This window comes from Podarcis bocagei, assembly GCF_964188305.1.
Source record: "Podarcis bocagei genome assembly, chromosome: W".
Taxonomy (NCBI): domain Eukaryota; kingdom Metazoa; phylum Chordata; class Lepidosauria; order Squamata; family Lacertidae; genus Podarcis; species Podarcis bocagei.
The window spans coordinates 7,714,334-7,858,512 of NC_138131.1; positions in this window are offsets into that span (position 1 = coordinate 7,714,334).

Consider the following 144,179-nt stretch of genomic DNA (forward strand, 5'->3'; position numbering starts at 1 on the left):
CCTGGATCAAGCCTACCATCCCCTGTGTCAGAAACCTCCCCCTCTGACCTGCTGCGCCGTTTCGGGCGTACAGCTGGTTCTGCTGGCGAGGATGGTTCACTCCTCGGCTCAGACTTGACAGAGACCTGTGGAGGGGTCTTGGGACTCCCTTTTGGAGAGGTTTGGAGCCTCTGTCTTGGAGATCCCTGCTCTGGACTCTGTGGCTGTGGACCGTGCACCTCAGTAACAGGTTCAGCCTCGTCCTCCTCCTCCTCATCACCTGAGTCTAACAGAACATCCGGGTTCCCGTGTAGACGTTTCCACCCACTCTGCTCGCAAAACTCAGCACTGCCGCTAATAAGCAGCTTTGACTGGTTGCCAGTAGGGTATGCGAAACGCCACGCCTTTGAACTCGGCTCATAGCCTACAAAGATCATCTTCCTAGACCTTGGCTCACCCTTTCTGCGCATGGCCTTCGGAATGAGAACCCAAGCCTCAGAACCAAAAACGTGCAGAAAGTCCACTTTCGGTTTCTTCCCATGAAGCAGAAAATATGGAGTGTCTCCCACACTTGAATTGAACACCCTGTTTTGCACAAAGCATGCTGTCATAACTTTCAGCCCAAAAGCGCTGTGGCAAACCCGAGTCTGCCAACATAGCATTCGCTGATTCCTGTAGGGTCCGAAACTTTCTCTCTGCCACCCCGTTCTGTTGCGGAGAATAGGGGGCAGTCAAACGATGACTGATACCTTTCTGCCTGAAAAACGATTGCAACGCAGAACCTGTGAACTCCCCCCCCCCCGCGATCAGATTGAAAGGAAACCACCCTGGTAGAGAAACACAGCTCTACCGCTGTGATCCAATCCCTGATCAGTGCAGCTGCCTCTGACTTGCATTTAAGCGTAAACAGCCAGGTGTGTTTCGAAAAATCATCAATCAGAATCAGAATCCATTTAGACCCAGCTAAAGAAGGTGTTGGCATGGGTCCTGACAAATCTGCATGCACAAGTTCAAAGGGTTTACTGGTCCTCCTCTCTGACCTGGGGTATGTGCATGTTGTGACCTTTGATTGCTTACATGCTTGACAATCTAGGTATTTGTCACATGCCTTGAACCTACACCCAATTGTGTTCTCTGCTGCTTTTCGCACAAGTGACCACCCAGCGTGTCCAAATTTCCTGTGCCATAAGTGTATACAATCATGGTGTGGTGGGGCATTTGCACACTGCCCTTGGGCATCTTCAATGGACTCTCCACTAGCCCCATTTTCCACCAGCCCCATTTTCCCACCAGTCCCATTTTCAATGGGCATCTCCACCAGAAAGAGCCTGTCTTTCCTCTCAACACTGTAAATCTTCTTCCCATCCCTGTAGAAGGAACACAAATTGTTAGAAAACAAAATATTGAACCCAGCAGCCATAAGAACTGACACACTTAAAAGAGAATGGGCAAGTTCTGGGACCACAAAAGCTTGCACTTCACAATCTAGGAAAGAGCAAAACAAAGACCCAGATTCAGTCAGAGGTCTTTGAGACCCATCAGCTAACGTAACATAGCGTCCAGTTTTAACAGTCTTGCGGTTCCTCAGAAGATTTCTGGAGTTTACGAGGCAATGAGAAGCTCCAGAATCAATTATCAGAGATAAAATGTCTCTCTGGCTGTTTTCCAAAGATGCCATGGCGTTGCTCGCACCCCCACTGGGGTCTCTGCTAGTGTCCTTCCTGGTTGCCATGGCCACAGCCTCCCCCCGACTAGGGCTTTCGCCTTTTCCCAGAGACACCATGGCAGCTGTGAGATGATAAGACGCCTTGTCTTCCTCCTGGCCTGCTGCTTTCCCACGCCTCTGCTGAGAACTGGCTCTGGGAACCTGCTTTGTTGACATTCCACGCTGGCCAGTGTCCTTGGCAGCCTGGGCTTCTAGCGGATGCTTCCCAGCGCTGTTGGACGACGCCACAGAGCATAAACAACTCTTGGAGACTTTGGCTTTCGCAGAGCTCTTGGATCGGCTTGCACCCCCACTGATGGGTGCACAACTGCCTGAGGAACGGTCTGCTACTGCCTTCCTCTTCCCAGCTCTCAGCCTCTCTCCAGCACCATCACACAGACGTGTCGAAGCATGGAAACAGCTCCCCAAAACAGCTCCAGCCCCCTCTGGGCTTGATGCTCTCTCTGGGCAACTCTCAGCCCCCCTGGCCTGGCTCCCACTGTGGCTTGACAAGCCATCTTCAGTGCCTGCCACGCGACCCAGGGCTTTTTCACTTGCAGCCTTGGCAACAGCCAAGCATCAACGCTGGCCCTTAAAATGGCTAGCACCCTTTGCTCTCTCTCCAGAGCAGCCACGTCTGCTTCTGCTCCTGCAGACCTCTCACTGGGCTGGGCAAAGACTGGATCGGCCTGGGTGCAGTCCCAAAGCTTCCTTTCCTCCAGCCAGTAGTACATGCGTGTACTCCAGGCTTCCCAATTGGCCCCATGCAGCCTTTCACTGGGGTAGCTCTCATGGCCTTGCTGTGCCTGAGCAGCCATCTTCCTCCCCCCGGGGCTTCAACGTACTCACACGTTGCCAGCTAGCTGGACCTCCGAAGCAGCAGCCGTTTCTCTTGGCTCTCAGCTCCAATCTCCAGCATTCCACCAGCGTCTCCCACTGCCCTTCCTGGCAGGAGCTCAAAGCAGCTCAAAGCTGGCAGCCTTCTCCCTTCTCACACGTGTCAGGAAACACGGAACTTCCATAACCTCTTGGGAAATTAATCCTGCCGTCCAGTCAGCGCTTCCCCTGTGCAGCTCCGTTCGGAAGCTTGAAGCTGACCCGGGCAGGGAGCAGAGTCGCAGCGGTCCTGCTTCCGTGTGAGATGAGGGATAAATCAAGTCCAAAGGCAGTTCGGTTCTTATCTCTAGAAGTTTATTTACACAGCAATAACTCCATCAGAACATTCCGGCATTTTTCTCCCCGTGCTTTCCAAAAGCACACTCGCAGCTTCTGCTGCCTTAGCTGTGTGTGCAGTCAGCAGAGAAAGCGAGACTGAAAGCAGACACACACTGTGACACACTTCTCTGTGTCAGGCTCCTCCCAGATACAGGACACCACGGAGTTTTAACCCTGTCAGTTCCAAACTCCACATTGAGTGCCCCTTACAAGTAACGACCATTGATGGCAGGGAACTCCTGGGAGGGGAAGTGACGCACCAGACTCCCCCCATGAGAATGAGGGTCTCCAGACACACAGAAACCCTTGCCTTTCATGTAGCCAGACTGGCAGGACCACCAGTCATCCTGGGAATGAGCTGGTTGGCGCTACATGATCCAGTGGTGGCATGGCACCAGCAGACAGTGACCTTTGGGTCAGCTCACTGTTTGGAACACTGTCACGGTGGGGAAGTCCCGAGGGTAGCCGTGGCCCAGGTAGCAGGAATGGCAGTGGGAGAAAAGGGGAAGGTACCACCACAATACGCTGACCTGCAGGATGTTTTCAGCGAGAAGGAAGCGGATAAACTACCCCCCCATAGGCCCTTCGACTGTCAAATCAACCTACTACCAGGAGCTCAGCTCCCAGTGGGTAAATTGTACGCCATGTCAGACAAGGAGATGCAGGAGTTGTGGGAGTTTATTGACAAGAACCTGAAAAGAGGCTTCATAAGGGAATCAAGGGCGGTGGGAGGCAGTCCGGTGTTCTTTGTGGACAAAAAGGACACTAAACAGCCCAGATTGGTCGTAGATTTCAGGTCCTTGAACCTTGTATCGGAACCCATGACCTTCCCAATGCTCAGGATTGACGATATTTTAACCCGGGTGAGGAAGGGAAAGATCTTTACCAAGCTGGACCTTCAGGGGCGTACAATTTGATTAGGATGAGGGAAGGGGCTGAATGGAAAACCACCATGTTCACCCCTCTGGGAGCCTTTGAGTACCTCGTTATGCCCTTCGGATTACAATCAGGCTCTGCCTGTTTTCAATCTTTCATGCACCATGTGTTGGGATCCTTGCTATACAAGAATTGCGTGGCCTTTCTAGATGACGTGTTAATCTATTCGGACAACGTGGAGCAACACGTTCGGGATGTTCGGGAAGTGCTAAAGAGGCTACAGGAACACCAGTTGTGGGTCAAATTGGAGAAGTGCCAATTCCACGCACGAGAGGTCGAGTTCCTGGGATACAGGTTGTCGGACAAGGGCCTAGCTATGGAGCCAAGCAAGGTGCAGGCGGTGCTGGAATGGAAGGCCCCCAAGACCCGGAAGGACGTGCAGAGGTTCCTGGGGTTTGCGAACTTCTATCGGAAGTTCATCAAGAACTTCGCCCACTTAACTGCACCCATCACTGATTGTCTCAGTAGCAAAAGGAAGTTCGTCTGGACAGAAGAGGCACAGCAATCTTTCAAAAGGCTAAAAAAGGCGTTTGCTTCGGAAGAGCAGCTCTTGCACGTGGATCTGCAAAAGCCAATGAGGTTGGAGACAGACACGTCAGACAGAGCGGTAGGGGCGGTGCTTCTCCAGCCGGGAGACAAGTCCAGCTGGAGGCCGTGCGCATTCTTCTCGAGGAAGCTGAGCAAGTCTGAGCAAAACTACACGGTGTATGATCGAGAACTGCTGGCTATTTATGAAGCCTTTAGGCGCTGGAGACATTTGTTAATAGGGGCGCAGCACAATATCCAGGTGTGCACGGACCATAAGAACCTAGAGTACTGGAGGACTGCACGAGTACTCAACCAACGACAGGTGCGGTGGGCTCAAGAATTCTCCGCGTTTTTCTTCGAGATTCGATGCGTGCCGGGAGAGGAAAACGTCAGAGCAGACGCCCTCTCCCGGAAGCCGGAGTATCTGGAAGGAGAAGGACCACCAGAAGCACGACATGTGATTCCCAAGAACCGATGGGTGTGTGGGGGAGTGTTCGTTGAGACACGAGAACTAGTAGGACTGACGAGGGACGACGAGTTTGCCCAAACGAAAATCTGGGAACTCAGAGGCACGGGGGGAAACCATGGGGGGTGTGAGGAGAAAGATGGGGTACTATATTACAGGGGAGCACTATATGTACCAGGGGATGACTTGAGGAAAAGGGTACTCAAACAACTCCATGATAACCCGACGGCGGGGCATTTCGGTCAACACAAGACCATGTTGCTGGTCACCAGGCAGTTCTGGTGGCCAAGGGTGAGGGAAGATGTACGGGAGTACGTATGAGGGTGTGACTGCTGCCAGCGAGCAAAGGGGGAGAGGGCGGCGCCCGCGGGACTACTGGAACCTTTACCCACACCGGGAAAACCATGGGAGGTGGTGTCCATAGATTTTATGACAGATTTGCCCAAATCGAGAGGGAAAACAGCTGTCATGGTGGTTGTTGACCTGTTAACAAAAATGTGCCATTTTATCGCTTGCTCGCATGCGGTGACAGCAGAGGAAACTGCCAGGCTGTTTGTTGATCACATCTTCAGACTGCATGGCGCCCCCTTGAGGGTTTTGTCCGACCAAGGGAAGCAATTTACTTCCCGGTTCTGGAGGAACCTCATGAGCTTGCTGGAAGTCGAGGTGAGCTTCTCGACGGCCAGACACCCAGAGACCAACGGACAAGCGGAAAGAGCGAACAGTATACTCCAACAATATCTACGCTGCTATGTCAGCGAGAGGCAGAACGACTGGGTGGATAAACTGGGGCTGGCAGAATTTGCGTACAATAACGCGGAACACGTGTCCACGGGGATGAGCCCGTTCATGGCCAATTACGGGTGTCATCCCAGGGCTTTCCCAGGGGGTGGGGAGGAGAAGTGGAGTGTGCCAGCAGCGGAGCAGTTTGTGGAAGAAATGGAAGCCTTACACCAACAACTTAAAATGAACTTGGAAAGGGCCAAGGAAGTGTATAAGAGGCATGCAGACAAGCACCGCAGGGAAGGAGAAACCATACGGGTGGGGGACCGGGTGTGGTTGTCAACCCAGGGGTTACCTTTCAAGGGAGGGTGCAAGAAATTGCTGCCCAGGCGGCTGGGACCTTTCGAGGTAACCCAGCAGGTCAGTCCAGTGGCCTTTCGGCTCAAGTTGCCGACCAGTATGAAACTACACCCGGTGTTCCATAGGTCCCTACTCTCTCTGTACAGGGAGGGGCTGGAATTTCCGGGGCGAGAGAGAGAGGTCCCCACTCACCCACGCATAGAGGAGACGGAACTCAGCAGTCAAGCCACGGAAATACTTGATTCAAGATTGAGAGGAGGGGAAGTGGAGAATTTGGTGGCTTGGGAGGGGGAACCTGAGTCGGAAAACACGTGGGTTCCAGCGGAGACCATCAGGGATGAGGATCTCAGGGGGGAGGCCAGACACTAGTACGAAAAGGGTTTTAGAACTAATTCAAGAATTTGGTCAAGTTGCAGGATTCAAGTTGAATAAACAAAAAAATAAAGTTTTGGAGAAAAATTTAACAGCTATGGAAAGGGAGAGGTTCCAGAATGAAACAGGGTTGACAGTGGTCAAGAAGGTGAAATACTTTAGATTGAAGTCTAAAGTACGAGACTGGCTCCATTACTATCAAATAATGGAGGTGTATAAACAGGACAGGAAAATTGGCTTCCAGGTGGAGAAATCAAAACTAGAAACAGAACTGTTAGAACCCAATGCTAAGAATCTGTCAAGAATGTATAATTTGTTGCTGAAATGGAATACACAAGATGAAACAGTTAAATCAGCTATGATTAAGTGGGCACAGGACATTGGTCATAACATTATGTTTGCTGACTGGGAACAGTTGTGGACCACCAGTATTAAATTCACGGCATGTAATGCCTTAAAGGAAAATATTATGAAAATGATCTATAGGTGGTACATGACCCCAGTCAAGCTAGCAAAAATTTACCATTTGCCTGATAATAAGTGTTGGAAATGTAAAGAAACTGAAGGTACTTTTTATCACCTTTGGTGGACGTGCCCGAAGATTAAGGCTTTCTGGGAAATGTTATATAATGAAATGAAAAAGGTACTTAAATGTACTTTCCCTAAGAAACCAGAGGCCTTTCTCTTGGGCATTGTCGGCCACTTGGTGCCAAAGAAAGACAGAACTTTTTTTATGTATGCTACAACAGCAGCAAGAATACTCATCGCAAAGTATTGGAAGACACAAGATTTACCCACTCTGGAAGAATGGCAGATGAAGGTGATAGACTACATGGGACTGGCTGAAATGACCGGCAGAATCCGTGACCAGGGGAAAGAGACGGCGGATGAAGACTGGAAGAAATTTAAAATTTATCTTAAGAAACATTGCAAAATTAATGAATGCTAAAATGTTGAGGTTTTAGAAAAAAGGGGATTACAGCTGTAAAAGATTAAGTATAAGAAAAGAATAAGGGAAAATTCGATAAAACCAAGGGGCAGGATTTGCTGACACAAATTTGGAAATTGGGATGCAGAAAGGGGAGGTATGGGGAAGTCGGTGAAGTAAGGTTTAAGAAAAAAGGACTCGAAATTATACATGTTTGTTTATGTGTTTGTTTGTTTGTATTGTGTAATGTTTGTGTTTATAAAAATTGTGAAAAACCAATAAAAATTTTATATATAAAAAAAGAGGATCTGAGGGGGGAGTTTCACAGCAGGTTCCCAAGGAAGCCCAAACCGGTAGCGAGGTTCTGGGAGGAGCAATTTGGCACTACAGATGAGGAAGAAGAGTTTGTGGGGTTTCCGGCCTCCGACAAGGAGGAAAGAGAGGAATCTGAGGGTGAGGAATCGGACTGGGAGGGTGATCCGGTACGAAGAGATAGCAGCAGGTGGACAGCTATGTTTGAATCTTGAGAGGATGGGGGTAGCTCCTTCAGGGGATTTCCCGCATCGCCGTCAGACGGAAGGGAGGAATTTAGGCCAAAGGAACGGGACGGAGGTGAGGGGGGTTCTGGGGGGAGGTGGATGTAAGGGAACTGCCATCGGAGCCAAGAGTGGAGGTAAGGCTCCCCGACCATGCAGGAGAAGGGACCAGCAGAGGGAGAGAGAACACTCCCTTTGGGGAAGGTTATCAGCGTGACACCGGGGAGGAAGGGGACCAGGGAAGGACTTCGGAGAGAGGGCTCCAAGACTCTTCCACAGAGACCAGCGGGGAGAGTCCAGGACCTCAGCTGGCTAGGCCTACTCTGCGCAGAAAGCTTCCGCGCAGGGAGGCTAGGCGGAGACTGGGCGTCAAGGAATTTTTATGTTTGAAGAAATTCAGGAAACGCCCACTGACGGATTCTGCCAGCGATTGACACAGCCACGGAGGAAGGGCTGTCCAGCCAGGGAAAGGTTTAGCCAGGCAACTTTGCCTAGAACTTCAGCATCCTTTACGCACAAGCAACCCCAATTCCCATTACAATATCAATCTGTACTTACCCCTCCTTGTACATTCCTTTTCGTACCACTCTGGTACGGGCAGTCCGAAACCATGCCTGTGTAAACTCTGCGTTCCTTTTCCCAACCTTTAACCTGTCTATGATTAATGTCTTATATGCAATAATTAATGTCTTATATGGAACCCTTGCTTTGCACTTATGTTAAACAATCAGCAACAAGCACACACGTGGCAAACGCTGTATAATATCCAATAAAAGGGAGTCTCCGAGGCTTGCTCAAGAGACGCCTCCCGTATGACACCTACCTACTCGTCTGTCGTTCATTTCAACCCAACAGGGTGTCATGACCTTGTAGATCTAAAATATCCCAATTTTTTAATAAATACCAATCTTTCAACCAGAGAAGACACGAGGCTTCGTAATATAGCTTCAAATCCGGTAACCCGTAGCCACCTCTTTCTACAGTATCTATTAATATCTTGTGCTTTACTCTTGGTCTTTTACCCTTCCACAAAAATTTAGAAATTTCTTTTTGCCACTTGTTGATACTGCTGGTCTTTCCTGTAATTGGAATCGTTTGGAATAGAAAGAGTAGCTTCGGTAAAACTATCATTTTAATTACCGAAATGCGGCCCAGGAATGATAAATTTAACCTTGTCCATGTCTCCAACTGTCTTTTGATATCTTTCCAACAATGGGTATAATTATCTTCATATAAGTTAATATTCTTTGGTGTTATCCATAATCCTAAATACTTGATTTTGGAGTAGATTTTAATGTGTATTATTTGTTCTAATTCTGCTTTTTCATCTGGCGACATATTTTTAACTAATAGTTTTGTCTTGTTTAAATTCATTTTGAACCCCGCAACTTTACCGTAGCCATATATTATTTCCAACGCCTTTCTTAAACTCTGTTTTGGTTGCTCCGTAGTTATAATTAAATCGTCAGCAAATGCCCTCATTTTGTAACTTCTATTTCCCAGCATAATCCCTTTTATTTCTATTTTTCCCCTAATTTGTTTACATAAAACTTCCAATGTTAATATGAAAATTAAGGGGGATAGTGGGCGACCTTGTCTGACCCCTTTACTGATTTCACACTCCTGTGATAAATTTCCATTGATTATGATTTTAGCTTTTTGTTTTGATTATATTGCTTCAATCCCTTCTGTATAGTGTATACCAAAATCCATATGGTGTAATAGAAATTTCATAAATTTCCAGGATACCCTGTCGAAAGCTTTTTCTGCATCTATAGCCATTAAGACTGCCTTCTTTTCTATTCTTAAGTCTAAATACGCTAATAAGTTTATAATGTTTCTAGTGTTGCTATAAATGTGACTCCCGGGCAAAAAGCCAGCTTGGTCATTGTGTATCATCATCATCTGGAAGCCTTTTTTTGATCTTTCGGCTAAAATATTTGCATATAATTTATAATCGTTCTTTAGAAGTGCGATAGGCCTATAGTTGTTAATAAGTAGATTGTCCGTTCCCTGTTTTGGAATTAATGCAATAAGGCTGTCTTTCCAAGAATCCGGCATGGTTCCGTCTTTTAAGATGTTGTTCATGATACTTCTTAATGGGTTCTGAATTAGGGTTTTGTTCTGGCTCTGGCTGTGTCTCTGGCTCTGGCTCCGGCTCCAGCTCCAGCTCCAGCACTGTATCAAGTACTGTTGCAGACTCAGGCTGTGGCTCTAGGTTGTGGCTGCAGCTATGTTTTGCGCTCCGGCCCTGTATCAAGCCCTATTTCTGGCTCTCGCTCTGGCTCTGGCTCTGGCTCTGGCTCTGGCTCTGGCTCTGGCTCTCGCTCTGGCTCTGGCTCTGGCTTTCTTTCAGCTCTGGCTCTGGCTCTGGCTCTGATTCATAGTCTCACTCTGACTCTGATTCAGGGTCTCGCTCTGGCTCTGGTTCTAGCATCTATCAAGGACTGTTTCAGACTCAGGCTGTGGCTGTGGCTCTGCCTCTGTTTCAGGCTCAGGCTCTGTTTGAGGCTGTGTCTCTGTTTCAGGCTCCGGCACTGTATCAAGTACTTTTTTTAAAAAACATTTTTTTTTTATTTTTTTATCATTAATACACATATACAAGCATACAAACATACATTTCATACAATCTTTAAAAATATTCAAACATACTTACACTCAATCCCACAAATAGTTCCTTTCCCCATCACCATCCACCGACCCTTCACCCCACCTTTGTGTTGACTTCCAATCTACTCAATTACAATATCTTTCCACTTCTATTACTTTCTTTCACACACCTTTACCCTAATGTCATACTTCTTTTTCTATTACACGTTGTTTTCCATCTTATTTGATATTTCAGTATTTGAAACGGAACTTGTTTATTCTAATAGGAGTTCTGATTTTTCGATATGATTTTGCAAGTATCTTTTAAATACCTTCCAGTCCCTATCTATCTTTTCTTTTGAAATCCTTCCAATTTCTTCCATTGTTTTGGATATATTGTAATACTCCAATAATTTGGCAAGCCACTCTGTTTTTGTCGGTATTATACCACTTTTCCAGTTTTTCGCAATCAATAGCCTTGCTGCTACTGTTGCGTATAAATATAAGTTCTTATCTTCTTCCTTTAGGCTTCCTGGTACTATTCCCAATAGAAAACCTTCTGGTGTTGTCCTAAATGAGTATCTAAACATTTTTTTCATTTCATTATATATTATTTCCCAAAATTGTTTGATGTTTAAACAATTCCACCATATATGTATCATAGTACCTTTTCCCGTGTTGCATCGCCAGCAGATATCGCTACAGTTTTTATTCATTTTTGCTATTCTTTCAGGTGTTAAATACCATCTATGTTGCATTTTAAGGTAATTTTCTTTCAGTATATAACACATGGTGAATTTCATATCTTCTTTCCACAATTTTTCCCATTGTTCAAACATAATATTTTTCCCAATGTCTTGCGCCCATTTAATCATTGATGCTTTAACCAGTTCATCCTTTGTTTCCCACTCTAAAATCAGATTATACAATTTAGATATATTTTTTGATTTTGTAGCCTTATTGGAGTTCACCGATTGGGTCTGCGTTGCTCCGTGACAGGAGGAAGGAAGTCAAAATGACACCGAGTTGGTTCAAAGAAAGAGTTTATTCTGCTCTCCGGATAGCAGAAGGCACTTGCGTGGTGAGTCCACAGCAAGTCCAAAGAAATGACAGGTTTCATGCAGTTTATATATCCTCCAGGCACCCTATCACTCCTCCCCTAGGAGCCCAACCACGTTGGCGTACGTACACATATGTTCCTGCTCTGGTACTCTCAACCATAAAAGGATCTTCCTTCCTGTACTTCTGACCATAAAAGGATATTCCTGTTCCTACTCCTATCTTGGAGCAAGAGGTCACTACTTCCAAGAACATGCTCTGGCATTAGTCCCAGACTTGGGTCTCTGCGTCATTTGTGGTCAGGACATAAGATATGTCTGTGTCTGTTCTACTGGTAAAGTCAAGGCCAGTCTTGACGTCAAACTGATAAGGGAGAGAGCTGTGTTCTTGTTTTGCATTTGTTCAACGGCTAAAGTTTATGCATTTTAGCTGAGGAGAAATGGGGATTTTGGTGCAGTTTAGAAACTGCCTGCACAGTCAGTTTTGGGGTTTGGGAAACCCATTCCTTCAATTTTTCTTGTATTAAATATTTATCGAATTTTGATATTTCTTTTTCAAATCCTAACTTTTTGTCTTTTGCTAATCTATACTTAATTTGAATATATTGAAACCAATCACTAATATGAGCTTTAATTTCTGTGTAGTCCTTTAGTTCCAATTCTCCGTTTTCTTCCTTTAATACAGTTTTACAGGTAGCCCAATTTTCTTTCATATTTAATTTTTTCACTGCGACAATTTCTGCTGGCGATGCCCACCAGGGAGTTTTTGGTTCTAAAAGTCTTTTATATTTCTCCCATATTTTATATATAGATTTTCTGATTATATGCCCTAGGAAGCCTTTATGTACTCTCACTTTTTCATCTATTAAATAGGCATGCCATCCAAATCTCGTCTCTACTCCCTCTAAATCCAATACATCCGAGTCATCTAATTTGATCCATTCCTTTAGCCAGGTCAGACCCACCGCCTCATGATATAACTCCATATCTGGGAGACCAAATCCTCCTCTCTCCTTCTTATCTATCATTATTTTGTGTTTTATTCTTGGCTTTTTCCCTGACCATATGAATTTAGCCAAATCTCCTTTCCAGTTATTAAAACATTTATCTCCTCCTAGTATTGGGATACTTTGAAATTAAAACATCATCCTTGGTAATATGTTCATCTTTATTACCGATATTTTCCCTAGTAAAGAAAGATTTAATTTTCCCCATACTTGCAAGTCATTTTTTATTTCATTCCATGTTTTCCCATAGTTCTCATTACTTAAGTCTATAGTATTTGTTGTTAAATTTATTCCAAGATACCTTATTTTCTTTTTAATTTCCAATCCTGTAATTTCTTGTAATTTCACTTTATCTTTTTCTTCCATATTTTTCACTAGTATTTTGGTTTTCCCATAGTTTAATTTGAATCCTGCTAATCTGCCATATTCGTTTATGCATTCCAATATTCTAGGTGTACATTGTAGGGGATTTTCTGTTGTGATCATAACATCGTCTGCAAACGCTCTTAACTTATATCTTTTTTCACCAACTGCTATTCCTCTTATTTGGTTGTCCTGCCTTATTTTCTTTAATAGAACCTCTAATACTATTATAAATAACATTGGGGATAGGGGGCATCCTTGTCTTGTACCTTTAAAGATGTTGATTTCTTCTCCAAACTCTCCATTAATAATAATTTTTGCTTTCTGTTGGTTATATATTGCATTTATACCTTTTTGGAATTTTTCACCTAGACACAATTCTTTTAATAGTTTTTTCATAAATTCCCATGAGATTTTGTCGAAAGCCTTCTCCGCATCGATTGAAATCAGGGCTGCTTGTTTGTCTCTTCTTACTTGTAGATATTCCATTATGTCTATTATATTTCTGATATTATCCTTTATTTGTCTACCTTCCACAAATCCAGCCTGATTTTTATGTACTATTTTTCCTATAATTTTTTTCAACCTATTAGCCAGTAATCCTGCGTAAATTTTATAATCGGAATTTAACAATGAAATGGGTCTATAATTTGAGACCAATTCCAAATCCGTACCTTGTTTTGGCAGGAGCGTTATATACCCTTGAGTCCAAGAGTCTGGAACATTCCCCTTCTCTACTGCTTCCTCTATTACTTCTTTTAGTGGGTCAATTAATTCATTTAACATTTCTTTGTAGTATTCTGCTGGTATGCCATCTGGACCTGGGGATTTCCCTATTTTTAATTTTTGAATTGATTCCTTAATTTCTATGGTTGATATTGGTTCATTTAATAATTTATGGTCTTCTTCTGCTATCTCTATTAATTTATTTTTCTTTATATATTCCTCTATTTCTTCTATTGACACTTCATCTTTTTGATATAATTTTTTGTAATATTTTTCAAATTCTTTTTTGATTTCTGTCATATCACTTATTGTCCTCTCTTCTACTTTTATTTTATTTATTAATTTTTCATTTCTTTGTTTCTTTAGTTGCCAGGCAAGGATCTTGCCTGGCTTGTTTGCCCATTCAAAATTTTTATATTTCCAAAATTTGATTTGTTGTTCTACCTCCTGTTCTATAATTTTATTATATTCTACTCTCAGTAATTTAATTTCTTGATTTAATCTCTCTTTATTTTTGCTTGCATAGGCCAATTTTTCCTTCCTTTTAATTTCTTCTAAAAGCCCCCTTTTCTTTTTTTCTTTATTCTTATATGCTATTGAGTTTTGTTGTATGAAATATCCCCTAACTGTTGGGAAACTGCCAGGGAGATATAGTCCATCATGGCCCAAGCCGGCTGTCGGATGTCCATCGATCTCCCGTAGACAGGCAGATCCAGCAGTTAGCGGCACGAAGCCTTAGAAATAGATTCCCACATTCCAGGCTTGTGCACAATGTTTATCAGCAGAAACACAGCAGAAAGCTTGCACCGCAGAAGAGCATATTTTACAGACTTTATTTAGCGTAGAACAGAACAAAGAAGAACATGACCGTTCTTTGTCAGTGTCTCTGACCAACTGGCATCGAAAGGAAGGAACAGCAAGCATAAACATCCTGTGAATAGAACATGCGCAGACTCTGTGACTCACAAAGCTTGCTCCCTTTTAAGGTGTAATAGACCTTTCATAAATTTCCAGGATACCCTGTCGAAAGCTTTTTCTGCATCTATAGCCATTAAGACTGCCTTCTTTTCTATTCTTAAGTCTAAATACGCTAATAAGTTTATAATGTTTCTAGTGTTGCTATAAATGTGCCTCCTGGGCAAAAAGCCAGCTTGGTCATTGTGTATCATAATCTGGAAGCCTTTTTTTGATCTTTCGGCTAAAATATTTGCATATAATTTATAATCGTTCTTTAGAAGTGCGATAGGCCTATCGTTGTTAATAAGTAGATTGTCCGTATCCTGTTTTGGAATTAATGCAATAAGGCTGTCTTTCCAAGAATCCGGCATGGTTCCATCTTTTAAGATGTTGTTCATCATACTTCTTAATGGGTCAGACAGCAAGTCCTCCATTTTTTTATAATATATTGCCGGTAGGCAGTCTGGCCCTGGTGGCTTTCCTATCTTTGCTTCCTTAATTGCTCTTTGAATTTCGTACGATGTAATAGGGGCATTCAACAGTTCTTTTTGTTCTTTAGTAAGTTTCGGAAGACAGTTCTGTTCTAAATGTTCTTTAACTTCTTCTGTTGTTTCATTTCCTTCCTTATAGATTTCTCTAAAGAATTCGAGAAATCGTTTCTCTATTTCTTTAGGGTTGTTTATTATTTTGCCTTTGCACTTAACTCTATTTATATATATATTTTTTAAAAAATTTTTTATTGGTTTTTCAAATTTTTATAACAACACAACACACACATAAAAGACAAAGACAAGAACACGTACAATTTCAGAGATCTTACTTTCTTAACCTTGGTCGTTGACTTCCCCCCACCCCACTTCCTGCATCCCACTTCCCATAGTTATATCAGCAAATTATTATTTTGTCTTCTTACCATTTTAATATTACGTCTTTTGTAAAAAATTAAGTTCTTTCCTAAGTTGGACTCGAAAGTCTCTTCCATCGATTTCCCATTTTTTATAAAACATAAAACATATTAACTAAACCCAAAATCATAAGTGTTTTTGAAATTCTGTTTTCCCCTCCTCCCATCCCCGGTTTCCGTCCCTTCCCAAGTACAAGTCCAAAATAGCAGTTCTTAGCCTGGGTTCCTCACGTCCGAGGCCTTCAAATCTCTTTCAGTTCCTCTCCGCCGGTTTTGTTGGTAATCCTTCATGTTGGTCTTCGGATCTCGAAGGAGTTGTATCCCAGTCAGGCCAGATTTTCTTCCCACAAAAGCACTTGAAACCAACTGCTGCAAAATTTCCACCAATCCTTCATATTCCAAATCAGAATAGAAATAAAGATAAGAGTCAGAATGAAAATAAAGATGAAGGCCCCAATCATATTTCTTCTTTCTTTTAAATTCTTGGATTCCCAGTATTCCAGGGGCCTTTTCCTTCATCTTGCGGATCTTTTGCAGATTTATACTCCACATAATCCAAGGGTCTTCTTGTTTATAATCCATTTGTATGGGCTTCTGATTTGTACCTTCCATCTGTACTTTCTCCTGTACTTGTTTAGTCTCATTTTCTTCTTGCGTTATCTCTTTCCGCTCGGCTGCAGATTTTTTCTCACTCAAGTCCTCCATACTTTCAGCAGAGCTGCTTATTCCAGCAGTCAAGGTCATAAGTTGTTTATTCATGGCAAGACTCTGCTCTTGTAGAATTCCCACAAGATAGAATGTTTTTTCTAGCTCAGCTAGTAAGTTTCCATCCACAGCCATTGTAATGTCTCAGACTTCCCCCTAGGGGGAATCTAGTTACAGTAATCTTTTCCCAACAATCCTTTTCCTCTTGATTTATTTCTTTGTATCCAAACACTTTAGTTAATTTATATCAATTTTAGTCCAGAGAGATCTTGGGTAGCAAACTCTTTCACTTTAAGTCACCCGTTTGACAGCTTTTGACAGCTGTCAAACTCCTTTCCTCTTCAACAGGCTCAGAAACAGGACTCTCCCGGGCCCGGGAGGGGGGATTACAAACGGCAAAAGAAAAAGTTCTAAAACACCACTCTTGCACTCCAGCTCCACACTTCTTTCATCCAATCGTGAAAGTTACTGTCTTTTTAAACTCACCCCAAAAGGGTAGGCTCTCCAACTTAGTTTTCCTGCTATTGCTTTAAATCGTCTGCAGGAGGGGGGGTGCGGACTTCCCTTTAACACATCCCCCGGTCGTACCAAATTTACGGATCAATATTTTAAAGTCCAGGTTCCAATCTACTCACGGGTTGCTTCTTTTTTGGGTTCAAATTTGAGGAAGAAAGTCAGCGCTCTTCAGCCATGGCACACGGCTCCGCTCCGCTGGGGTAGCGGTCTACTCTCAGCTCCACGCCACTCTCCGTACCCTCTCCGCAGCCTTTAAAAAGGCTCTTCATGGGTCGGGGAGGGCGCTTAAGGTGCCCACCGAGTCACCAGGTCCTCAGGCATCCGCGCCTGAGGTTTTTGAGGGTCCCCGCGTCGCCGTCGCGGCAAGACCTGTCCTCAGCAGAGCCGATTCCCTCCGGAGTTCGGAGGGAATCCGCCATTAGCTGTTCGCGCCAACCCGGAAGTCCCACTTAACTCTATTTATAAGCCTTTCTGCCTCTCTCTTCTTTAATTGCCATGCTAAAAACCAGGCTCAGGTTCTGTTTCAGGCTGTGTCTATGTTTCAGGGTCCGGCGCTGTATCAAACACCGTTTCAGGCTCAGGCTCAGGCTTCTGCTCTTTATTAGGCTTTGTCTCAGTCTTTGGCTCTAGCACTTATTCTAGCTCTATTTCAGGCTCGGCCTGTGTCTCAGCCTTTGTCTCTGTTTCACGCTGTTTCTCTGTTTCAGGCTCTGGCGCTGTTTCAAGCCCTGTATCTGCCTCTGCCTCTGTTTCAGGCTCTGGCACTCTATCAAGCACTGTTTCTGGCTCTGGCTCTCTTTCAGGCTCTGGTTCTGAATTTGGGTTTTGTTCTGGCTCTGGCTGTGTCTCTGGATCTGGCTGTGTCTCTGCTTCAGGCTCCTATGCTGTCCTATAGTGCACTCTATCAAGCACTATTTCAGACTCAGGCTGTGGATCTCGGCTGTGGCTCTAGGCTCCGTCTGTGGCTCTGTCTGTGGCTCTGGCTCTCTTTCAGGGTCTGGTTCTGAATGAAGATCTAGTTCTGACTCTGATTCAGGGTCTCATGATGGCTCTTCCTCTGCCTCTGACCCAGCTATGTTTCAGGGTCTGGCTCTCTTTCAGGCTCTGGTTCTGAATTAGGGTTTTGTTCTGGCTCTGGCTGTGCCTCTGCCTCTGGCTCTGACTCCAGCTCCAGCTCCGGCACTGTATCACGTACTGTTGGAGACTCAGGCTGTGGCTCTAGGCTGTGGCTGCAGCTATGTTTTGTGCTCCGGCCCTGTATCAAGCCCTATTTCTGGCTCTGGCTCTGGCTTTCTTTCACATCTGGCTCTGAATGAGGCTCTGGCTCTGGCTCTGATTCATGTTCTCCCTCTGACTCTGATTCAGGGTTTCGCTCTGGCTCTGGCTCTGGCACTCTATCAAGGACTGTTTCAGACTCAGGCTGTGGCTCTGCCTCTGTTTCAGGCCCAGGCTCTGTTTGAGGCTGTGTCTCTGTTTCAGGCTCCGGCACTGTATCAAGTACTGTTGCAGACTCAGGCTGTGGTTCTAGGCTGTGGCTGTGGCTGTTGCTCTGGTTTGGGCTGTGGCTCTTTTTCAGGCTCTGGTTCTGAATGAGGGCTTGGTTACGGCACTGATTCAGGGTCTCGCTCTGTCTCTGGCTGTGTCTCTGTTGCACCTCAAACGGTGGTTTCTTGTTGTTGTTGTTGTTGTTGTTGTTGTTATTTTCTTTCTGGGGTGGGACGAATGTTTAGTTGGGGCGGGGATTATTTTAAGTTTACTATAATTGTTTCTTGCTTTGTTTTTCTTTTACTATTTTTTTACGTTATTGTATAGGGTCAGGGCTGCCTGGGAGGGGGCCTGAGCCAACAGAATGGCTGGGGCAAGTTCCCTACGGGGGGGTGTGTATTGGAACGCCCAATCTCTCTTATCGCGGGTGGGAGGAACAGTTGCGCTAAGACCAGACCACGTCTTTACCGAAGATCTGGTTCTGACTCTGATTCTGATTCTCTGATTCTGCCTCTCTATCAAGTGCTGTTTCAGACTTAGGCTGTGGCTGTGGCTCTGGCTCTGTTTCCATTCTTACAATGGAATGTACATAAAACAATAATCCTTTCTATATAAATTTTCCAATACATTTTGAAAACATAATAAATCCTTAATTGTTGTCCACCTCCTTTCAGTTCCTTTAACACTCGAATGCTAGCACGGAGTCAAAACTATTATTGTATTTTTGAGCATATCTTATATAACCATCCCATTTTCCTGCAAATTTTTGCTTTGAGATTCCACTGAGTTTGCTAGTCAATTGAGCTGTCTCCACCAATTCCTGTCATTTGATTTGCCAATCTGTATATTCTCCCCCCCCAAAAAAATATTAATCTTTTCACACGTCCACCAGCGGAGGTCCTGGACTCTCCCCGCTGGTCTCTGTTGAAGAGTCTTGGAGCCCTCTCTCCGAAGTCCTTCCCTGGTCCCCTTCCTCCCCGGTGTCACGCTGATAACCTTCCCCAAAGGGAGTGTTCTCTCTCCCTCTGCTGGTCCCTTCTCCTGCATGGCCGGGGAGCCTTACCTCCACTCTTGGCTCCGATGGCAGTTCCCTGACAGATATGGTGTGAACTCAAGGTGAACAGAACGTACCAGGGTGATGAGGGAATGTCTTAGCATCAGCGCGGTTTGAGCAGCATGAGCAGAACAAAGCTTAGAAGCAAGACTTCCCATCATGCCACAGTTATGTGCAGAAGCAATGCTTCCCATCATGCCATGGTCATGTGCAAAAGCAATGCTTTCCTTCATCTCCCCCTTTCTTTTCTTATTTGCGAGGTGTTCTGGGTGAATAAGACAAAAATACTTCGGGATACATGGTATGCCAGCGCATGCCCGAAATAAGTTCGCCACATCTCCCCTAATGTTTACTGCTGGTGCTGCACTTTCGCGAAGTAGGCAGCAATGTTTTTATTGGGTGGCTGAGGGGGAGAGAGAAACCGAGACAAAAGACTTATGAGTCCAGGAATGCATTGGAGGAAGCAACATAGCAAAATCAATATACATATTATAATAATGGCATATTGAAAGAGATTACGAAGCCAATTCAGGTTTGGCAACCAGCCAGTGAGCCACTGGGTGAATGAGTCCCACAGACCAGAAAGTCCAACGTCCTGTTTAATGTGGTGTGTAAGATTTTGCAAATGAGAGATTTGCTTTTGGGTGGCTTTGGAATTATCAGTAATATTGAAACAACACATGTCGTCCACTTGTTCACAGCCGTAATGATGAAGCATCAATAGATAATCGATAGCAGCGCGGCTCTGCAGAAGACCATGCTGGAGTTCACTCTGCTCTTTATTTAGAAGATGAAGCGCTTGAGAAGTAAAATTCAGGGCTTTTGCTGCAGAACAAGCTAAAGAGTTAATGTTCCTACTATTGCGTACAGCCAATCCAGGGACTCCTAGGAGAGAAACAGCTAAAGAGATATATTCAGACCTACTGGGAAGAGAAATTGAATCGTCACAATCGTTAGTCAATGCAATAGAGCGGCAATATCGAGAGCGGGTCAAATGATGCTTTTTGGGTAATACGATGGACAAACGGCTTAAGCAGCAGGGTGTGCCATGGCTGATGTTTGCTGGAATGTAATTAAATGTATAGCCAGGACACGTCCAGAACCAGCCAGCAGGTAGTTCTTTGTATTTATATACATAAGAAATATTGACATAATTAGAACAGTGGAAATTATCCTTGCCCATTTCCACACAGTTGGATTTTGTGCAATTGACCATATGGGCACAGGTGACATTAAAAGAAGCCACGTATGGGGTCAACAAATCAATGGCCAAAGGTGGGCATCGGTGCACTTGGTTACCCCAGTTGTGGTAACCGGAACAACCAAGGGTGCGGAGAGAATCGTTTTGGGGTAGGGATGGGAAAAACCAGGTATCATTTTGTATGTCAAAAGGGTCATGGCAAACAGGGATAAGGCAGGAGCCAAGGATTTCACCTATTGATACCTGTTGGGTTAGGCAAAAGGAAGAAATATTGAGGGTCTTTGCAAAAGATTCCCACACATTTGTTGGTGTGGAGTTACCGCTATTAAGAGCAGAAGCAGAAAGAGGCAAAAACAAAACGCTAAAGAGCCAGAGCCAGAGCACTAAAGCAAGTAGCTTTCCCCCCGTTATGGGCCATTGTTATACCCATACCGGGGTGGTTGATTTCCAGTGGAGGGGGAGTGCAAGCTTACTCATTTAATTGAATGGTAGCTTGTAATTGTTGTAGCAAGTCTCTGCCCCACAGATTGAGATGGATTTTTAACACACAGGGCTGGATATATGCAATGGTTTCAGAGCTATCAGGCAGAGAAACAGGCAGCCACTGTACGCTTTGGGAAGAGGTTTGAGGTCCACCTACACCCCAAACTGCAGAGGCAGACTCAAGGGGCCACGTGGGGTCCCAGCAACTACTGGAAATTACAGAAATGTCCGTGCCTGTGTCAATCAAGCCTTCCAGAACCTTGCCATTTATCTTGTACTTACGAAGAAGTTTCTGATGACCAATCCGCTGGATTACAGCTAACAGCTGTGGAGAAAAAGGAGAGAGCTCGTGCAAATTACTATCAATAATAGAAACAGTAGGGTGAGAAGGGAGCACCACCAAATGCGCCCAGGACTCACCCTTCTTTAACTGCATGGGCATGTGGCTCCAAAGTTGAACCATTATTGTGCCCACATAGTCAGGATCCAGAACTCCTGGAATAACCTGGATTCCTTCTTTTGCCGCAGAAAATTTGGGTAAAATTAAACCTGCGACTTTAGGAGGTAGTGGGCCCGCCAATTGGGTGGGCATAAGCACAATTTCACCAGGTAAAACAGTGTCTTTGGTTTCTTGATTAATTAAGTCGATGGTAAAATCAGAGCGTGTATCCTTTGAGATGGTTTTAATAGTGGAGACTAACGGCGGAGGGCTCCCTATTTGTCCGGGAGTGGGGCCCCTAAGGAGTTTCCCAAACTCCTGCACTGATTTGCCCAATGATAGCCTTTACCGCACTTCGGGCATTTCTTGGAAGGCTGAGCCTTATTGGCATCACCATTCCTGTTTGCACCCCCGCCAGGGGCTCTGCATTGTTTAGCAAAATGACCTGGGCGCTTGCAGTTGAAGCAGTTCCCAGTGGGCTTGTTGCCAGCCTGGATGGCACCGGCAAGCAAGGACATCGCATGACTCTGGCTTCCAACATCTGCACGGGCTTGAATCATATGGGCCAGGTCATATTTAGGGCGATGTATGATCGACTGCAAAGCCTTTTTGCAGTCAGTACTTGCATTTTCGAAAGCGGATTTTTTCATCAATTCATTTTGAGCTGTAGCGTCATCAATCTGCCTAGTGACTGATTCTTTCAATCTATCTATAAATTGATGGTAGGGCTCCGAATGTTGTTGCTTAATATTAACAAAGGAGCTAAGTGGTTGTCCTGAGACAGGGACTTTGCGAAAGGCGCGTTGCACACAGGTCGCGGTGCGACTAAAATGTAAAGGTGTTAATTGCGCTTGGGCTGGTATATTATCATACGGACCAGCACCAAAGAGTTGGTTGGCTGAATGCTGTGGATCAGCCAGGGCTACTGCGCAATGCTTAAATTCACTTTCAAAAACTACATACCGAGCCGGGGATAACAGCATGCGCATCAGATCTTTCCAATCTTGAGGTAGCATTGTATAACCAGTTGCTATTCCCTCCAGCATTCCTGTCACATAAGTGGATTTTAGGCCGGAATCAGTAATGGCTTTCCTTAATTCTCTCAGAATAGAATAAGGAAGCGTCTCATACATAATTTGTTGTTGCGCAGTGCCAAGGTTAGTATAAGAAATAGGGAAAGCAGACGGCAGTTCCCCGGCCCACCCCGTCTCCTCCTCCAAGGAAAGAATTCCTTCCTGTCTAGCTTGAAAAAGTGCAGCACGCACAGCTCCTGTAGGAGCAGGCGGAGGAGGGAGGGTAGGGGGGATGTGGGGGATGTGGGCTGAGGCGAAGGGGGGTTTAGAGAAAGTTGCGATGGAGGCAAAAGCTTTGGGTAAGGAGGTAGACTGTCTGTTGCGGCTAAAAGGGCAGGTGGCAGGGCAATTGGTGGGTAATTGTCTGGTGCGGATGCCGACGGAGATGCCTGGGGACCTAATCTAGCGACGGCATCCGCACACTTTTCCAGTCGAGTGAAGTATGAGGCTGCGTAAAGGGATCTGGCACGTCGAGGGTCACCAGATGTTGGGTTGAAATGAACGACAGACGAGTAGGTAGGTGTCATACGGGAGGCGTCTATCGAGCAAGCCTCGGAGACTCCCTTTTATTGGATATTATACAGCGTTTGCCATGTGTGTGCTTATTGCTGATTGGTTAACATAAGTACAAAGCAAGGGTTCCATATAAGACATTAATGATTGCATATAAGACATTAATCATAGACAGGTTAAAGGTTGGGAAAAGGAACGCGGAGTTTACACAGGCATGGTTTCAGACTGCCCGTACCAGAGTGGTACGAAAAGGAATGTACAAGGAGGGGTAAGTACAGATTGATATGGTGTGAACTCAAGGTGAACAGAACGTACCAGGGTGATGAGGGAATGTCTTAGCATCAGCACGGTTTGTGCAGCATGAGCAGAACAAAGCTTAGAAACAAGACTTCCCATCATGCCACAGTTATGTGCAGAAGCAATGCTTCCCATCATGCCATGGTCATGTGCAAAAGCAATGCTTTCCTTCAACACCCGTTTTGGGTGGCATGGCTATCTTAATTATGGGAAAATAAAGACGCATAGGAGTTTTTCAAATACAAAAGATATTTGGAACAGAAAACCCCAAGATGGAACTCTCCACTAGAAGCAATCGCTGTTAAAAAAAACAACAACTATTTCTTGATAGAGTGCCAGAGCCAGAGCGAGACCCTGAATCAGTGCCAGAGCCAAGCCCTCATTCAGAACCAGAGCCTGAGAAAGAGCCAGAACCAGAACCAGAGCAACAGCCACAGCCACAGCCTGAGTCTGAAACAGCCCTTGATAGAGAGCCAGAACCAGAGAATCAGAATCAGAGTCAGAACCAGAACCAGATCTTCAGTAAAGACGTGGTCTGGTCTTAGCGCAACTGCTCCTCCCACCCGCGATAACAGAGACTGTGTGTTCCAATACATCCCCCCGTAGGGAACCTGCCCCAGCCATTCTGTTGGCTGAGGCCCCCTCCCAGGCAGCCCTGACCCTTTCCCCTTAAAAAGCAAAATACAAACTATACAATAACCTAAGAAAATAGTAAAAGAAAAACAAAGCAAGAAACAATTATGCTAAACTTAAAATAATCCCCGCCCCAACTAAACATTTGTCCCACCCCAGAAAGAAAACAACAACAACAACAACAACAACAACAACAACAACAACAACAAACCACCGTTTGAAGTGCAACAGAGACACGGCCAGAGACAGAACGAGACCCTGAAGCAGTGCCATAACCAAGCCCTCATTCAGGACCAGAGCCTGAAAAAGAGCCACAGCCCAAACCAGAGCAACAGCCACAGCCACAGCCACAGCCTAGAGCCACAGCCTGAGTCTGCAACAGTACTTGATACAGTGCCGGAGTCTGAAAGAGAGACACAGCCTCAAACAGAGCCTGAGTCTGAAACAGAGGCAGAGCCACAGCCACAGCCTGAGTCTGAAACAGTCCTTGATAGAGTGCCAGAGCCAGAGCCAGAGCAAAAACCTGAATCAGAGTCAGAGGGAGAACATGAATCAGAGCCAGAGCCAGAGCCAGAGCTCAATGAAAGCCAGAGCCTGAGCCAGAGCCAGAAATAGGGCTTGATACAGGGCCGGAGCGCAAAACATAGCTGCAGCCACAGCCTAGAGCCACAGCCTGAGTCTGCAACAGTACTTGATACAGTGCCGGAGCTGGAGCCAGAGCCAGAGACACAGCCAGAGCCAGAACAAAACCCTAATTCAGAACCAGAGCCTGAAAGGGAGCCAGAGCCAGAAACAGTGCTTGATAGAGTGCCAGAGCCTGAAACAGAAGCAGAGGCAGATACAAGGCTTGAAACAGCGCCGGAGCCTGAAACAGAGAAACAGTGTGAAACAGAGACAAAGGCTGAGAGACAGGCCGAGCCTGAAATAGAGCTAGAATAAGTGCTAGAGCCAAAGACTGAGACAAAGCCTAATAAAGAGCAGAAGCCTGAGCCTGAGCCTGAAACAGTGCTTGATACAGTGCCAGAGCCTGAAACAGAACCAGAGCCACAGCTACAGCCATAGTGCCACAGCCTGAGTCTGCAACAGTGTTTGATACAGCGCAGGAGCCTGAAACAGAGACACAGCCTGAAACAGAACCTGAGCCTGGTTATTAGCATGGCAATTAAAGAAGAGAGAGGCAGAAAGGCTTATAAATAGAGTTAAGTGCAAAGGCAAAATAATAAACAACCCTACAGAAATAGAGAAACGATTTCTCGAATTCTTTAGAGAAATCTATAAGGAAGGAAATGAAACAACAGAAGAAGTTAAAGAACATTTAGAACAGAATTGTCTTCCGAAACTTACTAAAGAACAAAAAGAACTGTTGAATGCCCCTATTACATCGTACGAAATTCAAAGAGCAATTAAGGAAGCAAAGATAGGAAAGGCGCTGAAGCCTGTGGACTTGGTGACTCGTCGTGCACCATTTGCGCCCCCCGACCCGCGAAGAAGCCTTTTTAAAGGCTTCGGAGCGGGGGACAGAGAGTGGCGCGTTGCTGAGAGTAGACCGCTTCTTCTACGGAGCGAAGCCGCATGCCATGGCCAGAGAGCGCTGACTTCTTTCTTTGAACATTTGGACTTTAAAAGTAACAACCCGTGAGTAGTACAGGAATTGGAACTAAAAATAGTTTTTTCTGAATTTGGCACGATCGGGGGAGGTGCTAAAAGGAAGTCCGTCTCCCCTTCCTGTAGATAAATTAAAGCAAGAATTGATAACTAAGGTTGACAGAACATCCTTCTCTTTACGGGATAAAAGCTATTAATTCTGTTTCAGGCTCTGGCACTCTATCAAGCACTGTTTCTGGCTCTGGCTCCCTTTCAGGCTCTGGTTCTGAATTAGGGTTTTGTTCTGGCTCTGGCTGTGTCTCTGGATCTGGCTGTGTCTCTGCTTCAGGCTCCTATGCTGTATCAAGCACTGTATCAGGCTCTGCCTCTGTTTCAGGCTCTGGCACTCTATCAAGCACTGTTTCTGGCTCTGGCTCTCTTTCAGGCTCTGGTTCTGAATTAGGGTTTTGTTCTGGCTCTGGCTGTGTCTCTGGATCTGGCTGTGTCTCTGCTTCAGGCTCCTATGCTGTATCAAGCACTGTATCAGGCTCTGCCTCTCCCTCTGCCTCTGGCTACGTATCAGGCTCTGCCTCTCCCTCTGCCCCTGGCTACGTTTAAGCGTCAGGCTCAGTTTCATGCCCCTATTACATCGTACGAAATTCAAAGAGCAATTAAGGAAGCAAAGATAGGAAAGGCGCTGAAGCCTGTGGACTTGGTGACTCGTCGTGCACCATTTGCGCCCCCCGACCCGCGAAGAAGCCTTTTTAAAGGCTTCGGAGCGGGGGACAGAGAGTGGCGCGTTGCTGAGAGTAGACCGCTTCTTCTACGGAGCGAAGCCGCATGCCATGGCCAGAGAGCGCTGACTTCTTTCTTTGAACATTTGGACTTTAAAAGTAACAACCCGTGAGTAGTACAGGAATTGGAACTAAAAATAGTTTTTTCTGAATTTGGCACGATCGGGGGAGGTGCTAAAAGGAAGTCCGTCTCCCCTTCCTGTAGATAAATTAAAGCAAGAATTGATAACTAAGGTTGACAGAACATCCTTCTCTTTACGGGATAAAAGCTATTAATTCTGTTTCAGGCTCTGGCACTTTGGGTAAGGAGGTAGACTGTCTGTTGCGGCTAAAAGGGCATGTGGCAGGGCAGTCGGTGGGGAATTGTCTGGTGCGGGTGCCGACGGAGACGCCTGGGGACCTAATCTAGCGACGGCATCCGCACACTTCTGCCAAGTGAGCAGACAATGAATGCCAAGTCTCCATCCCCAAGGACCCTATTTCTGGGTACCAGGGGCACTCACAAGCAATATGACATAACAATCGTTCAATTTCTTTCAAGGAAATATGCACACCTGCTACTCTCTGTCTGACTAAATGAAACAGTTCTTTAGCATGCTCTTTTTGGGACTTTGTAAGCTCCTCCCCCCCCCCACATACTCACAGTGTAGCGCGCTGAGACTTTTCCAGTCGAGTGAAGTATGAGGCTGCGTAAATTGATCTGGCACGTCGAGGGTCACCAGATGTTGGGTTGAAATGAACGACAGACGAGTAGGTAGGTGTCATACGGGAGGCGTCTCTCGAGCAAGCCTCGGAGACTCCCTTTTATTGGATATTATACAGCGTTTGCCACGTGTGTGCTTGTTGCTGATTGGTTAACATAAGTACAAAGCAAGGGTTCCATATAAGACATTAATTATTGCATATAAGACATTAATCATAGACAGGTTAAAGGTTGGGAAAAGGAACGCGGAGTTTACACAGGCATGGTTTCGGACTGCCCGTACCAGAGTGGTACGAAAAGGAATGTACAAGGAGGGGTAAGTACAGATTGATATGGTGTGAACTCAAGGTGAACAGAACGTACCAGGGTGATGAGGGAATGTCTTAGCCTCAGCACGGTTTGTGCAGCATGAGCAGAACAAAGCTTAGAAGCAAGACTTCCCATCATGCCACAGTTATGTGCAGAAGCAATGCTTCCCATCATGCCATGCTCATGTGCAAAAGCAATGCTTTCCTTCAACACCCGTTTTGGGTGGCATGGCTACCTTAATTATGGGAAAATAAAGACGCATAGGAGTTTTTCAAATCATATAATAAGAAATGCTATATATAAGGTATGGGGAAAATACAAAAGATATTTGGAACAGAAAACCCCAGGATGGAAATCTCCACTAGAAGCAATCGCTGTTAAAAAAAAGCAACAACATCAAAGAGAACTGGATAACGTATAACACAATATTAAGGGGGGAGGAGGAGGGTCAACTAATATTGATAAGTTATGAAAAAATAAAAGATCACTTTTCTACTTGGCTAGATTACTTCCAGGTGAATGAAGTGTTCAGACAGGATAAGCAGATAGGTTTTGAAAAGGAGCCTTCAAGATTTGAAAGAGAACTACTGAATAGTAAAACCAAAATAATCGCAAAAATGTATAGACTTCTTTTAGACTACGAAGTAATGGATGAGGAGGTTAAGGCTTCAATGATAAAGTGGGCCCAAGATGTGGGCCGTCCAATTATGCTAAAAGATGGGGGAAACTGATGGAATGTAAATTTGAAATTTACAGCCAGCTATAATATAAGAGAGAACATGATGAAAATGGCTCATAGGTGGTACCTCACTCCTTCCAGATGATCAAGAATGTATAAAAAATTGGCGAATGCTTGTTGGAGATGTGGAGGAAATAACGGTGACATGAACCACATGTGGTGGACGTGTGAAAAGATTGAGATTTTTTTGGGGGGGGAATATACGATGAATTAAAAAAGATGATGGGGATAACTTTTACAGAAAAAACGCAGGCATTTCTGTGAAGTATTTTAGATAAAGAGATCCCCAAAAAATCTAAAAGAGGTATTCTTGTATGCAACCACAGCAGCTCGTATACTTGTGGCCAAGGGATGGAAAGATCACGAGGCTCCAAAAATAACAGATTGGCAAATCAAATTACAGGAATTGGTGGAGACGGCTCAATTGACTAGCAAACTCAGAGGAATCTCAAAGCAAAAATTTGCAGAAAAATGGGATGGTTATACAAGATATGTTCAAAAATACAATAATAGTTTTGACTCCGTGCTAGCATTCGAGTGATAAAGGAACTAAAAGGAGGTGGACAACAATTAAGGATTTATTATGTTTTCAGAATGTAAGAATTGTAAGAATGGAAACAGAGCCAGAGCCACAGCCACAGCCTAAGTCTGAAAGAGTCCTTGATAGAGTGCCAGAGCCAGAGCGAGACCCTGAATCAGTGCCATAACCAAGCTCTCATTCAGAACCAGAGCCTGAAAAAGAGCCACAACCCAAACCAGAGCAACAGCCACAGCCACAGCCTAGAGCCACAGCCTGAGTCTGCAACAGTACTTGATACAGTGCCGGAGCCTGAAACAGAGACACAGCCTCAAACAGAGCCTGAGCCTGAAACAGAGGCAGAGCCACAGCCACAGCCTGAGTCTGAAACAGTCCTTGATTGAGTGCCAGAGCCAGAGCCAGAGCGAAACCCTGAATCAGAGTCAGAGGGAGAACATGAATCAGAGCCAGAGCCAGAGCCAGAGCTGAATGAAAGCCAGAGCCAGAGCCAGAAATAGGGCTTGATACAGGGCCGGAGCGCAAAACATAGCTGCAGCCACAGCCTAGAGCCACAGCCTGAGTCTGCAACAGTACTTGATACAGTGCCGGAGCTGGAACCAGAGCCAGAGCCACAGCCAGAGCCAGAAAAAAACCCTAATTCAGAACCAGAGCCTGAAAGAGAGCCAGACCCTGAAACATAGCTGGGTCAGAGGCAGAGGAAGAGCCATCATGAGACCCTGAATCAGAGTCAGAACCAGATCTTCATTCAGAAAAAGACCCTGAAATAGAGCCAGAGCCACAGACAGAGCCACAGACGGAGCCGAGAGCCACAGCCGAGATCCACAGCCTGAGTCTGAAATAGTGCTTGATAGAGTGCTGGATCCTGCAACAGAGACACTGTCTGAAACTGAGCCTGACGCTTAAACGTAGCCAGGGGCAGAGGGAGAGGCAGAGCCTGATACGTAGCCAGAGGCAGAGGGAGAGGCAGAGCCTGATACAGTGCTTGATACAGCATAGGAGCCTGAAGCAGAGACACAGCCAGATCCAGAGACACAGCCAGAGCCAGAACAAAACCCTAATTCAGAACCAGAGCCTGAAAGAGAGCCAGAGCCAGAAACAGTGCTTGATAGAGTGCCAGAGCCTGAAACAGAGGCAGAGCCTGATACAGTGCTTGATACAGCATAGGAGCCTGAAGCAGAGACACAGCCAGATCCAGAGACACAGCCAGAGCCAGAACAAAACCCTAATTCAGAACCAGAGCCTGAAAGGGAGCCAGAGCCAGAAACAGTGCTTGATAGAGTGCCAGAGCCTGAAACAGAGGCAGAGGCAGATACAGGGCTTGAAACAGCGCCAGAGCCTGAAACAGAGAAACAGCGTGAAACAGAGACAAAGGCTGAGACACAGGCCGAGCCTGAAATAGAGCTAGAATAAGTGCTAGAGCCAAAGACTGAGACAAAGCCTAATAAAGAGCAGAAGCCTGAGCCTGAGCCTGAAACAGTGCTTGATACAGTGCCAGAGCCTGAAACAGAACCAGAGCCACAGCTACAGCCATAGTGCCACAGCCTGAGTCTGCAACAGTGTTTGATACAGCGCCGGAGCCTGAAACAGAGACACAGCCTGAAACAGAACCTGAGCCTGGTTATTAGCATGGCAATTAAAGAAGAGAGAGGCAGAAAGGCTTATAAATAGAGTTAAGTGCAAAGGCAAAATAATAAACAACCCTAAAGAAATAGAGAAACGATTTCTCGAATTCTTTAGAGAAATCTATAAGGAAGGAAATGAAACAACAGAAGAAGTTAAAGAACATTTAGAACAGAATTGTCTTCCAAAACTTACTAAAGAACAAAAAGAACTGTTGAATGCCCCTATTACATCGTACGAAATTCAAAGAGCAATTAAGGAAGCAAAGATAGGAAAGCCACCAGGGCCAGACGGCCTACCGGCAATATATTATAAAAAAATGGAGGACTTACTGTCTGACCCATTAAGAAGTATCATGAACAACATCTTAAAAGACGGAACCATGCCGGATTCTTGGAAAGACAGCCTTGTTGCATTAATTCCAAAACAGGGAACGCACAATCTACTTATTAACAACTATAGGCCTATCGCACTTCTAAAGAACGATTATAAATTATATGCAAATATTTTAGCCGAAAGATCAAAAAAAGGCTTCCAGATGATGATACACAATGACCAAGCTGGCTTTTTGCCCGGGAGGCAAATTTATAGCAACACTAGAAACATTATAAACTTATTAGCGTATTTAGACTTAAGAATAGAAAAGAAGGCAGTCTTAATGGCTATAGATGCAGAAAAAGCTTTCGACAGGGTATCCTGGAAATTTATGAAAGGTCTATTACACCATATGGATTTTGGTATACAGTATATAAAAGGGATTGAAGCAATATAATCAAAACAAAAAGCTAAAATCATAATGAAATCAGTAAAGGGGTCAGACAAGGTCACCCACTATCCCCCTTAATTTTCATATTAACATTGGAAGTTTTATGTAAACAAATTAGGGAAGAAAAATAAAATAAAATAAAATAAAATAAAATAAAATAAAATAAAATAAAATAAAATAAAATAAAATAAAATAATAATAATAATAATAATAATAATAATAATAATAATAATAATAATAATAATAATAATAATAATAATAATAATTTATCTATACCCCGCCCATCTGGCTGGGCTTCCCCAGCCCCTCTGGGCGGCTTCCAAAAGAATATTAAAATAATACAATAAATAAAACATTAAAAGCTTCCCGAAACAGGGCTGCCTTCAGATGTCTTCTAAAAGCCTGGTAGTTGTTGTTCTCTTTGACATCTGGTGGGAGGGCCTTCCACAGGGCAGGCGCCACTACCGAGAAGGCCCTCTGCCTGGTTCCCTGTAACTTGGCTTCTCGCAGTGAGGGAACCGCCAGAAGGCCCTCGGTGTTGGACCTCAGTGTCCGGGTAGAACGATGGGGGTGGAGACGCTCCTTCAGATATACTGGACCAAGGCCGTTTAGGGCTTTAAAGGTCAGCACCAACACTTTGAATTGTGCTCGGAAACGTACTGGGAGCCAATGTAGGTCTTTCAAGACCGGTGTTATGTGGTCTCTGCGGCCGCTCCCAGTCACCAGTCTAGCTGCCGCGTTCTGGATGAGTTGTTGTTTCCGGGTCACCTTCAAAGGTAGCCCCACGTAGAGCGCATTGCAGTAATCCAAGCGGGAGATAACCAGAGCATGCACCACTCTGGCAAGGCAGTCCGCAGGCAGATAGGGTCTCAGCCTGCGTACCAGATGGAGCTGGTAAACAGCTGCCCTGGATACAGATTTGACCTGTGCCTCCATGGACAGCTGTGAGTCCAAAATGTCTCCCAGGCTGCACACCTGGTCCTTCAGGGGCACAGTTACCCCATTCAGGACCAGGGAATCCTCCACACCTGCCCGCCTCCTGTCCCCCCAAAACAGTACATCTGTCTTGTCAGGATTCAAACTCAATCTGTTAGCCGCCATCCAACCTCCAACCGCCTCCAGGCACTCACACAGGACCTTCACTGCCTTCACTGGTTCTGATTTGAAATAGAGGTAGAGCTGGGTATCATCCGCATACTGATGAACACCCAGCCCAAATCCCCTGATGATCTCTCCCAGCGGCTTCATGTAGATGTTGAAAAGCATGGGGGAGAGGACAGAACCCTGAGGCACCCCACAAGTGAGGGCCCAGTGGTCTGAACACTCATCCCCCACCACCACTTTCTGAACACGGCCCAGGAGGAAGGAGCGGAACCACTGTATAACAGTGCCCCCAGCTCCCAGCCCCTCAAGACGGTCCAGTAGGATGTTATGGTCGATGGTATCAAACGCCGCTGAGAGATCCAGCGGAACTAGGAAACAGCTCTCACCTTTGTCCCTAGTCCGCCGGAGATCATCAACCAGTGCGACCAAGGCAGTTTCAGTCCCATGATGAGGCCTGAATCCCGACTGGAAGGGATCCAAATGGTCCGCTTCTTCCAGGCGTGCCTGGAGTTGTTCAGCAACCACTCACTCAATCACCTTGCCCAAGAATGGAAGATTTGAGACTGGGCGATAGTTGGCTATCGTGGCCGCATCTAAAGATGGTTTTTTAAGAAGCGGTTTATTAACCGCCTCTTTCAGCGAGTCTGGGAAGGCTCCCTCACGGAGGGAAGCATTCACCACCCCACGAAGCCCATCGCCCAGTCCTTCCCGGCTAGCTTTTATAAGCCAGGATGGGCAAGGATCAAGGAGACAAGTGGTTGGTTTCACTCGTCCAAGCAGCCTGTCCACATCCTCGGGGGTAACAGATTGGAATTGATCCCACACAACTTGACTAGACAGGATTCTAGCACTCTCCCGCCCCGGCCCTGCTCCCACGGTGGAGTCTACCTCTTATCGAATCTGAGCGACTTTATCTGCAAAAAACTTTGCAAAGTCATTGCAGGAGATCATGTTGGCCCTACTGGGCCCTGATGGAGCAGGTGGTTCCGCAAAATTGCGTACCACCTGAAAGAGTCTCCTGCTGCTGTTTTCCGCAGATGCAATAGAGGCGGTGAAGAAAGTCTTCTTTGCCGTCGCTATCGCCACTTGGTAGTCTCGACATTGAGCTCTAACCCGTGTCCGGTCAGATTCAGAATGGGTTATCCGCCACCGGCGCTCTAGCCGTCTCAACGATTGTTTCATTGCCCTCAGATCCGTGGAAAACCACGGGGCGGTCCGGGCTCCATGCAATCGGAGAGGGCGCTTTGGAGCCAAACAGTCAATAGCCCTGGTTAACTCCACATTCCAGCGGGCCACCAGGGAATCAGCTGAAAGGCCATCAACATGGGATAAAACATCCCCTACCGCTCTCTGGAAACCATTTGGATCCATTAAGTGGCAGGGGCGGACCATCCGAATCGGTCCCACCTCCCTGCAGAGGGGAAGGGTCGCGGAGAAGTCCAGTTGCACCAGGAAGTGATCTGACCATGGCACTTCTTTGGTTTCGCTTTTACTTAATGTGAGATCACCAACATCCATAGAGGTGAACACCAGGTCTAAGGCATGCCCGTGGCTATGAGTTGGGCCAGACTTATTCAGGGACAGCCCCATGGAGGCCATGCTTTCCACGAAGTCCCGAGCGGCCCCTTGTAAGGTCGTGTCGGCATGGGTGTTAAAATCCCCTAGGACAACCAAACTAGGTGTCTCCACGAGGACATCTGCCACGACCTGAAGCAGCTCGGGCAGGGAATCCTTGGTGCAGCGAGGAGGTCGGTACACCAATAGGAATTCTGTACTGCCCCTATTGCCCAACTTCCAGAACATGCACTCAGAGAACTGGGTCTTTCCAATAGGACACCCGGTGCAAACTAATGACTTCCTAAAAATCACTGCAATCCCCCCTCCCCGCCCACAAGGCCTGGGTTGCTGTGCGTAAGAGAAACCTGGTGGACATGCAGCGGCAAGGACAGGCCCATCTGCTTCATCCAACCAGGTCTCTGTCACACATGCCAGGTCAAAGCCTCCATCCACAATCAGGTCGTGGATGGCAGTGGTTTTATTCATCATTGACCTGGCATTGCACAGCAACACTTTCAGGTCATGTGGGTTTCCCTTGTTGATTCCAGTATCCTTCCGGTCAGGACCAGACCTGGAGGCAGGGATAGTCCTCAGACAACGACTAAGCCCGCTTCCTCGGTAATGACATGGTCTTGTCTTAGCGTAACTCCTCCTCCTACCCATGATCACTGAGATCGGTTCTCCGAGTGCATCCCCCCCTGTGGAACCTGCCCCAGCCATTTTGCTTGCTGAGACCCACTCCCAGGCAGCCCTGACCCCTCCCCTTAAAATCAAATTAAAGCCTATACAAAAAACAAACTAACAGAACAATAAAACTATAAAAACAAAAAACAAAGTTACAAACACAACATAATTAAATTAAACAAATTCCCCCACTCAACTAAACACCCACCCCACCGCACACACCCGAGGCCTCCCTGGAGCCCCATAAGCTGCGGAGGTGAGTATGGGGCCCGCCCCCAGGGCCCAAGGTGGAAAAGGGCTTCAGGGGGGAGCGGTCCTCCCCACAAGCTCAGGGCAAAGCGGCAGCAGCAAGGTCCCGAGGCCTCCTTGGAGCCTTATATGCTGTGGTGGAGTATAGGGCCCGCCCCCAGGCCCAAGGTGGAGAATGGGCTTCCAGGGGGAGCGGTCCTCCTCACAAAGTCACGGCAGAGCGGCAGCAGCAATTTCCCGGGCCTCCTTGGAGCCTTATATGCTGTGGTGGAGTATGGGGCCCGCCCCCAGGCCCAAGGTGGAGAATGGGCTTCCAGGGGGAGCGGTCATCCTCACAAACTCACGGCAGAGTGGCAACAGCAATGTCCCGGGCCTCCTTGGAGCCTTATATGCTGAGGTGGAGTATGGGGCCCGCCCCCAGGCCCAAGGTGGAAAAAGGGCTTCAGGGGGGAGCGGTCCTCCCCAAGACTCACCAGCAAAGCAACAGCAGCAATGTCCCGGGCCTCCTTGGAGCCTTATATGCTGAGGTGGAGTATGGGGCCCTCCCCCAGGCTCAAGGTGGAAAAAGGGATTATGCTGGGAAATAGAAGTTACAACATGAGGGCATTTGCTGACGATTTAATTATAACTACGGAGCAACCAAAACAGAGTTTAAGAAAGGCGTTGGAAATAACATATGGCTACGGTAAAGTTGCGGGGTTCAAAATGAATTTAAACAAGACAAAACTATTAGTTAAAAATATGTCGCCAGATGAAAAAGCAGAATTAGAACAAATAATACACATTAAAATCTACCCCAAAATCAAGTATTTAGGATTATGGATAACACCAAAGAATATTAACTTATATGAAGATAATTATACCCATTGTTGGAAAGATATCAAAAGACAGTTGGAGACATGGACAAGGTTAAATTTATCATTCCTGGGCCGCATTTCGGGAATTAAAATGATAGTTTTACCGAAGCTACTCTTTCTATTCCAAATGATTCCAATTACAGGAAAGACCAGCAGTATCATCAAGTGGCAAAAAGAAATTTCTAAATTTTTGTGGAAGGGTAAAAGACCAAGAGTAAAGCATAAGATATTAATAGATACTGTAGAAAGAGGTGGCTACGGGTTACCGGATTTGAAGCTATATTACGAAGCCTCATGTCTTCTCTGGTTGAAAGATTGGTATTTATTAAAAAATTGGGATATTTTAGATCTAGAAGGTCATGACACCCGTTTTGGGTGGCATGGCTATCTTAATTATGGGAAAATAAAGACCCATAGGAGTTTTTCAAATAATATAATAAGAAATGCCATATATAAGGTATCGGGAAAATACAAAAGATATTTGGAACAGAAAACCCCAAGATGGAACTCTCCACTAGAAGCAATCGCTGTTAAAAAAAAGCAACAACATCAAAGAGAACTGGATAAAGTATAACACAATATTAAGGAGGGGAGGGTCAACTAATATTGATAAGTTATGAGAAAATAAAAGATCACTTTTCTAATTGGCTAGATTACTTCCAGGTGAATGAAGTGTTTAGACAGGATAAGCAGATACGTTTTGAAAAGGAGCCTTCAAGATTTGAAAGAGAACTACTGAATAGTAAAACCAAAATAATCGCAAAAATGTATAGACTTCTTTTAGACTACGAAGTAATGGATGAGGAGGTTAAGGCTTCAATGATAAAGTGGGCCCAAGATGTGGGCCATCCAATTATGCTAAAAGATGGGGGAAACTGGTGGAATGTAAATTTGAAATTTACAGCCAGCTATAATATAAGAGAGAACATGATGAAAATGGCTCATAGGTGGTACCTAACTCCTTCCAGATGATCAAGAATGGATAAAAATTTGGCGAATGGTTGTTGGAGAAGTGGAGGAAATAACGGTGACATGAGCCACATGTGGTGGACGTGTGAAAAGATTAAGGGTTTTTTTTTTTGGGTGGGGAGAATATACGATGAATTAAAAAAGATGATGGAGATAACTTTTACGAAAAAAACAGAGGCATTTCTATGAAGTATTTTAGATAAAGAGATCCCAAAAAATCTAAGAGAGGTATTCTTGTATGCAACCGCAGCAGCTCGTATACTTGTGGCCAAGGGATGGAAAGATCACGAGGCTACAAAAATAACAGATTGGCAAATCAAATTACAGGAATTGGTGGAATTGGTTTGCTAGTCAATTGACTAGCAAACTCAGCGGAATCTCAAAGCAAAAATTTGCAGAAAAATGGGATGGTTATACAAGATATGTTCAAAAATACAATAATAGTTTTGACTCTGTGCTAGCATTCGAGTGATAAAGGAACTAAAAAGAGGTGGACAACAATTAAGGATTTATTATGTTTACAGAATGTATTGGAAAATTTATATAGAAAGGATTATTTTTTTGTGTACATTCCATTTTAAAAATGGAAACAGAGCCAGAGCCACAGCCACAGCCTAAGTCTGAAACAGTCCTTGATAGAGTGCCAGAGCCAGAGCGAGACCGTGAATCAGTGAAAGAACCAAGCCCTCATTCAGAACCAGAGCCTGAGAAAGAGCCGGAGCCAGAGCCAGAACCAGAGCAACAGCCACAGCCTGAGTCTGAAACAGCCCTTGATAGAGAGCCAGAATCAGAGAATCAGAATCAGAGTCAGAACCAGATCTTCGGTAAAGACGTGGTCTGGTCTTAGCGTAACTGCTCCTCCCACCCGCGATAAAAGAGATTGGGTGTTCCAATACACACACCCCCGTAGCGAACTTGCCCCAGCCATTCTGTTGGCTGAGGCCCCCTCCCAGGCAGCCCTGACCCTTTCCACTTATAAAGCAAAATACAAACTATACAATAACCTAAAAAAATAGTAAAAGAAAAACAAAGCAAGAAACAATTATGCTAAACTTAAAATAATCCCCGCACCAACTAAACATTTGTCCCACCCCAGAAAGAACAACAACAACAACAACAACAACAACAACAACAACAACAACAACAACAACAACAAACCACCGTTTGAGGTGCAACAGAGATTGGAACACCCAATCTCTGTTATCGCGGGTGGGAGGAGCAGTTGCGCTAAGACCAGACCACGTCTTTACTGAAGATCTGGGTCTGACTCTGATTCTGATTCTCTGATTCTGGCTCTCTATCAAGGGCTGTTTCAGACTCAGGCTGTGGCTGTGGCTGTTGCTCTGGTTCTGGCTCTGGCTCTGGCTCTTTCTCAGGCTCTGGCTCTGAATGAGGGCTTGGTTCTTTCACTGATTCAGGGTATCGCTCTGACTCTGGCTCTGGCACTCTATCAAGGACTGTTTCAGACTCAGGCTGTGGCTGTGGCTCTGGCTCTGTTTCCATTCTTACAATGGAATGTACACAAAACAATAATCCTTTCTATATAAATTTTCCAGTACATTCTGAAAACATAATAAATCCTTAATTGTTGTCCAGCTCCTTTTAGTTCCTTTATCACTCGAATGCTAGCATGGAGTCAAAACTATTATTGTATTTTTGAACATATCTTGTATAACCATCCCATTTTTCTGCAAATTTTTGCTTTGAGATTCCGCTGAGTTTGCTAGTCAATTGAGCCGTCTCCACCAATTCCTGTAATTTGATTTGCCAATCTGTTATTTTTGTAGCCTCGTGATCTTTCCATCCCTTGGCCACAAGTATACGAGCTGCTGCGGTTGCATACAAGAATACCTCTCTTAGATTTTTTGGGATCTCTTTATCTAAAATACTTCATAGAAATGCCTCTGTTTTTTTCGTAAAAGTTATTTCCATCATCTTTTTTAATTCATCGTATATTCTCCCCTCCCCCCCCAAAAAAACTTAATCTTTTCACACGTCCACCACATGTGGCTCATGTCACCGTTATTTCCTCCACATCTCCAACAAGCATTCGCCAAATTTTTATCCATTCTTGATCATCTGGAAGGAGTGAGGTACCACCTATGAGCCATTTTCATCATGTTCTCTCTTATATTATAGCTGGCTGTAAATTTCAAATTTACATTCCATCAGTTTCCCCCATCTTTTAGCATAATTGGACGGCCCACATCTTGGGCCCACTTTATCATTGAAGCCTTAACCTCCTCATCCATTACTTCGTAGTCTAAAAGAAGTCTATACATTTTTGCGATTATTTTGGTTTTACTATTCAGTAGTTCTCTTTCAAATCTTGAAGGCTCCTTTTCAAAACCTATCTGCTTATCCTGTCTGAACACTTCATTCACCTGGAAGTAATCTAGCCAAGTAGAAAAGTGATCTTTTATTTTCTCATAACTTATCAATATTAGTTGACCCTCCCCTCCTTAATATTGTGTTATACGTTATCCAGTTCTCTTTGATGTTGTTGCTATTTTTAAAAGTGATTGCTTCTAGTGGAGAGTTCCATCTTGGGGTTTTCTGTTCCAAATATCTTTTGTATTTTCCCCATACCTTATATATGGCATTTCTTATTATATGATTTGAAAAACTCCTATGCGTCTTTATTTTCCCATAATTAAGATAGCCATGCCACCCAAAACGGGTGTCATGACCTTCTAGATCTAAAATATCCCAATTTTTTAATAAATACCAATCTTTCAACCAGAGAAGACATGAGGCTTCGTAATATAGCTTCAAATCCGGTAACCCGTAACCACCTCTTTCTACAGTATCTATATCTTATGCTTTACTCTTGGTCTTTTACCCTTCCACAAAAATTTAGAAATTTCTTTTTGCCACTTGTTGATACGGCTGGTCTTTCCTGTAATTAGAATCATTTGGAATAGAAAGAGTAGCTTCGGTAAAACTGTCATTTTAATTACCGAAATGCGGCCCAGGAATGATAAATTTAACCTTGTCCATGTCTCCAACTGTCTTTTGATATCTTTCCAACAATGGGTATAATTATCTTCATATAAGTTAACATTCTTTGGTGTTATCCATAATCCTAAATACTTGATTTTGGGGTAGATTTTAATGTGTATTATTTGTTCTAATTCTGCTTTTTCATCTGGCGACATATTTTTAACTAATAGTTTTTTCTTGTTTAAATTCATTTTGAACCCCGCAACTTTACCGTAGTCATATATTATTTCCAACGCCTATCTTAAACTCTGTTTTGGTTGCTCCGTAGTTATCATTAAATCGTCAGCAAATGCCCTCATTTTGTAACTTCTATTTCCCAGCATAATCCCTTTTTCCACCTTGAACCTGGGGGAGGGCCCCATACTCCACCTCAGCATATAAGGCTCCAAGGAGGCCCAGGACATTGCTGCTGTTGCTTTGCTGGTGAGTCTTGGGGAGGACCGCTCCCCTCTGAAGCCCTTTTCCACCTTGGGCCTGGGGGCAGGCCCCATACTCCACCTCAGCATATAAGGCTCCAAGGAGGCCTCGGGACATTGCTGCTGCCGCTCTGCCGTGACTTTGTGAGGAGGACCGCTCCCCCTGGAAGCCCATTCTCCACCTTGGGCCTGGGGGGGGGGCCCATACTCCACCACAGCATATAAGGCTCCAAGGAGGCCTCGGGACATTGCTGCTGCCGCTTTGCCGTGAGCTTGTGGGGAGGACCGCTCCCCCCGGTAGCCCTTTTCCACCTTGGGCCTGGGGGCGGGCCCCATACTCACCTCCGCAGCTTATGGGGCTCCAGGGAGGCCTCGGGTGTGTGCGGTGGGGTGGGTGTTTAGTTGAGTGGGGGAATTTGTTTAATTTAATTATGTTGTGTTTTTAACTTTGTTTTTTGTTTTTATAGTTTTATTGTTCTGTTAGTTTGTTTTTTGTATAGGCTTTAATTTGATTTTAAGGGGAGGTGTCAGGGCTGCCTGGGAGTGGGTCTCAGCAAGCAAAATGGCTGGGGCAGGTTCCACAGGGGGGGATGCACTCGGAGAACCGATCTCAGTGATCATGGGTAGGAGGAGGAGTTACGCTAAGACAAGACCATGTCATTACCGAGGAAGCAGGCTTAGTCGTTGTCTGAGGACTATCCCTGCCTCCAGGTCTGGTCCTGACCGGAAGGATACTGGAATCAACAAGGGAAACCCACATTACCTGAAAGTGTTGCTGTGCAATGCCAGGTCAATGATGAATAAAACCACTGCCATCCACGACCTGATTGTGGATGGAGGCTTTGACCTGGCATGTGTGACAGAGACCTGGTTGGATGAAGCAGATGGGCCTGTCCTTGCCGCTGCATGTCCACCAGGTTTCTCTTACGCACAGCAACCCAGGCCTTGTGGGCGGGGAGGGGGGATTGCAGTGATTTTTAGGAAGTCATTAGTTTGCACCGGGTGTCCTATTGGAAAGACCCAGTTCTCTGAGTGCATGTTCTGGAAGTTGGGCAATAGGGGCAGTACAGAATTCCTATTGGTGTACCGACCTCCTCGCTGCACCAAGGATTCCCTGCCCGAGCTGCTTCAGGTCGTGGCAGATGTCCTCGTGGAGACACCTAGTTTGGTTGTCCTAGGGGATTTTAACATCCATGCCGACACGACCTTACAAGGGGCCGCTCGGGACTTCGTGGAAAGCATGGCCTCCATGGGGCTGTCCCTGAATAAGTCTGGCCCAACTCATAGCCACGGGCATGCCTTAGACCTGGTGTTCACCTCTATGGATGTTGGTGATCTGACATTAAGTAAAAGCGAAACCAAAGAAGTGCCATGGTCAGATCACTTCCTGGTGCAACTGGACTTCTCCGCGACCCTTCCCCTCTGCAGGGAGGTGGGACCGATTCGGATTGTCCGCCCCCGCCACTTAATGGATCCAAATGGTTTCCAGAGAGCGGTAGGGGATGTTTTATCCCATGTTGATGGCCTTTCAGCTGATTCCCTGGTGGCCCGCTGGAATGTGGAGTTAACCAGGGCTATTGACTGTTTGGCTCCAAAGCGCCCTCTCTGATTGCATGGAGCCCGGACAGCCCCGTGGTTTTCCACGGATCTGAGGGCAATGAAACAATCGTTGAGACGGCTAGAGCGCTGGTGGCGGATAACCCATTCTGAATCTGACCGGATACGGGTTAGAGATCAATGTCGAGACTACCAAGTGGCGATAGCGACGGCAAAGAAGACTTTCTTCACCGCCTCTATTGCATCTGCGGAAAACAGCAGCAGGAGACTCTTTCAGGTGGTTCGCAATTTAGCGGAACCACCTGCTCCATCAGGGCCCAGTAGGGCCAACATGATCTCCTGCAATGACTTTGCAAAGTTTTTTGCAGATAAAGTCGCTCAGATTCGATAAGAGGTAGACTCCACCGTGGGAGCAGGGCCGGGGCGGGAGAGTGCTAGAATCCTGTCTTGTCAAGTTGTGTGGGATCAATTCCAATCTGTTACCCCCGAGGATGTGGACAGGCTGCTTGGACGAGTGAAACCAACCACTTGTCTCCTTGATCCTTGCCCATCCTGGCTTATAAAAGCTAGCCGGGAAGGACTGGGCGATGGGCTTCATGGGGTGGTGAATGCTTCCCTCCGTGAGGGAGCCTTCCCAGACTCGCTGAAAGAGGCAGTTATTAAACCGCTTCTTAAAAAACCATCTTTAGATGCGGCCACGATAGCCAACTATCGCCCAGTCTCAAATCTTCCATTCTTGGGCAAGGTGATTGAGTGAGTGGTTGCTGAACAACTCCAGGCACGCCTGGAAGAAGCGGACCATTTGGATCCCTTCCAGTCGGGATTCAGGCCTCATCATGGGACTGAAACTGCCTTGGTCGCACTGGTTGATGATCTCCGGCGGACTAGGGACAAAGGTGAGAGCTGTTTCCTAGTTCTGCTGGATCTCTCAGCGGCGTTTGATACCATCGACCATAACATCCTACTGGACCGCCTTGAGGGGCTGGGAGCTGGGGGCACTGTTATACAGAGGTTCCGCTCCTTCCTCCTGGGCCGTGTTCAGAAAGTGGTGGTGGGGGATGAGTGTTCAGACCGCTGGGCCCTCACTTGTGGGGTGCCTCAGGGTTCTGTCCTCTCCCCCATGCTTTTCAACATCTACATGAAGCCGCTGGGAGAGATCATCAGGGGATTTGGGCTGGGTGTTCATCAGTATGCGGATGATACCCAGCTCTACCTCTCTTTCAAATCAGAACCAGTGAAGGCAGTGAAGGTCCTGTGTGAGTGCCTGGAGGCGGTTGGAGGTTGGATGGCGGCTAACAGATTGAGTTTGAATCCTGACAAGACAGATGTACTGTTTTGGGGGGACAAAAGGCGGGCAGGTGTGGAGGATTCCCTGGTCCTGAATGGGGTAACTGTGCCCCTGAAGGACCAGGTGTGCAGCCTGGGAGACATTTTGGACTCACAACTGTCCATGGAGGCACAGGTCAAATCTGTATCCAGGGCAGCTGTTTACCAGCTCCATCTGGTACGCAGGCTGAGACCCTATCTGCCTGCGGACTGCCTTGCCAGAGTGGTGCATGCTCTGGTTATCTCCCGCTTGGATTACTGCAATGCGCTCTACGTGGGGCTACCTTTGAAGGTGACCCGGAAACTACAACTAATCCAGAACGCGGCAGCTAGACTGGTGACTGGGAGCGGCCGCAGAGACCACATAACACCGGTCTTGAAAGACCTACATTGGCTCCCAGTACGTTTCTGAGCACAATTCAAAGTGTTGGTGCTGACCTTTAAAGCCCTAAACGGCCTTGGTCCAGTATATCTGAAGGAGCGTCTCCACCCCCATCGTTCTACCCGGACACTGAGGTCCAGCACCGAGGGCCTTCTGGCGGTTCCCTCACTGCGAGAAGCCAAGTTACAGGGAACCAGGCAGAGGGCCTTCTCGGTAGTGGCGCCCGCCCTGTGGAAGGCCCTCCCACCAGATGTCAAAGAGAACAACAACTACCAGGCTTTTAGAAGACATCTGAAGGCAGCCCTGTTTCGGGAAGCTTTTAATGTTTTATTTATTGTATTATTTTAATATTTTTTTGGAAGCCGCCCAGAGTGGCTGGGGAAGCCCAGCCAGATGGGCGGGGTATAAATAAATTATTATTATTATTATTATTATTATTATTATTATTATTATTATTATTATTATTATTATTATTATTATTCCCTAATTTGTTTACATAAAACTTCCAATGTTAATATGAAAATTAAGGGGGATAGTGGGCGACCTTGTCTGACCCCTTTCCTGATTTCACACTCCTGTGATAAATTTCCATTGATTATGATTTTAGCTTTTTGTTTTGATTATATTGCTTCAATCCCTTTTGTATACTGTATACCAAAATCCATATGGTGTAATAGACCTTTCATAAATTTCCAGGATACCCTGTCGAAAGCTTTTTCTGCATCTATAGCCATTAAGACTGCCTTCTTTTCTATTCTTAAGTCTAAATACGCTAATAAGTTTATAATGTTTCTAGTGTTGCTATAAATGTGCCTCCCGGGCAAAAAGCCAGCTTGGTCATTGTGTATCATCATCTGGAAGCCTTTTTTTGATCTTTCGGCTAAAATATTTGCATATAATTTATAATCGTTCTTTAGAAGTGCGATAGGCCTATAGTTGTTAATAAGTAGATTGTGCGTTCCCTGTTTTGGAATTAATGCAATAAGGCTGTCTTTCCAAGAATCCGGCATGGTTCCGTCTTTTAAGATGTTGTTCATGATACTTCTTAATGGGTTAGACAGTAAGTCCTCCATTTTTTTATAATATATTGCCGGTAGGCCGTCTGGCCCTGCTGGCTTTCCTATCTTTGCTTCCTTAATTGCTCTTTGAATTTCGTACGATGTAATAGGGGCATTCAACAGTTCTTTTTGTTCTTTAGTAAGTTTCGGAAGACAGTTCTGTTCTAAATGTTCTTTAACTTCTTCTGTTGTTTCATTTCCTTCCTTATAGATTTCTCTAAAGAATTCGAGAAATCGTTTCTCTATTTCTTTAGGGTTGTTTATTATTTTGCCTTTGCACTTAACTCTATTTATAAGCCTTTCTGCCTCTCTCTTCTTTAATTGCCATGCTAATAACCAGGCTCAGGTTCTGTTTCAGGCTGTGTCTCTGTTTCAGGCTCCTGCGCTGTATCAAACACTGTTGCAGACTCAGGCTGTGGCACTATGGCTGTAGCTGTGGCTCTGGTTCTGTTTCAGGCTCTGGCACTGTATCAAGCACTGTTTCAGGCTCAGGCTTCTGCTCTTTATTAGGCTTTGTCTCAGTCTTTGGCTCTAGCACTTATTCTAGCTCTATTTCAGGCTCGGCCTGTGTCTAAACCTTTGTCTCTGTTTCACGCTGTTTCTCTTTTTCAGGCTCTGGTGCTGTTTCAAGCCCTGTATCTGCCTCTGCCTCTGTTTCAGGCTCTGGCACTCTATCAAGCACTGTTTCTGGCTCTGGCTCTCTTTCAGGCTCTGGTTCTGAATTAGGGTTTTGTTCTGGCTCTGGCTGTGTCTCTGGATCTGGCTGTGTCTCTGCTTCAGGCTCCTATGCTGTATCAAGCACTGTATCAGGCTCTGCCTCTCCCTCTGCCCCTGGCTACGTTTAAGCGTCAGGCTCAGTTTCAGACAGTGTCTCTGTTTCAGGATCCAGCACTCTATCAAGCACTATTTCAGACTCAGGCTGTGGATCTCGGCTGTGGCTCTAGGCTCTGTCTGTGGCTCTGTCTGTGGCTCTGGCTCTCTTTCAGGGTCTGGTTCTGAATGAAGATCTGGTTCTGACTCTGATTCAGGGTCTCATGATGGCTCTTCCTCTGCCTCTGACCCAGCTATGTTTCAGGGTCTGGCTCTCTTTCAGGCTCTGGTTCTGAATTAGGGTTTTGTTCTGGCTCTGGCTGTTTCTCTGGCTCTGGCTCCAGCTCCGGCACTGTATCAAGTACTGTTGCAGACTCAGGCTGTGGCTCTAGGCTGTGGCTGCAGCTATGTTTTGCGCTCCGGCCCTGTATCAAGCCCTATTTCTGGCTCTGGCTCTGGCTTTCATTCAGCTCTGGCTCTGGCTCTGGCTCTGGCTCTGGCTCTGGCTCTGATTCATGTTCTCCCTCTGACTCTGATTCAGGGTTTCGCTCTGGCTCTGGCTCTGGCACTCTATCAAGGACTGTTTCAGACTCAGGCTGTGGCTGTGGCTCTGCCTCTGTTTCAGGCTCAGGCTCTCTTTGAGGCTGTATCTCTGTTTCAGGCTCAGGCACTGTATCAAGTACTGTTGCAGACTCAGGCTGTGGCTCTAGGCTGTGGCTGTGGCTGTTGTTCTGGTTTGGGCTGTGGCTCTTTTTCAGGCTCTGTTTCTGAATGAGGGCTTGGTTATTGCACTGATTCAGGGTCTCGCTCTGTCTCTGGCTGTGTCTCTGTTGCACCTCAAACGGTGGTTTGTTTTTGTTGTTATTTTCTTTCTGGGGTAGGACAAATGTTTAGTTGGGGCGGGGATTATTTTAAGTTTAGCATAATTGTTTCTTGCTTTGTTTTTCTTTTACTATTTTTTTAGGTTATTGTATAGTTTGTATTTTGTTTTTAAAGGGGGAAGGGTCAGGGCTGCCGGGGGGGGGGGGCTCAGCCAACAGAATGGCTGGGGCAAGTTCCCTACGGGGGTGTGTGTGTATTGGAACACCCAATCTCTGTTATCGCGGGTGGGAGGAGCAGTTGCGCTAAGACCAGACCACGTCTTTACCGAAGATCTGGTTCTGACTCTGATTCTGATTCTCTGATTCTGGCACTCTATCAAGGACTGTTTCAGACTCAGGCTGTGGCTGTGGCTGTTGCTCTGGTTCTGGCTCTGGCTCTTTCTCAGGCTCTGGTTCTGAATGAGGGCTTGGTTCTGGCACTCATTCAGGGTCTCGCTCTGGCTCTGGCACTCTATCAAGGACTGTTTCAGACTTAGGCTGTGGCTGTGGCTCTGGCTCTGTTTCCATTCTTACAATGGAATGTACACAAAAAAGGATACACACTCTGATTTTACCATCGACTTAATTAATCAAGAAACCAAAGACACTGTTTTACCTGGTGAAATTGTGCTTATGCCCACCCAACTACCTCCTAAAGTCGCAGGTTTAATTTTACCCAAATTTTCTGCGGCAAAAGAAGGAATCCAGTTTATTCCAGGAGTTCTGGATCCTGACTATGTGAGCACAATAATGGTTCAATTTTGGAGCCACATGGCCATGCAGTTAAAGAAGGGTCACCTGTGCCCGTATGGTCAATTGCACAAAATCCAACTGTGTGGAAATGGGCAAGGATAATTTCCACTGCTCTAATTATGTCAATATTTCTTATGTATATAATTACAAAGAACTACCTGCTGGCTGGTTCTGGACGTGTCCTGGCTATACATTTAATTGCATTCCAGCAAACATCAGCCATGGCACACCCTGCTGCTTAAGCCGTTTGTCCATCGTATTACCCAAAAAGCATCATTTGACCTGCTCTCGATATCGCCGCTCTATTGCATTGACTAACGATTGTGAAGATTCAATTTCTCTTCCCAGTAGGTCTGAATATATCTCTTTAGCTGTTTCTCTCCTCGGAGTCCCTTGATTGGCTGTACGCAATAGTAGGAACATTAACTCTTTAGCTTGTTCTGCAGCAAAAGCCCTGAATTTTACTTCTCAAGCGCTTCATCTTCTAAATAAAGAGCAGAGTGAACTCCAGCATGGTCTTCTGCAGAGCCGCGCTGCTATCGATTATCTATTGATGCTTCATCATTACGGCTGTGAACAAGTGGACGACATGTGTTGTTTTAATATTACTGATAATTCCAAAGCCATCCAAAAGCAAATCTCTCATTTGCAAAATCTTACACACCACATTAAACAGGACGTTGGACTTTCTGGCCTGTGGGACTCATTCACCCAGTGGCTCACTGGCTGGTTGCCAAACCTGAATTGGCTTCGTAATCTCTTTCAATATGCCATTATTATAATATGTATATTGATTTTGCTATGTTGCTTCCTCCAATGCATTCCTGGACTCATAAGTCTTTTGTCTCGGTTTCTCTCTCCCCCTCAGCCACCCAATAAAATCATTGCTGCCTACTTTGCAAAATTGCAGCACCAGCAGTAAACATTAGGGGAGATGTGGCGAACTTATTTCGGGCATGCGCTGGCATACCACGTATCCCGAAGTATTTTTGTCTTATTCACCCAGAACACCTCGCAAATAAGAAAAGAAAGGGGGAGATGAAGGAAAGCATTGCTTTTGCACATGACCATGGCATGATGGGAAGCATTGCTTCTGCACATAACTGTGGCATGATGGGAAGTCTTGCTTCTAAGCTTTGTTCTGCTCATGCTGCTCAAACCGTGCTGATGCTAAGACATTCCCTCATCACCCTGGTACGTTCTGTTCACCTTGAGTTCACACCATATCTGTCAGGGAACTGCCATCGGAGCCAAGAGTGGAGGTAAGGCTCCCCGACCATGCAGGAGAAGGGACCAGCAGAGGGAGAGAGAACACTCCCTTTTGGGAAGGTTATCAGCGTGACACCGGGGAGGAAGGGGACCAGGGAAGGACTTCGGAGAGAGGGCTCCCACACTCTTCCACAGAGACCAGTGGGGAGAGTCCAGGACCTCCGCTGGCTACGCCTACTCTGCGCAGAAAGCTTCCACGCAGGGAGGCTAGGCGGAGACTGGGCGTCAAGGAATTTTTATGTTGGAAGAAATTCAGGAAACGGCCACTGACGGATTCTGCCAGCGACTGACACAGCCACGGAGGAAGGGCTGTCCAGCCAGGGAAAGGTTTAGCCAGGCAACGTTGCCTAGAAATTCAGCATCCTTTACGCACGAGCAACCCCAATTCCCATTACAGCAATCAGTCAGTCCCTGACGTTGCTCGCGCACCACGACAGGACAGGCAGCATCATGAGTCAATCCGGAGGAGCAGGCGCCGGAGAGGGAGCAGCGGCAGCGCCAAATCTGGAGGAGAGAAACCGAGATTTGGAAAAGCAGCTTGCTGTGTTAGAGGCGCGGCTAGATGAACGGAGGACTCAGGATGCCCGGGGAAGGCCCACCCCCATCGCAAAGAAGGTACCGGGACTGGTGCACAAGTTTGGGGGGAACCCAAGAGACTATAATGCATTCAGGACGGAGGTACAGTACGCGCTGGAACTGCAGTATGATGACTTTGCTGATGATGAGGGGAGAGTTGCTTACGTTATCGGGCATCTTCAGGACGCTGCTAGGGAATGGATCCGGCCATTAATGGCGATGCAGAATGCTGCCCTAAAGGATCTTCGAAAAAAATTGGCGCCATGGACGCCATGTTCGCAAGTGGAGTGGAGCAGAGTGTGACACGCAGGGAACTAATGGCCTGCAAACAGGGGGCCAGACACTTAGAGAGTACTGGTCGCGTTTTGCGATGCTTATCCATAAACTGGGGTGGGAACTGAGCTCGGAACCAGTGCAAATGCTGTTTGAGGAAGGCTTATCCCCCTCAGTGAAAGACGAACTTTCCCGCGCGCCCCACCCTCAGTCGATGGATCAGCTGACTAAGGCTGTGCTTGCGATTGGAGTACGGCAAGAAGCGCGTGCGCAAGAGAGACGGGCGTGGAGAGGAGAGTGTTGGCATGACAACCGCATTCCTGAAATACCGGAGGATGAGGAGATTTCACCCCTCCCTTACCCAAGAATCTCCTGATGATCTCCTGATGGTCTCTGCTGACTCTCCAGAGAGGAGGAGGCGTGTCCTGCCTATCTACTTATTCTGCCCAGCAACATATTTGTGTGTGTGAGTGAGAGACAGTCAGTCAGTATATCGGAGAAAGTGAGAGTGTTAGAGATTCTAGAGATAAGATTTCTGCTAAGTGCAGCTGCAGACTCTCAGTGTAGCATTGATTTATGATTAGAATATTCAGCTCTGTATATAGTTTTGTATCATAGTTGTAGTTACAGAATAAAAGGAAGATATTCTACAGAGCTGCTCTCCGAGTGGTTTATACTCTGCAAGACTCTGCAAAACTCTGCTGCGCAACGACTGTATTATTGAGACAGTGAATCCGGTGCTCTCAGCTCTGAGCTGTGAGTCCACAGCACTGCGACCTGTTCCTGTGAGAAGGAGGTCTCTGGCGGTGCTTCCCAGCTCGCCTAGCCCAGTCGGGGTTGAGGTACATGAGTCCAGTTGGCGCACTGGCTCTAGGGCGATGCTGACAAGAGCCACTTTCCCAGCCCGAGGAACCAATGGAGATTGGGGGGCACGAGCGTGCGGGGTTTCAAACTCCAACGAAGGACGAAAGAAGGAGGGGAAAGAGGAAAAAACAGCCAAGAAGTGTTTCTTCTGCCTACAGCCAGGGCATTTTGCCAGGGTCTGCCCTCAAAAGAAGGCATGGCAAAGAATGGTGGGGGCTGCTGACTGTGAGGAGGAGGGCGCTAAGGAGCAGGGAAACGCCAACGCTTGGCTGCCGATCAGCGGGCACAGCAGCCAGGCAAGCAACCAGTAAAAGTGCCCAAGCCAGATCCTCCCCCCCCCCCAAGCAGTCATAGCCATAGAGGTGGTGCTAGAACTCCCTAATGGGCACCCAATCAAGGTTAAGGCACTGCTGGACTCAGGCAGTTCCTGTAATTTTTTCAGCAAGGATTTCGCGCTGGAGCACCAGTTACCCCTCCTGCCGCTAGAGTGCCCCTTACAAGTAACGACCATTGATGGCAGGGAACTCCTGGGAGGGGAAGTGACGCACCAGACTCCCCCCATGAGAATGAGGGTCTCCAGACACACAGAAACCCTTGCCTTTCATGTAGCCAGACTGGCAGGACCACCAGTCATCCTGGGAATGAGCTGGTTGGCGCTACATGATCCAGTGGTGGCATGGCACCAGCGGACAGTGACCTTTGGGTCAGCTCACTGTTTGGAACACTGTCACGGTGGGGAAGTCCCGAGGGTAGCCGTGGCCCAGGTAGCAGGAATGGCAGTGGGAGAAAAGGGAAAGGTACCGCCACAATACGCTGACCTGCAGGATGTTTTCAGCGAGAAGGAAGCGGATAAACTACCCCCCCCATAGGCCCTTCGACTGTCAAATCAACCTACTACCAGGAGCTCAGCTGCCAGTGGGTAAATTGTATGCCATGTCGGACAAGGAGATGCAGGAGTTGTGGGAGTTTATTGACAAGAACCTGAAAAGAGGCTTCATAAGGGAATCAAGGGCGGTGGGAGGTAGTCCGGTGTTCTTTGTGGACAAAAAGGACACTAAACAGCCCAGATTGGTCGTAGAATTCAGGTCCTTGAACCTTGTATCGGAACCCGTGACCTTCCCAATGCCCAGGATTGACGATATTTTAACCCGGGTGGGGAAGGGAAAGATCTTTACCAAGCTGGACCTTCAGGGGGAGTACAATTTGATTAGGATGAGGGAAGGGGCTGAATGGAAAACCACCCTCTTCACCCCTCTGGGAGCCTTTGAGTACCTCGTTATGCCCTTTGGATTACAATCAGGCTCCGCCTGTTTTCAATCTTTCATGCACCATGTGTTGGGATCCTTGCTATACAAGAATTGCATGGCCTTTATAGATGACGTGTTAATCTATTCGGACAACGAGGAGCAACACGTTCGGGACGTTCGGGAAGTGCTAAAGAGGCTACAGGAACACCAGTTGTGGGTCAAATTGGAGAAGTGCCAATTCCACGCACGAGAGGTCGAGTTCCTGGGATACAGGTTGTCGGACAAGGGCCTAGCTATGGAGCCAAGCAAGGTGCAGGCGGTGCTGGAATGGAAGGCCCCCAAGACCCGGAAGGACGTGCAGAGGTTCCTGGGGTTTGCGAACTTCTATCGGAAGTTCATCAAGAACTTCACCCACTTAACCGCACCCATCACCGATTGTCTCAGTAGCAAAAGGAAGTTCGTCTGGACAGAAGAGGCACAGCAATCTTTCGAAAGGCTAAAAAAGGCGTTTGCTTCGGAAGAGCAGCTCTTGCACGTGGATCTGCAAAAGCTAATGAGGTTGGAGACAGACGCGTCAGACAGAGCGGTAGGGGCGGTGCTTCTCCAGCCGGGAGACAAGTCCAGCTGGAGGCCGTGCACATTCTTTTCGAGGAAGCTGAGCAAGTCTGAGCAAAACTACACGGTGTATGATCGAGAACTGCTGGCTATTTATGAAGCCTTTAGGCGCTGGAGACATTTGTTAATAGGGGCGCAGCACAAGATCCAGGTGTGCACGAACCATAAGAACCTAGAGTACTGGAGGACTGCATGAGTACTCAACCAACGACAGGTGCGGTGAGCTCAAGAATTCTCCAAGTTTTTCTTTGAGATTTGATACGTGCCGGGAGAGGAAAACGTCAGAGCAGACGCCCTCTCCCGGAAGCCGGAGTATCTGGAAGGAGAAGGACCACCAGAAGCACAACATGTGATTCCCGAGAACCGATGGGTGTGGGGGGGGAGTGTTAGTTGAGACACGAGAACTAGTAGGACTGACGAGGGACGACGAGTTCGCCCAAACGAAAATCCGGGAACTCAGAGGCACGGGGGAAAACCATGGGGGGTTTGAGGAGAAAGATGGGGTACTATATTACAGGGGAGCACTATATGTACCAGGGGATGACTTGAGGAGAAGGGTACTCAAACAACTCCATGATAACCCGACGGCGGGGCATTTCGGTCAACACAAGACCATTTTGCTGGTCACCTGGCAGTTCTGGTGGCCAAGGGTGAGGGAAGATGTACGGGAGTACGTACGAGGGTGTGACTGCTGCCAGCGAGCAAAGGTGGAGAGGGCAGCGCCCACAGGAATACTGGAACCTTTACCCACACCGGGAAAACCATGGGAGGTGATGTCCATAGATTTTATGACAGATATGCCCAAATCGAGAGGGAAAACAGCTGTCATGGTGGTTGTTGACCTGTTAACAAAAATGTGCCATTTTATCGCTTGCTCGCATGCGGTGACGGCAGAGGAAACTGCCAGGCTGTTTGTGGATCACATCTTCAGACTGCATGGCGCCCCCTTGAGGGTTTTGTCCGACCAAGGGAAGCAATTTACTTCCCGGTTTTGCAGGAAGCTCATGAGCTTGCTGGAAGTCGAGGTGAGCTTCTCGACGGCCAGACACCCAGAGACCAACGGACAAGCGGAAAGAGCGAACAGTATACTCCAACAATATCTACGCTGCTATGTCAGCGAGAGGCAGAACGACTGGGTGGATAAACTGGGGCTGGCAGAATTTGCGTACAATAACGCGGAACACGTGTCCACGGGGATGAGCCCGTTTGTCAGAGCTGCCCGAGGTCCCAGCTCACAAAGGACCAACGCCAGTACGTTCTTATATACAAAAGTCTTTATTGAAGTTCAGTTTGTCTTTCACATCAGCAGCGTGCAGCTCTACGTCTGAAACTCTAGACCGCCGAAGCTCCGTCTGAGTCTCCTCCCCCCAGACACCAGTTTAAGACCCTAGCCTTGCTCCACCTCTTCCTTTGCTCTTTCCTCCTCTGGGTCCGCCTGTCACTCTCCGACAGAGGCGTGGTCAGTCCCGACTCATATTCTCTCCCTGCTGGAGGAGACGCTGCCCCTGACACCTGGGACTCTTCCCCCCCACTACGCTCTGGTGCGGAAGCTGGTCCTGATGTCCAGCTGCTGCTTTGGGAGTCCCCGCTGGCCCCTTGTTTCTGGTGTGTCTCCCCTGGGACCCACCTTGCCCTGACCATCGGCGCCTCCTTCTGGGAATCTTCTGATTCGCTGGAGAAGCTCATGGAATCTCTCGGGTCACTGTCGTACTCCTCTACGCTGCCCTCAGATCCTTCCCCTTCGCTCTCCATCTCCTCTCTCCCCTGTACCTCTGCTCCTGAGCCCCTGACACCGTTCATGGCCAATTACGGGTGTCATCCCAGGGCTTTCCCAGGGGGTGGGGAGGAGAGGTGGAGTGTGCCAGCAGCGGAGCAGTTTGTGGAAGAAATGGAAGCCTTACACCAACAACTTAAAATGAACTTGGAAAGGGCCAAGGAACTGAAACCATACGGGTGGGGGACCGGGTGTGGTTGTCAACCCAGGGGTTACCTTTCAAGGGAGGGTGCAAGAAATTGCGGCCCAGGCGGCTGGGACCTTTCGAGGTAACCCAGCAGGTCAATCCAGTGGCCTTTCGGCTCAAGTTGCCGACCAGTAGGAAACTACACCCGGTGTTCCATAGGTCCCTACTCTCTCTGTACAGGGAGGGGCTGGAATTTCCGGGGCGAGAGAGAGAAGTCCCCACTCACCCACGCATAGAGGAGAGGGAACTCAGCAGTCAAGCCACGGAAATACTTGATTCAAGATTGAGAGGAGGGGAAGTGGAGTATTTGGTGGCTTGGGAGGGGGAACCTGAGTCGGAAAACACGTGGGTTCCTGCGGAGACCATCAGGGATGAGGATCTCAGGGGGGAGTTTTACAGCAGGTTCCCAAGGAAGCCCAAACCGGTAGCGAGGTTCTGGGAGGAGCAATTTGGCACTACAGATGAGGAAGAAGAGTTTGTGGGGTTTCCGGCCTCCGACAAGGAGGAAAGAGAGGAATCTGAGGGTGAGGAATCGGACTGGGAGGGTGATCCGGTACGAAGAGATAGCAGCAGGTGGACAGCTATGTTTGAATCTTGAGAGGATGGGGGTAGCTCCTTCAGGGGATTTCCCGCATCGCCGTCAGACGGAAGGGAGGAATTTAGGCCAAAGGAACGGGACGGAGGTGAGGGGGGTTCTGGGGGGAGGTGGATGTAAGGGAACTGCCATCGGAGCCAAGAGTGGAGGTAAGGCTCCCCGACCATGCAGGAGAAGGGACCAGCAGAGGGAGAGAGAACACTCCCTTTGGGGAAGGTTATCAGCGTGACACCGGGGAGGAAGGGGACCAGGGAAGGACTTCGGAGAGAGGGCTCCAAGACTCTTCCACAGAGACCAGCGGGGAGAGTCCAGGACCTCAGCTGGCTAGGCCTACTCTGCGCAGAAAGCTTCCGCGCAGGGAGGCTAGGCGGAGACTGGGCGTCAAGGAATTTTTATGTTTGAAGAAATTCAGGAAACGCCCACTGACGGATTCTGCCAGCGATTGACACAGCCACGGAGGAAGGGCTGTCCAGCCAGGGAAAGGTTTAGCCAGGCAACTTTGCCTAGAACTTCAGCATCCTTTACGCACAAGCAACCCCAATTCCCATTACAATATCAATCTGTACTTACCCCTCCTTGTACATTCCTTTTCGTACCACTCTGGTACGGGCAGTCCGAAACCATGCCTGTGTAAACTCTGCGTTCCTTTTCCCAACCTTTAACCTGTCTATGATTAATGTCTTATATGCAATAATTAATGTCTTATATGGAACCCTTGCTTTGCACTTATGTTAAACAATCAGCAACAAGCACACACGTGGCAAACGCTGTATAATATCCAATAAAAGGGAGTCTCCGAGGCTTGCTCAAGAGACGCCTCCCGTATGACACCTACCTACTCGTCTGTCGTTCATTTCAACCCAACAGGGTGTCATGACCTTGTAGATCTAAAATATCCCAATTTTTTAATAAATACCAATCTTTCAACCAGAGAAGACACGAGGCTTCGTAATATAGCTTCAAATCCGGTAACCCGTAGCCACCTCTTTCTACAGTATCTATTAATATCTTGTGCTTTACTCTTGGTCTTTTACCCTTCCACAAAAATTTAGAAATTTCTTTTTGCCACTTGTTGATACTGCTGGTCTTTCCTGTAATTGGAATCGTTTGGAATAGAAAGAGTAGCTTCGGTAAAACTATCATTTTAATTACCGAAATGCGGCCCAGGAATGATAAATTTAACCTTGTCCATGTCTCCAACTGTCTTTTGATATCTTTCCAACAATGGGTATAATTATCTTCATATAAGTTAATATTCTTTGGTGTTATCCATAATCCTAAATACTTGATTTTGGAGTAGATTTTAATGTGTATTATTTGTTCTAATTCTGCTTTTTCATCTGGCGACATATTTTTAACTAATAGTTTTGTCTTGTTTAAATTCATTTTGAACCCCGCAACTTTACCGTAGCCATATATTATTTCCAACGCCTTTCTTAAACTCTGTTTTGGTTGCTCCGTAGTTATAATTAAATCGTCAGCAAATGCCCTCATTTTGTAACTTCTATTTCCCAGCATAATCCCTTTTATTTCTATTTTTCCCCTAATTTGTTTACATAAAACTTCCAATGTTAATATGAAAATTAAGGGGGATAGTGGGCGACCTTGTCTGACCCCTTTACTGATTTCACACTCCTGTGATAAATTTCCATTGATTATGATTTTAGCTTTTTGTTTTGATTATATTGCTTCAATCCCTTCTGTATAGTGTATACCAAAATCCATATGGTGTAATAGAAATTTCATAAATTTCCAGGATACCCTGTCGAAAGCTTTTTCTGCATCTATAGCCATTAAGACTGCCTTCTTTTCTATTCTTAAGTCTAAATACGCTAATAAGTTTATAATGTTTCTAGTGTTGCTATAAATGTGACTCCCGGGCAAAAAGCCAGCTTGGTCATTGTGTATCATCATCATCTGGAAGCCTTTTTTTGATCTTTCGGCTAAAATATTTGCATATAATTTATAATCGTTCTTTAGAAGTGCGATAGGCCTATAGTTGTTAATAAGTAGATTGTCCGTTCCCTGTTTTGGAATTAATGCAATAAGGCTGTCTTTCCAAGAATCCGGCATGGTTCCGTCTTTTAAGATGTTGTTCATGATACTTCTTAATGGGTTCTGAATTAGGGTTTTGTTCTGGCTCTGGCTGTGTCTCTGGCTCCGGCTCCAGCTCCAGCTCCAGCACTGTATCAAGTACTGTTGCAGACTCAGGCTGTGGCTCTAGGTTGTGGCTGCAGCTATGTTTTGCGCTCCGGCCCTGTATCAAGCCCTATTTCTGGCTCTCGCTCTGGCTCTGGCTCTGGCTCTGGCTCTGGCTCTGGCTCTGGCTCTGGCTCTGGCTCTGGCTTTCTTTCAGCTCTGGCTCTGGCTCTGGCTCTGATTCATAGTCTCACTCTGACTCTGATTCAGGGTCTCGCTCTGGCTCTGGTTCTAGCATCTATCAAGGACTGTTTCAGACTCAGGCTGTGGCTGTGGCTCTGCCTCTGTTTCAGGCTCAGGCTCTGTTTGAGGCTGTGTCTCTGTTTCAGGCTCCGGCACTGTATCAAGTACTTTTTTAAAAAAACATTTTTTTTTAATTTTTTTATCATTAATACACATATACAAGCATACAAACATACATTTCATACAATCTTTAAAAATATTCAAACATACTTACACTCAATCCCACAAATAGTTCCTTTCCCCATCACCATCCACCGACCCTTCACCCCACCTTTGTGTTGACTTCCAATCTACTCAATTACAATATCTTTCCACTTCTATTACTTTCTTTCACACACCTTTACCCTAATGTCATACTTCTTTTTCTATTACACGTTGTTTTCCATCTTATTTGATATTTCAGTATTTGAAACGGAACTTGTTTATTCTAATAGGAGTTCTGATTTTTCGATATGATTTTGCAAGTATCTTTTAAATACCTTCCAGTCCCTATCTATCTTTTCTTTTGAAATCCTTCCAATTTCTTCCATTGTTTTGGATATATTGTAATACTCCAATAATTTGGCAAGCCACTCTGTTTTTGTCGGTATTATACCACTTTTCCAGTTTTTCGCAATCAATAGCCTTGCTGCTACTGTTGCGTATAAATATAAGTTCTTATCTTCTTCCTTTAGGCTTCCTGGTACTATTCCCAATAGAAAACCTTCTGGTGTTGTCCTAAATGAGTATCTAAACATTTTTTTCATTTCATTATATATTATTTCCCAAAATTGTTTGATGTTTAAACAATTCCACCATATATGTATCATAGTACCTTTTCCCGTGTTGCATCGCCAGCAGATATCGCTACAGTTTTTATTCATTTTTGCTATTCTTTCAGGTGTTAAATACCATCTATGTTGCATTTTAAGGTAATTTTCTTTCAGTATATAACACATGGTGAATTTCATATCTTCTTTCCACAATTTTTCCCATTGTTCAAACATAATATTTTTCCCAATGTCTTGCGCCCATTTAATCATTGATGCTTTAACCAGTTCATCCTTTGTTTCCCACTCTAAAATCAGATTATACAATTTAGATATATTTTTTGATTTTGTAGCCTTATTGGAGTTCACCGATTGGGTCTGCGTTGCTCCGTGACAGGAGGAAGGAAGTCAAAATGACACCGAGTTGGTTCAAAGAAAGAGTTTATTCTGCTCTCCGGATAGCAGAAGGCACTTGCGTGGTGAGTCCACAGCAAGTCCAAAGAAATGACAGGTTTCATGCAGTTTATATATCCTCCAGGCACCCTATCACTCCTCCCCTAGGAGCCCAACCACGTTGGCGTACGTACACATATGTTCCTGCTCTGGTACTCTCAACCATAAAAGGATCTTCCTTCCTGTACTTCTGACCATAAAAGGATATTCCTGTTCCTACTCCTATCTTGGAGCAAGAGGTCACTACTTCCGAGAACATGCTCTGGCATTAGTCCCAGACTTGGGTCTCTGCGTCATTTGTGGTCAGGACATAAGATATGTCTGTGTCTGTTCTACTGGTAAAGTCAAGGCCAGTCTTGACGTCAAACTGATAAGGGAGAGAGCTGTGTTCTTGTTTTGCATTTGTTCAACGGCTAAAGTTTATGCATTTTAGCTGAGGAGAAATGGGGATTTTGGTGCAGTTTAGAAACTGCCTGCACAGTCAGTTTTGGGGTTTGGGAAACCCATTCCTTCAATTTTTCTTGTATTAAATATTTATCGAATTTTGATATTTCTTTTTCAAATCCTAACTTTTTGTCTTTTGCTAATCTATACTTAATTTGAATATATTGAAACCAATCACTAATATGAGCTTTAATTTCTGTGTAGTCCTTTAGTTCCAATTCTCCGTTTTCTTCCTTTAATACAGTTTTACAGGTAGCCCAATTTTCTTTCATATTTAATTTTTTCACTGCGACAATTTCTGCTGGCGATGCCCACCAGGGAGTTTTTGGTTCTAAAAGTCTTTTATATTTCTCCCATATTTTATATATAGATTTTCTGATTATATGCCCTAGGAAGCCTTTATGTACTCTCACTTTTTCATCTATTAAATAGGCATGCCATCCAAATCTCGTCTCTACTCCCTCTAAATCCAATACATCCGAGTCATCTAATTTGATCCATTCCTTTAGCCAGGTCAGACCCACCGCCTCATGATATAACTCCATATCTGGGAGACCAAATCCTCCTCTCTCCTTCTTATCTATCATTATTTTGTGTTTTATTCTTGGCTTTTTCCCTGACCATATGAATTTAGCCAAATCTCCTTTCCAGTTATTAAAACATTTATCTCCTCCTAGTATTGGGATACTTTGAAATAAAAACATCATCCTTGGTAATATGTTCATCTTTATTACCGATATTTTCCCTAGTAAGGAAAGATTTAATTTTCCCCATACTTGCAAGTCATTTTTTATTTCATTCCATGCTTTCCCATAGTTCTCATTACTTAAGTCTATAGTATTTGTTGTTAAATTTATTCCAAGATACCTTATTTTCTTTTTAATTTCCAATCCTGTAATTTCTTGTAATTTCACTTTATCTTTTTCTTCCATATTTTTCACTAGTATTTTGGTTTTCCCATAGTTTAATTTGAATCCTGCTAATCTGCCATATTCGTTTATGCATTCCAATATTCTAGGTGTACATTGTAGGGGATTTTCTGTTGTGATCATAACATCGTCTGCAAACGCTCTTAACTTATATCTTTTTTCACCAACTGCTATTCCTCTTATTTGGTTGTCCTGCCTTATTTTCTTTAATAGAACCTCTAATACTATTATAAATAACATTGGGGATAGGGGGCATCCTTGTCTTGTACCTTTAAAGATGTTGATTTCTTCTCCAAACTCTCCATTAATAATAATTTTTGCTTTCTGTTGGTTATATATTGCATTTATACCTTTTTGGAATTTTTCACCTAGACACAATTCTTTTAATAGTTTTTTCATAAATTCCCATGAGATTTTGTCGAAAGCCTTCTCCGCATCGATTGAAATCAGGGCTGCTTGTTTGTCTCTTCTTACTTGTAGATATTCCATTATGTCTATTATATTTCTGATATTATCCTTTATTTGTCTACCTTCCACAAATCCAGCCTGATTTTTATGTACTATTTTTCCTATAATTTTTTTCAACCTATTAGCCAGTAATCCTGCGTAAATTTTATAATCGGAATTTAACAATGAAATGGGTCTATAATTTGAGACCAATTCCAAATCCGTACCTTGTTTTGGCAGGAGCGTTATATACCCTTGAGTCCAAGAGTCTGGAACATTCCCCTTCTCTACTGCTTCCTCTATTACTTCTTTTAGTGGGTCAATTAATTCATTTAACATTTCTTTGTAGTATTCTGCTGGTATGCCATCTGGACCTGGGGATTTCCCTATTTTTAATTTTTGAATTGATTCCTTAATTTCTATGGTTGATATTGGTTCATTTAATAATTTATGGTCTTCTTCTGCTATCTCTATTAATTTATTTTTCTTTATATATTCCTCTATTTCTTCTATTGACACTTCATCTTTTTGATATAATTTTTTGTAATATTTTTCAAATTCTTTTTTGATTTCTGTCATATCACTTATTGTCCTCTCTTCTACTTTTATTTTATTTATTAATTTTTCATTTCTTTGTTTCTTTAGTTGCCAGGCAAGGATCTTGCCTGGCTTGTTTGCCCATTCAAAATTTTTATATTTCCAAAATTTGATTTGTTGTTCTACCTCCTGTTCTATAATTTTATTATATTCTACTCTCAGTAATTTAATTTCTTGATTTAATCTCTCTTTATTTTTGCTTGCATAGGCCAATTTTTCCTTCCTTTTAATTTCTTCTAAAAGCCCCCTTTTCTTTTTTTCTTTATTCTTATATGCTATTGAGTTTTGTTGTATGAAATATCCCCTAACTGTTGGGAAACTGCCAGGGAGATATAGTCCATCATGGCCCAAGCCGGCTGTCGGATGTCCATCGATCTCCCGTAGACAGGCAGATCCAGCAGTTAGCGGCACGAAGCCTTAGAAATAGATTCCCACATTCCAGGCTTGTGCACAATGTTTATCAGCAGAAACACAGCAGAAAGCTTGCACCGCAGAAGAGCATATTTTACAGACTTTATTTAGCGTAGAACAGAACAAAGAAGAACATGACCGTTCTTTGTCAGTGTCTCTGACCAACTGGCATCGAAAGGAAGGAACAGCAAGCATAAACATCCTGTGAATAGAACATGCGCAGACTCTGTGACTCACAAAGCTTGCTCCCTTTTAAGGTGGAACGGAAATATCCTAACCGCCTTCCCAGCATCCCACACTGTTTTAACATCTGTCCCTTTCCTCCAATTGTTTTCAAAATATTCCTTCATCAACTTTCTGGCTCCTTGCATTACTTTTTCGTTTTTTGATAAGAAAACATTCATTCTCCACCTTTTCTTCCCTTTCTCCTCTTTTCCTTTAAGAGTTAATGATACTGGATTGTGATCTGTAAGTGTTTTTGGCAATATATCGGCATTCTCTGCTTCAATTGTCATATCCTTAGTAATCCATATACTGTTGATTCAACTATATGAATTTTTTGGTTCTGAGAAATATGTGAACTCCTTTTCGACAGGATGTTTATATCTCCATATATCCACTAAATCAAAAATCTTTACCATTTCCATAAAGCTTTTTGGCAACTTCCCTTCATTTCCCCCCCTCTTCTTCTGTGATCTATCCAATTCTGGTTCCATTACTCCATTTAAATCCCCTAACACAATAATTCTCATATCTATATATTCCATTAATAATGATCTTACTTTAACATAGAATTCTGATTTTCTTTTATTTGATCCATAGATTCCCACTACTACAATTGGTTCCCCCTCTATTGATATTTTGACTATTATAATCCTCCCCTCTTTGTCTTCATATAACAATTCCGGTTCATATTTGCTTTTAACATACATTACAACCCCCCTCTTTTTTCTTACATCAGATGCGATGAATTCTTCCCCTAACTTTGGTTTTACCAATAGTCTTTTATGCTTAGTATTGATGTGGGTTTCTTGTAAGCAAGCAAGGTCCCACTTCTGCCTCTCTAAGATACGTTCTATTTTCTGCCTCTTCCTCCTATTATTTAGACCATTCACGTTCCATGATAACAATTTAAATTTCATTCTTTATTAGTTAAAAAATTCTAAAGTTAATGGAAAGAGTTTACGTTATCTGCAGTGGTAAAGGAGAAGGGTTTTGTAATAGTTATTGGTCTGATTATTTACCACTGGCGTAGTTCTTTATCCTTCCACCCTTTGCTGAGCTTTTTCTTCTTCTTCCGCCTCATCCGATAGCTCTCCCTTCCTTCCTTCCTCATTTCTTACTTCACTTTTCCCACCTCCTAATTCTCCTCGATACTTCCTCCAAAACATGTCTGCTTCCTCAAATGTCTCAAATCGTCTTCTTTTTCCTTTGAAGTTGAAGGAAATCCCCACTGGGTATTCCCATCTGAAAGATATTGCTTTGGCCTTTAGTGCTTTTGTTAGAAATTGGAATTGCTGTCTCTTTTTTATCAGCCTAGGTGGAACTTCTCGTAAAATTATTATTTCCTTTCCATCTATGGTTAATTTGTTCTTACTCTTTAATTGGAGGATCTTATCTTTCATCCAATTCGATGTGAATACAATGATGCAGTCTGCCGGCCATTTGTTCATTTTTGCTTTTCTTGAGTTCACTCTGAAGATTTTCTCTGTCTGTTCTATTATGTCTTTTTCCTGTAGATGTAGCCACTTTGCTAAAGTTTCAATCATCTTCTTCCAAATCTCCTCCTTCTCCTCTTCTGGAACATTTCTGAATCTCAAAGTCTTCTCTTTAATCTGCATCTGTATCATTGCTAGCGCATCCCCAGTAGCTTCCTGGATTGCTTTTTGTTCCTCCATCTCCTTTTTCAATTTGTCCATTTCTTTTCTTTGTTCCCTTTTTCTTTGCTAATTTTCTTCACCATCTCATCCATTTGTTGATTCTTATTCTTAATTTCTTGCACTTTCTTATCTGTCTCCTTCATTCCTTCTAGGACTTCTGTTAATTTTTCCTTTATTTCTTCATTTTCTTTTTCATTTTTTTTCATTGTGTTTTCTAATTTTTCCAATTTCCCATCAATTGTGTTGATTTTTTCTTCCAACTCTTTTCTCAATCCTCCCAAGTCCAGTTTCAAACTAATAATAAGTTCCCTTAAGTCCATTTCTTCAAGGCCTGAGTTTCTTCTTAATTGTTGCTGTTGACTTCCAGTTCCAGTCTGTTTTTTAATTGCATGAGACATTTTGCGTTCTCTTTTCCAACCACCAGATGTCCTTCTATTGTTCCAATTTTCCTTTGTTACTGCTTTTCCTACTTTGCCCACTGGGTGTCACTGTGTTCTTATTAACTCAGCTTGCCAGCTTCTGCCCTCCTTTAATCCTCTCTTTCACTATTTTGTCTTCGTCACTTCCTCCTTCTTCCTCCTTCTTGATGATTACTCAGCGTCTTCAGACCCGTGACGCCATCTTATCTTATCTGTGAAATTCCCCTCCTTTCCCCCACAGCGTTCCTTATTCCTTTGTCCTTATCTTTCCTTCAAGGACATTCAGTTTCAAAGCAGCTGCTTTACTCCACCCAGCTCCAACAACAGGCAGCCTGCACCGCTTTGCACTTTGTAGTAAGTCCGTTTCAGATAGTGTGCTTTTCAAATAGTTCAATTGCAATCTGAGTGATTTCTTTATATTCTTTCCATATATATATATATATATATATATGTAGGTTTTGGTGTCTTCGGGTGTCTTCCCGTGTAAGAGTTGGGGTGTCTAGGCGACGTTTCGACGAGGTCTCACTCGTCATCTTCAGGCTGGTGCTTTCGGCTTCTTGTTACTGGAACAGAGCAGGATCTCAGTGTTTGAGTTCCTTGACGTCCTAATCTACAAAAAACCTGATGGCTCCCTAGGACACACTATCTACCGGAAAAAAACACACACCAACCGCTACTTACATGCACAATCACACCACCACCCTGCACAAATAAACTCCGTAGCCAAGACTCTCATCTCCAGAACCAAACGCCTGGCTGACAAGGACCACTTGACAACTGAGTTACAGAATCTCTCAAATGTGTTAATCGCCAACGGATACCAACAAAACAGGGTTACGAAGCTAATCCAAAAAGAAACACCCCCCCAAAACCAAGACACAGAAGAAAACAATGGCATGGCCCTCCTGCCTTATATCAAGGGCACTACAGATAAAATTAGCAAAATCCTCCATAAACACAATATCAAAACAGCCTTTTGCACCAACCAAAAAATAACCAATATCCTCAGAAACCCAAAAGATAAAATCCAGTTAGAAAACCAAGGGGTCTATGAAATACCCTGCAAAGTCTGCCCAGCCACGTACATTGGACAAACAAACAGACGAATAAATGCACGTATCGCAGAACACAAGAATGCCGTCAAAAAAGAAGAAAAAACTTCCTCTCTTTACCAACACATGAAAGAAACAGGACACGAAATTAATTTTGCAGATTCCAAATTGCTCTTTAACATGGAACATCACCACAAGAGAATAATCATGGAAGCCATCGAGATAGAGAAACACCCTCACAACATGAACAAGCGTGACGACACGTCCCGCCTGCCAGACATCTGGAAATTAGCCCTCCCCACAAAAACCGACACCAGAACCAGAGACACACAGAACGCCATCTCCAATCAACCACACCAGACCCAAACCCAGACCCTCTCCACAGATAAAGTACAGATACCATCCAGTAGCCAAACCATAGTGGCACCTCCGGATGCTGCACCCCCCTGCAATCCCTACACAGATCTGGCTGGCACAGGGCACAAAACCACAGCTCGCCCCTATACACGAAGCCAAGCCAGAGCACAACTAAGTGCAGTACAGCCATCTTCTCAGAAAAACTTTTCACAAGCTCAAGAGGTCAAGACACGAAAGCTTTAGCAACTAATCCACACCTAATGACCCTCCTAAGTGGTACTCAGAATATCACTCAAGAAATCACTCAAGATATCCCTCAAGTAATTAATGAACAAAAGAAGAAAAGGCACACTAACCTGGGAACTCCCTCTCTGCCCAGAACGTTGGAGGCTATACACCACACCCCCTCAACAGTATTTATAGGAACTCAAACACTGAGATCCTGCTCTGTTCTAGTAACAAGAAGCCGAAAGCACCAGCCTGAAGATGACGAGTGAGACCTCGTCGAAACGTCGCCTAGACACCCCAACTCTTACACGGGAAGATACCCGAAAACACCAAAACCTGCATTCCTGTACCCGTGAAAATCTACGAAAGCATATATATATATATATATATATATATATATATATATATATATATATATATATATATATATATATATATATATATATATATATTGTTCTTCTGTCTTCCCTTTACTTTTGTGGTAGCATTACTTCTCCTCCGCTATTTTTACTCTTTATCTTGTTTTGGGTTTACCCACTCCGTGAGGGATTCCCCCTCCTGGGTCCCCTTATCTGCCCCTTGTCTTATTTCCTTTTAGGTTTTGTTACTGCTGCTACCACTTTACGTTTATTTTGATATAGAAATAGAGATTTTACCATCTTGTCGCTGCTTCAGTGATGTGAGGCTTTTCACCGGTCTGTTTGATGTTCTTCTCTGTCCCTGGATTCCCCCCCACCTCTGCCGTTTTTCCTTCAGCGAGGGGTGCCGGGACTCCAAAAAGACACTGCCGAAGTTCCTTTGGCTTGAGCTTCCTTCCAAGCCTTTTCAGGGGTCGTGTAGCCAAACGTTGCCCCTCACAGTACCGGTGTGTGCCCCGACCTGCTTACTGCAGTCAGAGCTCACACTGTTGCAGCTGTGGTAAAAGCGGAAGTCGGCACTGTATCAAGTACTGTTGCAGACTCAGGCTGTGGCTCTAGGCTGTGGCTGTGGCTGTGGCTCTTTTTCAGGCTCTGGTTCTGAATGAGGGCTTGGTTCTGGCACTGATTCAGGGTCTCGCTCTGGCTCTGGCACTCTATCAAGGACTGTTTCAGACTTAGGCTGTGGCTGTGGCTCTGGCTCTGTTTCCATTCTTACAATGGAATGTACACAAAACAATAATCCTTTCTATATAAATTTTCCAATACATTCTGAAAACATAATAAATCCTTAATTGTTGTCCACCTCCTTTTAGTTCCTTTATCACTCGAATGCTAGCACGGAATCAGAACTATTATTGTATTTTTGAACATATCTTGTATAACCATCCCATTTTCCTGCAAACGTTTGCTTTGAGATTCCGCTGAGTTTGCAAGTCAATTGAGCCGTCTCCACCAATTCCTGTAATTTGATTTGCCAATCTGTTATTTTTGGAGCCTCGTGATCTTTCCATCCCTTGGCCACAAGTATACGAGCTGCTGTGGTTGCATACAAGAATACCTCTCTTAGATTTTTTGGGATCTCTTTATCTAAAATACTTCATAGAAATGCCTCTGTTTTTTTCGTAAAAGTTATCTCCATCATCTTTTTAATTCATCGTATATTCTCCCCCCCCCCCAAAAAAAAATCTTAATCTTTTCACACGTCCACCACATGTGGCTCATGTCACCGTTATTTCCTCCACATCTCCAACAAGCATTCGCCAAATTTTTATACATTCTTGATCATCTGGAAGGAGTGAGGTACCACCTATGAGCCATTTTCATCATGTTCTCTCTTATATTATAGCTGGCTGTAAATTTCAAATTTACATTCCATCAGTTTCCCCCATCTTTTAGCATAATTGGACGGCCCACATCTTGGGCCCACTTTATCATTGAAGCCTTAACCTCCTCATCCATTACTTCGTAGTCTAAAAGAAGTCTATACATTTTTGCGATTATTTTGGTTTTACTATTCAGTAGTTCTCTTTCAAATCTTGAAGGCTCCTTTTCAAAACCTATCTGCTTATCCTGTCTGAACACTTCATTCACCTGGAAGTAATCTAGCCAAGTAGAAAAGTGATCTTTTATTTTCTCATAACTTATCAATATTAGTTGACCCTCCCCCCCTTAATATTGTGTTATACGTTATCCAGTTCTCTTTGATGTTGTTGCTTTTTTTAACAGCAATTGCTTCTAGTGGAGAGTTCCATCTTGGGGTTTTCTGTTCCAAATATCTTTTGTATTTTCCCCATACCTTATATATAGCATTTCTTATTATATGATTTGAAAAACTCCTATGCGTCTTTATTTTCCGATAATTAATAATAATAATAATAATAATAATAATAATAATAATAATAATAATAATAATAATAATAATAATTTATTATTTGTACCCCACCCATCTGGCTGGGTTTCCCCAGCCACTCTGGGCGGCTTCCATAGAAACAAAAAAAAACCACACTAAAATATCATACACTAAAAACTTCCCTTAACAGGGCTGCCTTAAGATGTCTTCTGAATGTCAGGTAGTTGTTTATCGTTTTGACATCTGATGGGAGGGCGTTCCACAGGGCGGGCGCCACTACCGAAAAGGCCCTCTGCCTGGTTCCCTGTAGCTTTGCTTCTCGCAATGAGGGAACCGCCAGAAGGCCCTCGGCGCTGGACCTCAGCGTCCGGGCAGAATGATGGGGGTGGAGACGCTCCTTCAGGTATACTGGGCCGAGGCTGTTTAGGGCTTTAAAGGTCAACACCAGCACTTTGAATTGTGCTCGGAAACGTACTGGGAGCCAATGTAGGTCTTTCAAGACCAGTGTTATGTGGTCTCGGCGGCTGCCCCCAGTCACCAGTCTAGCTGCTGCATTCTGGATTAGCTGTAGTTTCCGAGTCACCTTCAAAGGTAGCCCCACATAGAGCGCATTGCAGTAGTCGAAGCGGGAGATAACTAGAGCATGCACCACTCTGGCGAGACAGTCCACGGGCAGGTAGGGTCTCAGCCTGCGTACCAGGTGGAGTTGGTAGACAGCTGCCCTGGATACAGAATTAACCTGCGCCTCCATGGACAGCTGTGAGTCCAAAATGACTCCCAGGCTATGCACCTGGTCCTTCAGGGGCACAGTTACCCCATTCAGGACCAGGGAGTCCTCCACACCAGCCCTCCCCCTGTCCCCCCAAAACAGTACTTCTGTCTTGTCAGGATTCAACTTCAATCCATTAGCCGCCATCCATCCTCCAACCGCCTCCAGGCACTCACACAGGACCTTCACCGCCTTCACTGGTTCTGATTTGAAAGAGAGGTAGAGCTGGGTATCATCTGCATATTGATGGACACCCAGTCCAAACCCCCTGATGATCTCTCCCAGCGGCTTCATATAGATGTTAAAAAGCATGGGGGAGAGAACGGAACCCTGAGGCACCCCACAAGTGAGGGCCCAAGGGTCTGAACACTCATCCCCCACCAGCACTTTCTGAACACGGCCCAGGAGGAAGGAGCGAAACCACTGTATAACAGTGCCCCCAGCTCCCAACCCCTCTAGACGGTCCAGAAGTATGTTATGGTCGATTGTATCAAAGGCCGCTGAGAGATCCAGCAGAACTAGGAAACAACTCTCACCTTTGTCCCTAGCTCGCCGGAGATCATCAACCAGTGCAACCAAGGCAGTTTCAGTCCCATGATGAGGCCTGAACCCCGATTGGAAGGGATCCAAATGGTCCGCATCCTCCAGGCGTCCCTGGAGTTGTTCAGCAACCACACACTCAATCACCTTGCCCAAGAATGGAAGATTTGAGACTGGGCGATAGTTGGCCATACTGGCCGGGTCTAAAGATGGTTTTTTAAGAAACGGTTTAATGACCGCCTCTTTCAGCAGATCTGGGAATGTTCCCTCACAGAGGGAAGCATTCACCACCCCGCAGAGCCCATCGCCCAGCCCTTCCCGGCTTGCTTTTATTAGCCAGGATGGGCAAGGATCAAGGAGACAGGTGGTTGGTTTCACGCATCCAAGCAGCCTGTCCACATGCTCGGGGGTAACGGATTGAAATTGATTCCATGCAACTTGATCAGACAGAGCTCCAGCACTCTCCCGCCCCAGCCCTGTTCCCACGGTGGTGTCTAGCTCCTTCCGAATATGAGTGATTTTATCTGCAAAAAACTTTGCAAAATCGTTGCAGGAGATCTTGGGGTCTTTACAAGGCCCCGGTGGTAAAGGTGGTTCCGTTAAATTGCGGACCACCTGAAAGAGTCTCCTGCTACTATTTTCTGCAGATGCAATAGAGGCGGTGAAGAAAGTCTTCTTCGCCGTCGCTATCGCCACTTGGTAGGCTCGACGTTGAGCTCTAACCTGTGTCCGGTCAGATTCGGAGTGAGTTTTCTGCCACCGACGCTCTAGCCGTCTCAGCGATTGTTTCATCGCCCTCAGCTCCAGGGAAAACCACGGGGCTGTCCGGGCTCCATGCAATCGGAGAGGGCGCTTCGGAGCCAGACAGTCGATAGCCCTGGTTAACTCCGCATTCCAGCGGGCCACCAGGGAATCAGCTGAAAGGCCATCAACATGGGATAAAACATCCCCTACCGCTCTCTGGAAACCATTTGGATCCATTAAGTGGCGGGGGCGGACCATCCGAATCGGTCCCACCTCCCTGCAGAGGGGAAGGGTCGCGGAGAAGTCCAGTTGCACCAGGAAGTGATCTGACCATGGTACTTCTTTGGTTTCGCTTTTACTTAATGTCAGATCACCAACATCCATAGAGGTGAACACCAGGTCTAAGGCATGCCCGTGGCTATGAGTTGGGCCAGATTTATTCAGGGACAGCCCCATGGAGGCCATGCTTTCCACGAAGTCCCAAGCGGCCCCTTGTAAGGTCATGTCGGCGTGGATGTTAAAATCCCCTAGGACAACCAAACTAGGTGTCTCCAGGAGAACATCCGCCACAACCTGAAGCAGCTCGGACAGGGAATCCTTGGTGCAGCGGGGAGGTCGGTACACCAAAAGGAATCCTGTACTGCCCCTATTGCCCAACTTCCAGAACATGCACTCAGAAAACCCAGTAGGACGCCCGCTGCAAACTAATGACTTCCTAAAAATCACTGCAACCCCCCCTCCCCGCCCACATGACCTGGGTTGCTGTGCGTAAGAGAAACCTGGTGGGCAAGCGGCAGCAAGGACAGGCCCATCTGCTTCCTCCAACCAGGTCTCTGTCACACATGCCAGGTCAAATCCTCCATCCACAATCAGGTCGTGGATGGCAGTGGTTTTATTCATCATTGACCTGGCATTACACAGCAACACCTTCAGGTTATGTGGGTTTCCCCTTTATTTTCCCATAATTAAGATAGCCATGCCACACAAAACGGGTGTCATGACCTTCTAGATCTAAAATATCCCAATTTTTTAATAAATACCAATCTTTCAACCAGAGAAGACATGAGGCTTCCTAATATAGCTTCAAATCCGGTAACCCGTAGCCACCTCTTTCTACAGTATCTATTAATATCTTGTGCTTTACTCTTGGTCTTTTACCCTTCCACAAAAATTTAGAAATTTCTTTTTGCCACTTGTTGATACTGCTGGTCTTTCCTATTATTGGAATCGTTTGGAATAGAAAGAGTAGCTTCGGTAAAACTATCATTTTAATTACCGAAATGCAGCCCAGGAATGATAAAATTAACCTTGTCCATGTCTCCAACTGTCTTTTGATATCTTTCCAACAATGGGTATAATTATCTTCATATAAGTTAATATTCTTTGGTGTTATCCATAATCCTAAATACTTGATTTTGGAGTAGATTTTAATTTGTATTATTTGTTCTAATTCTGCTTTTTCATCTGGTGACATATTTTTAACTAATAGTTTTGTCTTGTTTAAATTCATTTTGAACCCCGCAACTTTACCGTAGCCATATATTATTTCCAACGCCTTTCTTAAACTCTGTATTGGTTGCTCCGTAGTTATAATTAAATCGTCAGCAAATGCCCTCATTTTGTAACTTCTATTTCCCAGCATAATCCCTTTTATTTCTTTTTCTTCCCTAATTTGTTTACATAAAACTTCCAATGTTAATATGAAAATTAGGGGGGATAGTGGGCGACCTTGTCTGACCCCTTTGCTGATTTCACACTCCTGTGATAAATTTCCATTGATTATGATTTTAGCTTTTTGTTTTGATTATATTGCTTCAATCCCTTTTATATACTGTACACCAAAATCCATATGGTGTAATAGACCTTTCATAAATTTCCAGGATACCCTGTCGAAAGCTTTTTCTGCATCTATACCCATTAAGACTGCCTTCTTTTCTATTCTTAAGTCTAAATACGCTAATAAGTTTATAATGTTTCTAGTGTTGCTATAAATGTGCCTCCCGGGCAAAAAGCCAGCTTGGTCATTGTGTATCATCATCTGGAAGCCTTTTTTGATCTTTCGGCTAAAATATTTGCATATAATTTATAATCGTTCTTTAGAAGTGCGATAGGCCTATAGTTGTTAATAAGTAGATTGTCCGTTCCCTGTTTTGGAATTAATGCAATAAGGCTGTCTTTCCAAGAATCCGGCATGGTTCCGTCTTTTAAGATGTTGTTCATGATACTTCTTTTTTTTTATATAAAAAATACATTTTTATTAAAGTTTTAAACAAACACAAAAGCACAAACATAAACAACACAAATAACAAGTATAGTTTCAAATCCTTATTTTCTTAACATCTTCCCCTGACTTCCCCACACCTCCCCTTCTTATATTCCAATTCCAATAATTAGCTCAGCAAGTTCTTGTCCCCAACTTTTACCTTATTATTATTATACTTAATTCATCTTAATTAACCAATTTTAACTTATAAACCTCAATTTAAACAACAATACTCATTCTTTACACCCTTTTCTAAGGTCGACCCAAATTCCCTTCCACGAATTTCCCAATTTTTATATTAATTGCAAAACAAAATAACAGAAAAACAACATATAATTATACACCCTGAAATATACTCAGAGTCGCAAAGTGATTTCATGCTCTTTATTCAGCTCATAGTGGTGAGGAGGAATGAATGAAAGTCCCCTCAAAGTATCTGCTTTATATACATTATTTACACAATGGGCTGCACATGATTGGTTAATTCTCGAATTCTACTGTAAGCCAATCAGGTTGTGGATTCACTTATATCTGGAGCATGATTGGGTGGTTCCTGCCAACCAATCATACTGCTGCATTGTTCTTCGACCAATCAGACTGCTGCATTCTGAATCCTATTGTTCTCGGACCAATCAGACTGCTGCAATTTGGATCCTATTATTCTAGGACCAATCAGACTGCTGCAGTTTGGATCCTATTCAACTCAGTACATAACACCCCTCCCCTCTAAGTTCCAGTCCTGCCCGGGAGGTCGCATTCATAGTCCTCGAGTTACGCCGGCAGCCTACGTGTGCGTTGCGGCCTGTGGTGTTCCCTGGTCTGGGGTTCAGGTTCTGGCTCGTGTTCCAAGGATGCTGGCTGTGATGGGCCTGTTTGGTCTGGCGCAACCGGCTCGCTCAGTTGTGGTTCTGGTTCCGGTGTCCTTTCGGCCTTGCGGGTCCTCTCTGTATTTACTGATTCTGCCTCTCCTGCTGGCCCCTCCTGGTCTATGGGCCTCACTGCCCCTCTGTTCCCTTGGGACTCCTCTGACCTTTCCTCCTCCTGGTTTTCTCCTGGGAATCGTCGCCGTATCTGGTCGCAGTGGCGGCGCCAGCATTGCCCCCCATCCGTTAGCACCTCGTACGACACGGGGCCAGTGACCCTGGTGACTGTGGCGGGTACCCATGCTGGGCCTGCCCCAAAATTCTTTGCATACACTGGGTCCTGGGCCTCGAAGGTCCGGGGGTTCCTGCCTTCCCCCACCACTACCTCATCCTGAGCTCTATCGGGGTGAAGGCGGTCCAATCTGATTGCAAGGCGCCGACCCATTAGTAGTTCAGCAGGGCTCCAGCCAGTCGTTGAGCTGGGGGTGCTGTGCTGTGCTAGGAGGAATGTGGCAAGGCGGTACTCCCAATCCCCTTGCGTCATGCGGCGAAGGGTGTCCTTGGTGTTCCACACCATGCGTTTTGCTTGGCCATTGGTGGCAGGGTGGAAAGGCGCCGAACGGATGTGGCGGATGGCGTTCTGCGCTGTGAAGGTTTTGAACTCTCCTGACGTAAATGCAGTCCCGTTGTCTGAGATGAGAGTGTCAGGGAGCCCGTGGGTTGCAAACAGCCTGCGTAGTACCCGGATGGCTGCGGACGTGGAAGTGGACGGTACCAGTGCGACTTCCAGCCATTTGGTGTAGGAGTCCACCACTATGAAGAATGTTTTCCCCTGAAAGGGGCCAGCGAAGTCCACATGCAGGCGTGACCATGGTGCTCGGGCGGACTCCCAGGACTGGACTGGGGCCCTTGGGGGATCTGGGCGGGATTCTTGGCAGGCCTGGCAGTGTTTGACCCAGGCCTCTATCTCTCCGTCGATCCCTGGCCACCACACATAACTCCTGGCAAGGGCCTTCATTCTTACTGCCCCTGGGTGTGTCTCGTGTAGGGCTGTGAAGACCCTTTTGCGGAGGGGCTGGGGAACAACAACCCTGCTTCCCCATAACAGGCACCCCTTGTGGGCCGACAGTTCATGTTTGCGGGTTGTGTAGCCAGCGAATTCTGGCCCAGGGCTGCTGCTGGGCCATCCCCTCCACACCCAGTCCAGGACCCGGGAGATGACCCTATCTTTCTTGGAATGGTGTGCAACTTCTTGTGCCTGAATGGGGCGGTCAGGAAGCAGCTCCAGGCTCATAACCTCTTGTGCAGGTGCTGGGTCAGGGCCTGTTTCCGGTAGTGGTAGCCTGCTGAGGGCGTCCGCATGGCCCATTGCCTTCCCCGGGCGGTGAATCAGTGCATACTGGTAGCTGGCAAGGAAAATTGACCACCTGAGGACGCGAGGAGACAGCACTTGGGGGGGGGTCTGCTTTTCGGGGGCAAACAAGCCAAGCAACGGCTTGTGGTCAGTCACCACGGTGAAGGGCCGCCCGTACAAGAAATCATGGAATTTTTTTACTCCCTTCACGATTGCCAGACCCTCCTTGTCTATTTGCGAGTAGTTCTGCCCGGTTGCGTTGAGTGTCTGGGAAAAGTATGCCACCGGTACCTCTCTTCCATCCGGGAGTTGGTGTCCCAGGACAGCGCCAATGCCATAGGGTGAGGCGTCGCATGCTAGCACCACCGGCAGCCTCTCGTCGAAGTGTGCCAAGACCGAGTTTGAGACAAGCAAGTCCTTGACTGCCTGGAATGCAGCCTGCTGGTGCTGGCCCCACACCCAAGGGGCCCGCTTGTCCAGGAGTCTGTGTAGGGGCTCTGCTACCGCCGCCTTGTGGGGAAGGAAGGAATGGTAAAAGTTCAATAGTCCCAAGGAGGCCTGAAGTTCAGTCTTGCTCTTGGGTGCTGGGGCATCACAGATGGCCCGTACCTTGTCCCCAGTCGGGTGGACCCCTTCTGCGTCCACCATAAATCCCAGAGAGTCCACCTGAGGCACTCCTAGTAGACATTTTTCCTGCTTCACCTTGAGACTCGCCGTCTGGAAACGGTGCAGAATGGTGCGGAGGCGGTCCTCAAAATCCTCTGGTGTGGGCCTGGCAATCAACACATCATCGAAGAAGGGGGTGACGCCAGGAATCCCTTTAAGGAGCGAGTCCATTAGATTCTGGAATATGCCTGGTGCCACACTGACACCGAATTGCATCCACTTTACCCTGAACGCTCCTCTGTGCGTCACAATCGTCTGTGCCTCTGCTGTGGCCTCATCTACTGGCAGCTGTTGATATGCTTGGGCCAAGTCCAGCTTGCCAAAAATTTTCGACCCAGCCAGGGTGGCAAGGACATGGCTGACCACTGGCACTGGGTATGCATGGGCCGTGAGGGCCTTGTTTATGGTACATTTGTAGTCTGCGCAGATGCGGACCGAACCATTAGGCTTGACGGGTGTGACGATTGGGGTTTCCCAGGGGGCATTAGGCACCGGCTCCAGCACTCCTTGCTCCACGAGCCGGTCCAATTCCTCGTCTATACGGGGTTTCAGGGAGAACGGGACCCGGTGGGCCTTGAGCCTGACCGGTCGTACTGCGGGGTCAAGCTGTAGAGCAATGGGGGGCGTATACTGTCCCAATTTCCCATTGAAAACCCCTGGAAATTCCTTGCAGATGGCGTCCACGTCCACTTGTAAGGTAGTGTGGTTCACCCCGGTGATGGCTAGCCCCAGTGGTCCAAACCATGCCAATCCCAGTAAGCTAATGTAGGGGCCCTTGACCACGAGCAAGTCCAGTTGCCGTGTCCGCCCTCGGTATTGCACCCTGAAGGTCCCCACCCCCATTGTGGGGACCTTACGTTTCTGGAAGTCCCGGAGGGTGAATGGGGCCTGTCGGAGCCCGCCGTTACGATATAGGGTTACACTGCCCAGAGGGGGGGGAACATAACTCCTTATAAGGTCAATGCATTCCAATACATTGTAAAGCTCAGAGTGCTGTGTGTGGCAGTCAGCTCAGCGGGATCCCACCTTCGTCGCCAGTGAAATATACTCAGAGTCGCAAAGTGATTTCATGCTCTTTATTCGGCTCATAGTGGTGAGGAGGAATGAATGAAAGTCCCCTCAAAGTATCTGCTTTATATACATTATTTACACAATGGGCTGCACATGATTGGTTAATTCTGGAATTCTACTGTAAGCCAATCAGGTTGTGGATTCACTTATATCTGGAGCATGATTGGGTGGTTCCTGCCAACCAATCATACTACTGCATTGTTCTTGGACCAATCAGACTGCTGCATTCTGGTTTGTTTTGTTTTTAATATTTTTATTGCATTTTTTCTTTCAGATAGAAACACAGAATCAGATAAACAAAGAAATAAGAACAAAGAGAAAAGAAAAAAGAAAAATTCATCTTATCATAGCTTCTTTCAGTCTTCTACCGGACTTCCCCACATCCCCCCCACCGTGCATTCTTAACAATAAAAATATCAGCAAATTATAACCTTGTTTCATGCGTTCTTTTGTACTCTTAAATAATTACGTTTTAAGTTTAAATTACTTATTATCACTTTACTCTAAGAACAAATATAATGTTATTTTAAACATTAGTCTTTCCCTTAATATAACTTAATTTCATATACCGTCTATTCTCCTTGCTGAAGCTAACCTTTCCAAATCATGCGAAATCTTATAGTTCATATAACTTATAAAATTTTTGTAAACAGTCCTTAAATTTTTTCCAGTCCTCCTCCATTGCCTCTTCTCCCAAATCTCGGATTCTGGCAGTCATCTCGGCCAATTCCATATAGTCCATCAATTGCGTCTGCCACTCTTCCAGTGTGGGTAAATCTTGAGTCTTCCAGTGTTTTGCAGTAAGTATTCTTGCTGCTGTAGTTGCATACATAAATAACTTTCTATCCTTCTTTAACACCTTTTGGCCAAAAATGCCCAAGAGAAAGGCCTCTGGTTTCTTAGGAAAGGTATACTTAAATACCTTTTTTAACTCATTATAAATCATTTCCCAGAAGGCCTTCACTTTTGGACAGGTCCACCAAAGGTGAAAGAATGTCCCTTCAGCCTCCTTACATTTCCAACATTTATTATCAGACAAATGATTAGCCAGCTTGACTGGGGTCATGTACCACCTGTATATCATTTTCATGATATTTTCTTTCAGGGCATTACATGCCGTAAACTTCATACCGGTGGTCCATAACCTTTCCCAGTCTTCAAACATGATGTTGTGCCCAATGTCTTGAGCCCACTTTATCATGGCTGATTTAACAGTCTCATCCTGAGTGTTCCATTTAAGCAGCAAGTTATACATTCTCGATAATACCTTAGTCCTTGGTTCTAACAGTTCTGTCTCTAGTTTCGATTTTTCCACCTGGAATCCTATTTTTTTATCCAACTTGAAAACCTCTTGAATTTGAGCATAATGAAGCCAATCTTGCACCTTATTCTTTAATTTTTCATAGCTCTGTAACCTCCAATTGTCTCCAACTTTTTCTACTATTTCCCCATATTTCAGCCAGCCGGCCTCCATATTGGGTTTTTTTCGAGCCTTGGCCTCCACTGGTGATAACCAACTCGGAGTCTTGCCTTCTAATAAGTCTTTGTATTTTATCCAGACCATAAATATTGCTTTTCTGACAATATGGTTTTTGAACATTTTATGAGTTTTTACCTTGTCATACCACAAATACGCATGCCATCCTAACGAATTATTAAAACCTTCCAGATCTAGGACATCAGTGTTCTCTAGAAGTAACCAATCCTTCATCCAGCAGAAGGCTGCAGCTTCATAATATAACCTTAAGTCTGGCAGGGCAAACCCCCCTCTTTCTTTTGCATCAGTTAGTATTTTAAACTTTATTCGGGGCTTTTTGCCCTGCCAAACAAACTTTGAAATATCCTTCTGCCACTTTCCAAAACATTCCACTCTGTCCACGATCTGTAAGGTTTGGAACAAAAACAACATCTTTGGCAATACGTTCATCTTTATAGCTGCTATTCGGCCCAACAAGGAAAGTTTCAGTCTTGACCAAGTTTCTAGATCTTTTTTAACTTCTAACCAGCATTTTTCATAGTTATCTTTAAATAAGTTCAAATTTTTGGAAGACAAGTTAACCCCCAGGTATTTCACTTTTTTGACCACATTTAACTCTGTTTCCCTCTGAAACCCCTCTGTTTCTAAGGGTGTCAAGTTTTTCCCCAAAGCTTTAGTTTTTTGTTTGTTCAACTTGAATCCCGCCACCCGACCAAACTCCTGAATCAGTTCTAAAACTCTTTTTGTACTAGATTCTGGCTCCTGTAGTGTTAAAACCAAGTCATCTGCAAAAGCTTTCAGTTTATATTGTTTCACTCCGACCCGTATTCCTTGTACCAGCTGGTCCTCCCTAATCATATTCAAGAGCACCTCCAGGACTGAGATAAATAATAGGGGGGAGAGAGGGCACCCCTGTCGTGTTCCTTTTTCAATTTGGAACTCTTCTGTCACCACATTGTTCACTATCAACTTAGCTTTTTGTTCTGAATAAATTGCTTCTAAACCATTTTCAAACCCCCGTCCCACTCCCATCCCTTCCAGGTTTTTCTTCATAAACTTCCAAGAAATGTTGTCAAAGGCCTTCTCCGCATCAATAAAAATTAACACTACTTTAGTGTTAATGTTAGTTTGCAAAAGTGCCAGAATATCAATAATGTTCCTAGTGTTGTCAAACAAATGTCTGCCTGGGAGAAAGCCTGCCTGGTCCTTATGAATTACTTCATTTAATACCTTTTTGAGTCTACTTGCCAAAATGTCTGCAAATATTTTGTAGTCCACATTTAGGAGTGAGATGGGACGGTAGTTCTTGAGCTGAGTCTTTTCAGTTTCCACTTTAGGTATCAATGTGATGAAAGCTTCTTTCCACGTTTCCGGTGCCCTCCCTCCCTCCATAATCTGATTACAAACCTCCATTAGTGGTTGTGTCAAATAGTTTTTTAATATCTTATAGTACTTGGAGGTAAGTCCATCTGGGCCTGGAGATTTGCCCAACTGCATATTCTGAATGGCATCCTCAATTTCCTGTTGTGTTATTCTGTAGTTCAAGATTGATCTCTTCTCCTGAGATAATTTTGGTAGGCCATTAGCTTTTAAAAATTGATCCATCTCAGACACTTCCTCGGGCCCTTGCGTGTACAATTTTTTAAAATATTTCTGGAAGCACTTTCTAATTTCATCTGGTTTCTGAATGTTTTTCCCTTCAACCTCTAGATTGGTAACATAGTTAAATTTTTGTCTCTTTTTCAACTGCCATGCTAGCAGTTTTCCACATTTATTCACCGATTCAAAAGATCTTTGTTTCATTTGTTTAATTTTCCATTCCACTTCTTGGTTTATCAATTTCGTATATTGTGTCTGGTGGAATTTAATTTCTCTTAGAATCTCTTTTGATTTTGGTTTTAATCTCAATTTTTTCTCTCCATCTCTTATCCTCTCTAGTATCTTGTCCTTTTTTCCATTCCAGAGTTTTTTCTTGATCGTATTCTGTTGTATCAGAAACCCTCTCATTACAGCTTTATTTGCGTCCCAGATTGTTCTCTTTTCCACCGAGGTGTTCAAATTAATTTCAAAATAGTCCTTTAAAGTTTTTTGGGCCTTCTTTACAATCTCTTGATCTCTTAGTAGGTTGTCATTCATTTTCCATCTGAAGGAACCTGTCAGGGAACTGCCATCGGAGGAACAGGTGGGGAAAGGGCTCACGGAGGCTGGGAGGGACTCAGCAGCTGAAGCAGGGACCAGCAGGGGGAGAGGTGGGTCTCTGGAGGAAAGTCTCACGGAGGCTGAGAGAGACTCATCAGCTAAAGCAGGAACTAGCAGGGTGAGAGGTGGATCTCTGAGGGAAAGCGAGCAAGAGGGAGGGCTCAGGGACACGTCCAGCGAGAACAGTGGGGAGGTGTCTGAAGCTCCCATAGGGAGACCCATTCCTCGCCGGAAGCTGTCACGCCGCGAGTCCAGAAGACGTGTTTCCGTTAAGGAGCTTTTATGCTGGAAACGCTTCCGAAAGCAACCACTGTCGGAATCTGCAAGTGACTAGAGCAGACATGTCTGAGGAGCTCCGTCACAGACAGAGGTTTGTGGATTTGCACAAACTCTGAGGGACTACGATTTTACGCACAAGCAGCTCATCATCCCATCACAGCATTCCGACAGTCTTTGTAAGCTGTCTGTGCAGGAGAAGGCATCATGAGCGACCCAGCCGGAACCGGAGAAGCAGGAGTTGGAGCGGGTCCAAGCTTGGAAGAAAGGTACCGAGCGTTGGAAATCCAACTGGCGCTGCAGACGGCGAGGCTTGAGGAGAGAAGGGCTCAGGATGCAGACAAGAAGGGAAAAGCCACCCAGTTCACCAGAAAGGTACCAGGATTGGTGCAGAAGTTTGGGGGAGACCCCAAGGACTACCATGCCTTTAGGACAGAGATGCAATATGCCCTCAATGTGCAGTTTGATGAATTCCCTGATGAGGAATCACGAGTGGCTTTCGTGATTGGGCATCTTGAAAGGGGGGCGAGGGACTGGGTTAGACCCCTGATGGCAACGAATAATGACGTCCTAAAGGACACAATGAAGTTCTTTCGTGCGATGGATTTGATGTTTTCCAGCGATATTGAGCAGGGAGTGGTCCGCAGACAGCTAATGGCTTGCAAACAGGGGAGCCGATCTGTCCGTGAGTATTGGACTGAGTTCACCATGCTGGTTCATAGATTGGGGTGGGACTTATCGGCGGAACCCATTCAAATGCTATTTGAAGAAGGTCTTGCTTTGGCTGTGAAAGACGAACTTTCCCGGAGTCCCAGGGCGGTTTCTATGGATCAGCTGACCAAATCTGCACTGACCATAGGGGCGCGCCAGGAGGCGAGAGCCTTGGAGAGGCGGGAAGGGAAAGGGGAACGGTGGAAGGAGTTCCGCATTCCAGACATTCCAGAGCCAACTTTCCCGCCGGCAGAGCCGATGGAAATCGGAACAACGCGCGCGCGCGCAGTTTCAAAACCCAGTGAGGGGGGAAAGAAGGAGGGAAAAGGCGCCCGGAAATGCTATCTCTGCCAACAGCCAGGTCACTTTGCCAGAGTCTGCCCCCAGAGGAAGGAATGGCAAGGGATGGTGGGAGCTGTGGAGGGAGGAGTGGAGGAAATACCGGAGCCAGTAAAAGCCAACGCCTGGCTGCCACCGTCGGGGCACAGCAGCCAGGCCAAAGAGCAGTGAAAGTGCCCAAGCCAGAACCTCCGAAACCTGCCTTAGTGATAGAAGTGTCCCTAGAGCTGCAAAACGGCTACCCTCTAAAGATAAAGGCGCTGTTGGACTCAGGCAGCTCCTGCAATTTTATGAGCAAAGAGTTTGCAGCTGAACACCAGATACAGACGATCCCTTTAAGCAACCCCCTGCAGGTGACCACGATCGATGGCAGGGAGCTGTTGGGAGGAGAAGTCAGCTTGCAGACCGTCCCAATGATCATGAAGGTGGCAAGGCACACCGAACTGATAGCTTTTAATGTGGCCACCTTGGGAGGGGCTCCTATTATCTTGGGGATGAGCTGGCTGGCGTTACATGATCCGCTGGTGGGCTGGCATCAGAGAGTGGTTTCCTTTGGTTCCGCACATTGCTTAGAACACTGCAGGGAAGGAAAGGGTTCAGCAGGGGCCCAAGCTACCCTAGCAGGGACGGAAGTAACGGAGCATGTGAAGGTACCACGACAATACGCAGATCTCAGCGACGTGTTCAGCGAAAGGGAAGCTGACCAACTACCCCCGCATAGACCCTTTGACTGTCAAATCAATTTACTCCCGGGGGCACAGCTCCCTGTAGGCAAGCTGTACGCCATGTCAGACAGAGAGATGCAGGAGTTAAGAGAGTTTATTGACAAGAACCTGAAGCGAGGTTTCATCAGAGAGTCCAGAGCGGTGGGAGGCAGCCCAGTGTTTTTTGTGGATAAGAAAAACACGGACAAGCCGAGACTGGTGTGTGACTTCAGGGCTTTAAACGCAGTGTCAGAACCAGCGGCCTTCCCTATGCCCAGGATCGACGACATTTTGAACAGGGTGCGGAAGGGAAAGATTTTTACAAAGCTGGACCTCAGGGGGGCGTACAACCTGATACGCATAAGGAAAGGGGATGAATGGAAAACCACCATGTTCACCCCTTTGGGGGCATTTGAATATTTAGTAATGCCTTTCGGCCTACAAGCAGGCTCGGCGTGCTTCCAATCGTTTATGAACCATGTACTGGGGTCTTTGCTTTACAAGAATTGCGTGGCCTTCCTAGATGACGTGTTGGTGTATTCTGAGAATGAGGAGCAGCATGTGAGAGACGTCAGAGAAGTGTTAAGCAGGCTGCAAGCCAACCGGCTGTGGGTGAAACTGGAGAAGTGTCAGTTTCATACCAAGGAGGTGGAATTCCTGGGGTACCGCCTGTCAGACAAGGGATTGGCCATGGATCTCGGAAAGGTCCAGGCAGTGCTGGAATGGAAAACACCCAAAACAAAGAAGGATGTGCAGAGGTTTCTAGGGTTTGGGAACTATTATCGTAAGTTCATCCAAAACTTTGCTCACCTGACGGCGCCCATTACAGACTGTCTCAGCAGTAAGAAGAAATTCGTTTGGACTGAGGAGGCGGAGCGAGCATTTGAGGAGCTGAAAAGGGCCTTCGCCTCTGAAGAACAACTTCTACATGTGGATTTACAAAAAAAACTGAGAGTCGAAACAGACGCATCAGACAGAGCCATAGGGGCGGTGCTTCTTCTGCAGCCAGGGAAGGAGGAGTCAGAATGGAGACCGTGTGCCTTTTTTTCGCGAAAGCTGAACAAATCCGAGAGGAATTACACGGTGTATGACCGAGAACTACTTGCCATTCATGAGGCTTTCCGGAGATGGAGGCACCTGCTAATTGGCGCACAACATAAGGTGCAAGTGTGCACTGACCACAAGAACCTAGAGTATTGGAGAACGGCACGAGTGCTCAACCAACGGCAGTTGAGATGGGCCCAGGAGTTCTCCAAATTTAACTTTGAGATTTGTTACGTGCCAGGCCCAGAGAACGTTAGGGCGGACGCTCTCTCATGCAAACCTGAATATTTGGAGGGGGAGGGAGCACCCGAAGAAAGACATGTCATTCCAGAGGACCGCTGGGTGTGTGGGACGGCATTGGTGGGGCAAAGAGAACTGGTAGAGGGAACGGAGAATGATGAATACGCCCAGGACAAACTCAGGGGTCTCAGGAGGGAGGGAGATAAACCCGGAGGTTTTGAGGAGAGAAACGGGGCGTTGTACTACAAGGGAGCGTTATATATACCTGAAGGAGAGTTGAGGGGGAAGGTACTCAAGCAGCTGCACGATAGTCCCACAGCGGGGCATTTTGGGCAACACAAAACCATGTGGCTGGTTACCAGGGAATTTTGGTGGCCCAAGGTCAGGGAAGATGTGCGGGAGTATGTGAGAGGGTGTGACCAATGCCAGCGAGCCAAAGGGGAGAGGCGGGCACCAGCAGGGTTATTAGAACCGCTACCCACACCTGAAAGACCATGGGAAGCAGTGGCAATAGATTTCATGACTGATTTGCCAAAATCCAGAGGGAAAACAGCCATCATGGTTGTGGTAGACCTGTTAACCAAAATGGCCCACTTTATAGCCTGCTCACATGCTGTCACGGCAGAAGAAACAGCTAAATTGTTTGTAGAAAATGTGTTTAGGTTGCATGGTGCCCCCTTGAGGGTGGTTTCAGACCGAGGGAAACAATTTACTTCCAGGTTCTGGAGGAAGCTCATGAGCTTACTGCATGTAGAGGTCAATTTTTCGACTGCCCGGCATCCTGAAACCAACGGGCAGGCGGAAAGAGCCAATGGCATCCTCCAGCAATATTTGAGGTGTTATGTGAATGACAGAGAGAATGATTGGGTGGAGAAGCTGGCGTTGGCAGAATTTGCCTACAACAATGCGGAGAACGTGTCCACGGGGATGAGCCCCTTTTTGGCTAATTACGGGTGCCATCCCCGGGCTTTCCCAGGGGGGGGAGGAGAGAACTGGAGCGTTCCAGCTGCCGAACAGTTCGTAGAAGAAATGGAAGCGATCCATCGCCAGCTCCAACTTAACTTAGACAGGGCCAAGGAGGAATATAAGAGGCAGGCAGACAAAAACAGAAGAGAAGGTGAAACCATTAGGGTGGGGGACCAGGTGTGGCTGTCAACCAAAGGGTTACCATTCAAAGGGGGTTGTAAGAAGTTAAGACCCAAAAGATTGGGTCCCTTTGAAGTCACGCAACAGGTCAACCCAGTGGCTTTCAGACTCCGGTTACCGAACCACATGAAGCTGCACCCAGTTTTCCACAGGTCGTTGCTGTCACCGTATAAAGGGGACAGAGAAGGGAGGGTCACTCGGTGACCAGCAATGGAGGAAAGGGAACACAGCTACCATGTAGCGGAGATCCTCGATTCCAGGTGGAAGGGAGATCAAGTAGACTATTTGGTAATGTGGGAAGGGGAACCGGAGTCGGAAAACACCTGGGTCATGGCAGAGGATGTCAATGACGAGGTTTTAATAGAAACCTTTCATCAGAGGTTCCCAGGTAAACCTCAGCCTGTGGCGAGGTTCCGGAGGGAATACTTTGCCACCACCGACGAAGAAGAGGAGTTGGAGGGGTTCACAGATTCCGAGGAGGAGGAGGATTCAGCGAGCCGGAACGGCGACCGATGGAGGGAAATGTTCGAGACGTCTGAAGATGAAGAGGATTCTTTTCGGGGTTTTACCTCCTCACCGCCCAGAGGAGAGGGAACAGGAGGGGGTGAAGGGGGCCCTGGAGGGGAGGTGGATGTCAGGGAACTGCCATCGGAGGAACAGGTGGGGAAAGGGCTCACGGAGGCTGGGAGGGACTCAGCAGCTGAAGCAGGGACCAGCAGGGGGAGAGGTGGGTCTCTGGAGGAAAGTCTCACGGAGGCTGAGAGAGACTCATCAGCTAAAGCAGGAACTAGCAGGGTGAGAGGTGGATCTCTGAGGGAAAGCGAGCAAGAGGGAGGGCTCAGGGACACGTCCAGCGAGAACAGTGGGGAGGTGTCTGAAGCTCCCATAGGGAGACCCATTCCTCGCCGGAAGCTGTCACGCCGCGAGTCCAGAAGACGTGTTTCCGTTAAGGAGCTTTTATGCTGGAAACGCTTCCGAAAGCAACCACTGTCGGAATCTGCAAGTGACTAGAGCAGACATGTCTGAGGAGCTCCGTCACAGACAGAGGTTTGTGGATTTGCACAAACTCTGAGGGACTACGATTTTACGCACAAGCAGCTCATCATCCCATCACAGAACCGGCTGGAGTAAGTCTCAATTCCATTTTCATAGTGTTATGGTCGGAGCAAGTCTTTGGGCAGATTTCCACTCTTCTAGTCTTAGGTGCCAGCCCTCTAGTTGTCCAAATTTGGTCGATTCTTGTCCATGACAGGTGGGCCTCAGAAAAGAAAGTTCCTTCTTTACCTAAGGGGTTTCTTGTCCTCCAGATATCAATCAAATCCATATTGTTGGTTAATTCAAAAAAAGTTTTTGGTAGTCTGCCGTCCTTGGTTAGATTTTGATTCTGTGACTTATCCATGTAAGTAGAGACCACCCCATTCATGTCTCCCATCATAATGATGTTGGAATAGTCCAGATAGTCCAGCAATGTCTCATGCAGCTTCTTGTAAAATTCCGATTTCCCCTCATTTGGTGCATAAATTCCTAATATCAGAACTTTTTCTCCTTGAGTTTGTATTTCAATTGCCAGGATTCTTCCTTGTTCGTCTTTAAACAAAAATTTCGGTGACAAGTTCTCCTTTGCATAGATCACCACACCTCTCTTTTTAACTCTATCTGATGAAATGAATTCTTGGCCTAGTCTTTTGTTGATTAACACTTTCCTGTGGAGTCTAGTCACATGTGTTTCCTGCAAACAAATAATGTCCAAATGTTCTTTTTTCAAAATATGAAAGATCCTTCTTCTTTTTTCCGGGGAATTTGCTCCATGAATATTCCAACTATACAGCTGCAGAGACATCCTGAATCAATCTGTTGTTTCTCTTTATGGGGTGTCCTTCTTTTCGTCTGGATCCGAAGGTGTAGGAGTTGGTACTATACCAGGCTGTGACGGTGGCCAAGGAATTGCTGATCCCTTCTGCAAGTCCTCTCCGTAGTCGTGCAGGAACTTCTTGTTATCTTCTGTTGTTTTAATTTTAACTTTCTTTCCTTTGTAGTTAAAGGATAGGCCTTGAGGAAACTCCCACCTGTAAGGAATCGCGTTGCCTCTCAATAGTCTTGCTAAATCAGTATATGCGGTTCTAAGGTCCAAATGTTGTTTTGGAATATCTCTGTAAATTTCTGCTCTTTTGCCTTGAATATCAAGTGATTTCTTAAAATGGAGGTCTAATATTTTGTCTCTCTCCTGTTTAGATCTCAGAATAATCAAACAGTCTCTGGGCCTGTCCCTCCTTGCGATTCTTCCCAATCTAAACGCAGTTGTTATTTTAAAGTCCTTGTCTGCTTCTATATCCCAGAACTTAGAAAATTCTGCTGTGAAGAAGCCAATCAGATCTTCCTTCTCAAGCTCTGGAATAGCTCTAAGTCTCAAATTATTTTCCCGATTTCTCAATTCCACCATAGACAGGTAGGCCTGCTGGTCACTGATGTGCTTCTGGAGTGGCCTTACCTCTCCTTTTATGGCCTCAACTTTCTGATTTGCTTGCTCTGCCTTTAAATTGGCTGCCTCAGCCAGTTTCCGATTCTCCTCAGTTGCTTCCTTAAGGTTCCCAATTGCTTGTGAATGTTGTGCAACTTGTTCGGACAGTTTTGTAATAGAGGATGTGGCTAGGTCAATTTTTGCTGATTGGTCATCCACCTTCTTATTCAAGATTGCAAATTGTTCTAGCATTTCTTTTAAGAAGGAATTAGATTCTCCTTCAGCCATACCCTCTGTTGTTGACTGTTCAGCTCCCTTTTCTTGTACTCCCAAAACAGCTGGGACAGATGATCTACATGACTGAGTAGTCAAAGTTGTTTGCAGAAGGTGGGCTTGCCTTGCTTTCGTTTTTGCAGCTCTTGTTTTCGGTTGGCCACTCATTCCACTCCTGTCTATGAGTCAAGGTCAAATTGTATATTATCCCATGGGAAAGACAGTTCCCAAATGTAAATAACAGAACAGCAGAGAGTCAAAATAAAGTTTGTTCCCAGGCAATTGTAGATCCAAAACTCCACTAGGGGGAGTGTTGTTACAGTTCAAGTAATAAGGAAAGAAGTTTATCCACCATTAAAGTCCCTGCAGTCCCAAATAGTTTACCAATAGTCCTTCGAACTTTTTTAACTTACAGAGCACTTCCCAAATTGCCACAAAGTCTCTCCTAAAAGGTGCCAGTTACAATTTCTTTAATTGTATCTTCCAATAACACTCAACTGTAACTGTTTCTATTATAAATAAAGTTTCCGCAATGACAGTTCTCTTTTTCTCCTGTCAGTCCGATGTTTGGTGTCTTAATTCTTTATAATCCATAAAGGGAAGGGAAGTCCCCATTAAAATCCAATAGAATATAAGAAAAGATTCTTGTCTTTACCCTTTTGTAAGCCAATTCCTCCAGCGCACGACAGTCCCAAATTTATAATCCTTTTAAAACTGCTTCCAGCTTGTCAGTTTCTTTGCCTTTGATCTTTAAGCACTGCCGGGAGACGGACTTCCTGTTTCTCGTCCCCCGCTTTCAGCCAAATTTAGAGTTTTAGTCCCGAAAATAATAGTCCTTACTCACGAGTAAGTAGTTTGGAGCCTGATGTTTCAGGAAGAAAGGTCGGCGCTCATCAGCAGCAGCCGCGCGGCTTCACTCCCGCAGGAAGAGCGATGAACTCACAGCACCGCTTCCCCTCCACGCTTCCGGAGCCCCTTACGGGGTCCCTTCTTCGTTTTGGGGGTCGCTCCAGGTGCCCGCCGAGTCCCACGGCCACGAGCTCACTCTGCCCGTGGTTTTTCTTTGTGGGTCGTCGCTGTGCCGCAGCAGACGACCCTTTTCTGCGGAGCCCCTCTTCAGAGACCGAAGAGGACCGCCATTGCTGTTTCGCGTCGCCTCCGGAAGTCCAGACTGCTGCATTCTGAATCCTATTGTTCTAGGACCAATCAGACTGCTGCAATTTGGAGCCTATTGTTCTAGGACCAATCAGACTGCTGCAGTTTGGATCCTATTCAACTCAGTACATAACACACCCTTTGGATTCTAAATCTCTCACCCCCCCTTTCCCGGTTTCGATCCCCAAAAAATGTCCATCAGTCCATCAACTATCAGCCTGGAGATCTCATGTCCGAGGCCCTCAAATCTCTCTCAGTCCCTCTCTGCTGGTTTTTTTGGTAGTCCTTTATATTAGACATCAGGTCTCGGAGAAGCTCTGTCCCTATAGGGTCTATGTTTCTTCCAACCAGACCTCCATGTTCAAAAGTGGAGCCCAAATCTTGTTTCTTTTTGCTTTTAAGTCCAAATGTCCCAAATGTCCCCAAAGCTCCAACTTTCGCCTTGATCAGATTTGTAATCCATAGGTCTTCAGATCTCCCCATAGGGAGATCCCTCCATTCTTCATTCTCTAATTCAAACCAAGCTCTCATAATGCAAATCTTGTTTTTCTTAGCATCTATCTTAGCAGGCCTCTGGCTCTCCTTTGTCGTCTGCGGCATTTCAGCTCCTCCTTCCCACTCCTCTGAAACAACACATATCTCTTCTTGTTCAGCTGCATAGGTTTCTTGAGTCAAGTCCTTGACACATTCAACAAGTTTGTTTACTTTTAAATTCAAAGTTGTAGCATTTGTAGCCAAAGCTTCACTCTGACCTTGTAACTTTCCCAAGAGAAAAAACATTCTATCCAGCTCAGCCTGTATTTTTCCACCTGCAGTCATTGTAATGTCTCAGAACCCCCTCTAGAGGGATTCTAGTTACTTAATATTCCTTCCACCTCCAATCCAACATTCAAGTTAATTTGTTTCTATTCTTCTTTATTTTCAACAGTTTAAAGTCAAATTGTAACAAAAATAACCAGCAAAGATAGCAGAAACCAATTTTTTTTTCGTTTTCCAACTTTGACAGCTAATTTGACAGCTGTCAAACTCTTTATGTCTCCTCAGCAGGCTCTCTCGCGGATCACTCCCGGGTCCCGGGGGGTTGCACTTCAGCTCTTAAAATCAGTTCTTATCCTCCAGCAAAGTTACTTATATTGCCAAGTCGTGGAATTAATAGCTTTTATCCTGTAAAGAGAAGGATGTTCTCTCAACCTTAGTTATCAATTCTTGCTTTAATTTATCTACAGGAAGGGGAGACGGACTTCCTTTTAGCACCTCCCCCGATCGTGCCAAATTCAGAAAAAACGATTTTTAGTTCCAATTTCTGTACTACTCACGGGTTGTTACTTTTAAAGTCCAAATGTTCAAAGAAAGAAGTCAGCGCTCTCCGGCCATGGCATGCGGCTTTGTTCCATAGAAGAAGCGGTCTACTCTCAGCAACGCACCACTCTCTGTCCCCCGCTCCGAAGCCTTTAAAAAGGCTTCTTCGCGGGTCGGGGGGCGCAAATGATGCCCGACGAGACCCCAAGTCCACAGGCTTCAGCGCCTGTGGTTTCTGAGGGTCCCCGCGTCGCCGCAGCTGCAAGACCCGTCTTCTACAGAGCAGATTCCCTCCGGAGCTCAGAGGGAATCCGCCATTAGCCTTTCGCGCTAACCCGGAAGTCTCTGTTCATGATACTTCTTAATGGGTCAGACAGTAAGTCCTCCATTTTTTTATAATATATTGCCGGTAGGCCGTCTGGCCCTGCTGGCTTTCCAATCTTTGCTTCCTTAATTGCTCTTTGAATTTCGTACGATATAATAGGGGCATTCAACAGTTCTTTTTGTTCTTTAGTAAGTTTTGGAAGACAGTTCTGTTCTAAATGTTCTTTAACTTGTTCTGTTGTTTCATTTCCTTCCTTATAGATTTCTCTAAAGAATTCGAGAAATCGTTTCTCTATTTCTTTAGGGTTGTTTATTATTTTGCCTTTGCACTTAACTCTATTTATAAGCCTTTCTGCCTCTCTCTTCTTTAATTGCCATGGTAATAACCAGGCTCAGGTTCTGTTTCAGGCTGTGTCTATGTTTCAGGCTCCGGCGCTGTATCAAACACCGTTTCAGGCTCAGGCTGTGGCACTATGGCTGTAGCTGTGGCTCTGGTTCTGTTTCAGGCTCTGGCACTGTATCAAGCACTGTTTCAGGCTCAGGCTCAGGCTTCTGCTCTTTATTAGGCTTTGTCTCAGTCTTTGGCTCTAGCACTTATTCTAGCTCTATTTCAGGCTCGGCCTGTGTCTAAACCTTTGTCTCTGTTTCACGCTGTTTCTCTGTTTCAGGCTCCGACGCTGTTTCAAGCCCTGTATCTGCCTCTGCCTCTGTTTCAGTCTCTGGCACTCTATCAAACACTGTTTCTGGCTCTGGCTCTCTTTCAGGCTCTGGTTCTGAATTAGGGTTTTGTTCTGGCTCTGGCTGTGTCTCTGGATCTGGCTGTGTCTCTGCTTCAGGCTCCTATGCTGTATCAAGCACTGTATCAGGCTCTGCCTCTCCGTCTGCCCCTTGTAGAAATGAAAAATCATGGGAGACGAGAGAGGCAGGTGTAGCTAGGCGTCTGTCAGGGCGGACCCTGAGAGCCTATTTTATTGAATATTGCAAGCATTGCCACAGGTGGGCCTGTGGTTGATTGGTTGATACATACACACAGAAACTTGTGATTGGTTAACATAAGTACTAAGGCGGGAATTGCATCTGAAAGGTGGGGATTACATGTGATCATTTATCATTGATGGGGAGAGGCTGAGAATCTGAGCTAGAACTAGACAGGCGTGAAGCCTCCTAATTGAATTGTAACTAGGGATTAATTGGCACAAACAATATAACAATCGGGTTCTGTATATGCGGTCAGCTAGGCATGGAGAGCAGGTACAGTTTGTTTTCCATGAGCTTGGGATGTCTGTTACTTAATGATTGATCATAGCATGAGACAATGTAATAATCAAGTTCTGTGAATGTGGTCAGCTAGGCGTGAAGAGCAGGTTTGTACAATGTGTGCAAAAGCAGGGAAAAGCCTACAAGCAGAACTTCTCAGAAAGCAAGAGAAAAGAGGAGCAAAACTTCCCCAAAATGGAGCAGTTTTGTGTAGAAAGAGATTAACAGTTATGTGCAGAAAGAAGACTTCCCTTTATCTCCCCCTTTCTTTTCTTGTTTGCAAGGCATTCTGGGTAAATAAGGCAAAAATATTTCAGGATTAGTGGTGTGCCAACAAATGCCCAAAATAAGTTCGCCAGGGTCGATGGGACAAAAATATTTCGGGATACGTGGTTTGCCAACGCATGCCCAAAATAAATCCGTCCAGGATCGATGGGACAAGAATACTTCGGGATACGTGGTTTGCCAACGCATGCCCAAAATAAGCCCATCCACATCTCACCTTAGGTTTACTGTTGGTGTTGCCATTTCGCAAAGTAGGCGGCGAGAAGTTTATTAGGTGGTTGAGGGGGAGAGAGAAGCCGAGAGAAAAGGCTTATGAGGCCAGGAACGCATTGAAGGAAGCAACATAACAAAATTAAGATGCATATAATGACAAGGGCATATTGAAAGAGATTAGGCCAGAAAAACCAACGTCTTGTGTAATGTGGTGTGTAAGATTTTGCAAATGAGAGATTTGGCTTTGAATGGCTTTGGAATTATCAGTAATATTAAAACAGCACATGTTGTCCACTTTTTCACAGCCATAATGATGAAGCATCAGCAAATAGTGATAGCAGAACGATTTGTAAAAGTCCATAGTGAAATTCACTCTGTTCTTTATTCAAAAGGTGAGAAGCGTGTGGAGTAAAATTCAGGGCTTCTTCTTGCAGAACACGCTAAAGAATTAATGTTCATACGATTCTGTACAGCCAATCCAGGGACTCCTAAGAGAGAAACAACTAAAGAGATATATTCAGACCTACTGAAAAAGGAGACAAAAGCATCACAATCGTTAGTCAATTTCACAGAGCGGCGATATCAAGAGTGGGATAAAGGATCCAGAACACCAGGAATAACCTGGATTCCTCCTTTGGCCGCAGAAAATTTGGGTAAAATTAAGCCTGCGACTTTAGGAGGTAATTGGGTGGTCATAAGCACAATTTCACCCGGTAAAACAGTGTCTTTGGTTTTTTGATTAATTAAGTCGATGGTAAAATCAGAGCGTGTATCCTTTGAGATGGTTTTAATAGTGGAGACTAACGGCGGGGGGGGGCCTCCCTATTTGTCCTGGCCCGGGAGTGGGGCCCCTAAGGAGTTTCCCGAACTCCTGCACTGATTTGCCCAATGATAGCCTTTACCACACTTTGGGCATTTCTTGGAAGGCTTAGCCTTATTGGCATCACCATTCCTGTTTGCACCCCTGCCAGGGGCTCTGCATTGTTTAGCAAAATGACCTGGGCGATTGCAGTTGAACGGTTACCAGTTGGCTTATTGCCAGCCTGGATGGCACCGGCAAGCAAGGACATCGCATGACTCTGGCTTCCAACATCCGCACATGCTTTTATCATATCAGCACGCATTCCTGTTACATAGGTGGATTTGAGACCAGAATCAACAATGGCCCTTCTTAATTCTCGCATTACAGAATAAGAAAGGGTTTCATATAGCACCTGTTGTTGTGCTGTGCCTGGGTTTGCATAAGAAATAGGGAAAGCAGATGGCAACACCCCAGCCCATTCAGACTCTTCCTCTAAGGATAGGAGCCCTTTCTGCCTTGCCTGAGAAAGTGCTACATGGACAGCTCCCGTGAAACAGGCAGGAGCTGAGGCAGGCAAGGGAGGGGTGGAAGGAGGGAGGGAAGAAAGTGGGGGGGAAGAAAGAGGGGGGGAAGTGGATGTTGGCTGAGACACAGCTTCTGAAGAAGCGGATGCATGCAAAGGAAACACAGGAGGGAGGGAAGGGGGGATGGGGGTGGGCTGGTTCATAGCTCCTGTATGAGCAGATGCAGGAGGGAGGGAAGGGGGAATGGGTGTGGGCTGAGGAATAGCTCCTGTATGAGCAGATGCAGGAGGGGTGGAAGGGGGGGTGGATGGGTTGGAAGCAGGCAAAGGAGGGAGGGATTGGCAGGATTGTGCAGGAGGCAAAAGCTTAGGATAAGGAGGGGGGTTGTCTCCAACAGACAGAGATGCAGGGGCCGAGGGAGACGCCTGGGACGCCTGAGGTCCAAATTTTGCCACGGCATCTGCACACTTCTGCCAAGTTAGCAGACAGTGGATAGGAGCCCTGGGCTCTGCAAAAAAGGTCTTTCCAATCTTTTGCCAGGTCTCTACCCCCAAGGAACCTGCCTCAGGGTACCAGGGGCATTGGAATGCAATCTCACATAACAAACGTTCAATTTCCTTTAAAGAAACATGAGCACCTGCACCTCTCTGTCTGACTAAATGAAGCAGTTCAGTAGCATGCACTTTCTGGGACTTTGTAAGCTCCCCCCCCATACTCACGGTGTAGCCGGCTAAGACTTCTCCAGTCGAGTGAAGTATGAGGCTGGCTGACTGCTTCGGCTGCGCAAGGGATCTGGCACGTCGGGGTCACCAGATGTAGAAATGAAAAATCATGGGAGACGAGAGAGGCAGGTGTAGCTAGGCGTCTGTCAGGGCGGACCCTGAGAGCCTATTTTATTGAATATTGCAAGCATTGCCACAGGTGGGCCTGTGGTTGATTGGTTGATACATACACACAGAAACTTGTGATTGGTTAACATAAGTACTAAGGCGGGAATTACATCTGAAAGGTGGGGATTACATGTGATCATTTATCATTGATGGGGAGAGGCTGAGAATCTGAGCTAGAACTAGACAGGCGTGAAGCCTCCTAATTGAATTGTAACTAGGGATTAATTGGCACAAACAATATAACAATCGGGTTCTGTATATGCGGTCAGCTAGGCATGGAGAGCAGGTACAGTTTGTTTTCCATGAGCTTGGGATGTCTGTTACTTAATGATTGATCATAGCATGAGACAATGTAATAATCAAGTTCTGTGAATGTGGTCAGCTAGGCGTGAAGAGCAGGTTCGTACAATGTGTGCAAAAGCAGGGAAAAGCCTACAAGCAGAACTTCTCAGAAAGCAAGAGAAAAGAGGAGCAAAACTTCCCCAAAATGGAGCAGTTTTGTGTAGAAAGAGATTAACAGTTATGTGCAGAAAGAAGACTTCCCTTTAGCCCCTGGCTACGTTTAAGCATCAGGCTCAGTTTCAGACAGTGTCTCTGTTTCAGGATCCAGCACTCTATCAAGCACTATTTCAGACTCAGGCTGTGGATCTCGGCTGTGGCTCTAGGCTCCGTCTGTGGCTCTGTCTGTGGCTCTGGCTCTCTTTCAGGGTCTGGTTCTGAATGAAGATCCGGTTCTGACTCTGATTCAGGGTCTCATGATGGCTCTTCCTCTGCCTCTGACCCAGCTATGTTTCAGGGTCTGGCTCTCTTTCAGGCTCTGGTTCTGAATTAGGGTTTTGTTCTGGCTCTGGCTGTGTCTCTGGCTCTGGCTCCAGCTCCGGCACTGTATCAAGTACTGTTGCAGACTCAGGCTGTGGCTCTAGGCTGTGGCTGCAGCTATGTTTTGCGCTCCGGCCCTGTATCAAGCCCTATTTCTGGCTCTGCTCTGGCTCTGGCTTTCATTCAGCTCTGGCTCTGGCTCTGATTCATGTTCTCCCTCTGACTCTGATTCAGGGTTTCGCTCTGGCTCTGGCTCTGGCACTCTATCAAGGACTGTTTCAGACTCAGGCTGTGGCTGTGGCTCTGCCTCTGTTTCAGGCTCAGGCTCTGTTTGAGGCTGTGTCTCTGTTTCAGGCTCCGGCACTGTATCAAGTACTGTTGCAGACTCAGTCTGTGGCTCTAGGCTGTGGCTGTGGCTGTTGCTCTGGTTTGGGCTGTGGCTCTTTTTCAGGCTCTGGTTCTGAATGAGGGCTTGGTTATGGCACTGCTTCAGGGTCTTGCTCTGTCTCTGGCTGTGTCTCTGTTGCACCTCAAACGGTGGTTTGTTGTTGTTGTTGTTGTTGTTGTTGTTGTTGTTGTTGTTATTTTCTTTCTGGGGTGGGACAAATGTTTAGTTGGGGCGGGGATTATGCCTCTGTTCTCCATCATCTTTTTTAATTCATCATATTTTCTCCCCCCGAAAAAAAAATCTTAATCTTTTCACACGTCCACCACATGTGGCTCATGTCACCATTATTTCCTCCACATCTCCAACAAGCATTCGCCAATTTTTTATACATTCTTGATCATCTGGAAGGAGTGACGTACCACCTATGAGCCATTTTCATCATGTTCTCTCTTATATTATAGCTGACTGTAAATTTCAAATTTACATCCCATCAGTTTTTCCCATCTTTTAGCATAATTGGATGGCCCAAATCTTGGGCCCACTTTATCATTGAAGCCTTAACCTCCTCATCCATTACTTTGTAGTCTAAAAGAAGTCTATACATTTTTGTGATTATTTTGGTTTTACTATTCAGTAGTTCTCTTTCAAATCTTGAAGGCTCCTTTTCAAAACCGATCTGCTTATCCTGTCTGAACACTTCATTCACCTGGAAGTAATCTAGCCAAGTAGAAAAGTGATCTTTTATTTTTTCATAACTTATCAATATTAGTTGAACCTCCTCCTCCCCCCTTAATATTGTGTTATACGTTATCCAGTTCTCTTTGATGTTGTTGCTTTTTTTAACAGCGGTTGCTTCTAGTGGAGAGTTCCATCTTGGGGTTTTCTATTCCAAATATCTTTTGTATTTTCCCCATACCTTATATATAGCATTTCTTATTATATGATTTGAAAAACTCCTATGCGTCTTTATTTTCCCATAATTAAGATAGCCATGCCACCCAAAACGGGTGTTGAAGGAAAGCACATGACCATGGCATGATGGGAAGCATTGCTTCTGCACATAACTGTGGCATGATGGGAAGTCTTGCTTCTAAGCTTTGTTCTGCTCATGCTGCACAAACCGTGCTGATGCTAAGACATTCCCTCATCACCCTGGTACGTTCTGTTCACCTTGAGTTCACACCATATCAATCTGTACTTACCCCTCCTTGTACATTCCTTTTCGTACCACTCTGGTACGGGCAGTTCGAAACCATGCCTGTGTAAACTCCGCGTTCCTTTTCCCAACCTTTAACCTGTCTATGATTAATGTCTTATATGCAAAAATTAATATTTTATATGGAACCCTTGCTTTGTACTTATGTTAACCAATCAGCAACAAGCACACACGTGGCAAACGCTGTATAATATCCAATAAAAGGGAGTCTCCGAGGCTTGCTCGAGAGACGCCTCCCGTATGACACCTACCTACTCGTCTGTCGTTCATTTCAACCCAACATCTGGTGACCCTCGACGTGCCAGATCCCTTTACGCAGCCTCATACTTCACTCGACTGGAAAAGTCTCAGCACGCTACACCGTGAGTATGTGGGGGGGGGGGGGAGCTTACAAAGTCCCAAAAAGAGCATGCTAAAGAACTGTTTCATTTAGTCAGACAGAGAGTAGCAGGTGTGCATATTTCCTTGAAAGAAATTGAACGATTGTTATGTCATATTGCTTGTGAGTGCCCCTGGTACCCAGAAATAGGGTCCTTGGGGATGGAGACTTGGCATTCATTGTCTGCTCTCTTGGCAGAAGTGTGCGGATGCCGTCGCTAGATTAGGTCCCCAGGCGTCTCCGTCGGCACCCGCACCAGACAATTCCCCACCAACTGCCCTGTCACCTGCCCTTTTAGCCGCAACAGACATTCTACCTCCTTACCCAAAGCTTTTGCCTCCATCGCAACTTTCTCTAACCCCCCCTTCGCCTCAGCCCACATCCCCCACATCCCCCCTACCCTCCCTCCTTCTCCTGCTCCTACAGGAGCTGTGCGTGCTGCACTTTTTCAAGCTAGACAGGAAGGAATTCTTTCCTTGGAGGAGGAGGCGGGGTGGGCCGGGGAACTGCCGTCTGCTTTCCCTATTTCTTATACTAACCCTGGCACTGCGCAACAACAAATTATGTATGAGACGCTTCCTTATTCTATTCTGAGAGAATTAAGGAAAGCCATTCCTGATTCCGGCTTAAAATCCACTTATGTGACAGGAATGCTGGAGGGAATAGCAACTGGTTATACAATGCTACCTCAAGATTGGAAAGATCTGATGCACATGCTGTTATCCCCGGCTCAGTATGTAGTTTTTGAAAGTGAATTTAAGCATTGCGCAGTAGTCCTGGCTGATCCACAGCATTCAGCCAACCAACTCTTTGGTGATGGTCCGTATGATGATATACCAGCCCAAGCGCAATTAACACCTTTACATTTTAGTCGCACCGCGACCCGTGTGCAACGCGCCTTTCGCAAAGTCCCTGTCTCAGGACAACCACTTAGCTCCTTTGTTAAGCAACAACATTCGGAGCCCTACCATCAATTTATAGATAGATTGAAAGAATCCGTCACTAGGCAGATTGATGACGCTACAGCTCAAAATGAATTGATGAAAAAAATGGCTTTCGAAAATGCAAGTACTGACTGCAAAAAGGCTTTGCAGTCGATCATACATCGCCCTAAATATGACCTGGCCGATATGATTCAAGCCCGTGCAGATGTTGGAAGCCAGAGTCATGCAATGTCCTTGCTTGCCGGTGCCATCCAGGCTGGCAACAAGCCCACTGGGAACTGCTTCAACTGCAAGCGCCCAGGTCATTTTGCTAAACAATGCAGAGCCCCTGGCGGGGGTGCAAACAGGAATGGTGATGCCAATAAGGCTAAGCCTTCCAAGAAATGCCTGAAGTGCGGTAAAGGCTATCATTGGGCAAATCAGTGCAGGAGTTCGGGAAACTCCTTAGGGGCCCCACCCCCGGGCCAGGACAAATAGGGAGCCCTCCGCCGTTAGTCTCCACTATTAAAACCATCTCAAAGGATACACGCTCTGATTTTACCATCGACTTAATTAATCAAGAAACCAAAGACACTGTTTTACCTGGTGAAATTGTGCTTATGCCCACCCAATTGGCGGGCCCACTACCTCCTAAAGTCGCAGTTTTAATTTTACCCAAATTTTCTGCGGCAAAAGAAGGAATCCAGGTTATTCCAGGAGTTCTGGATCCTGACTACGTGGGCACAATAATGGTTCAACTTTGGAGCCACATGCCCATGCAGTTAAAGAAGGGTGAGTCCTGGCCGCATTTGGTGGTGCTCCCTTCTCACCCTACTGTTTCTATTATTGATAGTAATTTGCACGAGCTCTCTCCTTTTTCTCCACAGCTGTTAGCTGTAATCCAGCGGATTGGTCACCAGAAACTTCTTCGTAAGTACAAGATAAATGGCAAGGTTCTGGAAGGCTTGATTGACACAGGCGTGGACATTTCTGTCATTTCCAGTAGTTGCTGGGACCCCACGTGGCCCCTTGAGTCTGCCTCTGCAGTTTGGGGTGTAGGTGGACCTCAAACCTCTTCTCAAAGCGTACAGTGGCTGCCTGTTTCTCTGCCTGATAGCTCTGAAACCATTGCATATATCCAGCCCTGTGTGTTAAAAATCCACCTCAATCTGTGGGGCAGAGACTTACTACAACAATTACAAGCTACCATTCAATTAAATGAGTAAGCTTGCACTCCCCCTCCACTGGAAATCAACCACCCCGGTATGGGTAGAACAATGGCCCATAACGGGGGGAAAGCTACTTGCTTTAGTGCTCATTTTCAGCGTTTTGTTTTTGCCTCTTTCTGCTTCCGCTTTTAATAGTGGTAACTCCACACCAACAAATGTGTGGGAATCTTTTGCAAAGACCCTCAATATTTCTTCCTTTTGCCTAACCCAACAGGTATCAATACGTGAAATTCTTGGCTCCTGCCTTATCCCTGTTTGCCATGACCCTTTTGACATACAAAATGATACCTGGTTTTTCTCATCCCTACCCCAAAACGATTCTCTCCGCACCCTTGGTTATTCCGGTTACCACAACTGGGGTAACCAAGTGCACCGACGCCCACCTTTGGCCATTGATTTGTTGACCCCATACGTGGCTTCTTTTAATGTCACCTGTGCCCGTATGGTCAATTGCACAAAATCCAACTGTGTGGAAATGGGCAAGGATAATTTCCACTGCTCTAATTATGTCAATATTTCTTTTCTTTTTTTTTTTTTTAATAAATTTTTATTGGTTTTACAACATTTTTAAGAAAAACAAACAAACACAAAACAAAACAAACATACAAAATAATTTCAAAGATATTTTCATAAACCTCTTTTCTTGGACTTCCCCATACCCCCCCTCTCTGCATCCCAGTGTCCATATTTGAACTAGCAACTCCCAGTTGTTACTTTCTAATCTCTGTCGTCTTAGTCCTCCTTTATTGTCTAACCTTGTATCCCTGTACCCTGTTACTTCTAGCAACCACAACATTTTAACATTCGTTGAGTTTATAGTAGTCCTTAAGATAGCTTTTAAATTTTTTCCATTCTTCTTCCACCATCTCTTTGCGTTGGTCACGGATTCTGCCTGTCATCTCAGCCAGTGTCATATAGTCCATCACTTTCATCTGCCATTCTTCCAGAGTAGGTAAATCTTGTGTCTTCCAATACTTTGCGATGAGTATTCTTGCTGCTGTTGTGGCATACATAAAGAAATTTCTATCTTTCTTTGTCACCAATTGGCCGACAATGCCCAAGAGAAAGGCCTCTGGTTTTTTAGAAAATGTACATTTAAGTACCTTTTTCATTTCATTATAGATCATTTCCCAGAAGGCCCTTATCTTCGGGCATGTCCACCAATGGTGATAAAAAGTACCTTCAGTCTCTTTACATTTCCAACATTTATTATCGGGCAAATGGTAGATTTTTGCCAGCTTGACTGGGGTCATGTACCACCTGTATACCATTTTCATAATGTTTTCCTTTAAGGCATTACATGCCGTAAATTTGATACCGGTGTTCCATAACCATTCCCAGTCATCTGACATAATGTTGTGTCCAACATCCTGCGCCCACTTAATCATAGCAGATTTAACTGTTTCATCCTGTGTGTTCCATTTCAACAGCAAGTTATACATTCTAGATAAATTCTTAGTATTGGGTTCTAGCAATTCGGTCTCTAGTTTTGATTTCTCCACTTGGAAACCGATTTTCCTATCCTGTTTAAAAAATTCCATTATTTGGCGGTATTGAAACCAATTTTCTACTTTGTGCTTCAATTTCTCCTGACTTTGTAGTTTAAACTTGTCTCCATCCTGTTCTAAAATTTCCCAATACTTCGGCCATCCGACCTCCATATTGAGTTTCTTCACTGCTTTAGCCTCCACTGGTGACACCCATCTAGGGGTTTTATTTTCCAATAGGTCTTTGTATCTTATCCAAACATTAAATAATGCTTTTCTAACAATGTGATTTTTAAAGGTACTGTTAACCTTGTCATACCAAAGATATGCATGCCAACCAAAAGCATTATTGAAGCCTTCCAGATCCAAGATGTCCGTGTTCTCGAGGAGCATCCATTCTTTCAGCCAGCAAAAAGCTGCTGCCTCATAGTACAATTTTAGGTCCGGCAGGGCAAAACCCCCTCTTTCTTTAGCGTCAGTCAGTATTTTGAATTTAATTCGGGGCTTTTTGCCCTGCCAGACAAATTTCGAAATGTCTTTGTGCCACCTCTTAAAACATTCCATCTTGTCAAGAATCTGCAAGGTCTGAAACAAAAATAACATTCTAGGCAATACATTCATTTTAATTACTGCAATTCGGCCTAACATTGACAGTTTCAGATTTGACCATATTTCTAGATCTTTTTTAATCTCTGACCAACATTTTTCATAATTGTCCTTATACAAATTGACATTCTTAGGTGTTAAATAAACCCCTAGGTATTTGACTTTCTTAACCACTGTCAAACCTGTTTCCTCCTGAAACTTCTCCTTTTCCATATCTGTTAGGTTTTTCCCTAAGACTTTAGTTTTTTGCTTATTCAACTTAAATCCAGCCACCTGGCCAAATTGTTGAATTATTTCTAAAACCCTTTTCGTACTAGTGTTTGGCTCTTGCAAAGTCAATACTAGGTCATCTGCATACGCTCTTAACTTGTAATGTTTAGCTCCGACCTGCACACCTTTGACCTGCTGGTCATTTCTTATCATATTCAGCAACACCTCCAGAACCGAAATGAAAAGTAATGGGGAAATTGGGCACCCCTGCCGAGTTCCTTTTTCTATCTTAAGTTCCTCAGTCACAACATTATTTACAATCAGCTTAGCTTTTTGTTCGGAATATATTGCAGCCATACCCACCTTTGGCCATTGATTTGTTGACCCCATACGTGGCTTCTTTTAATGTCACCTGTGCCCGTATGGTCAATTGCACAAAATCCAACTGTGTGGAAATGGGCAAGGATAATTTCCACTGCTCTAATTATGTCAATATTTCTTATGTATATAAATACAAAGAACTACCTGCTGCCTTGTTCTGGACATGTCCTGGCTATACATTTAATTACATTCCAGCAAACATCAGCCATGGCACACCCTGCTGCTTAAGCCGTTTGTCCATCGTATTACCCAAAAAGCATCATTTGACCCGCTCTCGATATCGCCGCTCTATTGCATTGACTAACGATTGTGATGATTCAATTTCTCTTCCCAGTAGGTCTGAATATATCTCTTTAGCTGTTTCTCTCCTAGGAGTCCCTGGATTGGCTGTACGCAATAGTAGGAACATTAACTCTTTAGCTTGTTCTGCAGCAAAAGCCCTGAATTTTACTTCTCAGAGTGAACTCCAGCATGGTCTTCTGCAGAACCTCGCTGCTATCGATTATCTATTGATGCTTCATCATTACGGCTGTGAACAAGTGGACGACATGTGTTGTTTTAATATTACTGATACCGTATTTTTCGCTCCATAGGGCGCACCGGACCATAGGGCGCACCTAGTTTTGGGAGGCGGAAAACAAGAAAAACTTATTCTGAACCCCAGAAGCCAGAACAGCAAGAGGGATCTGGCTTCTGGGATACCTTGTGGCTGTTCTGGCTTCTGGGATAACCGCGCCAAGCCTCTTCAGGGCAGCGGGATGAAGGTTCCCCCTGCCCGAAGAGGCTGCGCAGGGCTAAAGCAGAAGCCAGGACAGGCGCGTCGCTGAAGGGGCGCTGCGCCTTCTCTCTCTGCGCAGAGAGGGAGAAGGCGCAGCGCCCTTCAGCGAAGCTGGAGAAGGAACAGAAGGAGATCCTTCTGTGTCCCCTCCGGCTTCGCTTGATAGGCGCGTTGCTCAAGGGGCGCTGCGCCTTCTCTCTCTCTCTCTCTGCTCAGCGCCTCTCCTTCACAGGAGAGGCGCTGCGCAGAGAGGGAGAAGGCACAGCGCCCATCAGCGAAGCTGGAGAAGGAACAGAAGGAGACTCCTCCTCGGGCTTCGCTGGAAAGGCGCGTCACTGCGAAGCGGGAGAAGGAACAGAAGGAGACCCTTCTGTTCCTCCTCCGGCTTCGCATGACAGGCGCGTCGCCGAAGGGGCGCTGTGCCTTCTCTCTCTCTCTCTCTCTCTCTCTCTCTCTCTCTCTCTCTCTCTCTGCGCAGCGCCTCTCCTGTGAAGGAGAGGCGCTGCACAGAGAGGGAGAAGGCACAGCGCCCATCAGCGAAGCTGGAGAAGGAACAGAAGGAGACCCTTCTGTTCCTCCTCCGGCTTCGCTGGAAAGGCGCGTCACTGCGAAGCGGGAGGAGGAACAGAAGGAGACCCTTCTGTTCCTCCTCGGGCTTCGCTGGACAGGCGCGCCGCTCAAGGGGCGCTGCGCCTTCTCCCTCTCTGCGCAGCACCTCTCCTTCACAGGAGAGGCGCTGCGCAGAGAGGGAGAAGGCGTAGCACCCTTCAGCGAAGCTGGAGAAGGAATAGAAGGAGACCCTTCTGTTCCTCCTCCGGCTTCGCTGGAAAGGCGCGTCGCTGCGAAGCGGGAGAAGGAACAGGAGACCCTTCTGTGTCCCCTCTGGCTTCGCATGACAGGCGCGCGGCTGAAGGGCGCTGTGCCTTCTCTCTCTCTCTCTCTGCTCAGTGCCTCTCCTTCACAGGAGAGGCGCTGCGCAGAGAGGGAGAAGGCACAGCGCCCATCAGCGAAGCTGGAGAAGGAACAGAAGGAGACCCTTCTGTTCCTCCTCGGGCTTCGCTGGAAAGGCGCGTCACTGCGAAGCGGGAGATGGAACAGAAGGAGACCCTTCTGTTCCTCCTCGGGCTTCGCTGGAAAGGCGCGTCACTGCGAAGCGGGAGGAGGAACAGAAGGAGACCCTTCTGTTCCTCCTCGGGCTTCGCTGGACAGGCGCGCCGCTCAAGGGGCGCTGCGCCTTCTCCCTCTCTGCGCAGCACCTCTCCTTCACAGGAGAGACGCTGCGCAGAGAGGGAGAAGGCGTAGCACCCTTCAGCGAAGCTGGAGAAGGAATAGAAGGAGACCCTTCTGTTCCTCCTCCGGCTTCGCTGGAAAGGCGCGTCGCTGCGAAGCGGGAGAAGGAACAGGAGACCCTTCTGTTCCTCCTCCGGCTTCGCTGGAAAGGCGTGTCGCTGCGAAGCGGGAGAAGGAACAGGAGACCCTTCTGTGTCCCCTCCGGCTTCGCATGACAGGCGCGCGGCTGAAGGGCGCTGCGCCTTCTCTCTCTCTCTCTCTGCTCAGCGCCTCTCCTTCACAGGAGAGGCGCTGCGCAGAGAGGGAGAAGGCACAGCGCCCATCAGCGAAGCTGGAGAAGGAACAGAAGGAGACCCTTCTGTTCCTCCTCGGGCTTCGCTGGAAAGGCGCGTCACTGCAAAGCGGGAGAAGGAACAGAAGGAGACCCTTCTGTTCCTCCTCCGGCTTCGCATGACAGGCGCGTCGCCGAAGGGGCGCTGTGCCTCTCTCTCTCTCTCTCTCTCTCTCTCTCTCTCTCTCTCTCTCTGCGCAGCACCTCTCCTGTGAAGGAGAGGCGCTGCGCAGAGAGGGAGAAGGCACAGCGCCCATCAGCGAAGCTGGAGAAGGAACAGAAGGAGACCCTTCTGTTCCTCCTCGGGCTTTGCTGGACAGGCGCGCCGCTCAAGGGGCGCTGCGCCTTCTCCCTCTCTGCGCAGCACCTCTCCTTCACAGGAGAGGTGCTGCGCAGAGAGGGAGAAGGCGTAGCACCCTTCAGCGAAGCTGGAGAAGGAATAGAAGGAGACCCTTCTGTTCCTCCTCCGGCTTCGCTGGAAAGGCGCGTCGCTGCGAAGCGGGAGAAGGAACAGGAGACCCTTCTGTTCCTCCTCCGGCTTCGCATGACAGGCGCGCCGCTCAAGGGCGCTGCGCCTTCTCTCTCTCTCTCTCTCTGCTCAGCGCCTCTCCTTCACAGGAGAGGCGCTGTGCAGAGAGGGAGAAGGCGCAGCGCCCATCAGCGAAGCTGGAGAAGGAATAGAAGGAGACCCTTCTGTTCCTCCTCGGGCTTCGCTGGACAGGCGCGTCGCTGCGAAGCGGGAGGAGGAACAGAAGGAGTCCCTTCTGTTCCTCCTCCGGCTTCGCATGGCAGGCGCGCCGCTCAAGGGGCTCTGCGCCTTCTCTCTCTCTCTGCGCAGCGCCTCTCCTTCACAGGAGAGGTGCTGCGCAGAGAGGGAGAAGGCTTGGCGCCCTTCAGCGAAGCTGGAGAAGGAACAGAAGGAGTCCCTTCTGTTCCTCCTCCGGCTTCCAGGTCAGGCGCCTCGCGGCGAAGCCGAGGATCCTGCATTCGCTCCATAGGACGCACACACATTTTCCCTTCATTTTTGGAGGGGAAAAAGTGCGTCCTATGGAGCGAAAAATACGGTAATTCCAAAGCCATCCAAAAGCAAATCTCTCATTTGCAAAATCTTTTTTTAATAAAAAAATCTCTTTTTATTAAGTTTCATGTAGATATCCAGAAAAAAAGAAAACTAATCAACAATTACAAAAAATAAAAGAAAATAACCAACATCTAAACATAACATAAAGGTGTTACCCGTTACCGTTACAGTTAAATCTTTTCACATTTATCTCATTATATCTTTAAAAGCTTAGATCATTCTTCTATGCCCTAGCGACTTCCATCCCTCCCGTTTTCAGGCTTCTTAATATACATAGTTTGTTTTCCCTGCAGCTAGTAAATGTTAATGATTTGCACATCGTAGGATTTATATCAAACCTGCTATAGTTTTTATGTTCCCATAATTCCCTTCGATATATATCATAAATTTGTTCCATCGTCAATAAACTTTGTATTTTTTTGGTTTCTGATTTTTTGTGTCAATTTCGCAAGTTCAACAAATTCAAATAATTTTGTTTGCCAGTCTCTAATTGAAGGGGTATTTCGGTTTTTCCAATTTTGGGCGATTAATAATCTGGCGGCGGTTGTAGCGTACTGAAATAGTGTCTTACCTTCTTTTTTAATTTCGTCCCCGATTATTCCTAGTAGGAATGCTTCTGGTCTTTTAGGGAATGTGTATTTAAATATTTTTTTTAACTCATTATAGATATCTTCCCAATATTTCTTCATTTTGTCGCATGTCCACCACATGTGGAAAAAATTGCCCTCTTTAGTTTTACACTTCCAGCAGTTCTTATTTCCTGTTTTATACATTTTCCTTAGCTTTGCTGGTGTGATGTACCACCTATACATCATCTTTTCTAAATTTTCCCTGAGTGTTACACATGCCGTAAATTTCATTCCACAAGTCCATATTTTCAGCCATTTATCATACTCTATATTATATCCCAGATCCATTGCCCACCTTGTCATTACCCCCTTTATTTCTTCATCTTTGGTATCCCACTCTAATAATATGTTATACATTTTGGATAATAATTTGGATTTTCCTTCAATTATCTCTATCTGGAACTTGGATTTCTTTTCGTCCCTATTTTTTTATCCTCCATCCATACTGCATTTATTTGATGGAATTGCATCCAGCTAGTTAATTTATCTTTCAACTCCTCATAAGTTCTCAACTTCCAACCGCTTTCTGATCTTATTAATAGGTCTTCATAAGTTAACCTTTCTCCCTCCATATTTATTTTTTTTATTAATAGAATGTCCATTGTCGATAACCACCAGGGTGTTTTCCATTCTAGGAGTTTTTTATTCCTCTCCCACACCTCGTAAAGGGGCCCTCTTATAATATGATTTGAGAAACCTTTATGTACCTTTCCTTTATTTTGCCATAAATAGGCATGCCAGCCGAACCTGTTGTCGAAACCCTCTAGGTCCAACAAATCGGTATTTTTTAGATTAATCCAATCTTTAATCCAGCAAAGGCTAGCAGCCTCATAATATAGTTTTAAATCAGGTACCGAGAAGCCCCCTCTTTCTTTCCGGTCCGTAAGGATTTTAAAACTAATTCTTGGTCTTTTGCCCTGCCATATAAATTTCGAAAGGGTTCTTTGCCATTCCGTAAATATTTTAGAACCTCTAATCACTGGGATGTTTTGAAACAGGAACAGCATTTTTGGAAGTAAGTTCATTTTTATCGCCGCCATTCTTCCCCTCCACGAGAGCTTCACTCTGTTCCACATTTCTAGGTCTTTCTTAATCTCCTTCCATGTTGCAAAGTAATTATCCTGGATTAGGTTTATATTTTTTGTGGTTAACCAGATTCCCAGATATCTTATTTTTTTGCCACCTTAATGCCATGCTGCACCTCCAATCTTTCACTTTCCTCTTTTCTCATATTTTTGGTCAACATTTTTGTCTTTAATTTGTTCAGTTTAAATCCAGATAGTTTTCCGAATTCTTCTAACATCTCTAAAGCTACGCCAACGCTTTTCTGCGGGTTTTCCAGAGATAACATTAAATCATCCGCATACGCTTTGAGTTTAAATTCTTTTGTTCCTATTTTGATCCCTCGGATCTCTGATGTTACTCTTATTTTATTCGTGATTATCTCTAATGCCATGATAAATAACAGCGGGGATAAAGGACATCCCTGTCTTGTTCCTTTTTCAATTTTAAAGGAATTTGTTAGGTTATTATTTATAATCAATTTTGCAGATTGATTCGAATATATTGCTTTTATTCCGTCCATAAACTCGCCCCTTAGCCCTGCTTTCTCCATACTCTTCAGAAGGAACTTCCAAGAAACGTTGTCAAATGCCTTTTCAGCGTCTATAAAAATTAGCGCTGCGGGTATCTCACTCTTGCACTCCAAGTACTCAATGATGTTTATGGTATGCCTTACGTTATCTTTAAGAAATCTATTTGGAAGAAATCCTGCTTGATCCTTATGTATTATGTTTACCAAACATTTTTTGAGTCTACTTGCCATCACCTCCGCAAAGATTTTGTAGTCGTTATTTAAAAGTGATATTGGTCTATAATTTTTAATGTTCAACTTATCCGTATCAGGTTTAGGGATCATCGTGATGTAAGCCTCTTTCCATGTCTCTGGTATCCTTCCTCCTCTTAAGATGTTATTCATAATGTCGCATAGCACTGGCGTTAGTTGGCTTTCTAGTACTTTCTAGTATTTAGTTGACAGTCCATCTGGTCCTGGGGCTTTCCCTATTCTCATCTTCTTTATCGCATTTTGGATCTCTTCTACTTTTATGGGGTTATTTAATTGAGTTCTTTCTTCCTCTGTTATGGTCCTCCCGCTGTAGTCTTCTAAATATTTTTCTATTTGGGTTATTTCTTCTTTTTCTTTTTTATACAGCCTCTCATAGAATTTGAGGAAATTCTCCTTAATTTTTTTTGGATCTTCTATCAAATGCTCATCTACTTTTATTTTATTTATCACGTTCTGTTTCTGTCTTTTTCGCAGTTGCCAGGCTAATAATTTACCCGTTTTATTAGCTGACTCAAAATATTTTTGTCTCATTATTTTTATTTTCCACTCAATTTCTTGGCTTGTTAACATTGAATATTGAGATTGCAGCATTTTTATTATTTGAATGTTTTGTTCATCTTTTGGATTTATTGTTAATTTTTTCTCACACTCTCTTAGCTGTGTTAGAATTTCCTCCTTCTTCTGTTCTCTTACCTTCCTCCTGTAACTGTTTTGTTGGATAAAAAACCCTCTTAGGACCGCCTTACTGGCGTCCCAGACTATGTCCATACCTGTTTCTGTATTAAGGTTCAGGTCAAAATAATCTTTTAAAGTAGTTTTAGCTTTTTCAATCACTTCATCATTTTCCAGTAAATATTCGTTTAATCTCCATCTGAACCCGCCTTGTGGTTTGCCTTTTAGTTCCAGAACTACCGAATTATGATCCGAGAGAGTTCTAGGTTGAATTTCACACTTTATGGTTCTCAATTAAAGCTCCCTCGAGACCCAAATTTGATCAATTCTACCCCAACTCTTATGTGGGTCTGAGAAAAAGGTGAATTGTTTCTCTAAAGCATGTTTGTATCTCCAAATGTCTATTATATCTAGGCATTCTTTCAAATTATTAAAGGATCCTGGCAGTTTCCCTTGAGTATTTTTCCCCCTTTCTGATTGCCTATCTAATTCTGGATTCGGTACTCCATTAAAGTCTCCTAGTAGTATCGTCTTGTTACATTCTAACCCTAATAAAATTTGGTCTAGTTTTTTAAAGAATTCTGATTTGTTCAGATTTGGGGCGTATATATTTATCACATTATATTTCCCCCCCCCCCTGGAAATTGATTTGTACTCCCAAAATCCTTCCTTCATCATCTTTACAAATCATTTGGGGTTTCCATTTTTCTTTCACATATATCACTACCCCTCTTTTCTTTTCCGCTATACAATTTGTAAATTCAGCCCCCAATTTTTTGTGTATCAAAATATGTTTGTGCTTTTTAGTTACGTGTGTCTCCTGTAGACAGATTAGATCTAAGTTCTTTCTTTTCAACACATTTACTATTTTATTCCTTTTAGTTTTTTCATTCAGACCATTCACATTCCACGACAAAACTTTCAAGTTCATTATACTGACTGTTTTCCCGTTTATCAACAGCTAATAATTTAAATTCGAGTGGTTTTGTTTTCTCCGTTCACTTCCTCTTCTTCTTCTCTTCCTCTTCCTCTTCCTCTACTTCTCCTTCTCTAGCTATATCTTCTTTATTTTTTGTTAATTTATTTCTCTTTCTTTTCTCCTCTAGGTCTTCACTTTTCCCTTCTTGTCTCTCCTCTACTCTTCCTAAGTCTCTCTCATATCTACGCAGAAATTTCTTCACCTTTTGAATCTCTGCAATCCTGAATCTTTTATCTTTATAAAAAAAGGAGATCCCTTCCGGGAACTCCCACCTATATTGTATATTATTCTTTTTTAGGACACTTGCCAACTGTTTGTAACCTTCCCTTCTGCGCAGAAATCTAGTTGGTATCTCTTTAAAGATGATGATTGGTCTGCCATCAATAATTAATCTCTTTTGGTAGCTTGTTTTTAATATCATATTTTTCATCTCTATTGAATTTAAAATGACTAAACAATCTCCTAACACTTTTTTTGGTTTTGATTGTTTGTTCTTTGTTTTTATTCTAAACGCGTTTTCCATCGTATATGCCACCTCTTCTTCTTTCAGTTCTAACCACTTCGCTAATTCTTTGATCATTTTTTCTTTAATGTTTTCATTTATTTCTTCTCCTACTCCTCTAAATTTCAAATTTAACTGTTTTTGTTTCATTTCAATCAATGCCAAATTATCCAAAGTCTGATCTTGGGTTCTGTTAAGTTCTCCTATCTCATCCTTTATCCTATCTGTCTCCCTTCTCTGTTCTTTCATTTCTTTTTGAATTTTTTTATTTGTTTCTTCTAAAGTCTTTGACCGGGCTGTCAAGTCTTTGATTTTGCTTGACAATTCTCCTACTGCTCCCTCTATTTTCTTATCTATCATCTCATGCATCTCTCCTAGTTTTTTCTCCATATGTATTTCACTCTGTTTGAACTCCTCTTTTATTTTTAGCCACAAAATGTCTAAATCCTTAATCTCTTCTTGTCGAGATGTTTTCCTTTCCGATGGTGTTCCTCCTATCTTTTTTCCATTTCCCCCCGACATTTTATCCTCCTCTAATTGTTTAATTAAATCCCTTGTAATATTTGTTCTCTCCCCTAGAGGGCGCACAATCTAATCCCAGTCTAATTAATTATCAAACAATATGTTCCCAGATAACAGTTAATTTCCAAAATTAAAGACCCAGTTGATAAACTTACAATCTATCGATTCCAAATCTAAATAGATTCTAACATAACTTCACAGCTAATGCCAGTTATTCCAAATTATTGCAATAATAGACTTATTAAAGGCTTATTAGTTGTGTAACGATAAGGGCCCTATAGGAAGATCCATAATAATCTATCAGTTTTACAAGGATACCTTTGTAATGAGGAAAAAATTGAAAAAAAGAGGAAGAGGAAAAAATATAACAACAAACAGAGCACCAAACTGACATTAAAGGCAGCAGCTTCAATTTAACATATTTCTAAATTTTGTTTTATCTAAAGGCTCCCTTTCCTTCTTTCTGTTTAACCTTCGGCCACTTATTCAACTTAGACCGACTCCACCATTTCACCAGGAGGATGCATCCATGTTTAAGGGTTGGTCTCAGTAACCAAATCTTTGTGGTCAAGGAAAGGAGCGGGGAACCTCGAGGCAGTTCGTAGAGGAAGAAAATATGAATAAACAGGAAAATAAGAAGTAAGTCTAATCCCTAATGTACAGTACGATATGCTCCACACAGTCAGGTCTCCCCAGGTAGTGAAAAAAGGGGGAGATAAATTATTTACTTGACTTCTAGCTTCTTTTTTCTTCAGCCACTTGCTGGCTTAATCCAATATTGGGCTATACTTATAAAAGAATCAGAGGTCTGAAAAACCAAGCATCAAATCCAATCCAACAAATAGGTAGAAATGAGTAGAGATGTGTCCTTCAGTAGTCCATTCCAAATTTCCAAACCTTTAAGAGTCTGAGATATTCAAATTTAAGTCCAGTCATGCAAAAGGCAGAAGTAGGTATTCAAATAAAAATTAGTCTGTATCCCTGTATGTTCAGTTCATGAAGAGTTCCAAACAATTCAAGGATAAGGAGAAAGACAAAAAATCTAAGGTTTTTTTAAGAGGAGGAGGGAGTGGGTTAATGTCCAAGTTTATTTTGTTTTAAAGCCATTATTCTGTTTTCGTCCTTTCTTCCCTCTCCCTCTTTCCCCCTAATGTTTCAATATTGGCGTTTAAAAAGAATATTTGTTTCTTTGTAACCACTCTGTTCTCTTATTTTTAATGTCTTCCCCCAAAAGGAATACAAAGTTTCTAGAGGTCTGTTCAGTTGTTTCAATATTATTTTAGTTCCCTTTGCCTCGCTTAAAAAATAGCTGAGGACTTTCACTTTTCTGTTTTCTACAGCGGGTGAATAGCCGCTTCCTTTCTTCACTTCTACAACTAATTATCCTGCGCCATTTTCACTCTGAAAAACAGGTCGGGCTCCTCAATCAAATCTTTTCTCATCCAGAGCTCCCTTAGTGTTTAATCCAAAACTTTTTACACAGAATTACTCCAAAAACACAAAGAGTTCTGTTCTTAAAGTTACGGAGGTTTGTCGCTTTTCCAGTAGGAGCTAGAGGCATTGCTACACGGGGTCCGCAGAGCTTACCATTCACGTTTCTCAGTCCCGTCGTTCTCGAGCCTTTAAAAAAAAAACCCGAAAAAACTTCGGAGCCATTCCAACGCTGCTGGATAGCTTATCCCTCAAGGGTACCCCCCTTGAGATTTTGGTGGTCGCAGTGCCTTTGCGATGCCCCCAAGCCCCCGTAAAGCTCGGAGAAGCTCTCAGCGGCTTCTCCACGCTCCCTGCTGCTTGCGATCCCAAACCGGAAGTCTCAAAAAACGAACATTCTTCATTTGCAAAATCTTACACACCACATTAAACAGGACGTTGGACTTTCTGGCCTGTGGGACTCATTCACCCAGTGGCTCACTGGCTGGTTGCCAAACCTGAATTGGCTTCGTAATCTCTTTCAATATGCCATTATTATAATATGTATATTGATTTTGCTATGTTGCTTCCTCCAATGCATTCCTGGACTCATAAGTCTTTTGTCTCGGTTTCTCTCTCCCCCTCAGCCACCCAATAAAATCATTGCTGCCTACTTTGCGAAATTGCAGCACCAGCAGTAAACATTAGGGGAGATGTGGCGAACTTATTTCGGGCATGCGCTGGCATACCACGTATCCCGAAGTATTTTTGTCTTATTCACCCAGAACACCTCGCAAATAAGAAAAGAAAGGGGGAGATGAAGGAAAGCATTGCTTTTGCACATGACCATGGCATGATGGGAAGCATTGCTTCTGCACATAACAGTGGCATGATGGGAAGTCTAGCTTCTAAGCTTTGTTCTGCTCATGCTGCTCAAACTGTGCTGATGCTAAGACATTCCCTCATTACCCTGGTACGTTCTGTTCACCTTGAGTTCACACCATATCTGTCAGGGAACTGCCATCGGAGCCAAGAGTGGAGGTAAGGCTCCCCGACCATGCAGGAGAAGGGACCAGCAGAGGGAGAGAGAACACTCCCTCTGGGGAAGGTTATCAGCGTGACACCGGGGAGGAAGGGGACCAGGGAAGGACTTCGGAGAGAGGGCTCCCACACTCTTCCACAGAGACCAGCGGGGAGAGTCCAGGACCTCCGCTGGCTACGCCTACTTTGCGCAGAAAACTTCCGCGCAGGGAGGCTAGGCGGAGATTGGGCGTCAAGGAATTTTTATGTTGGAAGAAATTCAGGAAACGGCCACTGACGGATTCTGCCAGCGACTGACACAGCCACGGAGGAAGGGCTGTCCAGCCAGGGAAAGGTTTAGCCAGGCAACGTTGCCTAGAACTTCAGCATCCTTTACGCACGAGCAACCCCAATTCCCATTACAGCAATCAGTCAGTCCCTGACGTTGCTCGCGCACCACAACAGGACAGGCAGCATCATGAGTCAAACCGGAGGAGCAGGCGCCGGAGAGGGAGCAGCGGCAGCGCCAAATCTGGAGGAGAGAAACCGAGATTTGGAAAAGCAGCTTGCTGTGTTAGAGGCGCGGCTAGATGAATGGAGGACTCAGGATGCCCGGGGAAGGCCCACCCCCATCGCAAAGAAGGTACCGGGACTACTGCACAAGTTTGGGGGGAACCCACGAGACTATAATGCATTAAGGACGGAGGTACAGTACGCGCTGGAACTGCAGTATGATGACTTTGCTGATGATGAGGGGAGAGTTGCTTACGTCATCGGGCATCTTCAGGACGCTGCTAGGGAATGGATCCGGCCATTAATGGCGATGCAGAATGCTGCCCTAAAGGATCTTTGAAAAACATGGACGCCATGTTCGCAAGTGGAGTGGAGCAGAGTGTGACACGCAGGGAACTAATGGCGTGCAAACAAGGGGGCCAGACAGTTAGAGAGTACTGGTCGCGTTTTGCGATGCTTATCCATAAACTGGGGTGGGAACTGAGCTCGGAACCAGTGCAAATGCTGTTTGAGGAAGGCTTATCCCCCTCAGTGAAAGACGAACTTTCCCGCGCGCCCCGCCCTCAGTCGATGGATCAGCTGACTAAGGCTGTGCTTGCGATTGGAGTACGGCAAGAAGCGCGTGCGCAAGAGAGACGGGAGTGGAGAGGAGAGCGTTGGCATGACAACCGCATTCCTGAAATACCAGAGCCACTTTCTCAGCCTGAGGAACCAATGGAGATTGGGGGGGCACGAGCGCGGGGGGTTTCAAACTCCAACGAAGGACGAAAGAAGGAGGGGAAAGAGGAAAAAACAGCCAAGAAGTGTTTCCTCTGCCTACAGCCAGGGCATTTTGCCAGGGTCTGCCCTCAAAGGAAGGCATGGCAAGGAATGGTGGGGGCTGCTGACTGTGAGGAGGAGGGCGCTAAGGAGCAGGGAAACGCCAACGCTTGGCTGCCGATCAGCGGGCACAGCAGCCAGGCAAGCAACCAGTAAAAGTGCCCAAGCCAGACCACCCCCCCAAGCAGCCATAGCCATAGAGGTGGTGCTAGAACTCCCTAATGGGCACCCAATCAAGGTTAAGGCACTGCTGGACTCAGGCAGTTCCTGTAATTTTTTCAGCAAGGATTTCGCGCTGGAGCACCAGTTACACCTCCTGCCGCTAGAGTGCCCCTTACAAGTAACGACCATTGATGGCAGGGAACTCCTGGGAGGGGAAGTGACGCACCAGACTCCCCCCATGAGAATGAGGGTCTCCAGACACACAGAAACCCTTGCCTTTCATGTAGCCAGACTGGCAGGACCATCAGTCATCCTGGGAATGAGCTGGTTGGCGCTACATGATCCAGTGGTGGCATGGCACCAGCGGACAGTGACCTTTGGGTCAGCTCACTGTTTGGAACACTGTCACGGTGGGGAAGTCCCGAGGGTAGCCATGGCCCAGGTAGCAGGAATGGCAGTGGGAGAAAAGGGGAAGGTACCACCACCATACGCTGACCTGCAGGATGTTTTCAGCGAGAAGGAAGCGGATAAACTACCCCCCCCCATAGGCCCTTCGACTGTCAAATCAACCTACTACCAGGAGCTCAGCTGCCAGTGGGTAAATTGTACGCCATGTCGGACAAGGAGATGCAGGAGTTGTGGGAGTTTATTGACAAGAACCTGAAAAGAGGCTTCATAAGGGAATCAAGGGCGGTGGGAGGCAGTCCGGTGTTCTTTGTGGACAAAAAGGACACTAAACAGCCCAGATTGGTCGTAGATTTCAGGTCCTTGAACCTTGTATCGGAACCCGTGACCTTCCCAATGCCCAGGATTGACGATATTTTAACCCGGGTGAGGAAGGGAAAGATCTTTACCAAGCTGGACCTTCAGGGGGCGTACAATTTGATTAGGATGAGGGAAGGGGATGAATGGAAAACCACCATGTTCACCCCTCTGGGAGCCTTTGAGTACCTCGTTATGCCCTTTGGATTACAATCAGGCTCCGCCTGTTTTCAATCTTTCATGCACCATGTGTTGGGATCCTTGCTATACAAGAATTGCGTGGCCTTTCTAGATGACGTGTTAATCCATTCGGACAACGAGAAGCAACACGTTCGGGACATTCAGGAAGTGCTAAAGAGGCTACAGGAACACCAGTTGTGGGTCAAATTGGAGAAGTGCCAATTCCACGCACGAGAGGTCGAGTTCCTGGGATACAGGTTGTCGGACAAGGGCCTAGCTATGGACCCAAGCAAGGTGCAGGGGGTGCTGGAATGGAAGGCCCCCAAGACCTGGAAGGACTTGCAGAGGTTCCTGGGGTTTGCGAACTTCTATCGGAAGTTCATCAAGAACTTCGCCCACTTAACCGCACCCATCACCGATTGTCTCAGTAGCAAAAGGAAGTTCATCTGGACAGAAGAGGCACAGCAATCTTTCGAAAGGCTAAAAAAGGCGTTTGCTTTGGAAGAGCAGTTCTTGCACGTGGATCTGCAAAAGCCAATGAGGTTGGAGACAGACGCGTCAGACAGAGCAGTAGGGGCGGTGCTTCTTCAGCCGGGAGACAAGTCCAGCTGGAGGCCGTGCGCATTCTTCTCGAGGAAGCTGAGCAAGTCTGAGCAAAACTACACAGTGTATGGTCGAGAACTGCTGGCTATTTATGAAGCCTTTAGGCGCTGGAGACATTTGTTAATTATGGGCGCTGTTGGGAAACTGCCAGGGAGATATAGTCCATCATAGCCCCAAGCCGGCTGCCGGACGTCCATCGATCTCCCGTAGTCAGGCAGATCCAGCAGTTAGCGACACGAAGCCTCAGAGATAGATAGGCTGCATTCCGGGGCTCGTGCACACTGTTTATCAGCAGTAAACACAGGCAGAAAGCTTGCACCGCAGAAGAGCATATTTTACAGACTTTATTTAGCGTTGAACAGAACAAAGAAAAGCATGACCGTTCTGAGTCAGTGTCTTCGACCGACTGCGAAAACGAAAGGAACAGCAGAACATAAACATTCTGTGAACAGGACATGCGCAGACTCTGTTATTCACAAAGCCTGCTCCCTTTTAAGGTGGAACGGAAATATCCTAACATCCTCCCCCTTTCCGTGTAACCTGTAGTACCTGTGGTTCAACCCAATTGCAACCTTTGTACATAAACCTTAAGTTGTTCTCTGTTAACAACCTTAGACAACAGATCAGCAGGAATTTCATTTCCTGGCATGTAGGACACCTGAATAAGTCCTTTCTGAATACACTCCCTTGCACGATGTAGCTTAATCTGCAAGTACTTGGTTCTTTGCTTGCAACTCTCTGAGTTCAGCAAAGCCAAACACGATCTATTGTCTTGATACACTTGTACAGGACATTTCACAGACACTCTGATGTCCTTAAACAGTTGCATCAACCATTCACAATCCATGAGTGAAAATGACAGAGCATTGAGTTCTGCTTCACAGGAACTTAGGCTCACTGTTGTCTGCTTCTTGCACAACCAGTCAAACAGGCAGTGGTTGTACATGTAGCATACTCCAGAAGTGCTTGTCCCATCCGTGGTGTCACTTCCAAAACTTGCATCTGCAAAGATTTCAAGACCTCCAGTCTTTTGACTGGTGAACCTCAGTCTGTAGTGCATAGTCCCTTTCAAATAGCGGGCTATGCGCTTCAGAGCTTTCCAATCCTGAACCGTAGGATTGTTGGCATGTCTGCTAAGAAGATTACAGCTTACAGCTATGTCAGGTCTTGAACATCTGGCAATGAAATTCAGCTTGCCTAGAATGCATCTGTACAGCGTTGTGTCAGAAAACGCTTCAGCAGTACTGTCTACCCGGTAACCTGTCACCATCGGTGTGTCTGCTGGGTTTGCATCAACCAAATTCAACCTGGTTAACACATCAGCAATTTTCTGTGTTTGGTGTACCAGAAAATTACCTGCTTGGTCCTTCTCCACCTGCAGAGAAAGATAGTTGGATACCTCACCAAGATCCTTCATGTCAAAGTGCTCCTTCAGCTGAGCTAGGGTGCTTTGATAAAAAGCCTGATTCTTCCAAAACATCAGAAGATCATCAACAAAACATAAACAATACAGTTTGTTTTGCCCCTCCTCCTTGACAAACACACATGGATCAGCTTTGCCCTGGTGAAAACCTAGAGAAAGCAATGTCTCAGTGAGTTTTGTGTTCCAACACCTGGCACTCTGCTTGAGACCATATAAGGATTTCCGCAGTTTACAGACCATTCCCTTCTGTATTTGCACCCCATCAGGTGGAAGCATGAACAGCTCTTCGTTCAAAATCCCGTACAAAAAAGCTGTATTAATGTCATGATGGGAAACATGCAGTTTCTCCTCCGCAGCGATCTTGAGCATCAGCCGAATGCTCTCATATTTGACTGTGGGAGAGTAGGTCTCGTGGTAATCCTGTCCTGGTACCTGTGAAAAACCTCTGGCAACCAATCTGGCTTTGTGTCTGACTACCTTGCCATTCTGGTCTGTCTTGGCCTTGAAGACCCATTTGCTGCCAACCAGTCTCATTCCTGGGACTACCGGTACCAGTTCCCAAGTTTGGTTCCTGTTCAAGGAATCAACTTCAGCCTTCATGGCATTAAGCCAAGGCTCAGCATCTTTAGAGGTTAACTCCTGAACCTCTTTGAAGCTTGAAGGTTCCCACACCTTCTCTGAGCTACTAAGAACAGCAGTTGCTATCTTAGCAAACTCATCAGCATACCTCTTGGGAGGTCTGCCCTTGGTCGCCCTTTCAGACCTACGTACTAGACGCAAGTCTTCTGGACTCATCTCCTCTTTCTTAGGAGAAAAATGACCAATGGTGAACAGTGGTTCTTCCAGTTCATTGTCAGACGCATCAGATGGTCTGACTGAGGCCTTTGCGCTCTTGTAGTCTGCTGTGTCATCACTGTCACTGACACCAGCAGCAGCAGCGCCGCCCACTGAACTGGAATCCGAACTCTGATCATCATCATCCTCATCATCATCATCTTCAGCACCTTCCTCAGCTTTAGCTGCTTGCTTGACATCACCTTCATCCTCCTCTGGGTAACTCTGGAAAATTCCCACATTTTCCCCCCACTTAGGATTGTACTCAACACTCCTTGTGAACTTAATGGACTTAGAGTTAGTCATCCATGCCCTGTATGCACCTTTTTCGTACCCCATGAACAAACCATGTGCCCCACGCTTCCCAAGCTTGTTGGTTTGTGGGGAGTGTACCCACATGTCAGAACCAAAGATTTTCATGTGTTTGATGTTGGGTTTCTTGCCAAACATCTTCTCATAGGGGGTACAGCCAATGGGTGATGACAATCTGCGATTAAAGGTGTAAACCAAATCCCCCAGAGCTTCCCCCCAAAACTTATCAGGGAGATTGGCATCATGCAACAAGGTTTTCATTCCTTGCAGCAATGTCTGATTTGCCCGCTCCGCAAGCCCATTCATCTATGGTGATCTGGGCGTTGACATGTCAGGAAAGCTTCAAACTGCTGAGAAGTAAACTCCCCGCCCCGATCGGTAAACAAACAGGCAATACGTTTACCGTGCACATTCTCCAACCAAGCACAGAATGCCTTAAACTTCGGAAACGCTTGCGATTTCTGTTCGAGCAAAAAACACATGAATGTACCTGGAAAAAGAATCAATCAGAACCATGAAGTACCTTGCTCCTCCTAAAGAGGGCGCAAGTGGCCCAACCGGGTCCGCATGCACTAGCTGGTAGGGTTTGGAAGCTTGCCTGCTAGACTCCTTGCCTTTTGGAGCAACCTTCACCTTGTTCTCTGCACAAGATACACATTTCATGTGAAACTTACAGGGTTTGATGTTCAAACCCTCAACCACCTCTGGCATCTTGGCCAGTGCCTTCCAAGAGAGGTGACAAAACCTTCGATGCGCATCGTGAATGCAACCTGCATGAAGAACTTTGTTAGTTTGTGCAACACAACAAGAATCAGCATTAGATACAACAGCAGTGTCGTCATAAGTTATATGGAACAAACCATCCATAAACTTTGCATGCAAATAGTCCTCTTTGCCTTTACTGATGACACAGACGCTCCTCTTGAAGGAAATCTGAAAACCACGCCCAGTAAGCTGTGGAACACTGAGCAAGTTGCTTGCAGCTCCTGGAACAAAAAGTACATTACTGATGGTAGTGTGCAGACTTGCAAGTTTCACAGTCCCTTCTCCTGCAATTTGCAACGTCCTTCCATCAGCCAGGTGGATCTCACCTTCTTGAGGCTTGAAGGAGATAAACAGGTGGCGATCCTTCGTGATGTGGCGGCTCGCACCTGAATCGACAATAAACCTGCCTTTGGCTGTTGGAGCAGTCTTTACAGCAAGCAAACCCTTGTTTTCCAGCGGCGTGGGCTTTTGCAGCTTGCCCCCCTGCTCCTGGCCAGCAGACGTGCCTTTAGCCTTTGGTGAAGCAGTGCCAGCAAACAACGCTTTGTTTTTCCCTGGCGCGGGCTCTTCACCCTCCCTCTGCTTCGGGCCATCTGCAGACGTCTGCGTCTGCCTCTGTTTACCTTTGCCTTTCCGGCCTCTGCAAAGGCGATGACCTTGGTTCTCACGAGAAACAGAGCTCTCAGCTGCCGACTCCTTGGCTCCCCCTGGAGGCTGGAATGCTGTCTGGGATGACGTAACGGTCAGCTCCCCCTGCAGCTTGCAACCGGTGCCCTCAGCATCCCTGCATTCACTCGCATTCTGGGAAACAGCTAGGACCTCCGATGCAGTCAAACTCTGGGCTGGGATGACTGGCTGGTGAGCAGCTTTCAAAGCATTCCACATCCCATGTGCAGTGGTGTTGCCAGCAAGCATCTTAATTTCCTCAAGATATACGGATAAGACTATTACGTCTATCGCCTTCAAATTTTGGCCTTTCCATTTCTCTGTCAGAGGAACCGGAGGGGGCTCAGATATGGTATGCCACACCCCAAACTGACGCAGCAAACTTTCACACCATTTTGCCCAGGTTTCATAATTCTGCCCATGTAACTTAGGACACTCATCATTTGCCTCATAAGCTTGGAAAAACTCAATTTCCAGCTTTTGCTTGAGCCGTGAGCCTTTATAACTTCAGAGATTCCTTATCTTGGCAGCCATTAATCACGAAGCCTCTTTGGCGCAGCTCCCAGGCCAATTAAGCCTTCCGGAGTTCAAAGGCTCCTGCCGAGGTAAACAGAAAAGCATCCCTTTCTTTCGCTTTCCACCCGTACCTCTTAAACGCAGTCTGTTGCAGCTTTACTCTCCTGTAGGTGCTGGGAATCTGGGCCCGAAACCTTGTTGTTGGGAAACTGCCAGGGAGATATAGTCCATCATAGCCCCAAGTGGGCTGCCGGACGTCCATCGATCTCCCGTAGTCAGGCAGATCCAGCAGTTAGTGACACGAAGCCTCAGAGATAGATAGGCTGCATTCCGGGGCTCGTGCACACTGTTTATCAGCAGTAAACACAGGCAGAAAGCTTGCACCACAGAAGAGCATATTTTACAGACTTTATTTAGCGTTGAACAGAACAAAGAAAAGCATGACCGTTCTGAGTCAGTGTCTTCGACCGACTGCGAAAACGAAAGGAACAGCAGAACATAAACATCCTGTGAACAGGACATGCGCAGACTCTGTTATTCACAAAGCCTGCTCCCTTTTAAGGTGGAACGGAAATATCCTAACAGGCGCAGCATAAGATCCAGGTGTGCACGGACCATAAGAACCTAGAGTACTGGAGGACTGCACGAGTACTCAACCAACGACAGGTGCGGTGGGCTCAAGAATTCTCCAAGTTTTTCTTCGAGATTCGATACGTGCCGGGAGAGGAAAACGTCAGAGCAGACGCCCTCTCCCGGAAGCCAGAGTATCTGGAAGGAGAAGGACCTCCAGAAGCACGACATGTGATTCCCGAGAACCGATGAGTGTGGGGGGGAGTGTTAGTTGAGACACGAGAACTAGTAGGACTGACGAGGGACGATGAGTTCGCCCAAACGAAAATCCGGGAACTCAGAGGCACGGGGGAAAACCATGGGGGGTTTGAGGAGAAAGATGGGGTACTATATTACAGGGGAGCACTATATGTACCAGGGGATAACTTGAGGAGAAGGGTACTCAAACAACTCCATGATAACCCGACGGCGGGGCATTTCGGTCAACACAAGACCATGTTGCTGGTCACCAGGCAGTTCTGGTGGCCAAGGGTGAGGGAAGATGTACGGGAGTACGTACGAGGGTGTGACTGCTGCCAGCGAGCAAAGGGGAAGAGGGCGGCGCCCGCGGGACTACTGGAACCTTTACCCACACCGGGAAAACCATGGGAGGTGGTGTCCATAGATTTTATGACAGATTTGCCCAAATCGAGAGGGAAAACAGCTGTCATGGTGGTTGTAGACCTGTTAACAAAAATGCGCCATTTTATCGCTTGCTCGCATGCGGTGACGGCAGAGAAAACTGCCAGGCTGTTTGTGGATCACATCTTCAGACTGCATGGCGCCCCCTTGAGGGTTTTGTCCGACCGAGGGAAGCAATTTACTTCCCGGTTCTGGAGGAAGTCGAGGTGAAATTCCCGGTTCTTGCTGGAAGTCGAGGTGAGCTTCTCGACGGCCAGACACCCAGAGACCAACGGACAAGCGGAAAGAGCGAACAGTATACTCCAACAATATCTACGCTGCTATGTCAGCGAGAGGCAGAACGACTGGGTGGATAAACTGGGGCTGGCAGAATTTGCGTACAATAACGCGGAACACGTGTCCACGGGGATGAGCCCGTTCATGGCCAATTACGGGTGTCATCCCAGGGCTTTCCCAGGGGGTGGGGAGGAGAGGTGGAGTGTGCCAGCAGCGCAGCAGTTTATGGAAGAAATGGAAGCCTTACACCAACAACTTAAAATGAACTTGGAAAGGGCCAAGGAAGTGTATAAGAGGCATGCAGACAAGCACCGCAGGGAAGGAGAAACCATATGGGTGGGGGACCGGGTGTGGTTGTCAACCCAGGGGTTGCCTTTCAAGGGAGGGTGCAAGAAATTGCGGCCCAGGCAGCTGGGACCTTTTGAGGTAACGCAGCAGGTCAATCCAGTGGCCTTTCGGCTCAAGTTGCCGACCAGTATGAAACTACACCCGGTGTTCCATAGGTCCCTACACTCTCTGTACAGGGAGGGGCTGGAATTTCCGGGGCGAGAGAGAGAGGTCCCCACTCACCCACGCATAGAGGAGAGGGAACTCAGCAGTCAAGCCACGGAAATACTTGATTCAAGATTGAGAGGAGGGGAAGTGGAGTATTTGGTGGCTTGGGAGGGGGAACCTGAGTCGGAAAACACGTGGGTTCCTGCGGAGATCATCAGGGATGAGGATCTCAGGGGGGAGTTTCACAGCAGGTTCCCAAGGAAGCCCAAACCGGTAGCGAGGTTCTGGGAGGAGCAATTTGGCACTACAGATGAGGAAGAAGAGTTTGTGGGGTTTCCGGCCTCCGACAAGGAGGAAGGAGAGGAATCTGAGGGTGAGGAATCGGACTGGGAGGGTGATCCGGTACGAAGAGATAGCAGCAGGTGGAGAGCTATGTTTGAATCTTCAGAGGATGGGGGTAGCTCCTTCAGGGGATTTCCCGCATCGCCGTCAGAGGGAAGGGAGGAATTTAGGCCAAAGGAACGGGACGGAGGTGAGGGGGGTTCTGGGAGGTGGAGGTGTCCAGCCAGGGAAAGGTTTAGCCAGGCAACGTTGCCTAGAACTTCAGCATCCTTTACGCACGAGCAACCCCAATTCCCATTACAATATCAATCTGTACTTACCCCTCCTTGTACATTCCTTTTCGTACCACTCTGGTACGGGCAGTCCGAAACCATACCTGTGTAAACTCTGCGTTCCTTTTCCCAACCTTTAACCTGTCTATGATTAATGTCTTATACGCAATAATTAATGTCTTATATACAACCCTTGCTTTGTACTTATGTTAACCAATCAGCAACAAGCACACACGTGGGAAACGCTGTATAATATCCAATAAAAGGGAGTCTCTGAGGCTTGCTCGAGAGACGCCTCCCGTATGACACCTACCTACTCGTCTGTTGTTCATTTCAACCCAACAGGGTGTCATGACCTTCTAGATCTAAAATATCCCAATTTTTTAATAAATACCAATCTTTCAACCAGAGAAGACATGAGGCTTCGTAATATAGCTTCAAATCCGGTAACCCGTAGCCACCTCTTTCTACAGTATCTATTAATATCTTGTGCTTTACTCTTGGTCTTTTACCCTTCCACAAAAATTTAGACATTTCTTTTTGCCACTTGTTGATACTGCTGGTCTTTCCTGTAATTGGAATCGTTTGGAATAGAAAGAGTAGCTTCGGTAAAACTATCATTTTAATTACCGAAATGCGGCCCAGGAATGATAAATTTAACCTTGTCCATGTCTCCAACTGTCTTTTGATATCTTTCCAACAATGGGTATAATTATCTTCATATAAGTTAATATTCTTTGGTGTTATCCATAATCCTAAATACTTGATTTTGGGGTAGATTTTAATGTGTATTATTTGTTCTAATTCTGCTTTTTCATCTGGCGACATATTTTTAACTAATAGTTTTGTCTTGTTTAAATTCATTTTGAACCCCGCAACTTTACCGTAGCCATATATTATTTCCAACGCCTTTCTTAAACTCTGTTTTGGTTGCTCCGTAGTTATAATTAAATCGTCAGCAAATGCCCTCATTTTGTAACTTCTATTTCCCAGCATAACCCCTTTTATTTCTTTTTCTTCCCTAATTTGTTTACATAAATCTTCCAATGTTAATATGAAAATTAAGGGGGATAGTGGGCGACCTTGTCTGACCCCTTTACTGATTTCACACTCCTGTGATAAATTTCCATTGATTATGATTTTAGCTTTTTGTTTTGATTATATTGCTTCAATCCCTTTTATATACTGTATACCAAAATCCACATGGTGTAATAGACCTTTCATAAATTTCCAGGATACCCTGTCGAAAGCTTTTTCTGCATCTATAGCCATTAAGACTGCCTTCTTTTCTATTCTTAAGTCTAAATACACTGATAAGTTTATAATGTTTCTAGTGTTGCTATAAATGTGCCTCCCGGGCAAAAAGCCAGCTTGGTCATTGTGTATCATCATCATCTGGAAGCCTTTTTTTGATCTTTCGGCTAAAATATTTGCATATAATTTATAACCGTTCTTTAGAAGTGTGATAGGCCTATAGTTGTTAATAAGTAGATTGTCCGTTCCCTGTTTTGGAATTCATGCAATAAGGCTGTATTTCCCAGAATCCGGCATGGTTCCGTCTTTTAAGATGTTGTTCATGATACTTCTTATTTTTTTAAAAAAATACATTTTTATTAAAGTTTTAAACAAACACAAAAACACAAACAAACACAACACAAATAACAAGTATAGTTTCAAATCCTTATTTTCTTAACATCTTTCCCTGACTTCCCCACACCTCACCTTCTTGTATTGCAATTCCAATAATTAGCTCAGCAAGTTCTTGTCCCCAACTTTTACCTTATTATTATTATACTTAATTCATCTTAATTAACCAATTTTAACTTATAGACCTCAATTTAAACAACAATACTCATTCTTTACACCCTTTTCTAAGGTCGATCCAAATTCCCTTCCACGAATTTCCCATTTTTTATATTAATTGCAATACAAAATAACAGAAAAACAACATATAATTATTCACCCTTTGGATTCTAAATCTCTCACCCCCCCTTTCCCGGTTTCGATCCCCAATAAATGTCCATCAGTCCATGAACTATCAGCCTGGATATCTCACGTCCGAGGCCCTCAAATCTCTCTCAGTCCCTCTCTGCCGGTTTTTTTGGTAGTCCTTTATATTAGACATCAGGTCTCGGAGAAGCTCTGTCCCTATAGGGTCTATGTTTCTTCCAACCAGACCTCCATGTTCAAAAGTGGAGCCCAAATCTTGTTTCTTGTTGCTTTTAAGTCCAAATGTCCCAAATGTCCCCAAAGCTCCAACTTTCGCCTTGATCAGATTTGTAATCCATAGGTCTTCAGATCTCCCCATAGGGAGATCCCTCCATTCTTCATTCTCTAATTCAAACCAAGCTCTCATAATCCAAATCTTGTTTTTCTTAGCATCTATCTTAGCAGGCCTCTGGCTCTCCTTTGTCGTCTGCGGCATTTCAGCTCCTCCTTCCCACTCCTCTGAAACAGCACATATCTCTTCTTGTTCAGCTGCATAGGTTTCTTGAGTCAAGTCCTTGACACATTCAACAAGTTTGTTTACTTTTAAATTCAAAGTTGTAGCATTTGTAGCCAAAGCTTCACTCTGACCTTGTAACTTTCCCAAGAGAAAAAAACATTCTATCCAGCTCAGCCTGTATTTTTCCACCTGCAGCCATTGTAATGTCTCAGAACCCCCTCTAGAGGGATTCTAGTTACTTAATATTCCTTCCACCTCCAATCCAACATTCAAGTTAATTTGTTTCTATTCTTCTTTATTTTCAACAGTTTAAAGTCAAATTGTAACAAAAATAACCAGCAAAGATAGCAGAAACCATTTTTTTTTCCTTTTCCAACTTTGACAGCTAATTTGACAGCTGTCAAACTCTTTATGTCTCCTCAGCAGGCTCTCTCGCGGATCACTCCCGGGTCCCGGGGGGTTGCACTTCAGCTCTTAAAATCAGTTCTTATCCTCCAGCAAAGTTACTTATATTGCCAAGTCGTGGAATTAATAGCTTTTATCCCGTAAAGAGAAGGATGTTCTCTCAACCTTAGTTATCAATTCTTGCTTTAATTTATCTACAGGAAGGGGAGACGGACTTCCTTTTAGCACCTCCCCCGATCGTGCCAAATTCAGAAAAAACGATTTTTAGTTCCAATTTCTGTACTACTCACGGGTTGTTACTTTTAAAGTCCAAATGTTCAAAGAAAGAAGTCAGCGCTCTCCGGCCATGACATGCGGCTTCGCTCCGTATTGGAACACCCACTCTCTGTTATCGCAGGTGGGAGGAGCAGTTGCGCTAAGACCAGACCACGTCTTTACCGAAGATCTGGTTCTGACTCTGATTCTGATTCTGATTCTCTGGTTCTGGCTCTCTATCAAAGGCTGTTTCAGACTCAGGCTGTGGCTGTTGCTCTGGTTCCGGTTCTGGCTCTTTATCAGGCTCTGGTTCTGAATGAGGGCTTGGTTCTGGCACTGATTCAGGGTCTCGCTCTGGCTCTGGCACTCTATCAAGGACTGTTTCAGACTCAGGCTGTGGCTGTGGCTCTGGCCCTGTTTCCATTCTTACAATGGAATGTACACAAAACAATAATCCTTTCTATATAAATTTTCCAATACACTCTGAAAGCATAATAAATCCTTAATTGTTGTCCACCTCCTTTTAGTTCCTTTATCACTCGAATGCTAGCACGGAGTCAAAACTATTATTGTATTTTTGAACATATCTTGTATAACCATCGCATTTTTCTGCAAATTTTTGCTTTGAGATTCCTCTGAGTTTGCTAGTCAATTGAGCCGTCTCCACCAATTCCTGTAATTTGATTTGCCAATCTGTTATTTTTGTTTGTTGTTTTTTTTAAAAAAAATTATTGTATTTTCACAATGTACACAAACACAGACAATACACAACACAGACATACAAACACAAAGACAAACACATGTAATTTCAATTCCCTAATTTCTTAACCACTTTCCCTGACTTCCCCACACCTCCCCCTCCTGCATCCCCACTTCAATAGTTAACTCAGCAAGTTCTTATCTCTAACTTTTATCTTATTAATATTTTACTTAATTCTTCTTAATTAACCAAATTTGACTTGTAAACCTCAATTAAACCAAAATACACATCCTTTACATACTTTTCTAAGGTCGACCCAATTTCCCTTCCACAAATTTCCCAATTTGTCTAGTTACTTTGTTTTTATTTTTTCTTTATTTTCAATGACTTAAAGTCAAATGTATCAGAAATAACAAGCAGAAATAACAGAAGGCAAATTTTTCTAATTTTGACAGCTCGTTTGACAGCTGTCAAACTCTTTATCTCTCCTCAACGGGTTGTTACTTTTGCAGTCCAATTGTTCAAAGGAAGAAGTCAGCGCTCTCCGGCCATGGCTCGCAGCTTCACTCTGTAGAAGAAGCGGTCTACTCACAGCACCACGCCACTCTCCGTCGCCCGCTCCGAAGCCTTTAAAAAGGCTTCTTCGTGGGTCGGGGAGGGCGCGAATGGTGCCCACCGAGTCACCACGTCCACAGGCTTCCGCGCCTGTGGATTCTGAGAGTCCCCGCGTCGCCCCGGCGGCATGACCCGTCTTCCACAAAGCCGATTCCCTCCGGAGCTCGGAGGCAATCCGCCATTAGCCAAGCGCACTAACCCGAAAGTCCGCGAATCTGTTATTTTTGGAGCCTCGTGATCTTTCCATCCCTTGGCCACAAGTATACGAGCTGCTGCGGTTGCATACAAGAATACCTCTCTTAGATTTTTTGGGATCTCTTTATCTAAAATACTTCATAGAAATGCCTCCGTTTTTTTGTAAAAGTTATCCCCATCATTTTTTTTAAATTCATCGTATATCCCCCCCCCCAAACATCTTAATCTTTTCACACGTCCACCACATGTGGCTCATGTCACCGTTATTTCCTCCACATCTCCAACAAGCATTCGCCAAATTTTTATCCATTCTTGATCATCTGGAAGGAGTGAGGTACCACCTATGAGCCATTTTCATCATGTTCTCTCTTATATTATAGCTGGCTGTAAATTTGAAATTTACATTCCATCAGTTTCCCCCATCTTTTAGCATAATTGGATGGCCCACATCTTGGGCCCACTTTATGATTGAAGCCTTAACCTCCTCATCCATTACTTCGTAGTCTAAAAGAAGTCTATACATTTTTGCGATTATTTTGGTTTTACTATTCAGTAGTTCTCTTTCAAATCTTGAAGGCTCCTTTTCAAAACCTATCTGCTTATCCTGTCTGAACACTTTATTCACCTGGAAGTAATCTAGCCAAGTAGAAAAGTGATCTTTTATTTTCTCATAACTTATCAATATTAGTTGACCCTCCTCCTCCCCCCCTTAATATTGTGTTATACGTTATCCAGTTCTCTTTGATGTTGTTGCTTTTTTTAACAGCGATTGCTTCTAGTGGAGAGTTCCATCTTGGGGTTTTCTGTTCCAAATATCTTTTGTATTTCCCCCATACCTTATATATAGCATTTCTTATTATATGATTTGAAAAACTCCTATGCGTCTTTATTTTCCCATAATTAAGATAGCCAGGCCACCCAAAACGGGTGTTGAAGGAAAGCATTGTTTTTGCACATGACCATGGCATGATGGGAAGCATTGCTTCTGCACATAACTGTGGCATGATGGGAAGTCTTGCTTCTAAGCTTTGTTCTGCTCATGCTGCACAAACCGTGCTGATGCTAAGACATTCCCTCATCACCCTGGTACGTTCTGTTCACCTTGAGTTCACACCATATCAATCTGTACTTACCCCTCCTTGTACATTCCTTTTCGTACCACTCTGGTACGGGCAGTCCGAAACCATGCCTGTGTAAACTCCGCGTTCCTTTTCCCAACCTTTAACCTGTCTATGATTAATGTCCTAGGCAGAGATTATGGTCCAAACTTGCCCATCTGGGAAGTGATCCGCACCTCCTCTCCCTAATTATTTCCCTTTATTCAAACACCACAGCCCGCATCCGAAGCGGTCCCAACGGCTCCCTCACTACTCCATTTCCAACGGCCAAGGGCATCCGACAAGGTTGTCTCTTGGCCCCTTTATTGTTTAATCTCTATCTTCACGATGCAATTTCCACTTTGAAGCTAGCATCTAAGTATCCTCCTCACTTAGCAGGCCACTCCGTTGCTTCCCTTTTCTATGCTGATGATGCCGTCATCTTATCCAGAACAGCTGCGGACCTAGCAAATGCAGTTAATGCATTTATCGCCTATTGTAAGGCGGAAGCTCTTAACATTAATTATAAAAAATCGAAAGTCCTCCACTTCACTCGTTCCCGCAAACTCAAGTTGGAGCCGCTTAAGATCACAGGTGGCTACTTAGAAAAGGTAAAAGCCTTTAAATATCTAGGCATAATATTCACTTATAATCTGTCCTGGACCACCCATCTACAATCTGCCTTTCTCGCTGCAACTACGACCTCTAACGCCATAGTCCGATTTTACCACCAGAAGGGCAGCAAACATCTTCCAGCAGCAATTCAAATATTTAATGCCAAAGTTGTCCCTAAATTATTATATGGATGCGAAGTATGGACTACAGCAATATCAGGTAACTTGGATCGCCCTCGTCATATGTTTCTGAGATCTCTTTCCGGCGTCCCAAGATGTGTCTCAGGTGCAGCCCTACGACTCGAGTTCGCCCAGCCCTCAATTGTTAAAAGAGCATGGAGTTGAGCCATTTCCTACTGCTTCCACCTATTAGCATCGGATGCTCGAATTAGAGGTGGTTTTTTCCAATCTGATCCTAAGAGACATTCATAATTCCCCTTGGAAAACTACAATTAACCTCAAATTCCGCTCTCTTCTCAATTTGAATTGTAAAACTGTTCTTAACTTAGAGTGTATCAGCCCGGCGGCCCTACCTCTAATCAAAAAGAAACTACAGCAACTTGACTTCTCTAACACAGCCTCCTATGCAAGAGGACCGTGTTCAGGCCTAGCCCTAGCTATTCCACCCCCTGAAGGGATCCCTCTATACTGCTTCACAATTTCCTCGGAGGCTAAGCGTAGGGCCTTTACCTGTGCCCGTCTCAACTGTTTTCCTACAGCAGTTCTGTCGGGTCATTATTCCAGAGTTCCCAATCGCAAATAGAACATGCACCTGTAATGACACGACCCTGGAGACAATGGAACATGTAATGCTCTTCTGTCCCAACTGGACAGTTGAAAGATCTCGGTTTTTAACTCCCCTCATGAATAAGCTTCATCTCCCAATCCAGCCTTGGATAGTGTCCCTCCTTTTGCAGGATTCTGATTGTTGGATTACCGAGATGACAGCTAACTTCCTGCTTAGTGTGATGAAGAGGAAAGCGGCACTAACTTCTTCCTTAACATCACAGCTGCAGTCGATACGCCGCACAACCGAACGAAGTTCCAAGTAGCCTTATTGCACAAGGACAATCGAGTTAGGACATATCTGAGGAGCTGAAGGACCCTTTAATGGTCCTCCTCCAGCCTCAGCAGTTTTTTTTTTCTTTCTTTAAGTAATCGCCGAGGATGATATCTACCTTTACCTCCCCACCCCCATTTTATGTTGTTATTTCAATGTATATCATGCTATGGCCACACGGCTAATGCAATAAAATGAAATGAAGAATGAATAATTAATGTCTTATATGGAACCCTTGCTTTGTACTTATGTTAAACAATCAGCAACAAGCACACACGTGGCAAACGCTGTATAATATCCAATAAAAGGGAGTCTCCAAGCCTTGCTCGAGAGACGCCTCCCGTATGACACCTACCTACTCGTCTGTCGTTCATTTCAACCCAACATCTGGTGACCCTCGACGTGCCAGATCCCTTTACGCAGCCTCATACTTCACTCGACTGGAAAAGTCTCAGCACGCTACACCGTGAGTATGGGGGGGGGGGGAGCTTACAAAGTCCCAAAAAGAGCATGCTAAAGAACTGTTTCATTTAGTCAGACAGAGAGTAGCAGGTGTGCATATTTCCTTGAAAGAAATTGAACGATTGTTATGTCATATTGCTTGCGAGTGCCCCTGGTACCCAGAAATAGGGTCCTTGGGGATGGAGACTTGGCATTCATTGTCTGCTCACTTGGCAGAAGTGTGCGGATGCCGTCGCTAGATTAGGTACCCAGGCGTCTCCGTCGGCACCCGCACCAGACAATTCCCCACCAACTGCCCTGCCACCTGCCCTTTTAGCCGCAACAGACAATCTACCTCCTTACCCAAAGCTTTTGCCTCCATCGCAACTTTCTGTGTGGTGTAGTGGTTAAGAGCGGTGGACTCGTAACCTGGGGAACCGGGTTCGTGTCTCCGCTCCTCCACATGCAGCTGCTGGGTGACCTTGGGCTAGTCACACTTCTCGGAAGTCTCTCAGCCTCACTCACCTCACAGAGTGTTTGTTGTGGGGGAGGAAGGGAAAGGAGAATGTTAGCCGCTTTGAGACTCCTTCGGGTAGTGATAAAGCGGGATATCAAATCCAAACTCTTCTTCTCTAACCCCCCCCCTTCGCCTCAGCCCACATCCCCACATCCCCCCTACCCTCCCTCCTTCGCCTGCTCCTACAGGAGCCGTGCGTGCTGCACTTTTTCAAGCTAGACAGGAAGGAATTCTTTCCTTGGAGGAGGAGGCAGGGTGGGCCGGGGAACTGCCGTCTGCTTTCCCTATTTCTTATACTAACCCTGGCACTGCGCAACAACAAATTATGTATGAGACGCTTCCTTATTCTATTCTGAGAGAATTAAGGAAAGCCATTACTGATTCCGGCCTAAAATCCACTTATGTGACAGGAATGCTGGAGGGAATAGCAACTGGTTATACAATCCTACCTCAAGATTGGAAAGATCTGATGCGCATGCTGTTATCCCTGGCTTGGTATGTAGTTTTTGAAAGTGAATTTAAGCATTGCGCAGTAGCCCTGGCTGATCCACAGCATTCAGCCAACCAACTCTTTGGTGCTGGTCCGTATGGTAATATACCAGCCCAAGCGCAATTAACACCTTTACATTTTAGTCGCACCGCGACCTGTGTGCAACGTGCCTTTCGCAAAGTCCCTGTCTCAGGACAACCACTTAGCTCCTTTGTTAAGCAACAACATTCGGAGCCCTACCATCAATTTATAGATAGATTGAAAGAATCAGTCACTAGGCAGATTGATGACGCTACAGCTCAAAATGAATTGATGAAAAAAATGGCTTTCGAAAATGCAAGTACTGACTGCAAAAGGGCTTTGCAGTCGATCATACATCGCCCTAAATATGACCTGGCCGATATGATTCAAGCCCGTGCAGATGTTGGAAACCAGAGTCATGCGATGTCCTTGCTTGCTGGTGCCATCCAGGCTGGCAACAAGCCCACTGGGAACTGCTTCAACTGCAAGCGCCCAGGTCATTTTGCTAAACAATGCAGAGCCCCTGGCGGGGGTGCAAACAGGAATGGTGATGCCAATAAGGCTAAGCCTTCCAAGAAATGCCCGAAGTGCGGTAAAGGCTACCATTGGGCAAATCAGTGCAGGAGTTCGGGAAACTCCTTAGGGGCCCAGACAAATAGGGAGCCCTCCGCCGTTAGTCTCCACTATTAAAACCATCTCAAAGGATACACGCTCTGATTTTACCATCGACTTAATTAATCAAGAAACCAAAGACACTGTTTTACCTGGTGAAATTGTGCTTATGCCCACCCAATTGGCGGGCCCACTACCTCCTAAAGTCGCAGGTTTAATTTTACCCAAATTTTCTGCGGCAAAAGAAGGAATCCAGGTTATTCCAGGAGTTCTGGATCCTGACTATGTGGGCACAATAATGGTTCAACTTTGGAGCCACATGCCCATGCAGTTAAAGAAGGGTGAGTCCTGGGCGCATTTGGTGGTGCTCCCTTCTCACCCTACTGTTTCTATTATTGATAGTAATTTGCACGAGCTCTCTCCTTTTTCTCCACAGCTGTTAGCTGTAATCCAGCGGATTGGTCATCAGAAACTTCTTCGTAAGTACAAGATAAATGGCAAGGTTCTGGAAGGCTTGATTGACACAGGCACGGACATTTCTGTAATTTCCAGTAGTTGCTGGGACCCCACGTGGCCCCTTGAGTCTGCCTCTGCAGTTTGGGGTGTAGGTGGACCTCAAACCTCTTCCCAAAGCGTACAGTGGCTGCCTGTTTCTCTGCCTGATAGCTCTGAAACCATTGCATATATCCAGCCCTGTGTGTTAAAAATCCATCTCAATCTGTGGGGCAGAGACTTACTACAACAGTTACAAGCTACCATTCAATTAAATGAGTAAGCTTGCACTCCCCCTCCACTGGAAATCAACCACCCGGGTATGGATAGAACAATGGCCCATAATGGGGGGAAAGCTACTTGCTTTAGTGCTCATTTTCAGCGTTTTGTTTTTGCCTCTTTCTGCTTCCGCTCTTAATAGCGGTAACTCCACACCAACAAATGTGTGGGAATCTTTTGCAAAGACCCTCAATATTTATTCCTTTTGCCTAACCCAACAGGTATCAATAGGTGAAATCCTTGGCTCCTGCCTTATCCCTGTTTGCCATGACCCTTTTGACATACAAAATGATACCTGGTTTTTCCCATCCCTGCCCCAAAACGATTCTCTCCTCACCCTTGGTTATTCCGGTTACCACAACTGGGGTAACCAAGTGCGCCGACGCCCACCTTTGGCCATTGATTTGTTGACCCCATACGTGGCTTCTTTTAATGTCACCTGTGCCCGTATGGACAATTGCACAAAATCCAACTGTGTGGAAATGGGCAAGGATAATTTCCAGTGCTCTAATTATGTCAATATTTCTTATGTATATAAATACAAAGAACTACCTGCTGGGTGGTTCTGGACGTGTCCTGGCTATACATTTAATTACATTCCAGCAAACATCAGCCATGGCACACCCTGCTGCTTAAGCAGTTTGTCCATCGTATTACCCAAAAAACATCATTTGACCCGCTCTCGATATCGCCGCTCTATTGCATTGACTAACGATTGTGACGATTCAATTTCTCTTCCCAGTAGGTCTGAATATATCTCTTTAGCTGTTTCTCTCCTAGGAGTCCCTGGATTGGCTGTACGCAATAGTAGGAACATTAACTCTTTAGCTTGTTCTGCAGCAAAAGCCCTGAATTTTACTTCTCAAGCGCTTCATCTTCTAAATAAAGAGCAGAGTGAACTCCAGCATGGTCTTCTGCAGAACCGCGCTGCTATCGATTATCTATTGACGCTTCATCATTACGGCTGTGAACAAGTGGACGACATGTGTTGTTTTAATATTACTGATAATTCCAAAGCCACCCAAAAGCAAATCTCTCATTTGCAAAATCTTACACACCACATTAAACAGGACGTTGGACTTTCTGGCCTGTGGGACTCATTCACCCAGTGGCTCAGTGGCTGGTTGCCAAACCTGAATTGGCTTCGTAATCTCTTTCAATATGCCATTATTATAACATGTATATTGATTTTGCTATGTTGCTTCCTCCAATGCATTCCTGGACTCATAAGTCTTTTGTCTCGGTTTCTCTCTCCCCCTCAGCCACCCAATAAAATCATTGCTGCCTACTTTGCGAAACTGCAGCACCAGCAGTAAACCAACAATGAACCACAATAAAGACTTTTGTTTAAAAAGAGCAACTGGCGTTGGTCCTCTGTGAGCTAGGACCTGAGGCAGCGCTGACAGTATGTTTAAAGATATCTAGTACACAAGATGAAAAACTAGAAGTATTTGTTGATGCGGACTGGGGAAGCTGTGTAGCTACTAGAAAATCTACAAGTGGAATGGTTATGATGTTTGCCAATTCCATAATTGGATGGAGGTCAAAGAAACAAGGATTTGTTGCGACCTCATCCTGTGAGGCAGAATATGGGAGCCTGTCGCTAGCATGCAATGAAATCATGTGGTTTATACAGATACTGAAAGATCTAGATTGTAAAGTAGATTTGCCTATCCAAGTGTATGAAGATAGCCAATCGTGCCTTGCATTAGCGGGCTCAGAAAGAATGAAATCCGCATCAAAACATATTGCTATCCGTCATGTGAATGTGAGAGATTGTGTACAGAATGGGGTACTCAAACTGGAGTATTGTCAATCACAAGATAATATTGCTGATTTGTTTACCAAGCCTTTGCCAGCAACATGTCATAATGAATTGATGACAAAACTGGGTTTGTGGATATAACATATTGTATGTATGTATTGTTCCTGTTGGGGTTTTTCACATTTAAGAAACAGAAGGGGTGTCACGGCTAAAATGGCCGCTGTTTCTTTAATGCGAATAAAGCTGGGTCAGCATGACTCAGCGGTCTGCACCGAGTTGTATATATAAGTGAGAAATGTTAGTTTGGGCTGTGGCTGGTGTTTGGATTGGTTGGTGCTGGTGTGTATAGTTATTCAGTCGTGTTTTGCACAAGGACTTTTAAGAATAAAACTCTGCAAGGATATTCTCGTGGACTCTTTTGTGCCAACAAGGGTCCGAGGACCAGGCTGAGGAGACAAAGGGAGGTCAGAACCCTTTCTAACTTTTTTTGCTTTTTACAAACACTGACAAGTCCTCCCCCTTCTTTTGGTGGGCATCTCTTTAGGCTCCCGTAGGGATTTTTTGAAATTGGATTCTATCCAAACGCGATTCCTTAGAGCCATCCTTAGGATTCCCCCCTCGGTAGCGGATGCGGTTATGAGATTAGAAGTCGGCTGGCAAGCTCTACGGCATGTGGCCTTGAAGACGAAGCTCTGGCCATGGCTCAAGCTTTGTTTTAAACCAGTGGGTATTGCCCCCTTGATATTGAGGGACGATTTCCAATCATCGTGGGAAAGGGAGGTCACTAACGAGGTTCAATCCTGCGGATTGTCTCACCTTTACTTTGAGTCTATGACGTACAATCAAGCTAGAGCTGTGATCTCCCGGAGACTGAGTGACATTGCCAGACAAGAGGACATAGGCCAGGTAAAACCAGGGATGTTCCTAGGGGACCAGATTTATCGGACCATACCAGCCCCCTACCTTGCAGAAATTCACTATGTGGAATACCGTAGACTTCTTACAGCGGCTAGATTAAATGTCCTTGACTCTGCGATATTGTGGGGAAGGTACAGGGGAGTACCATACGCCCAGAGAACCTGTCATTGCGCCATGGGTGTGGTTGAGTCCACCGAACACATTCTCTTGACTTGCCCTTCTTATACAGAGCTTAGACATAATTTTATAAACCCACTTCTATGTCAATCTAGCTTCCTATCCGGAGAAAACCAGGTTTTACACTTGCTGAATAACGTCACTAGAGCTATACCTTCCTTGGTGGCCAAATTTCTTTTTTTAGCTTTTAAGCGTCGCAAGATTATAATTGACTGTATTGATATGGGGCTATCTGTTTAGCCCATTTTAGTGTTGGCTAAGTTCTAAAAATTTCCTGGAGTTTTTAACTGCGTATTGACAAATGTACTTTTTTTCTGACTGACGGTCGAATAAAAGGTTGATGCTGATGATTAAAGAAGAGAGAGGCAGAAAGGCATATAAATAGAGTTAAGTGCAAAGGCAAAATAATAAACAACCGTAAAGAAATAGAGAAACGATTTCTCGAATTCTTTAGAGAAATCTATAAGGAAGGAAATGAAACAACAGAAGAAGTTAAAGAACATTTAGAACAGAACTGTCTTCCGAAACTTACTAAAGAACAAAAAGAACTGTTGAATGCCCCTATTACATCGTACGAAATTCAAAGAGCAATTAAGGAAGCAAAGATAGGAAAGGCACCAGGGCCAGACGGCCTACCGGCAATATATTATAAAAAAATGGAGGACTTACTGTCTGACCCATTAAGAAGTATCATGAACAACATCTTAAAAGACGGAACCATGCCGGATTCTTGGAAAGACAACCTTATTGCATTAATTCCAAAACAGGGAACGGACAATCTACTTATTAACAACTATAGGCCTATCACACTTCTAAAGAACGATTATAAATTATATGCAAATATTTTAGCCGAAAGTTCAAAAAAAGGCTTCCAGATGATGATACACAATGACCAAGCTGGCTTTTTGCCCGGGAGGCACATTTATAGCAACACTAGAAACATTATAAACTTATTAGCGTATTTAGACTTAAGAATAGAAAAGAAGGCAGTCTTAATGGCTATAGATGCAGAAAAAGCTTTCGACAGGGTATCCTGGAAATTTATGAAAGGTCTATTACACCATATGGATTTTGGTATACAGTATATAAAAGGGATTGAAGCAATATAATCAAAACAAAAAGCTAAAATCATAATCAATGGAAATTTATCACAGGAGTGTGAAATCAGTAAAGGGGTCAGACAAGGTCGCCCACTATCCCCCTTAATTTTCATATTAACATTGGAAGTTTTATGTCAACAACTTAGGGAAGAAAAAGAAATAAAAGGGATTATGCTGGGAAATAGAAGTTACAAAATGAGGGCATTTGCTGACGATTTAATTATAACTACGGAGCAACCAAAACAGAGTTTAAGAAAGGCGTTGGAAATAATATATGGCTACGGTAAAGTTGCGGGGTTCAAAATGAATTTAAACAAGACAAAACTATTAGTTAAAAATATGTCGCCAGATGAAAAAGCAGAATTAGAACAAATAATACACATTAAAATCTACCCCAAAATCAAGTATTTAGGATTATGGATAACACCAAAGAATATTAACTTATATGAAGATAATTATACCAATTGTTGGAAAGATATCAAAAGACAGTTGGAGACATGGACAAGGTTAAATTTATCATTCCTGGGCCGCATTTCGGTAATTAAAATGATAGTTTTACCGAAGCTACTCTTTCTATTCCAAACGATTCCAATTACAGGAAAGACCAGCAATATCAACAAGTGGCAAAAAGAAATTTCTAAATTTTTGTGGAAGGGTAAAAGACCAAGAGTAAAGCACAAGATATTAATAGATACTGTAGAAAGAGGTGGCTACGGGTTACCGGATTTGAAGCTATATTACGAAGCCTCATGTCTTCTCTGGTTGAAAGATTGGTATTTATTAAAAAATTGGGATATTTTAGATCTAGAAGGTCATGACACCCTGTTGGGTTGAAATGAACGACAGACGAGTAGGTAGGTGTCATACGGGAGGCGTCTCTCGAGCAAGCCTTGGAGACTCCCTTTTATTGGATATTATACAGCGTTTGCCATGTGTGTGCTTGTTGCTGATTGGTTAACATAAGTACAAAGCAAGGGTTGTATATAAGACATTAATTATTGCATATAAGACATTAATCATAGACAGGTTAAAGGTTGGGAAAAGGAACGCGGAGTTTACACAGGCATGGTTTCGGACTGCCCGTACCAGAGTGGTACGAAAAGGAATGTACTGTAGCACGTGAAGTTAGTGGTTTTGGCTAGGTGCAAAAATAAGGATCAAACAGACTCAGCAATGGAGAATAAGAAGGTGAAGTTTATTGCCAGGCAATAAGGACCCAGTTTGGAATTGTTTCCAAAAGAAACTGGGACCCCGATTGATAGAAATCCAGAGGTCTTTATACCTGAGCAAATCACAGCAAATCATAGATCATGAGACAACCATGAGAGACTCACAATATTGTCAGCAAAAACCAGCCCATCAGCAAGCTGTTGTCACGCTTCCAGCTCCTGGTCAAGCACTGGTCAAGCACAGGGTTCCAGTTCTGCTTTCCGATGCTCCCAGTGACGCTCAGTCTAACCTTTCCCCCAGTTATGACAGGACAGGGAGTTTTGGAGTTTTTGTGGTTTTGCTCTTCCTGTTCTGTAGATTAATTTAGCCTGTGTCTGAGGGGAATTTGTACCAGAATCTCTGATTCACGTCTTCCCCTGTAAGGGTACAAGGATTTTTGTAGGGGAAAGGTCGGTTCCTAACTTTGCTGTTCCAAGCAGTTTGCAGTTAGCTAAAGCACAGCTTCCCTTTGATTCAAAATGGATTATAAGTACTGTAATCCTTGATTCGTGTAAGCATATATGAATATATTTTGAATATATTTGTCAGGGCTGCCTCAGGTCTCAGCTCACAAAAGACCAACGCCAAGTTCTTCTTATATACAAGGATGTTTATTGCAGTTCATAGTAAGTTCCACAACCGAGGTGTGCAGCCCCCACGTCTGTTAACCTTAGACGGTAGAAGTCCCCTCTGAATCGGTCCCTCCCCTACACCAGTTTAATAGGCTTACGCTGCTCCACCTTTTTCTCTCTTTCCTTTTCCGCAAGGTCTTTCTGCCCGCCGGGGTTCCGCCCCTCCTGGATTCTCCTGACGCGGAATCTCCAGACTGCTCTTCCCCCCTCCTGCGGGCTTTGGGACCTGGCTCCTCCTCCGGGCTCCCTGTTCTTCCGCGCGCCTCCTCATTTGAACTTGGCGCGCGCGCCCAACCTCTAACCTTCGTTTTGACAGTTATGCTACTCCCCTCACTGCCCTCCTCCCCTTCCAGGAGAATGGCTTGCTCTGACCCCTCCTCCTTCTCTGCTGCCGGAGCTGTTTCCCCTGACACACTGGAACCTCCCCCCCTTCGCTGCGCTCTGGTGGGGAGGCTGGCCCTGATTCCCAGCTGCCGCTTTGGGGTCCCCTGCTGGCCCCCCGCTCCTGACACTTTCCCCCTGGGGCTCCCCTTGCCCTGACCACAGATGCCCCCTTCTGGGAATCCTCTGATTCGATGGAGAGACTCATGGAATCCCTTGCGTCATTGCTATCCTCTTCCTCGCTGTCCTGGGATTCCTCTCCATCGCTCTCCATTTCCTGCCTTCCCTGTGCCTCTGTCCCTGTACCCCTGACATCCATCCCCCCCCTCGAAGCCCCCCCCTTCCCCCTCCCGCTGCTCGGGTGCAGGTTCCGGGAGCTCCGCAGTTGCCGGGGTAGATTTTGGATACAGTTCGTCGACGTCGATCTCCTCTGCTTCCAGTTCAGTGTATGTGTGCTCGAAACCGAGGTCCTCTCCCAACACATCCATGTCCTCCCCCCCCTGTTACTTCGGACGACACTGTTTGCCAAGGCCCTCTCAGCCATCTCCTGCGCCACTCTGGTTGGTCGTCCCACCAGTAAGAGCGATCCGTGTCCACCCCCGAGCACGATCCCCTTGGAGGGCTCGATTCTGGCGTGGTCTCCTCTGCGGAGGAGAACCCCCGGAAAGTGCTGCCTGAAAGTGTGGGCGTAAAAAGCCAGTCGTCGAAATACTCCGCTGGCATGGGCCTGTGTGGGAAGAGTGCATGGAACTCGTCCTTAAGAAGAGGTTCCTCCAGAGCATAGTCCGGCACCCAACTATTGGCACTGGCCGGGGTACCCTCTCTGGCGAGGAGGTATTCCACTCCCTCCTCCCCCCATCTCGAGTCCAGAATTTCTGTGACCTCGTTGAGTGTCTCGGCCCTCGGTGACTTCCCCCCCCCGGTGACTCCCTGCGTGGGTCTGGTGCCGTCCATGGCTCCTGAAACCTGTGTGGGGCTTTGTAGGGCGTAAGCACCGACCTATGAAAGACTGGGTGCATTCTGGAACCTTCTGGGAGGGTCAACCAATAAGCTACGGGATTGATTTTGGCCTCAACTTGGTATGGCCCCAGCTGTTTGTGTCCTAGCTTCTTCTTAGCTAATGACTTAGCTGGCACCGCCTGGGCTGCTAACCATACCCAGTCCCCCACCTGTATGTCTTCTCCTGCCCTCCTGTGCCTGTCTGCCTGCACTTTGTATGCGTGTTTAGCTAGCTCTAAGTGCCGTCGGAGTTCCTCGTGGACCTCCTGCAATTCTGCCGCCAAATGCTCAGTTCCCTGTGTCTCTCCCTGCGCCGTCGTCTCCAATCCCGGAAAGGTTCTGGGATGCCGCCCATTGTTGGCGAAGAACGGTGTCACCCCCGTGGACGCGTGCTTCGTGTTGTTGTAGGCAAACTCGGCCATCGGTAAGTAGTCCACCCAAGTTGCAGGCTGCTGATTGGCATAACATCGCAGGTACTGCTGCATGATGGCGTTGACCCTCTCCGCTTGGCCGTTGGTCTGCCGGTGTCTCGCCGACGCTAAGTTGATCTTGACGTTCAGGATACCTAGGAGCTTCTGCCAGAAACTGGAAACGAACTGGCGACCACGGTTGGACAGGATGGACCGTGGCAAGCCGTGCACTCTGAACACGTGGTCTATGAACAGCTTGGCGGTCTGCTCCGCTGTCGCCACCTTCGCGCAAGGAATGAAATGCGCCATCTTGGTGAACAGGTCTACAACCACAAGCACCGCCGTCTTGCCTCGCGAACTGGGTAGATCAGTAACAAAGTCCAGCGCCACCCTCTCCCACGGTTGTAGTGGCGTCTCCAACGGTTCCAGCAGTCCCGCTGGCTTCTAGTGCACTGGCTTGGACCTCTGGCAAGTGTCACACCTGGCGACGTAATCCGCGACCTCTCCTCGCATCTGGGGCGACCAAAAGTCTCTGGCTACTAATTCCACCGTCTTTTCCTTGCCGAAGTGACCCGCGCTGGGTGCGTCGTGCAACTGCTGCAGAACCTTCGCGCGGAGATCGTCCCCCGGAACATAGAGAGCACCTTTACGGGTTAGCTGGCCGTCGCGTATCTGGAACTCGTCGTCCTTCGCCGTGCCTCTTTGCACCTCTTCCATCTTGGACTGTGCGAACGGATCCGTCTGCAGCGCGCGACACACCGCCTCCAGGTCCACAGCGGCTGAAGCGCACGCCCACGCCTGCGGTGCGAAAATGTGATTGGCTGCCACAGGTGCCGCTTCCTCGAGATACTGTGGTTTCCTGGAGAGCGCATCTGCTATGACATTGTTGTCGCCTGGGATGTACTCTATCCTGAAATCGAAATCCGCAAAGAACTCCGCCCAGCGTATGTGCCTCTGGCTCTGGAGCTTCGCCGTGCACCAATACTCTAGGTTCTTGTGGTCCGTGCGGACCTGCACGGTGTGCTTGGCTCCGATGAGGAAGTGCCTCCACGCCTTGAAAGCTGCGTGGATGGCCAACAACTCCCTGTCCCAGATGGTGTAGTTCTGTTCCGACTTGCTGAGCTTCCGGGAGTAGAAAGCGCAGGGCCTCCAGTTCCCCTGCGGGTCTTCCTGTAAGAGGACGGCCCCCACCGCTCTGTCAGATGCGTCAGTCTCAACCCTCATGGGCCTGCCGGGATTCACGTGAAGCAGCTGTTCTTCGGACGCGAAGAGGCTCTCGAGCCTCCTGAAGGACTGCTCCGCCTGGTCTGTCCAGGTGAACTTCTTCTTCTTGGAGCTGAGGGTGTCCGTGATGGCTGCCGTCTCCTTGGCGAAACCCCTGATGAACTTGCAGTAAAAGTTGGCGAAGCCGACGAACCTCTGGACCTCCTTCCGATTTCGCGGGCTCTTCCAGTCCAACACCGCACGGACCTTGGCGCTGTCCATGGCTAGTCCCTTGTCGGACAGCCTATAGCCCAGGAAATCCACCTCTGTCACGTCGAATTGGCACTTCTCCAGCTTGGCGTAGAGCCTGTGCTCCCGTAGCCTCTGCAGGACTTCCTTAACGTCACTCTCGTGAGCCTCCTGCGATTCCGAGAAGATCAGGATGTCGTCGAGGAAGCATACGCACTTCTTGTAGAGGAGTCCCGCTAGCACGTGGTGCATGAATGCTTGGAAACAGTGGGAGCCATTTTGGAGACCAAACGGCATAACTCTGTATTCATAGGTGCCCAACGGCATGAACATGGCTGTCTTCCACTCATCACCCTCTCGCATGCGTATGAGATTGTATGCGCCGCGCAGATCCAACTTGGTGAAGATCCTCCCCTTCCTCACCGTCGCGAGCAGGTCGTCAATCCTGGGCATGGGAAAGGCCATGGGCTTTGTCTTCGAGTTTATGAACCTATAGTCTACGATCAGCCTTTTTTGGGGCGTGTCTTTCTTCTTCACGAAAAACACAGGACTGCCCCCTACTGCCTTGGATTTCCGGATGAATCCCCGCTGCAGGTTGTTATCAATGAACTCCCTGAGCTCCTGCATCTCATCCTCGGACATGGAATACAGCTTCGCAGTCGGCAGCGTTGTCCCTGGCAAGAGGTCAATTGCGCAGTCGTAGGGCCGGTGGGGTGGCAACTGGTCAGCCTCCTTTTCGCAAAAGACCTCCAAAAACCCCTTGTACTTGAGGGGTACTGCTTGCGCCATGCTGAGATGTAGCTGCTGCCCCTCCTCTTGGCCCTCCTCCTCCTGACCGGTCTGGATGCAATGCTGCGCGCAGTAGGACGAGCAAAAGGTGAGCTGCCGCTGGTACCACGCCATGGCCGGGCTGTGCCTATCCAGCCAACTCATGCCTAACACTATAGGCGTGTCTGACAGGCGGGTGACGTTAAAACTGATGACTTCGCGATGACTCGCAATCTGCATCATCATGGGCGGCGTCTGCTGTACCACTTGCCCGCCCAGCAACTTCCTGCCTTCTACGACGTTCAGGGGCAGCGTGGCTGGTAGAAGCTGTATGCGATGCTGCTTGACAAACTGCACCCCCACAAAGTCTGTGTTGCTCCCAGAGTCAATTGTAATGGGGACTTCCAGGGTGCGTCCATTGGGTAGCCGGAGTGTTACAGTAAGCTGCATCACTGGCTTGGGTGGTAAAGGATCTGTAGGATGCAAAAGCGCTGGGGACTGCTCTACTGATTCGCCTGGCGGAACCCCAGCATCTCTGCTTCCAGCCAGGCATTGTCGTTTCCCTGAAACTGCTCTTCGTGGAGCGCTGTTCCTGTTACTGTTGCTAAGGCTGCAGTGTGCTTCTGGAGCCTCTGGGGACACTTTCTGGCCATGTGCTTTGCACTGTCGCAAATGTAACACTTCCTGCTCCATCTAGGAGGCTTCGCCTTGACTGCTCCGGACGCTGGGGCTCCGGCAGCTGCCTGAGCCTTTGCACCACCAAGTTCCATCGGTTCCTCCCCCTCTTTCAGCTGAGGTGAGGGATGCGTACGTCCCAGGTCCCGGGGAGTAAAAGGAGGCACTCTAGCTGGTGAGCGTACCTGGCGACCCTCCTCACTGTGCCAAGGGCGTTCTTCGTGGCGCACTCCTATTGTGAGTGCGCGCTGCACGACGCCTGCTAGGGTTTGAGGTCTGTCCCCCCTAGCCAATTCATCTTTTACAGAGCCAGAGAGCCCCTCCCAGAACAAATCTCTTATTGCCAGGGAGTCTTTCTCCCACCCCAGCACATTCAGCAATGCGAAAAAGCGAGAATGGTACTGACGCACTGTAGCCTTGCCCTGCCGTAATCCATGCATCTCCCTGCGTGCCACATCCACATCCACGGTAGATTGGAAGCAAGCGTCCATGGCTTTGATAAATTCATCAGAGTCCCTGCGAGCAGGACCATCTTCGCGCCACAAATTGCGCAACCAAGCTCTCGCTTCCCCATGCAAGTGGGACACAATGAAACCCACTTTTTCCTCCTCATCTTTAAAGTCCTTGCGAAGCAAATGCAGCGCATATACGGCGGACGTCCGCTCGAAAACTGGGGTACTGCTTCAGGTTCCCATCGAAGTGGGCTACTAAACTGCCCCCCCTTCGGCCCAGTCCTATTCCTTCTGATCTGGACCCCGGGAACCCCACTTTGCATGCATGATCCCACCTGGCTTGCAGATCCTGGCATCGCTTTTCTGCTTCTTCCCCCTTCTGCTGGGAGACCACTACTGCAGTGGAAAGCTCGGAGACTGCGTTGATCAGGGCTGTTATTTGCTCCTCCATATTCATGGCCGCCAAACTTCGTGAGCTTCGCCAAAAAAAAAAAAAAATTGCGTTCTTTTGGGAGGGGACTTACTGTCAGGGCTGCCTCAGGTCTCAGCTCACAAAAGACCAACGCCAAGTTCTTCTTATATACAAGGATGTTTATTGCAGTTCATAGTAAGTTCCACAACCGAGGCGTGCAGCCCCCACGTCTGTTAACCTTAGACGGTAGAAGTCCCCTCTGAATCGGTCCCTCCCCTATCAATGGTGGCATTGATAGTTTTCTCCAGCCTGCATGTAAGAGTAAACAGTGCCTTTCTATTTTGCTCAGAAGCTATTCCTTGGTAAATTCCCATTGAGAGGAATCCTATAAATCCACCCCCAACGCTCCCTACAGAATTTGTCAGATAAATTTCATCTTCACAGTGGTCGCCCAGGGCCGCCCTTTTCCGTCTGCTTGCAAGATGAGGTACCTTGTGATTGATCTCCACTGCAACCGGAAAGGTAAATGCCCCCACACCGACACACTGGAAATTTCCTGGGTGGAAATTTGTCGCCAATCCATCATATAGAAACCAGAGGTTAGGATCTTTAATCATCCAACCAGAACAAATGGACCCTTGTCCAGTGAAATTAACCGAGTATTGAGGAAAGTATGGGTACAAATCCGAAGAGGTAGTATTGCCCTGGTAGGAGGCATTGTGGGAACCCCAAAGCCAAAATTTATCCAAGCATTGGGTATAATTTCCCAGCCATCCTTTGTCAATGTGGTACTTAACTTGGGGCCAATACTTCCATTTGGAATTCCATACTCCAGTGGCATGACAACAAAAACATAGACCTTTTGTGGTTCTGGTATATCTGATATATCTGTAGGGGATGTCATTCATTTCAGTAGGTGGGGCTGCAAAGAGACCACTCTGATTGTAAAGCAGGCCTGCCAAAACAACATCAGGATCCTTGATTAATCCTGGTATAAGGGACATATCTGCTACCTTCCTTGGGTGTTCATAATATAGGGTAGCATTCTCCCCATATATCTGGAACATGTGTTCAGCATGGTTTATAAAGACATTACCTACTACCATTGGGCCTCTCTGGAGCCACAAGCACATCAAAATCAACAGAAGCTTCATTTTCATTTTCCCCATGTATGCCTTCAAGGTTAAACCTTATCAGTTCCGGCTCTATGTCGATGTTAACACTGTGATCCTTCTTATATACACAAAACACAATAATCAGGACCAGAAGGAGTGAAATTGCAACGATTATATAAGGTAGCAGGTACCAGAACATACCCTTTAGTGAGATATAGCCTCCCGCTCGGCCGCA